The sequence below is a fragment of the Cetorhinus maximus genome, chromosome 4 (genome assembly GCF_964194155.1).
Source record: "Cetorhinus maximus chromosome 4, sCetMax3.hap1.1, whole genome shotgun sequence".
Taxonomy (NCBI): domain Eukaryota; kingdom Metazoa; phylum Chordata; class Chondrichthyes; order Lamniformes; family Cetorhinidae; genus Cetorhinus; species Cetorhinus maximus.
Window position 1 is genome coordinate 66,496,761 of NC_135882.1, and position 144,179 is coordinate 66,640,939.

General features: G+C 42.1%; 1 protein-coding gene across 1 annotated transcript; it reads right to left on the reverse strand.

Annotated features, from left to right (window-relative positions):
- Positions 1 to 12,756: 12,756 nt before the first annotated feature.
- zc2hc1a (zinc finger, C2HC-type containing 1A) lies at positions 12,757 to 114,414 on the reverse strand. Its single transcript, XM_078540266.1, has 9 exons — positions 114,345 to 114,414; positions 110,901 to 110,968; positions 108,935 to 109,051; positions 92,713 to 92,854; positions 84,826 to 84,968; positions 80,245 to 80,344; positions 78,982 to 79,105; positions 29,490 to 29,603; positions 12,757 to 20,091 (listed from the first exon to the last, which is right to left on the reverse strand). Exons 1-9 carry the CDS (start codon positions 114,412 to 114,414, stop codon positions 19,902 to 19,904), a joined length of 1,068 nt encoding a protein of 355 aa, XP_078396392.1. The 3' UTR covers positions 12,757 to 19,901.
- Positions 114,415 to 144,179: the final 29,765 nt, after the last annotated feature.

Below are 144,179 nucleotides of genomic sequence, written 5' to 3' on the forward strand. Positions count from 1 at the left end.
GCTCTGACAACTTAGTTACTCACGGTTTAATTAGGGGTCTGGCCTCCCTGCGTAGCTTTGGTTATGGTTATATTTCAAACCTTAGCCCACCAGCACAGCTGCACCTCCTCTTAACTGGGGTCTGGCCTCCCTGCGTGGCTTCGGCACCGCTAGCCCGCCAGTGTGGCTCTTGCCTCCTACCCTGGCGCCTCTTCTCCCTGTCCTGTCCTGAGTCCTCCTCCTGATTCTTTGATACTCAGCCGGACTATTCTTGGGTAGGCTTACTACACTAACTACGTGTGGTAAATGAAATATACTCACCCACTTGCAGAGCCATCCCAAGGATCCGATCCGAGTATCCTGACGAGTATGCCAAACTTTGTGGTATCTTTGACAAACGGACCACAGGAATCTCAGGTACAGGTCACGATCATTTATTCGAGCAATTGCAAGGAGAGAACCATCTGAAGGCAGCTTGAGATAGCACTCTGCTAAATTACAAGTGTTCAGCATATTTATACTTCACAGAATCACATACATCTCTGGCATCAGGTACATCCTACTTTTCACCCAGGCAGAGACCTTCCCTCCTCTCTAAGCAGGGACCATCTGTCCTTTCCCTATCTGTTGAAGAGCACACTTTATCTTAGTTGTTTTCCAACCTATGTCTCCAGCCTGACTCCCAGGACACTCAATCTTTCTTATTTTTAATTCCTTCATGTCCAGTCTAGCTCTCAGGACCTTGCTGGTAATTGCAAGCCCTACGGGTGTACAAAGTTCATCTGGTTTAACTGTTTAACTATTGATTTACTGGTTTGCGATGGCCTGCCTGTAGATTCTAATTCAAGTTATTCATTCCCTTATAATGAATTCTCCCTTACCATAAATTCTCACTTACTTTCTTCCCCCTAACAGACATAGAGGAAATGTTTTCACAGGGAGGTGAGACCAGGCTAGGTGCTATAGAATCATAGAATCATATAAATATAAGATGGTCATCTCAAAGGAAATTCAAGAGAAACTTCTTTACCCATGGTATGGTTAGAATGTGGACTTTGCTACTGCAAGGAGCAGTTGAGGCAAATACCAAATCCATTTAAGGGGAAGCTGCAACCTACCCAATCTTGTTAAATAGCCATTTAAGGCCATTCAGAAGCTTATTAGCAACTCGCTCAGTTTTGGCTCAGTAGGTTGGGTTCAATGCGCCAATATGACATGACGGAGGCAGTGGTCACTTAGTGGGAGCACTGATCTACATCGGGACAGGAGCAAAAAGCAACAACAATTATAAGAACATGTGAGATGGTCCTCACTGTGCCAGCAGCAGAAAGGATGCAGTGTTTCCAACAGCAGCAAATTGCAAAGGAGCACAGAGAAAGAAGACTCAGTGCTGACCAAAATAAAAGCAGAAAACCCTAGTACAATGCTGGCAAGTCTATCAGCACATGAAAAAAGAAAGGACAGGTTAAGGTTTAAAGTGCAGACCTAATTTATGGCCATCCTTATGTCTCCTTTAGTTTATTGTTAAATTCTCATGACGCCAGAGTTTCAGAGAGCTCTCCACAATAATGATGTTATTTGTCGCTGTTATAATTGATTGGATCTGCACCTGAGATAGTAGGCTGTGTTTGCGGACCTTCCACCTAACTTTGGTTCTCACCATTATGCTGCTGAATTCTTGTTCTTGTATTTTTTTTCATGGCATCTCACTAAGTAGTTGTGCTCAGTAATAACAAGAATCATTCAATGTGCGCTTTTGTTTTGAGGGGGTGGGTGGTGTTCATGCCTCATGCGCAACCCACTGTCACCTATTGAGGACTCAAGATGAAATGGTGTCAGGTTTCATGGAGTTTGGCCTGAGTAGCAATGAGAAGCTGCATCTGCCAGAGCAGAGGCAGACCTCTGGACATCAGGGGCGAGGTGGAAGGGGCAGGAAAGCTCCAGCGTCTAAGCCAGACAAAAACTTGGTGACTGCACTCCATCGCTCTTGCAATCCTCACTTCCCATTCTCTGGAGTACCATCAGCACAACATGGAAACAGACAAGTCAGCCCGAGTGCAACAACTTTCAAAGTGCTTTAATGGCTCAGCAATAAACATCTTTTCACATTATAAACACACAAGTAACTCACAAAGTAATGTCAGTAACAAGGTGGCCTCCATGGCTGGCTACTCTTACAAGGTTCTCTCGCTGTGGCAGAGGATGAGGTAGAGGCAGACTGCTTGTTTGTGCCTGCCTCGGCCTGAGATGTCCGTAGCAACCATCCTCATTGTGGTGGGGCGGGGCAGCACACCTCCAGCTGCCTCACTGGTTACACCATGGGGAAAACTCTGTCATGGAGTGACGGTAGTTACCTCGCATGTTGGACAGGGTATGGGGGTGAATGATAATGATGGTGGCCTCCCCACCATCATCATTTGTTGCTACCTCAGTCCATAACACCCTAGATTGCTGGGGGTGGGGGCAGGGCTGTCCACCAGCTAAGGTGCAGCTTCCTTTTTCCTTAACTGAGGGTTCCCCCCCACTGTGGTTAAAAGGGCCCTCAACCCTGTCCGGCCCATCTCTCGCGCCTCTGCCCTCACCTCTTCCCCTCCCTCCCAGAACCATGATAGGGTCACCCTTGTCCTCACTTTTCACACCACCAACCTCCACATTCAAAGGATCATCCGCTGCCATTTCCACCAACTCCAGCAAATGCCACCACCAAACACATCTTCCCCTCATTCCCCCCTTGTCGGCATTCCATAGGGACTGTTCCCTCCAGGACACCATGATCCACTGCTCCATCACCCCCAACTCCTCATCCTCTTTCCACAGCACCTTCCCATGCAATCGCAGAAGGTGCAACACCTGCCCCTTCACCTCCTCCCTCCTCACCGTCCAAGGCCCCAAACACTCCTTTCAGGTGAAGCAGCGCTTCACTTGCACCTCCTCTACATCGGGGAGACCAAACACTGACTGGATGATCGCTTTGCGAAACACCTTCACTCAGTCCGCAAGCATGATCCAGACCTTCCTGTCGCTTGACATTTCTCTCATGCTTGCACTTGCTCTCATGCCTACATGTCTGTCCTTGGCCTGCTGCAATGTTCCAGTGAAGCTCAACACAAATTGGAGGAACAGCACCTCATCTTCCGTTGAGGTGCTTTACAGCCTTCCGGACCTAACATTGAGTTCAACAAATTCAGAACATGAACTCTCCCCCCCGTCTTTACCCCTTTTTTAGTCCTTTTTTTTTGTTTATTTATTTATTCACTCATTTCTTTAATTTATTTTTTATCCTTTTTCCCCAACCCCCAAACAGGGCCATCTGTCACTTGTTTTTATGTTTTGCTTTCACAGAGCTCTGACCCTTGTTCTGCCGTTAACACATTCTGCTAGCTTACCTTCGTGCCACTGTCAGCAGCTTCTTTAGTCTTTAACACTACCACTAACACTCCCTTTGTCCTGTGTTCATGACATCTTTGTCAAATTTCTCCTTAGCTGCCACCTATCCCTGACCTTCTATCTTGCTCCACCCCCTCTTAAACAGTATAAAATCCATTACATTTCTACTTCTCTTTAGCTCTGAAGAAGAGTCATTCGGACTCAAAACATTAACTCTGTCTCTCTCTCCACAGATGCTGCCAAGCGTGCTGAGTTTTTCCAGAATTTTCTGTTCTTGTTTCAGATTTCCAGCATCCGTAGTATTTTGCTTTTATCCACACTAAGTTTCTCTGCAACATTAGAGCCACTGACTGCTCAATGCTGAGTCTGCCATGCATCCTCTACATGGCATTGCTCTGTTCCCACAGCCACTCATGGAGGGCTATATGCAAGATCATTGAAGTTTGCCACCCTCTTAACGGAGGAGTGCACACACTCAAAGATAGTAACCTGGAGCTAATGCTCTGGGGACATGAGTTAAAACCCCATCATAGCAGCTGGTGGAAATTTAATTCAATTCATTAATAAATCTGGAAATAAAGTCCAAGTAATGGTGACCATGAAACCATCAGATTATGGTAAAAACCAAATTGATCTTCAGGGAAGAAAGTCTGCTGTCCTTACCTGTTTGCCCTACATGTTACTCTTAACTGCCCTCTGAAATAGCCTAGCAAGCCACTAAGTTGCACCAGTTTCATGGCATCAGGTCAAACATGGACAAGGAAACCTCCTGCTGATCACCACCTACCACCCTCCCTCAGCTGATGAATCAGTGGTGTTCCATGTTGAACACCAGTTGGAAAAAACACTGAGAGCAGCAAGAGCATGAAGTGTATTCTGGGTGGAGAACTCCTCATTACAATCACCAGAGTGGCTCAGTGGCACCACTACTGGGGAAGCTGACCAAAACCTGAAGGTATCGCTGCTAGACTGGGCCTGTAGCAGGTGATGAGGGAACCAACAAGAGGGAACAACCTTCTTGTCTGCACCCTCACCAATCTACCTGTAACACATGCATCTGTCCTTGACAGTATTGGTATGAATGACCACGCTATCTGTGGTGGCCCCTGTTTCTGATCCTCCAGTCTTTGAGGCTGGACACTCTAGCCCCATATAACACCTGCTCCTCTGAATCCTGAGAAAACTGAAAGCTGTGAGTATCCTCCTTCCAGGTGTGCCCTCTCCTTTTTGAGATTTCATCTCCCATTTGGCCTGCAAAGTGAAGAAATATACCATTAGCACAAGGCCTCCTTCCTACTTGTAGCTTTACTTGCTGACCTTACAGGCTGCACTCCAGCCTCTGACCACCAGTATTGGACAAGACACCACAGCACACCCCTCTTCTATTGTGAGTAGCTCTCTCTGCATCCTCAAAATGCCCCTCTCCTTGGCATCCTGGTGACTGCTGACCTGGAGGTATAGTATCAGTGACTCCCTCACCATTCATCTCGCCAGACCACCTCCAGCCATGCTTTCTTGGTCTGTCTTATTAGGATCTCCTGTTACTGCTGACAGGGGATGAGAATGTTCCTTCAGGCACTAACTGCTTCCAGCATTGCCTACAGTGAATCTTTGAAAAAAGGAAGGGGGTTGCCCTGGCATGGGGAGGGGTCATCCCTTTACATTGCTCATACCTCCATTATGTGGATAAACGGCAGACCAAGCAATGGCTGCCACTCTCTTAAAATTGGACCTGCCTCTGTTTTGGTCTTATCTCCTTCCTATGCCCACTGTCGGCCAAAGCATCAGGAAATTGTGTGGACTCGTGTTTACATTGGTGCAGGGTCAGGACCTGGAAGTCATCATGATGCTGGGGATTCTAACTAACCCAAACAGACTTTAGTTTTCTAGTAAACGTCCATCATATCCCAATCTACATGGCTATTATCATCTGCTTATACTGGCTTTCATACTGTTTATTGCTTTAATAAATTATATTCCAAAGAAATCAGGCTGGGTAGACAATGGTCTAAATTGAGGCAGGACATTAATTGTATGTAGTAATTATGGTTTTGTTAAATGTTGGACTGTACCTTTAAGAATATTTCTGTGATGTAAGATCACATGATCTGTGTAAACCAATGTGTTAGCAGCACAGGCTACCTCCAAGACAGTGTAGAGATAGAGATGAAGTTAAATACACACTTGTAGTTGCTGCTGGCTGTATTGCAAATAAACCTAATGTTTCCACTTAGAAAGTTGTCTGCAGATCAATTCTATTACAAATACATGACAAAGCCACACTATAACAAACTGGCGATGAGGATAAATCAAGATAAATTGGAATTGGTACTGTACCTCACCCAGCGATTGTATCAACATCCGTTGAAAATATCAATCCCTTTGAGCTAGCCACAGACGATTGGTCTCAGTATATAGAATGCCTCGTGTTCTTCTTTCAAGCAAACAAAATCATGGGGGAGGAAAAGAGGTGAGCAATCCTCTTGAGTATTTGTGTGGGCAAAGTTTGCTGGCACCCAGCAAACAAAATTAGTGGACCTCGTGAAGGGCCATTTTCAACCCAAGTCCTCAGTCATGATGCAGAGATTCCAGTTCAATTCCCAAAATAGAGCCTCGGGTGAAACTCTTTTTATTCATTCACGGGATGTGGGTGTCACTGGCTGGTCCAGCATTTATTGCCCATCCCTAATTTCCCTTGAGAACTGAATGGCTTGCTAAGCCATTTCCGAGGGCATTTAAGAGTCAACCACATTATCGTGGGTCTGAAGTCACATGTAGGCCAGACCAGGTAAGGATGGCAGATTTCCTTCCCTAAAGGACATTAATGAACAAGATGGGTTTTTACGGCAATTGACAATGGTTTCATGGTCATCATTACACTTTTAATTCCAGATTTTTCATTGAATTCAAATTTCACCATCTGCCATGGTGGGATTCGAACCCAGGTCCCCAGAAAATTACCCTGGGTATCTGGAGTACTAGTCCAGTGATAATACCACTACGTCACTACTTTCCTAACTACTAGCTATGTGGCAAATTTAAAACAATTAATTGAGCACTGCGAGTTCGGTGAGACTCTAAACAACATGCTCAGAGATCATTTAGTCTGTGGTGTGAAATAAGTCACTACTCAGAGAAGATTGCTGGTTGAAGTGAATCTGGATTTTAAGAAAGCGTTAGAAATAGCGCTGGCCATGGAAAGCGCTGTAAGAGATTCACAAGCAATACAGGAGGTACAAAATGGGGACATACTACAAATTTGGTGGGCGGGGGGCGGGGAAACAGACAGCAGAAAGTGGCGCAAAAAAAGCGAGACTCTGCCATGAAGTGGGAAACAGCCCCAGCTAACCGAAAAATTAGGACAAATTATTTAACAGTTAAATCGAAGAACAACTTTAATCGATGTGGAAATAATCAGTCTTTTAGCTATTGGCAGTTTAAAACAGTAGAATGTTACTTTGGTCACAGAAGTGGACATATAATGAGACAGAGCAAAGAGAGATTTAAACAGGTTTGCAAACAACGGAAGAAGCCCAATGAAACCTATAGTGTAGAAGAGCCTGAAACAACAAATTCTGACATTTATTCATTGTTCAATATGAAAGTTGGGAAAGCAGAGCCAATATTTGTTACAGTACAAGTGAATGGTAAACCATTAAAAATAGAAGTAGACATGGGAGCTTCCACTACTGTAATTGGAGAACACGCTTTCAGATACTTAAATAATGGTGAACATCAATTAAATTTGGAACAAACATCTGCCAAACTGAAAACGCACACAGGCTAAGAAATCCAAGTAAAAGGTATCAGCAGAGTAACTGTCCATTATAGAAACCAATTGGCACTGCTAGCCGTGATGCTGGTAGTAGGTGAAGAGTCAAGCCTTCTTGGGTGAGATTGGTTAAAGGAGATTAAATTAAACTAGCTTCCGGTTGAGAGTTGGTGGGCTACCAGAGCAGCTTAAAACGTATGCCACTGTCTTCAAGGACGAACTGGAAAAAATCCAAGGCCTGCAAGCCAAGATTTATGTGGATCCAGAAGCAACCCCTCGCTTCATGAAGGCAAGACCGGTGCCATACACTCTTGAGAGAGGTTGACATTGAGCTGAACCAGCTAGGGAGGTTGGGTGGCATAAAAGCAGTTGTTCTCAGAGTGGGCAGCACCCATAGACCCTGTCCTTAAACCAGACCAGACCATCCGAATTTGTGGGGACTATTATCTAACAGTCAACAGAGCAGCCAAACTGGACAGGTACCCCATTCCAAAAATCAAAGACCTAAATGCTAAACTAGTCAGAGGGACAATGTATACAAAGCTTGACATGATTCACGCATGACGCCTCCCAGGAATTCATCACAATTAATACCCACAAAGGGTTGTACCGATATACACACTTGCCTTTCGGTGTTTCCTCAGCCTGTGCCATCTTTCAGAGAACAATAAAAAGCTTATTTTAGGGACTACCCCAGGTTGTAGTCTACTTAGATGATGTGCTGATAACTGTATTCACCGAAAAGGAACATTTGGCTAACCTGGAGAAAGTCCTAAAACGCTTTTTACAAGCAGGAGTGCGATTGAAAAAGGGAAAATGCACTTTTCAAGCAAAGGAAGTAATCTATTTGGGTCACCGGGTAGGTTCTCAGGGGTTACACCCGGTTGAAGAAAAAGTTAAAGCAAAAGGAGAGGCACCTGCACCCAAGAACGCCTCTGAATTTAAATCATTTTTAGGAAGGATAAATTAATATGGGCGATTTTTACCTAATTTACCTACAGTTCTGGCTCCTCTGCATTCAGTGCTAAGAAAGAACAAACATTGGTCTTGGGAGGCACCCCAAAAAGAGGCTTTCATGAAAGTGAAACAGCTGTTACACTCATCCAATCTGTTAGTGCATTATGACCGGACAAAAGACTTGGTGCTAACATGCGACGCGTCTCCCTATGGAGTGGGAGTGGTACTCTCTCAGACGACGGCACAAAACAGCCAATAGGATATGTATCCAGGACACTTGCCACAGCTGAGAAAGGATATTCCCAGATTGAAAAGGAAGGTCTGTCAATTATTTCTGATGTAAAAAAATTTCACCAATACGTGCAAGGGCGGCGTTTCATGATAGTATCAGCGCACAAACCATTATTGGGTTTGTTTAGTGACGAAAAGACTATACCACCCATAGCTTCAGCAAGAATACAATGATGGGCCCTAATTTTGGTGGCTTATGAATACACCTTTGTACATAGGCCTGGCATTCACATCGCAAATGCCAATGCCCTGAGTCGCCTGCCCTTTACAAGATAATGATGAACATGTTCCAGTTCCACAGGAACTCGTTTTACTGTTAAACTTTCTAGATTCCTTGCCAGTATATGCCAGACAGATTGGAGGCTGGATGAGTCGGGACCCAGTCCTTTCTTGAGTGTGAGATCAAGTGTTACATGGTTGGTCCCAGGAGCCAGACTATGATGAAATGACACCGTTCTTCAACCGAAGACATGAGATGAGCAATCAAGGTGGCATTCTATTGTGGGGTGCACGGATAATAGTTCCTCCAAAGGGAAGGGAGCCAGTTTTAGTCAAACAATATAGTGCCACCCATGGATCTCCTGAACAAAGACCGTAATGCGTAGCTACCTATGGTGGCCGGGGATGGATGGCGATATTGAAAATGTGGTGAAGCACTGTGTGCAACGTCAGCAGCTGCAAAAGTTGCTGGTGGCAGCTCCATTGCACCCATGGGAGTGGCCTGGTAGACCCTGGGTGCGGTTACACATTGGCTACGTTGGATCCTTCCTTGGAACCATGTTTCTACTAATTATAGATGCTCATTCCAAGTGTTTAGATGTTTATGAGGTGAAGTCACCAATGTTGGGCGCGACAATAGAGAAACTACCCCAGCCCCACGCCCCCCCGAATGTACGGCCTCTCCGAGCCCCCTGACCCTCTCCTGCAGCCCTCTGACATCCCCCAGCCACCCCGAATGTCCGGCCCCCCAAGTCCTCCCAAATGTCCGAGCCCCCCCCAGCTTCCCGCAAATGTCCAAGCCCCCCCCGCCCCCCTCGAATGTCCGACTGCTACCCCGCCCCCCCCAAATGTCCGATGTCTAAACCCCCTCAAATGTCCGACTCCCACCACCCCCCCCAAATGCCTGACACCCCCACCCCTCCCCGATGTCCGACGTCCCCCACACCCCCACCAATGCCTAACCCCATCCAACCTTTATTACCCCACAAATCCTATCCACTTACCTTCTCCTTGGCCTGTCAATTTCAATCAGACCCTTAAAGTTACCTGGTTTAGGGCAGCTAGCGCCGTAAAATGGGGCATGTCCTCCTTCAATTTGACTCTGCTGACTTCAGAGACAGCTGCACTGCCTGGATCTCACCTGGCCTGAGTGGGAAGGTCGGGCGAGACAGGCATGAAATAAATTTGGCACAGGTTAGTGGGCACAGTGTGGCAATCCAACATTGATTGCCACTCCAAGGAAGTTACAGCCCATATAATACCGAGCCACATAACAGTGTATTAGGGCAGATGACTAAAAGCTTGGTCAAAGAGGTAGTTTTAAAGGGTGTCTTAAAGGAGAGATGCAGAGGCAAAGAGGTTTAGGGAGAGAATTCCAGAGTTTAGGGCCAAGACAACTGAAGGCATGGCCACCAAAGCTGGAGCAATTAAAATCAGGGATGCTCGCAATGCCAGAATTAGAGGAGAGCAGATATCTGAGGGCTGTAGGGTTGGAGATTAGAGGGAGGGAGGACCCAGGCCATTAAGGGATTTGGAAACAAGACTGAGAAAATGTTAAAATTGAGGCACTATTTAATGGGAAGTCTGTGTAGGCCAGCAAACACAATAGTGATGTTGAATCATATTCATTGTAAGTTAGGACAGGCTTCACAAATATCCCCATTCTCAATGATGGGGGAGTCCAACACATCAGTGTAAAAGATAAGGCTGTAGCATTTGCTACAATCGTCAGCCAGAAGTGCCGAGTGGATGATTCATCTCGGTCTCCTCCGGGTGTCCCCAGCATCACAGATGCCAGTCTTCAGTCAATTCAATTCGCTCCACGTGTTATCAAGAATTGGCTGAAGGCACTGGACAGTGCAAAAGGCTATGGGCCCTGACAATATTCCAGCAATAGTACTTAAGACTTGTATTCCAGAACTTGCCACACCCTAGCCAAGCTGTTCCAGTGCAGCTATACCGGCATCTACCTGGCTATGCGGAAAATTGTCCAGGTATGTCCTGTGCACAAAAAGCAGGACAAATCCAAACCGGCCAATTACCGCCCATCAGTCTACTCTCAATCATCAGTAAAGTAATGGAAGGGGTCAGCAACGGTGCTATTAAGCAGCACTTGCTTAGCAATAACCTGCTCACTGATGCCAAGTTTGGGTTCCGCTAGGGCCACTCAGCTCCTGACCTCATTACATCCTTGGTACAAACATGGGACAAAGAGTTGAACTCCCGAGGTGAGGTGAGAGTGACTGCCCTTGACATTAAGGCCGCATTTGACTGAGTGTCATCAAGGGGTCCTAGCAAAACTGGAGTCAATGGGAATCAGGGGGCAAACTCTCCACTAGAGTTATACTTAGCACAAAGGAAGATGGTTGTGGCTGTTGGAAGTCAGTCATCTCAGCTCCAGGACATCACTGCAGGAGTTCCTCAGGGTAGTGTCCTAGGCCCAACTATCTTCAGCTGCTTCATCAATAACCTTCCTTGCATCATAGGTTCAGAAGTGGGGATGTTTGCTGATGATTGCACAATGTTCAGCACCATTTATGGCTCCTCAGATACTGAAGTAGTCTATGTCCAAATGCATCAAGACCTGGACTACATCAAGGCTTGGCCTGACATGTGGCAAGTAACATTTGAGCTACACGAGTGCCAGGCAATGACCATCTCCAACAAGAGAGAATCTAACCATCACCCCCCTGACGTTCAAGGGCATTACCATCACTGAATCACCCACTATCAACATCTTGGGGGTTACCATTGACCAGAAACTGAACTGGACAAGCCATATAAATACTGTGGTTTCAAGAGCAGGTCAGAGGCTAGGAATCCTGTGACGAGTAACTCACCTCCTCACTCCCTGAAGTCTGTCTACCATCTACAAGGCACAAGTCAGGAGTGTGATGGAATACTCCCCACTTGCCTGAATGAGTGCAGTTCCCACAACACTCAAGAAGCTTGGCACCGTCTAGGACAAAGCAGCCCGCTTGATTGGCACCACATCCGCAACCATTAACTCCCTACACCACCAATACACAGTAGCAGCAGGGTGTACCATCTACAAGATGCACTGCAGAAACTCACCAAGGCTCCATAGATAGCACCTGCCGAATCCACGACCATTACCATCTAGAAGAACAAGGGCAGCAGATAGATGAGAACACCACCACCTGGAAATTCCTCTCCGAGTCACTCACCATCTTGACTTGGAAATATATTGCCGTTCCTTTACTGTTGCTGGGTCAAAATTCTGTAACTCCCTTCGAGGGGTACCTACACCACATGGACTGCCGCGGTTCAAGAAGGCAGCTCAAGGACAACTAGGAATGGGCAATAAATGTTGGCCTAGCCAGTGAAGCCCACATACCCTGAATGAATTTTTTTAAAAACACGCAAAGTTTTGGATGACGTCAAGTTTAGGAAGGGTAGAATTGGGAGAGGCCAGCCAGGAGTATGTTAGAATAGTCAAGTCTAGAGGTAATTAACACATGAATTAAGGTTTCAGCAGCAGAATAGCTGAGGCAGGAGGGGAAACAAGTAATATTACAGATTGGAAATAGACACTCAATGACAGCGCAATGTGTTTAAAAGGTCATCTCAGGGTCAAATATGACACCAAGGCTACTAACAGTCTGGTTCAGTCTCAGGCCATTGTCAGGGAGAGGGATGAAATTGTTGAAGAAGCAGTTTGTGTTCGGGTCTGAACACAATGCCTTCAGTCTTCCCAATATTTAATTGGAGGACATTTCTGCTCATCCAGTATTAGATGTCGTACAAGCAGTCTGACAATTTAGAGACAGTGGAGGTATCAAGAGAGGCGCTTGTGAAATAGAGCTAGGTATCATCAGCATACATGTGAAAACCAATGCTGTGCTTTCAGATGAAGTTGCTGAGGGGCAGCATATAGATGCGAAATAGGAGGGTCCAAGGTTAGATCCTTGGGGAATGCCAGAATCAAATAAACACATTACTGTTCTCATGCAAAATGCAAAATATAAACAATGTTAAAAGTGTATTTGACAGTTTTTAAAGTATGTAAACAGTGGTTTATGTATAATTCATAATATAGTGTTTCAGCAAGAAGTAAACGCTATTTTCTTTCAGATTTAGCAGACGAGCTTCCTGTTTGCCATAACAAAATAATTATAGACACAAATGGGTATAAATCCCAATTGAAGCATGCACTTTATTACTGACAGGTTAAAATATAAAAAGATAATGTACAACACAATGATAGCAGAATAAAATTTAAATGAATAGAAACATTAAAACAAATTAAAAATGCACTATGTTTAATTTGAAATTACCACATTTTTAATGTTCCCATTACCATGAGATATATTTGTTTTGAAATTGGTTTGGTTTAAAAGTTAAATGATGTAATGTTAATGGGACACAATTGAAGGTTACAAACTAAATACATTTCCACTCATCAAAATTCTTGCAAGAAAATGATGTGCATAATGACTATCAAAAAACACACAAAATCACGAAGGAAAGTGGTTAAAGGAAAGGGGTGAAAATATGTTTAACATAGCAACACATGTTCCCTATACATTTTTCTTCAATAAGGCTCTCAGTTAAAACAATCTATCAGAAAACTTTTGTCTGACTCCTGACTTCTAATTTTTTTAATGCTAGGTTATGGAACTCCCACTTTAGCTTAAACTCATTACAATGAATTCTAGTCTCTTACAGGTTACTTTACAACAAGAATCAAATACATCACATCATTAGAACAAAACTGATCCCATAAAATATAGATACATACATTACACACCAGTTTACTGCAACTAATGTATTAGTTAATATACACTGCGTAAATATTGAAAACATTAACCCTTTGAGCTGTGCAGTAATATTTCAGATTAAATGTTTTACTGCAAATCAGCAAGGAAGACAACACAGCTTATTCCCCAAATACATGCTTGGATAAGTGTACTCATTCCAATTAGCTTTTGTATAAAAGTGTTAAGTGAGACCACAGAGGCAAACAGACAATGGTAATGAGCAATGCATGTAATATGCAATATCGCAAGAACTACAGAATACTGGAGGTGTAAAAATACAGGAAGCAGACACTTAGTAAATCCAAATGTTAATTGGGCCTCTGAATTTCTCAATTTCATATTGTATAATGTTTGTGGAATGTGAAATAAGAAAAATAAAGCCAAACATAAAATATAACTGCCCCAATCTTATTATAGATTTCACCTTGACAGAACTGGTCTAGGACAGCTGTCACCTAGAGTCAAGCCCTCATATTTCTATTTATATTAAAATTCTTAACTGTAGACATTCTAAAGTAAAGTGTCCATAATTAGCTGTTACTAGTTAAGCTTCCTTCAACATTAGTAGGTGACACTGATCAGCATTCCCAAATTAATTTTAAGACTACTGTAACATCTGTATGTAACATCACATGATGCTGTGAAATTATGTCAAAATTTCTGTACAGCTCTAATAGCTGTGCACATGAACATTTTTATGTCTTAAATGCCAATTATGTTTTTAAAATGTTTCTGATGTGCTATGATTGGGCTTGAATTTTCTGTCCATCTCTCTCAACTACTGGCTTCTCAATGAAAAGTGGCTGCTGTTATGCTGTCTCTCTGTATGTGTACTACTGGATCCTGTGTTCTAACAGCTTCCTTCTACAAGAGGCTTGCTTCCTTTAATCTCTGTTCTCTTCCATCCCAATCCCCTTCAACTCTGGCTCTGTTTAAGTATCACTGCCTGTGAGTCTACATTCTCCATAATTTTTATTTTTTACATATTTGAGGCTATAGCTCTGCTTCCTGCTGGCTCCATTTAAATAACATTTTTACTTCAGTTACATTGAACATATATAGTTCATATGTCAGTTAAAACAAAAAAATGTTTTCTGGACAAAGAATTATAGATTACAGAAATTTTAAAAAAATCAGGACTAAGAAAGCATTTAGTCAGTGCCATAGTGAAAAAAAAATGCAGCAGCATGAGCAACCAAGTGACAAGGTGTGATTTTTTTGTTAAGCAGGGTTATTAATTGGTACTGAAGATGAAGGGCAATTATCTAAAAACAGAAACACTTTTGACAAAAGGAGATGCCTCCAGGAAACTGCATTGGTGACAAAATGAGTTTAAGAGAGATAATATATGGGCCTAACTTCTATAAATCTCAATCAAACGCAAGAATGAGGTTGGAGGGCATCTACATGTGAGAAGTAATAATTGCATTCCTCCTACAAGTTGTAGGTTATATCAATGATTATATTATTTGCAAAACTAATTACTGTAGTGTTTTGGGGGAATGTTAGACTGCACTTTTGATAAGTAAAACAGAGGTTTTAGAGATTTTAAAACAATATATTATTTATTTACTCTGAAGCTAAGCAGTGTAACATTCTTACAACTTCAAGTAGTAAAATAAATTGGGCTTAAAGTGCACAGCTTTTCACATGAATGATTTAAAAAATATTCTTAATGACTAATACAACGTAGGTTTTTGAGGCTTATACACAACTAAAGTGCAATAAGGAAGTCAAATGATTCCTGGATTAATCATTCGCACTTCCATTTTGAGACCGAAATGGTACTGGGGTCTTCAAAGGATTAATTAATGCCTCATACCTACTACACAAAACAAATTTAAACTCAAACTTTAGAACTCATTATTTTGTCCAGTTATATTTTGGATTTGCAAATTTCAAACAGTTAATTTACACCAATTTTACAGTTAAAACAGATTTAGGCACAAATAGTCGTGTGGAGAAAGTGTTAAAACTAAAGGAACATAATGGTCACAATCGGTTTCAAGAAAAAAAGGGGAATCAAGTTTCTTTTTCCCCAAGTTACTACGCCTGAACTCTAGAACAAAATAAGTCACCTCACATTCAAAAAATGTTCCACCTCTATAAATTTCTCCCAAATGCAAGCATGGGAGGTAACACGTTAGCCCCAAGGAGGCCTCGGGTATAGATTTTGGTGCCAGATTCCATATTTTCCTTTATAGATCTGATTATTGCATTCCAAGACAATTCAGTACACAGGCACCAAAATGCTAAATATCAGCACTGAGACTTCCTTTGTGTTTTATCAGCTTTAACTAAATCATCTGCTGGAGGTCAACCCCTTCCAGCATTTTTGTTTAATGGTAACATTTTGAGACCGCTGTCTTGCCTGCCTCTGCCCCCATCCCACTTTTCTATACTCAAATTGAGAGCTTTGGTAGGAATTTTCTAAGACTGGGAGAGGGAAAAGGAGATGCACTATAGGTTCTAGCATCAACCTCACAGCATCACAAAATGTCTTGCACTTTAAAAATGAGCAGCATTGTTTAACTTGGGTTCAAGTTAAGTGTTTCAGGAAGAAGAAATAGCTTTTAAAAAAAAAATACATTTAGGGTCTTATATTGTGGGGTTGTATTTAGATTTCTTTATTTAAAGAAAATGAGAAATGATTGCAGTAGCCACACAACAGAATGTTATAATTGAAAGCTCTGTTCAACCTCCCTTCTGAAGTTACAAGCCTCTGCTCCCACCTTCTCACTGAAATTCAGAAATAATGCTGAACTTCTCTGTGAAACAACTTTAGGCATGCTTGGTGGACAATATAGTGTGTAGACTGTGAAAAAAAAGTACATAATTTTATTGCAGTAAAATATAGAAACATAAAACTACATGGAGAAGCTATTCAGTATACACATCTTGATTAATGCTGTCCTTATTGCATGAATGCATGCGTGGTAATTATTCCATACCAAAAATTAGGTAATAAATAGTCCAATATCAGAATATCAATCAACAAAGTTTTTTGACTTTTTTGGGTGAAGAGAAAGGAGAAGTTTAACATTTTTTTTTAAGTGGTTCAACCATTCAAATTTAAAGATCATTGCTCATTTACATCGGAAAGTTTAAAGGTTACATAGGGAACTACAGGACCAAACAACAGCTCGCAGTTATTCTGACTAGTACCAAAAACTAATACCTGTCAGTTGGCCGCTCCTTCAAATATTTATCCAACCACACTTCTTTTTTCTACCTTAACTTTGCCACACAGTCTGTTTCTATTGGCTTCTTGGCAGTACATTCATTTGCTCATTACCATCTGTGTAAAGTACTTGCATCTAACTGTCTATATACATTCCCTCTTCTAAGTCTGGACATGTAGGACCAGGTTGTAGATTGTGGCAATCTCAAACATGTGACTGAGGTTAAATTTATTTATTTTCTTAAGGTTTTGTGTAACATGACAAGAAAATGGCAGAAGTATTAAATAATTAATTTGCCTCAGTTTTTACTAAAGATGATGACAAAACAGACACTTCATTAGGGAATGAGTTAAAAATAATGTAGTTTGGATAGAAAGAGAGAAAATAATTGACAAACTCGCAATTCTAAGAGCATAAAACCTCAGGCCTGGATGGTATGCACCCACACATGCTCAAGAAAATCTGGGAGATAACAGAGGCACTGATGCGTGCATGTGATGTTTATGTATATACAGATAGATGGGAGTGCAGGGGTATCCAATCTCTAAGAGGAGAGGAGGGGGCAAGGAGGGTTGGCATTCCTGCTCCAAGTGCAGTAAAGGCAGTTCTTCCTGAAGTTTTCCTCATCTCCTTTCAGCCTGGAAAACCTAGCTGGCCACTGTCAAAACTGCAAAGCAGGTTAAATCAGTCTGCCAGCCTCATTGAAATATTAAATTTGCTAACTTGTCTCTTGGGAGTGCGTTGACTAGTTTCAGACTTTAAAAAAATTAATCTCTGACCTAAACTCAACCCCCCTGTTTTATGGGTGTTAATATCAAGCCCATTAACACATACGGGAATTTCTTTATCTTTTTATGGACAAGTGTCTTTCTGATACATAGGTAAAATAACTGATAAAGCAGTATGCCAGGGATTAAAAACCCACTGTATTTTGATCCACTTTTTAAAAAAAATGCTAGTAGTGTACAATTTACAGGTTTTAGATAGAAAGAGTACAATGTTAATTAAGAGATTCAGCAACAACTTACAACTATTTTCAGATATATTCAACATACAATATTTGCATATCAGAGCTTTCATCTTCCCCTAACAATTGAGAAGGTGCAAAGATATCTTTGCATAAATAGCTTTCTTTATCATGTCTCAAATTCTGCTTCTGCTTAACAGAGACAAGATTAATACCAACATATGGACATTTAAACTCTTTCCTCTGCACTTTTTAAAAAGATCTTAACCTATTTAAAATAGAGGAAGGAATTTCCTTAAAATATAAGAAGTGTTCTTATACTATTAGTTCACCATGCAATTTCCAGGCCATCATTTAATGCATCTACTGACAGAACTGTGTTGGTATTTACCAATTGTTATATTACTGATTTATTTTCACATTCTTTTACATTAAAGAATAAAAGGACACATATTCCTAAAATACTTCCCACAATCTTAGGATGTGCTCATGGACAATGAAGTACTTTTCAGATGTAGTCACTCTTATAAGGAAACATGGCACATAAGTTAACATCCCCAAAACAGAGGTGAGATAAATGACCAGAAAATAGTTTCTTTAAATGATTTTGGTTGAGGGACATAATTCTCCAAGGTCTCAGGTGAACTTCCCTAATTTTTTTCAAATAGTGGCATGGGATCTTTTAATTTCATCTGATGGGGCAGGCAGGGTCCTTGATTTAATGTCTTATGCAAAAGATGGCAAAGCACCTCAGAGTGGAGCACTCCCTCAGGGCAGCATCGACTTGTCAGCCTAGATTACATGCTCAAATCTTTGGAGTGATGCATGAACCCACAACTTTCTGATTCAGAGGTGAGAGTCAAAGCCACGTTAATTAATTGCACCAATGTGAAAATATCAACTTCCTTGTAGCACTTATGATTTTGGGATATTAAGTTAATGAATAAGCATGCATATCCTTAATGGGAAATATTTGCATAGAAGGAAATCAACATGGGAAAAGTCAACAAAGTATCAGAAAAAAAGTCTTACCTTTTATTTTATTCAAGAAAATCCAGATTATTGGATTTACTTTACTCATTAGAAACAACAAATAACTCACATGAAGCATCTTTTACACGTGAAATAAACACAGGTGCACAGAGGTACTAAGACCATTGAAGAGTAACTCCAAAGCTTCAGATAAAAATACAAGACAAAAGAATTGTGATTCAACAGCATTAGCTAGTAAATGCCAATTTTTCCACGCTGTATAACCTGAATCTGTGTAAAGCAGTTTACCTTTTGAGACCAAGATAACTCATCTATTTAGCCGTGTGTGTCACAATAATCTGCAAAATACTATAAGTACTTTCATTAACACAATACCACCTAAATGCTTAATTATTTCAAATGATTACAGAAACAGTCAGTAATTTAGATACACTACGAAGAGATAAAATATTTAGCACCCCAGGCGGCCAGCTGTAGACATTTACCAACATAATTCACTTTATACTGGTAACTTCCACGTATACTTCAAACCCCAGTCATTTTGTATATACATAATTTGCTGTAGCATGTTTTTCTTTAATCATTCTGTACAAAAAATTGACACATTTGTACACTAGATTTAAATTAATGAATAGATACACGAGGTAAAGTTTAAACTTGAATTATTTGATTTCAAATATCATTTGTAAGGGAGCTCATTTAACTCAATTTACTCTTCTGTTATGTTCATGGTTATATTCAGTTTTACTTTTTCATTGGCCAATATATTTCCATTTGGTTTACCAAGTTTATTTTGTACTCAGTGAATGGCAGGTTTGTTGCTACATTTGGATGAAAGCTCAGTGCTGAGCCACAACATAAAAGGTGGGGAAAGCTTCCCCCCCACAAGTAAGCGGTTTCATTCCTTCATTATGCCAGACACAAAAGATACTGAACTTTGCTTTTATCTGCCTAGAGGAATTTTCTCTACATCACACATAGCGGACACTCACTGACCACATGCTTTGCCCCTCTCAGCTTATAAATAAGATTCATAATAAAGGCACCAATCTGACTCTGCAATTTTATTGCAGTCAACTGTAAAGAAATCTAAAATCTGTGATAATCTGATTGGCATTTGTAAACAATGCAGAAATGAAGAATTTGTAATAAGTTAGTGTTCCTCACTATTTCACATTTGCTACACTGTACAACATAAAATTCCAAAATTGAAGTATTTTTCCTTTACAAGATGGATTTACTTTTGTGTGTAAAGTTTCATCTAACAGTTGCTTAAACCTGGTAATGTAATACTAAGCACTGCAATACTTAAGTGTGATGAGTTTTGAAAATTGCATCAGCATGTTTTCCTTGAACATATTTATACTGCATGATCAAAGGGTCATCCTTCTCACTCCACATTCACAACAGAACTTTGCCAACTCCACAGGATACTTGGTTCCACATTCATGACAAAATCTTGGCAGTTGTTGACCAGTTGAACTTCTAACGCTGCCTTTCGTGATTCCATCATTGACAACTAGGGAATTATCCCTGGTGTCTAAACCAGATTTCACACTATTCCTGGAAAAGAAAAGTATAGTTTATCTTAATGTAATGGCAGGATTTCAAGCTTCAGCAAAGAGCAAGATTTCAATAATAGTTCAGAATATCCAGTATTAATCTGAATTAAAACAAACCCCAGAAAATGCTGTAAATACTCAGCAGCTCAGGCAGCATCTATGGGAGAAACATTTTATTCAGAAACATTAACTCTGTTCCTCTCCACAGACGCTGCAGAATATTTGCAGCATTTTCTGTCTTTGTTTCAGATTTCCAGCATCTGCAGTATTTTACTTTTGAATTAATCTGAATATATTTTTCTAGAATCTGAGACAAGGTTAGATCTTTAATCAGAGGTCATGTGGCCATCAACAACCTTCTCCCAGTGTCAGTCAATGTTCGCCATCTTCATACCTTGCTTGCAGGTGTCTTTGTAGCGGACGCCCAGGAAGTCGTGACCTATTGGCCAGTTCACCATCCAGAAGTTCTTTGGGTATACGGCTGTTATCCATCTGATGAGCGTGGCTGAGCCAGCGTGGACTTTGTTGGCTTTTAATGAGCATTTGCTAATGCAATTTGCATGCTCCAGGATCTCAGAGTTGGTGACCTTGTCCTGTCAAGAGATGCCAAGGATGCATGAGACAGTGGACGGTGGAAACTGTTCAGCTTTTTCTCCTGCCATATGTTGTCCAGGTCTCACTACTGTAGAGGAGAGCGCTAAGGACACATGCTTCGTAAACTTGCAGTTTGGCATTCTCAGTCAAATTGCTGTTGTTCCACACACTCTTATTCAGTTTTGATGTAACAGCTGTAGCTTTCAGCATCAAGTGACAGATTATTGGTGATTATGGAGCCTAGGGAGAAGAAGATGTCAACAACCTCCGCTGTCACATTGTCAAGGTGCTATCCTGGACCATGACATTTGTATTCCTGATGCTGATGGTCAAACCAAACTCTTTACAATCATGAGAGAATCTCTCCATTTGCCGCTTGTGTTCCTCAGTATGGAATGATAGTGCGGCAATGTCAGCGTACAGCAACTGTCTGATGAGGACTTGCATATCTTTGTCTTGAATCTTAGATGAGCAAGGCTCAGCTGCTTCCTGTCGTTCTGGTATGTAAGTAGACACCCTCTGTAGATGGCGTGAAGGCATAAATGAGCAGCAAAGAGAAGAATATGCCAATGAGTGTCAGTGCCGCAACATAATCCTGTTTGACCCCATTGTGAGTTGCAAAGGGTTTTGATGCTGCTCTGTCATAGCTGACCTTATGCATCATGTTGTCATGGAAGGAGGAGATCATATTGAGCAGCTTCAACAGGTGGGCAATTTTCTCCAGCAGCCTAAATAGACCTCTCTGCTCATAAGATTGAATGCCTTGGTGAGATCGATGAAGGCAATATATAGTGGTCTTTGTTCATGGCATTTCTCTTGCAGATGCCAGACAAAGATCATGTCAACCATAGATTTTCCAATGGCAAGGGTAGCTTGGGTAATGAGTTCATCGAGTGTTTTCAGAGCAGTTTCTTAGAGCAGGATGTGCTAGAGCCAGTGAGCAGACTATACTACATCTGGTAATGTGCAATGAGACAGGATTAATTAATGACCTCATAGTGAAGGCACACTTAGGTAGCAGTAATCATAATGTGATTGAATTTCACATTCAGTTTGAGGGAAAGAGGAGTGGATCTAAGACTAGTGTTTTAAACTTAAATATGGGCAATTATGAAGGCATGAAGACAGACCTTGCTAAAGTGAACTGGGAAATTAGGTTAAGGGATAAGTCTGTAAATATGTAGTGGCAGACACTTAAGGAGATATTTCAGAACACTCAGAAAAGATAAATTTTAGTGAGGAAAAAAAGACTCTTAAGGGAAGGGCACACCATCTGTGGCTAACTAAGGAAGTTAAAGATAGTATCAAATTGAAAGAAAAAAGGTATAATTTCACAAAGTTGAGTGGCAGGTCAGAAGATTGGACAGAATATAAAGAACAGCAAAGAATGACTAAAAGATTAATAAGGAGGGAGAAATTAGGAAGAAATTAGAATACGAGAGTAAGTTAACTAGAAATATAAAAACAAATAATAAGTTTCTGCAGGTAGTTAAAAAGGAAAAATGTAAAGTGAGTGTTGGTCCTCTAGAAAGAGTATGTCTAGGGAATTAATAATGGAAAGTAAGGAATGGCGAATGAATTGAGCAGATATTTTGCGTCCGTCTTCACTGTAGAGGATACAAATAACATCCCATAAATAATTGTGAATCAGGAGGTGAAAGGGAGGGAAGAACTGAAAACAATTACAATTGCCTGGGAAAGGGTACTAAGAAAATTATTAGAACTAAAAGCTGACAAGTTTTTGGATGGACTTCATCCTAGAGTCTCAAATGAAATGGCTGCTGAGATAGTAGACGCATTGGTTTAAATTTTCCAAAATTCAATACATTCTGGAAAGGTCCCATCGGATTGGAAAAGAGCAAATGTAACTCTTCTATTCAAGAAAGGAGGGAGATAGAAAGCAGGAAACTACAGGTCAGTTAGCATAACATCTGTCATAGAGAAATTGCTGGAATCTATTATTAAGGAGGTTATAGCGAGCCACTTAGAAAATCTCAATGCAATCAGGCTCAGCCAACATGGTTTTGTGCAAGAGAAATTGTGTTTGAGTAATTTATTGGAGTTCTTTGAGGAAGTAACAAGTAACATGGATAAAGGATAACCTATGGATGTGCTGTCCTTGGATTTCCAGAAGCATTTGACAAGGTGCCACATCAAATGTTACCATGCAAAACAAGAGCTCATGGTTTAGGGGGTAACATATTAGCATGGACAGAGGATTGGCAAGCTAACAGGAAACAGAGTAGGCATAAATGGTTCATTTTCACATTGGCAAGATGTAACGAGTGGAATGCCACAGGGGTCAATGCTGGGGCCTCAACTATTTACAATTTATATCAATGGTTTGGATGAAGGGACCAAATGAATGATTGCCAAATTTGCCGATCACATAAAGATAAGGTAGGAAAGTAAGTTGTGAAGACAACATAGGAGTCTGCAAAGGGACATCGATAGGTTAAGTGAGTGGACATAAAATTGACAGAGTATAATGTGGGAAAATATGAACGTGTCAACTCTGACAGGAAGAAAAGGATGGAGAATAAAGGTGGGATGTTTTGCTACAGTTGTACAGGGGGTTGCAGACCGCATCTGGAATACTGTGCACAGTGTTGGACTCCTTATTTAAGAAAGGATACAAATGTGTTAGAAGCAGTTCAGAGAAGGTTCAATCAACTGGTACTTGGGATTTGAGGGGTTGGGGGGTGATGCGGAGGGGTGGGTGGCGGCTATCCTACGAGGAAAGGTCAGACAGGCTAGGCCTGTATCCACTGAAGTTTAGAAGAATGAGAGGTGACTATTGAAACATAAGACCCTGAGGGGACTTAACAGGGTGGAAGCTGAAAGGATGTTTTCCCTTGTGAGAGAGACTCGAACTAGGGGACACAGTTTAAAAGTAACCGGTCTCCCATTTAAGATGGAGGTGAGAAGATTTTTTTTTCACTCAGAGGGTCGAGAGCCTTTGGAACACCTTTCCCTGGAAGAAGGGTCACCGAATATTTTTAAGGCAGAAGTACATAGATTCTTTACTAACAAGGGAGTCAAAGATTATCAGGGGTAGGAGGAATGTGAAGCTGAGGCCACAATCAGATCAGCAAAGATCTTATTGAATGTTGGAGCACGCTCGAGGGGCTGAATGGCCTACTCCTGCTCCTAACTTGTGTTCAGAAAACCACACTGGGATTTGGGTTAGACGCGTTCAGCCAGGATCTGCAGTCTGACAAGGGCAACACGGGCAAATACTTTTCCCATAATGATCAGCAGATGTTGCAATTGCTGCGGTTGCTCTTTTTTTTTAAACAGGGTCACAATCTTTGTATCACACATTTCCTGGGACACTGCCTCCTCCCTCCAGCAGAGACAGAGAAGTTTATACAAATGCTGTAGGAATGCCGGTTTCCAGTGCTTGATCAGTTCAGCTGTCTAGCATCAGCATCTGAAGCTTTGCCCAAGGCAAGGGCGTCAATACTTTTGCTAAACTTCTCCACTGTGGGTTTGATATCCAGCTCTGCCATGACAGGCAGCCTTTCTATGGTGTTTGGAGCTTCCTCGGTGACAGTGTAACTCAAGGTAGTGTTCCACCTCTCTCTCCAACTGTTTATTGCAGTTGGTGATGACCTCTCCTGCCTCTGTTTTCAATGGAGCCGTTTTCTTTGTTGATGAATCTGCTGCCTTTTGGATCCCTTCATACACACCTCTAGCATTCCGTGTGTCGAAGGACATTTGGATATTCTAGCAAAGTTGTGACGAGTAGTCATTGGTGCACCGTCTAGCAGTCTGTTGGACTTTACTTTGAGCGGCTATTAGCACATTGATTCTCCTCATTCAGATCTCATTTGTAATTAATCAGAGTGGAAAACTTGGTTTTGAGGACAGGTTCCATCACAATAATGTTAGCCCCGAACCAGTGAACATTTTTCCACTATTGCTTCTCATATGTTGTGAGTACAGGACTGAAGATGGTGTCTCGAAGTATAACCCATTTCGCTTCTGCACTGTGTAGGAATGGCGGAGAGTGCCTGTTCAATCAAATCAAGGAACTGTTGGTTTTTATCTGGGTAGGCAGTATAGCTAACATTGATACGAGGACAAAAACAAAATACTGCGGATGCTGGAAATCTGAAACAATAACAGAAAATGCTGGAAAAACTCAAACAGGTCTAGCAGCATCTGTGGAGAGAGAAACAGAGTTAACGTTTTGAGTTTGTATGACTCTTCTTCACAGCTAAAGAGAAGTAGAAAATGATGGAATTTATACGGCTTAAGGGGGGTGGAGCAGGTGAAGCTGGATAGAAGGCCAGTGATAGGTTGGGGCAAAGGAAGGATTGACAAAGATGTCATGAACAAAAAGGACAAGGGGTGTGTTAATGGTAGTGGTAATGGTTAAAAAAAGAAAGTGATCGTGGCATAAATGTAGAAAGCAGAATGTGATAATAGCAGAACTAGGGTAAGCACTCTGTGAAAGAACAACATGGAACAAGTAACAGATGGCCCTTGTGGGGGTGGAGTGAGGGGAGGGGGCAGTAGTGGGGAAAAATGGATGGAAAATGGGATAAGGTGAGATAAAAAGGGGAGAAAACAATGAATAAATTAATAAAAATAAAAATAAGTGGATAAAAAATAAAAACGAATTTTGAAAAAAGGGATTAATAAAGGGGTGAGGATAGAGGAGAATATTCATGGTCTGACGTTGTTGAACTCAATGTTAAGTCCCGAAGGCTGTAAAGTGCCTAACTGGAAGATGAGGTGCTGTTCCTCCAGTTTGTGTTGGGCTTCATTGGAACATTGCAGCAGGCCAAGAACGGACATGTGGGCATGAGGGCAGGATGGTATGTTGAAATGGCAAGCAACAGGAAGGTCCGGGTCATGTTTGCGGACAGACCGAAGGTGTTCCGTAAAGCGGTCACCCAGTCAGCGTTTGGTCTCCCCAATGTAGAGGAGATTGCATTGGGAATAGCAAATGCAGTAGACCAAATTGAAGGAGGTGTAAGTGAAGCACTGCTTCACCTGAAAGGGGTATTTAGGTCCTTGGACGGTGAGGAGGGAGAAGGTAAAGGGGCAGGTGTTGCACCTTCTGTGATTGCACGGGAAGGTGCCATGGGAAGGGGATGAGGTGTTGGGGGTGATGGACGAGTGGACCAGGGTGTCCCGGAGGGAATGGTCCCTACGGAATGCTGATGGGGCTGTGAGGGGAAGATGTGTTTGGTGGTGGCATCATGCTGGAGTTGGCGGAAATGGTGGAGGATGATCCTTTGAATGCGGAGGCTGGTGGGGTGAAAAGTGAGGACAAGGGGGACCCTATCATAGTTCTGGGAGGGAGGGGAAGGTGTGAGGGCAGAGGCGTGGGAGATGGGTCGGACACAGTTGAGGGCCCTGTCAACCACAGTGGGTAGGAAATCTCGGCTAAGGAAGGAGGAAGACATGTCAGAAGCGCTGTTTTGGAAAGTGGCATCATTGGAACAGATGCAACGGAGGTGAAGGAACTGAATGGTTTGGAGTCCCTACAGGAAGCAGGGTGTGAGGAGCTACAGTCAAGGTAGTTGTGGGAGTCGGTGGGCTTGTAATGAATATTGGTGGACAGTATCACCAGAAATTGAGACAGAGAGGTCAAGCAAGGGAAGTGTCAGAGATGGACCACGTGAAGGTTGATAGAGGGATGGAAATTGGAAGCAAAATTGAAAACATTTTCCAGATCCAACAAGAGCATGAAACGGCACCGAAACAATCATCGATGTACCAAAAAAAGAGTTGTGGGAGGGGGCCTGAGTAGGACTGGAACAAGGAATGTTCCACACACTCCACAAAAAGACAGGCATAACTGGGGCCCACATGGGTACCCATGGCCATACCTATTTGGAGGAAGTGAGACAAGTTTAAGGAGGAATTGTTCAGTGAGAGAACAAGTTCAGCCAGACAGAGGAGAGTAGTGGTGGCTGGTGATTGTTTAGGCCTCTGCTCAAGGAAGAAGCAGAGAGCCCTCAGGCCATCCTGGTGGGTGATGGACATGTAGAGGGATTGGACGTCCATGGTGAAAAGACGGCGGTTAGGGCCAGAGAACTGGAAATTGTTGATATGATGTAGGGCATCAGTGGAATCGCGGATGAAAGAGGGAAGAGATGGGACAAGGGGATAGAGGAGTCAAGACAGGAAGAAATGAGTTCCATGGGGCAGGATCAGGTTGACATGATTGGTCTACTGGGACAGTCCTGATTGTGGATTTTGGGAAAGAGGTAGAAGCTGGTTGTCCGGGGTTGGGAGACTATGAGGTTGGAAACCGTGGAGGGAAGATCCCTAGAAGAGATGAGGTCAGTGACAGTCCTGGAAACAATGGCTTGATGTTCGGTGGCGGGGTCATGGTCCAGGGGGAGATAGGAAGTAGTGTCCGAGGGTTGGCACTCAGTCTCTGCTAGATAGAGGTCAGTATACCAGACAACAACAGCACCACCTTTGTCAGCAGCAAGTTTGATAACAAAGTCAGGGTTGGACCTAACAGACCAGAGTGCAGCAAGTTCAGAAGGAGACAGGTTAGAGTGAGTGAGAGGAGCAGAGAAATTGAGATGGCCAATGTCACGCCAACAGCTCTCAATGAAAAGATCAAGAGCAGGTAAGAGGCCAGAGGGAGGGGTCCAGGTGGAGGGAGAATCCTGGAAGCGGGTGAAAGGAGGAAGGATCCGTGGAATGGGGGGAGGACTCCTGCCCAAAGAAGTGAGCACAGAGACGAAGGTGGCGGAAGCAGAGTTTAGCATCGTGCTGAGCCCAAAATTAATTGAGGTGAGGGCATAAGGGTATGAAACTGAGTCTTTTGCTGAGTACTGACAGTTCAGCATCAGAGAGGATGTCATTTCTGCTTTGAATGAGACAAGTTCAAGGGTTGCATCCTAACCCTGGCGCAAACCAGGGAGTGATCTGTATCACAGTCAGCACTGTGGTAGCTACGGGTGTTGAAAATGCTTTTCAGAGTCACATCTGATAATCAAATCCAGCTGATGCCAATGTCCTGATATTGGATGTCTCAAGGAAACCTTATGCCATGGCTTGTTCTGAAAGGGCCGTTAGTTACAAAAGTTCGTGGTAGCAGCAAAATTCAAGTAGTCTCAGTCTTTTCTCATTTATGTTTCCCAGGCCATGATGTCTGAGACAGGAGGGCCATGCCTCATGGTCCATACCAACTCATGCGTTGAAATCCCCCAGTAGGTAAAGATGATCTGATTCAGGATTTTGCTGATGGTGTCAAGCTCCTTGCAGAACTGGTTTCTCACCTCTGTAGTGGAGCACAGAGTTGGAGCATAGATACTTATTGGGCTAACTGGCCCTATTTGAGAGGCAGATGGAGAGAATATTTTCTGAACCATTTATGAAGGGTCTATCATTCAAAGCAGAGAGTTCCTTAAAGCAAGATCAACACCTTGCTCACGTGTTTCCTCTGAACATGTAATGTTTTTCTTTGCGATACACTTTCGGTGAGCCTGGTCTCTTGTAGGGAAGTTATGTCAATGTTCAGCCTATCAAGTTCCAAGTTGATCCACAGCTGCCTTGCATGTGTTATCGATCAGCTGCAAATCGTCTGTCAATCCTGTGCACATGGGCCTGACATTCCAGCTTGCCAATTGAAAAGTTGGCATCTTCTTTCTTTTCAGTTGCTTGCCTTATGTGATGGATTCCGTCTACTTGTTGAGCAGAGATTCTAAGCTCCAAGCACCCATTGAAGCTGATGGATTGTGGTGAATCCACACCTTACTAGTCAAGGGCTGCCTGACTTGAGGTAGGTGGCGGTTGACCAGTGGGACATAATGGTCTCTCCCAGTGTCAGAGACTGCCCGTAGCACCAGTTTTCTACACCATTCGAGCTGGACATCTCACTGTTAAACTGTGGTCTCCTGCTCTGTAGCAAAATTGGAGTGTCTTCTCCAGCCTTTTGCAAGCTTGGGCAAACTTTATGGAGACCCTGGTCTTCCCAAACATCAGGGTCCCCCTCTCGACCTCCCCAGTTGAGTCCAAAGAAATGCAAAGCACGAAGTTTGGCACTTGCTTGGTTGGAGTTTCCAAGATGATGACATATTTAAACATCAGTCCGCCTTTGGGCTGCACTCCAGATCTTTTTTGTCAGGGGGTAAAATTCCTTAGTCTTCAGCTCTCCCAAGGTATCCACAAGGCAGTGGAGCTATTCGCCCATAGCTGGGAGGTTGGTTCCAATTGGGCCTGCACACTGCACAGGATCTGAGGTGCAAGTTCCAAAACAGATACATTCCAATTCTTAAAATGCTATACTTGACCAAATCTCCAAGCCACATGCCATCCTGACTTGAACATATAGTGCTGTTTCTTAATTGATGCTGGGTTCAAATTCTAGATTTCCCTATCCAACACCAATGCTGAAAAATATTGTGGTGACACCATAAACACAAAGGACAGCAGCAGTTCCACAAGGTCCACCACCTTCTCAGGGTAACTGTGGGTGAGTAATAAATGCCAACCTTACCAAAGCTGTCCAGATCTTTCAAATCATCAAATTGAAAAAAAATCCTAGAAATTTTCATCTGCAACACATTATAGCATTTCTTTGAGTATACAAGCTATTAAGAAACAAAAGGTATACGCTTTATTCCCTTCATCTCTCCGATATATTCAAAACTTTACAAATCCATTCCATGATAAAAGTGAAACACTGCAAATTCAAATTGAAATCCCAAGTAAAAACCATGAGCTAAAGGTGAATTCTCACCATAGTTCATTCTGGAATAGAAAATGACTGAGTAAAATAGTTTAAATAGAAGTTTCCTTCCTTTCAAGTTACAAACACTATATCACCTTATGTAATTTTCAGCATTGTAGGTCTTTTTGTTCACTGGGATTCCTGCAGCAACATTCCTAGTTCCACTGGGAGGTGTTTGTGTTCTAGACCTGATGTTACCAGACAAACCTCTGAAAATGAAATGTACATACCAAAAAGGGTAAATTCATAATTATCATGAATAAAAATGTTTGAGGCATAACAGACTTCTATTTTTCTCAATATATATAACATTTGAGGAATATAATGCTGTTGCAGTTTTTACATCAAATGTCAACATCAAGCATTCTCAGGACAGGTGCTAGTTATAATTCCCTTTACAATGCCCAGTAAGACAGCATTTTAGCTTCAACATAATAAGGACATGCTGGAGTTGAGATTGACAAATAAGACAAAGTGACAAATGTAAAACTCAAAACTAATCCAGTTAAAACAAAATGAAGGGAAAAATATAATGTGGAATTCCATATTTGTAGAATTAATAGATTTATTTTATAAGGCAGATATGTATTTAGTTGGGAAGTAAGGACATTAAAAGGAGTCTGGAGAGGGAAAGGAATTAGAATTAAAGATAGAGTTACCACGACCAAAGATTTGCCTCAGAGAGGCTATAGGACTGGCATGCTGCTAGACAAAATCCATGGAGCTATTTTTGGAGTGGTTCATGCTTACATTGGGTGCCTGGAATGGAAAAGTATTTCATTTCCCAGTATTAACATCCCTCATCTCAAAGAGCACAAAAAAGACAACAGAAAATATTTTTTTTGACTTTTTTGATTAATTCAAAAATATACAATGATTTGTTTGTTTAGCACCAAGCTATAATGAAAAAGTAAAGATTGCTAAAATTGAATTTACTATGATTCAGTAACAAATTTCCCATAGCTAAACTGTTCCACGTCATACAAAATAGAGATTAATGAGAAAATTCAGTTTTTATTTCATTAAAAGATTAAGCCATTAAAAAGTTGAAATGCTTTTGAAGATACTGTATTTTAGCGCTCAAGTAAACATTCCATAACGGGAAGTCAACTGTGCACAGCACTGTATAAATAAAGTATCCATTAGTCAGTCTTCCAAAACATCTATATTTTAATTGAATTAACCATCCATGTTTCACAGTCATAATATGATTGGATAGAGCTTCTTCCAGGTCGCACTGGTTTCTCCGATCTAAATCAACTTTCCACGATCTTTTGCACTGGTTTGAAAAACTGGCCAAGCCCCTAGATTGAACTTATCATGGCAAGTTTCCTTTAAGCAGGTCTTCGAGGAGGCTTTTAAAATTAAGCTTTTGCATTAAGCGCAGAAATATTGATAATCACCCATAAAACTTTACATATTCTAAAATATTTAACTTCCTAAGAAACTGACTCTTGTACACCAATGAAACTTGTAAATATTTCTGTACAGTTTTTTAAAAGTCAATTTCAGTGATTTAAAATCAGGTTACTCATAAATGGTGGGTGAGGCACCGGTAAACACATTTTCAACTGTATCACTAAAACTGTACCAGGTTACAAGTCATAAATATATCAAGGAATATTCTTTAATTTAGAATTGCATTCTAAAACGCAGCCCACTTGTGCTGGTTCATGGAAGATTAAGTTTGTGATTTTTTAATTCTTTCTTTGGATGTGGTGTCACTGGCAAGACCAGCATTTGTTGCCCGTCTCCAAATGCTCTCAATTTGGTGGTGGTGAGCGGCCTTCTTAAACCACTGCGTGTACCTGCACCATATGGATTTTGCAGTACTACTGGGAGGGGAGTTTCAGGATTTTGACCAAGTGACAGTGATTAAAGGAATGGCGATATAGTTCCAAGTCAAGATGGCATGTGGTTTGGTGGGGAACTGGCAGGTGATGGTGTTCCCACATGTCTGTTGCCCTTGTCCTTCTAGGTGGTAGAAGTTGCTGGTTTGAAAAATGTTGTTGAAGGAGGGCTGGTGAGTTGCCGCAGAGCATCTTGTGTATGTTGTACACCGCTGCCATTATGCATTGGTGATGGAGGGAGAGGAAATTTAAGTTGGTGGATGGGGTGCCGATTAAGTGGACTACTTTGTCCTGGGTGGAGCTTCAAGTGTTGCTGGAGCTGCACATCCTGGCAAGTGGAGAGTATTTCATCACACTCATAACTTGTGCCTTATAAATGATGGACAGGCTTGGGGGAAATCAGAAGATGAGTGACACACCTCAGTTTGACCTGCACTTGTAGCCACAGTATTTATATGGTTGGTCCAATTCAGTTTCTAGTCAATGGTAACCCCCAGGGTGCTGATAGTGGTGGATTCAGTGATGGTAATGCCATTGAATGTCAAGGGATAATTGTTAGATTCTTTCTTGTTGGAGATGGCCATTGTCTGGCACTTGTGTGGTACAGATGTTATTTGCTACTGAACATTGCCCAGGTCTTGCTGCCTGTGGACATGGACTACTTCAGTATCTGAAGTTGCAAACAGTTCAGAACGTTATGCAATCATCAAACACCCTCATCTCTGACCTTATGATAGAATGGTCATTAATGAAGCAGCTGAATATGGTTAGGCCTAGGACACTACCATATGAACATATAAAATAGGAGCAGAGCTAGGCCATTGGGCGCCTCGAGTCTGCTCTGCCATTTCATAAGATCATGGTTGATAATGTTTTGAATTCAATATCTCGATCTACCCCTGATAACTTTTCATTCCCTTGCCTAACAAGAATCTATTTACCTCTACCTTAAAAATATTCAATAACCCAGCTTCCACTGCCTTCTGAAGCAGAGAGTTCCAAAGTCGCACAACCCTTAGAAAATATTTCTCTCATCTCATTCCTAAAAGGGTGACCCCTAATTTTAAAACAGTGCCCCTAGCTCTGGACTCACCCACAAGAGGAAACATCCTTTCCACATCCACCTTGTCAAGACCATTCAGGGTCTTATGTGCTTCAATCTTCTAAACTTCAGTGGAAACAAGCCCAGCCTATCCAACCTTTCCTCAAAGCAACCCACTCATTCTCGGTATCAAACTAGTAAACCTCCTCTGAGCCACCCCCAACACATTTACATCCTTCCTTAAATAAGGAGCCCAAAACTGCACATGGTATTCAAAATGTGGTCTCACCAATGCCCGGTATAACTGAAGCATAACATCCTTACTTTTATGTTCAATTCCTCTCGAAAAAAAGGAAAACATTCCACTAGTCTTCTTGATTACTTGCTGTATCTTCCTGCTAACGTTTTGTGACTCATGCACTAGAACTCCTGGATCCCTCTGCACCTCGGAATTCTGCAGTTTTTCTTCATTTCAGTAATACTCTTTTTTTATTCTTCCTGCCAAAATGAACAACTTCACATTTTCCCACATTATACTCCATCCGCCAGATTTTTTGCCCACTCACTCAACCTATCTATATCCCTCTGCAAACTCCTTGTCTCCTTCTCAACATACTTTCCTACCTATCTTTTGTGTTGTCTGCAAATTTAGCTACCATGTCTTCGCTCCCCTCATCTAAGTCATTGATGTAAATTGTAAAAAGTTGAAGTCCCAGCACAGACCCCTGAGGGACTCCACTCATCACATCCTGCCAATCAAAGACCCACTTATGCATACTCTATTTTCTGCCAGCCAGTCAATCTTCCAGCCATGCTAATATGCTACCCTCTGCACCATGAGATTTTAATTTCTGCAATAAACTTTGATGTGGCACCTTGTCAAATGCCTCCTGGAAATCCAAGTACAGTATGTCTGCAGGCTCACCTTTATCCACAGCATATGTTACTCCTTCAAAAAGCTCTTAATAAATTGGTTAAACATGATTTCCCTTTCACAAAACCATGCTGACTCTTCCTGATTACCTTGAGTTTTTCTAAGTGCCCAGCGATAACCTCTTATGATCGATTCCAACAACTTCCCCATGAAGGACATCAAGCTAACTGGCCTATAGTTTCCTGTTTTCTGCCTACATCCCTTCCTGAATAGAGGGGTTAAATTTGCTACTTTCCAGTCTGATGGAACCTTTCCAGTGTTAGAGCGTACAAGGTGTTTTTCATTTGTTAGTAAACGGTGGTGTAACATGACAGCAGTAGCAGTTTTAGCCATGAAAAAGTATTAGGTAGGAGCCTGGAAAGCAAAGACTGCTGGGATACTTGACATACGTTAGCCTAGACAAAGGACACAGCAAATAGAAAATAGTCCAGAATAGCCTACAGCAGGTGCGTTAGGTGTCAATAGATAGGTGTCAGTTGTTAGAATGCTAAGAAAGACAAGACAGGACATCTACAACACTTAGCACTTATTGTGACAGTAATTGCAGGTAACGAGGTGTCAGTCACCGGAATGCAAAGGTACACAGCAGAACTGGACAATTGAGCTGAAACGCTTTGCATCTATTGTGCTAGATTGTGAGCCTATGTTACCAAGAACACACCTGCAGTCACGAAAAGAGGGACCAAATGTATAAAAGACAAAGTAACAACTCAGAGGGCAGAGTGTTGACTTAGACTGGATTAACTAAGACAGGTTCTTTGTGTTCACTTGAATAAACAATTGAAAACCATATTCGAGTCTCCGAGGTGTTTCAATTTCACCACAACAGTTAGCATAGTTGGTAGGATACTCGCATCAGGTCACTGGGACAGCACTGCCAGATGGGCGAGTATGTTTGAATTTACCACACATAGTTAGGGCAGTTAGCCTGAATGGACCAATGTGGGCGAGTATCAAAAGAATCGAGTTGAAGAACTCAGGATGGTAAAGACGCTGGGGAGAAGGTCAGGACCGTGCAGGTAGGATTTAAACCGCGCAGGTAGGCCAGAGCTGAATATCTGCAGAGGGTCAGAATGGTGCTGGTAACAACTAAAACCATGCAGGGAGGTCAGACCCAGGGTCGGAACTGCGCTGGTCAGAACCGCACTAGTTAGAGCCTCGTAGGGGGTCAGAACCACGTAGGATTTAAAGGGCATCCATAGGTCAGAACCGCGTAGGATTTAAAGGGCATCCCCAGGTCAGAACTGCTCAAGTAGACTATACCTAGGCAGTATGGCCAATAGCGGGGACAAAACTGGGGACCAGAGGGTTCCCTTTCCAGGTTTACAGCACATAAACATAAGAACTTGATAAGTAAAATGTAAAACGACGGGTGGGACTTGGACAGGAGTCAGGGAATGTTTGGTAAAAATTACAGTGGAAGCACCATGGCAGTCTAGAATGCTGTTCAAAAAAAACAAAAGGGAAACAAACCTGTGTGGGTAAGTGTCTTGGTATATTTTGTTTTCCTGTTTGAATGTGATATTCTTGTGTGTCTTTAGCTACTCTCTTTTTATATATCCGTAGAAGCTCTTGCAGTTTGTTTTTATATTTCTTGCCAATTTACTTTCATAATCAATTTTTTCCCTCTTTATTAGCTTTTTAGTCATCCGCTTCTGGTTCCAAATTCCCAATCCTCTAACTTACCACTACTTTTCGCTGCTTTGTATGCCTTAGTTTTTGATTGGATACTCTCCTTGACCGCTTTTGTTAATCACGGGTGGTTCATCCTTCTCATTGAGTCCTTCTTTTTGACCGGGATAAATTTTTGCTGAGTGTTATGAAATATCTGCTTAAATGTCTGCCACTGCTCATCCACTGATCTTCCCTTTAGTCTACTTTCCCTGCCCGCTTTAGACAATTCTTTCTTCATACTTCTGTAATTGCCCTTATTTAAGTTCAGGATACTGGTTTAAGATCTGAGTTGCTCACCCTGAGACTGAATTTCGAATTCTACCATGTTGTGATCGCTACCCCCTACAGGATCCTTAACTACAAGATCTCTTATTAATCCTACCTCATTACACATTACTAGATCTAAAATAGCTTGCTCCCAGGTAGGTTCTGTAACGACTAAGAAACAATCCCTGATGCACTCTACAAATTCGTCTTCCACATTACCCCTGCCAATCTGATTTGTCCAGTCAATATGCAGATTAAAATCACCCATGGCAATTGTAGCGCTCTTCTTACACGCCTCCATCATTTCCCGATTTACGCTTTGCCCTACAGTGAGGCAGCTCTTCGGGGGCCTATAGGCGACACCCACCTGTGACTTCTTCCCCTTGCTAGTCCTTATTTCCACCCAAACTGATTCCACATCACAATCTATTGCACCTATTCACCACCACACTGATACCTTCTTTTATTAACAAAACTATCCCACCTCCTCTTCCTTTTTGTCTATTTTTCCTGAACATCGAATACCCTTAAATATTGAGTTCCCAGTCTTGGTCACCCCGAAACCACATCTCTATAATAGCTATCAAGTCACAACCGTTTATTTCTATTTGTGCCATCAACTCATCTATCTTGTTACAAATGCTGCGTGCATTCAGATAAAGAGCCTTAAGCTTTGACTTTTTAACCATTATTACTCATTCTGGTTCTAATTTCTGCTGCACTCTTCTGCCCCTTCCTGTCACACTTTGATTATCGTTCGCCTCTTCGCTACCCTGTACCTCTGTTCTCTCACTTATTTTTGGATCTTCTAAACTTCCCCTCAATTGAACCCGCTTCCTACCAATTAGTTTAAAGCCATATCTACAACCCTAGTTTTATGGTTTGCTAGGACACAGGTCCCAACATGGTTCAAATGAAGCCCGTCCCAATGGAACAGCTCTCTCCTTCCCCAGCACTGGTGTCAGTGCCCCATGAATTGAAGTGTTAGATGTGAGAATTATAAGCATGGTCTAGAGGGATGTGGAATTAGTGTTGGGATTTTGTGTTATCACATCTCTCCTAGGTGGAAGAAATTTTTAGGAGGAGATAATGTGTTCGGGTGAGAATGGGTTTCAGATTTTGAATCAGTGCAGAATGGGTAATACAGATAACATCAGGTATTAGAAGTTAGTTTAAATGGGGGAAAAGATAGGTTAAGCTATAATGAAATGAAAGAGGATGGAACATTGCTTTTTTTTCTTATTTTAACTAAAAAATTGTGAACTTGTAGTGTTCTGTCTCTTTGAAAGCCTGCCTGTGGCTGTGAAAGACTTGCATCATGGCTGCTTGAAATTTATGAGCTGTGAGAAACTGTGATGGCTCTTCTTTTGTGTGAAAGCTTACAGGATTCTTTGCATTTTGGAGTAAGAATGCTGGAAGTTTCCTTGCGAGAATTCACTTTTCCTTAGTGTTTTAATTACAGTCGTTGGAAACCCAATTCAAGAATGGACCACATGACCGCTGACGTAATTTATTTGTTTTCCTTCCTTTAAAAGTACGTGCTTCTCTTTTTTGTGCGTGTGGAGATTTATTTTGTGTGTATGATGTTTGTGTGTTTGAACGTGTGACTTTATGATTTGGATTAAAGGGAAAGCATACTTTATTTTGAAATGTTTGGAATAATTATGATTAATTCTGAGTTCGGTTGGATTGATTTTGGGTTAAAAACTTCCTGCAAAGTTTAAGAATTGGAGGATTTTGACTCCTGCCACAAGAGAACAATGGGAATTTATTTTAAATTTTGGATGTTGCTAATTGGAACTTGGAAACAAGCATTTTAGATCTGAAACAATGGGCGACCTTAACTCAAAACAAGGAAAAACTGAGAAGTTTGGAGACACTTGACAATTAATCTAAAATCCTGCAAGCTACAGGGCTGAGGGAAATTAACTAGATTTAAAGATTCAAGTTACTGGGTAAGAGTGACTTTCAGTGTGACTCTAAAGCTAAAAGACACAACTGTGGATGAAGCTCTAGTTATTTTGAAGTTCTAAACCTTCATAAGAAAGTTACAACATATACACAGAAAGTAGATATGCATTTGGGAGTAGTGCACAACTAAATAATCGCATGGAGCAGTAGAGGGTATGTCACCTCAGGGGGAAGACAGATGTGACATGAAACAATGGTTAGAGACCTTGTAGAGGCTGCAGTGGTGAAAGTTAAGGCACACCAGAAAAGGTACAGACCCAGTTCAGTGAGGTAACCAGTAGGCAGATGAGGAGGCAGCCGTAGACGGCCCAGAATATTGGACAGCAGTAGCAACAATCAGGCCAGAGGAAGAAAATATGGTAGGGCTACATAGGGATTATGGCAGAAGAGGTAATTTCCAGGTGGGGCATACCGTTAGATAGATTTCAATTTAGGGGCGCATAGTAAAGGAAGCATGCAGAAATTCCACATACTGTATTACCTGCAAAGCTCAGGATTGGTTGAGCAAATGAACAGGGCACTGAAGAAAGCTTTAGCTAAAGCCACCCAAGAGACAGGGAAAGGATGGGCTGGTTTGTTGCCCATCATCCTCATGGGATTAAGGGCAACGCCTAACAGGACAACCGGATTAACCCTGTATAAACTATTGACAAGAAGGGCTATGAGATTGTCAGGAGACACTAACTGGGAATGAAGAAATTGGACCTGTGAGGAGAATGGTCAAGCAATTTGTGAAGGAATTATGCAAGCAATTGCACACGTTAAGGCAGGAGGCCAAATTTCAGCAGATGATACAAGATATGGAAATGGAAGCAGGCATGGAGAGGGTAAGAGTGCCCAATGTAAGAGGGGGTAATGGTAAAATAGTGCCTGAGAATCCAGGATTTGCACCAAAGTGGGTAGGGCCATGCAAGGTAATAACACCTGCGCCTGCATTGATATGAAGGGGAAGGGGCGCTAGAAACATTGGTCAAAGTAAAACCATTTAACGGCTGATTTGTTTATTCCACTAGGTGATCAAGGCAGATCCCAGAAACTAGCTATATCATTACAGGTTGAAGCATGGACCCCGACACATGGATCGCGATATGCATTGGATTATTGGCCACAATGGTATCCTGCATACCAGATGGTTCAGGAAGGAGCAGAAGACGGCCCACTACCGGACCTGACAGATAGACTATGCTTTCATGCGTGGAACTGGAACCAGGTATTATATGATAATGTACACAACGAGCTGGTACCCATGGTCCTAAATATATCAGATATAGATTTACCCGTGATGTTGAGCTAAAACCCAGCCTTTGTTCACGGAACTGTTAAAGCGAGTCTTAAAAGTAAGCAGCCCAGAATAACGGCAGGGGTACAGAGGCTCCCCCTCCTAGGAAAGAACAGGGGAAGCGTAGCTCTGTGAACAACACCACCACAATATTTAATACAGGAACCTCAGTAGTAAACTCAATTGATTTGGCCTCAGTGGATCACAAAGTCCACAAATTAAGTGCCCAACTTAAGAAATGCTAGAAAAAGAACAGGGAGTCCAAGATGGACAACTTGGTATGGACCAAGGTCTGACCCGGGAGGTATGAGCCTTGGCAACTGTGTTGGAGAGTCACACATGGACAATCAATAAATTAATTAACGAAGGGCATAATGTCTCACCGAAAGCAGTCCGAAATGATGTCTGCAATGCCTACTGATCGTGAGGGCTTGAGCAGATACAAGAAAACCGAAGGCAGATACATGAGGGTAAGGTAGCTTTGTGGATCACAAATGAACAACTGACCAAACTGTCTAGAGAGACAGGGACGAGAGTAACCAGTTGCCAGCTCAGAGGTTTAGTACACGTGCATCCAAATAATGCAGAATATGCTGTGAAAAATGGTATTTTGCTTGGTATTGTACTGGAATTTCTTGTGTTAACAGAACTGACACCAGGTAGGAAATTATATAGGGTGGAGCATATGGGGTGATTAGAGGGAACTATTATGCGAGTTAACACAACTTGCCATCATATGCAGCAGAAATAGAGGGGAACATGATTGGTACTACCTTAAACAGATGTAGTGAAGCAGCCTCCCCAGTAATGTGACCCCATTGAATATATAAGACAGAAGAGGCCAGGTGTGGATTTAATGCATCAGCTAGCTGTACAATAGAAAGTATATGGGCTACAATGGAACCAACTCGTGTCGCATACTTAGGAAAAAATGGGATATTGTATCACCATGTCACTGTGAGAATAGCTCTATGGGAATTGCCTATGCTCACTAACAAGTCTTACAGTGTGTTTGCACCTGCAGGTGCCAGCCTGGGTGGGGAGGGTGGAATTGGTGGACATCCACAAGCAGGAGTGGTTAACGTGCACATCAAAGAAGATATAAAGGGTAACCTAACACAATATATTCACTTGCTCTCCTACCCAATTTCGCCTTTGCCTGAACATCTTACTGCAATATGGAAGGAAATTGGGAGGGTGCACAGGGCCTACTACACACTGCAACAGAGGAGCAAGGGTATAGATAATGATATGGAGCAAATAGACAATTCTACTTGGTGGGAGGACCTCTGGAATTGGGGCCTCAATGTACAGATCCAGCCATGGATCAGGATCATCTCTCACATCTTGATAGTAGTCCAGTTAGTACTGCTGTTGTACTTGACATGCCTCACACATAGCTTGATGAGGCAACAGAAGGCCCAAACAGTGGCTAAGGCTCCAGAACATATGGAAGAGAAGGGACTTTCGAAAAAGGGGAGCCACTGCTTGAGAGGGGAGAATTTAGCCTTCAGCCTAGCAGGGTCGACTGCGGTAGGGAAAAGATATATAGAGCTTAGCGCAGTAAAAATGGTTTCTCCTGCTCTCTGCAAATCCAAGTCATTGCCTGGCCAGCATTAGGACAGCGAGCAGCAGGGGCAGGGAGATATCATTAGCAACTTTGGGCTCAGCCAAAGGCCTAAAGGGGAGACTGTTAGAGTGTACATGGTGTTTTTCATTTGTTTGCAAAGGTAACCTAGGTGTTTGGCAGCATAGCATGACAGCCGTAGTAGTTTTAGCCATGAAAAGGGTATTAGGTAGGAGCCTGTAAAGCAAAGGCTCTTGGGATATTTGACATATGTTAGCCTAGAAAAAGGACACAATAACTACTAGTCCAGAATAGCCCAGTGAGCGTGAACCCAGTGATTATAGGTAGCTAGGTGTCAGTCATTATAATGCTAAGTAAGACGAGACAGGAGGTCTACAACACTTAGCACTTATTGTGACAGCAATTGCAGGTAACAAGGTGTCAGTCACTGGAACACCAAGGTACACAGCAGTACAGAACAGTTGATCTGAAACACTTTGCAACTATTGTGATAGATTGTGAGCCTATGTGACCAAGAACACTCCCGCAGGACAGGGACTGAATGTATAAAAGACAATGAAACAACTCAGAGGGCAGAGTACTGACTTGGATTGGATTGACTAAGATAGACTCTCCATGCGTTCACTTGAATAAATGATCAAAAACAGTACTTGAGTCTCTGAGGTGTTTCAATTTCACCACAACACCAGAGTCTAGGGAATTTTGGAAAATTAACATCCATGCATCCACTACCTCATTAGCCACCTCTTTTAAGACCCTAGGATGAAGTCCATTTTGACCTGGAGACTTGTTAGCTCGCAGCTCCAACAGTTTGCTCAGCATCGCTTCTCTACTGATTGTAATTTCACCAAGTCCCTGTCTCCCTTCTACTTCCTGATATACAGCTATTACTGGAATGTTTTTTGTATCCCCTATAGTGAAGACAGAAGCAAAGTATTTGTTCATTTCATCTGCCTTTTCTTTAATATCTATTAACTCCCTATTCTAGGGGATCAACACTCACTTTACTTACTCTTTTCCTTTTTAAATACCTGTAGTAACTCTTGCTATCCATTTTTACATTTCCAGCCAGCTTCCTCTCATACTCTAATTTCTTTTTCCTGATTAACCTTTTAGTCACTGCCGTCCTTTATATTCTGACCAATCATCTGACCAGCCACTCGTCTTTGCGCAGTTATATGCTTTTTCAACATTGATGCTTTCCCTAACTTCTTTAGTTAACCACAGATAGTGGGTCCTCGCTTTAGAATTTTTCTTTCTAGTAGGAATATACTTTGCTACTGTTTCTGTATTGATCTACTCCCTAGTCTAGTATCCCAGTTCACTTCAGCTAGCTCAGCTTTCATGCCCACATAGTTGCCCTTACTTAAGTTTAAATACTAATCTTAGACCAACTCTTCTCCCTTTCAAACTGGATGTAAAATTCAATCATATTGTAGTCGCTGCAAACCTAGGAGTCCCTTTACTCTGAGGTCATTAATTAATCCCGTCACATTACACGATACCAAGTCTAATATAACCTGCTCTCTGGTTGGTTCCAGAAAGTTTATTAGAGAAGCACAATCTTAAAAGCATTCTATGAACTCCTCATCCAAGCTACTACTGTCAATCTAAATTTTCCAGTTTATATGCAGATTAAAATCATCCATGATTATTGCTGTCCTTATATCAAAAGTACCCAATATTTCTTCTTGTATACTTTGTCCTACATTGTGGTTACTGTTAGGGGGCCTGTAGACCACTCCCACCAGTGATTTCTTACTATTCCTCATCCCCACCCAAACGAATTCTGCATCCTGTTCGCCTGAACCAAGCTCATTTATAACTATTGCACAAATGCCATCCTTGATTAACAGTGCTACCCCATCACTTCTACCTAGCTTCCTATTCTTCTTGAATGTCACATACCCCACAACATCCAGGACCCAATCCTTGTCATCCTGCAGCCATGTCTCTGTAATGGCTATCAGATCATATTTATTTACTTCAATGTGTGCTATCAATTAGTTTACTTTGTTATGAATGCTACGTGCATTCAGATACAGGGCCTTAGTTTTGTCTTTTTGTTATCTTTGTAACATCTTGCCTTGATTGTTCGTGAATTCTTAGGTTTTTTCTCTGTCTCTTCCTGCCATTCTCTGACCCTCATTTGCCATATTACTATTTTCCTCTCTTACCTGGTCTTTACTCTTTGATATACCACATCGTTCCACAATTGATCCCTTGCCCCCACTATGTAGTTTAAAACCCTCTCTATTTCCCTAATTATGCGGTTCACAAGAACACTGGTCCCAGCACGGTTCAGGTGTAGACCATCCCAATGGTACAGCCTCCACTTTTCCCCAGTACTGGTGTCAGTGCCCCATAAACTGGAACCCACTTCTCCCACACCAGTCCTTGAGCCACGTATTCATCTCTCTAATTTTATGTACCCTATGCCAATTTGCACACAGCTCAGGTAATAATCCAGAAATTACAACCTTTGAGGTTCTGCTTTATAATTTAGTGCCTAGCTTCTCATACTCTTCATGCAGAACATAGACCATGACAACTGGATCCTCCCCCTCCCACTGCAAGTTCCTCTCCAGCCCTGAACAAGTGTCCCGTACCCTGGCATTGAACAGGCAACATAGCTGTCTGGGCTCTTGCTCTTTGCTGCAGAGGAGAGTGTCAATCGCCCTCATCATACTGTCCCCTACTACAACTACATTCCTTTTATCTCCCCCCACTTGAAAGGCTTCCTGCACCAAGATGCCATGGTCAGTTTGCTCATCCACCCTGCAGCTCCGGGCAATTGCAGAGGCGGACACTCCTACACTTCTGCCCTCTGTGCCCCCTTACTTATCTAATTCGAAGTCACACTCTCCTGTCCCTGACCAAGTCAATTGACCTTATCCTAAGTGGTGTGACTGCCTACTAGTACAAAGCATCAAGGTAACTTTTCCCTTTCCTGATGTGTTGCAGAGTCTGCAGCTCAGCCTCCAGCTCAATGACTCTGAGCCAAAGTTCCTCGAGCCACAAATACATACTGCAGACGTTTCGCCCTGGATTATAGTGGTATCCAGGAGCTCCTATATGCTGCAGCCTTGACATCACCTGTCCTGACACCCTTAATGTGTTTTAATTAATTACTTAATTATATTACTCACTCATTTATGTTGTTTTTTAAATATATTTTATTAAATTTACCAGCAATTTGTATATTATTTTAAACCTTAGGAATAGAACAGATCTTAGCCACTTACCAGATACTCACCTAACAGCTAGCTCATTTCCCTGTAATAGAGTAAGAATCAATTTCTACAGGGTGTGAAAGGTGGAAGAGCAAAAGGAAACAAACCCCTTCGCCCCCGCCCCCTTCACCGAACACCACCACTCACCAAGCTCTCAGGTTTGCAGTCAGTTTCCACAGCTGCACTCCGTTTGCCCTGAAGAACTCTGTCCTGGAGCTGAGGTGATTGTCTCCAGTAACCACAACCATCTTCATTTGTGCTAGGTATCACTCCAACCAATGGAGAGTTTACACCCCATATCCCCCAACTGATTTCCAATGACCACAATTTTGCCATGGGGCCTTGATGCCATGCTTTGTCAAATGTTGCCTTAAGGTCAAAGGCAGTCACTCTCACCTCCCTTCCACTTCAGCTCTTTTGTCCATGTTTGGACTAAGGCTGTAATGAGGTGAGGAGCCGAGTGGGCCTGGTGGAACCCATCTGAGCATCAGTGAGCAGGTTATTGCTGTGTAAATGCCACTCGATATCACTGTTGACAACACTGTGCATCACTTTACTGTAGATCAAGAAGAGGTTGATGGGGTGATAATTGGATGGATTGGAGTTATCCTGCTCTTGTGGACAGGGTGTACCTGGGCAAATTCTGCAACAGCTTGGCTAGAGGGGGAGGGGGGGGGGGCAGGATTTTGTCAATGGCCATAGCCTTTGTAGTATCCAGTGCCTTCAGCCGTTTCTTGATATCACAGGGAATGAATTGAATTGGCTGAAGACTGGCATCAGTGATGCTGGGGTCCTCAGGAGAAGGCCGATATGGATAATCTATCAGCACTTCTGGCTAATTCAGCCTGGTCTTTTGCACATATGTGCTGGGCTCTCACATATTTGAGGATGGGGATATTTGTGGAGCCTCCTCCTCCAGTTAGCTGTTTAATTGTTCACCACCATTCACAAAAGGATGTGGCAGGAATGCAGAGCTTTAATCGGATTTGCTGGTTGTGGGATCACTTAGCTCTGTCTATCGCATGCTGCTTTTACTCGTTGGCATTTCAGTTGTCCTGTAATATAGCGTCACCAGGTTGAGACCTCATTTTTAGATGTGTCTGATGTTACTCCTGGCATGCTTCCAGCATTCTTCTTTAAACAGGACTGATCCCTTGGCTTGATGACAATAGTAGTGAGGGATACATTTGGCAGGACATAACGTTTGTATGCCTGACAGCAGATTGCGAAACAACTTTTTTTAAACACTCAAATGAATCACTTATTATTTTGTGTTGTTTTACTTCAGTAATTTTTATTTTTTTAATGCACATGATACACAGGAAAATAGTGGGAAGAGTTCATGAGACTTCTTCAGGTCCTAAGTCAATGTTGAGGATGACTGTATACTACTGTGCCACCACCTCTGGTGGGACTGTCTTGCCAGTGGGATAGGATGTACCTGGGGGTGGTGATAGTGGTGTCCGAGACATTGTAAGGTATGATTTGGTGAGTATGACTATGTCCAGCTGTTGCCGACTATTCTGTGGGGCAGCTCTCCCAATTTTTGCACAAGCACCCAGATGTTAGTAAGGAGGACTTTGCAGGGTTGACAATGTATCGTTGTCGTTTCCAGTGGCTAAATTAATGCCAGGTGGTCCATCCCATTTCATTCCTTTTTGACTTTTCTGTAGCAGTTTGGTACAACTGAGTGGCTTGCTAGGCTGTTTCAGAGGGCAGTTAAGAGTCAACCACATTGCTGTGGGTCTGGTGTCATATTGTAGGCCAGACCAGGTAGTGACAGCAGATTTCCTTCCCTAAAGGACATTAGCAAACCAGGTGGGTTTTTACGAGAGTCTATGATGGTTTCATTGCACCATTATGGAGACTGACTTTAATTCAGATTTTTCTGCAAATAAGTGAACCTTGAAATCAACTCAGAAAACGAGTGCAATTTGTGCCCCTGATTGCACCCAAAGTGAAAACTCTACCCCTAAATATTTTAAATAAAAATGCTATTTTGGAAAAACCCAATTTTATTCATCAAGAAGCTAAGGTATATGCCATAAGCAGGTGATTGCCAGCTATATAATCGACAACACTGCAGTTTCACTAATAACCTGTCAGTTAAAGCACAAGAGAGAAACATTTTGTCCTTTGTTCTTTATGTCAAATCTGTCTTTTGTATTTTTTATAATTTCAAATTAAGTAAAAGAAATTGCACTTTTGGAAAATGATTATACTCCTAGTTTTATGATTGCCAGAGTTATCATAGATACAAGATATGTGCATACACTGAGCAAAGTTCCAAATAATTTACACCAAAGTATGTGATTTGGGCTTTAAAACTTGTTTTTTCTTCCCCCAATATTATTTAGTTGAACAACGAGCCAGGGAAGAATTTGATTTCTGTCTGTACCAACTTAGTATATCTCAGCTGGGCCAACATGGGTGGGGGTGATGAAAAAGATGCAAAAAACTCATTCTCCAGAATGGATTTAAACAACTGCAGGAAAGTAAGGCCCAAATCTTCCGAGGAGCAGCAATCACCATCGTATTGCCACTCCTCTTCCTACTTTTCAGTGTCACGACTCTACACCGCATTCCTGGCCGAGCCTTCCGATCCTGGCTTTTTTACAGCACTAGCTGCCGTATTCTGGTAAGTGTTCACTAACACACAAAAGCTTTGGACATTTAAACATCTTTTCAGTGTGTTAGTGAATGAGTGCGTGTGTGAATGTGTAGATGGGCAAGATAAGGGGGCGGGGAGGCAGCTGGGTAGTCAGGTGGGTCAGGAGGGGTTGTCAGGTCAGGAGCTAGTCAAGTTGGGTCTGGTGGGGGAAGGGGGGTGGTGGTGAAATCAGTTGCATGGAGTTAGACTAGAATTTTTCTGTTTAACATTTGCTGGGTAACTATCCAGGTAACTAAGTTGGAACTAACTCAAAGAGTTGAAGACCTTTTCAGAGGATCCTGGGGAATTGCCCATCAGAAGTTCAAGCTTCCCAGGAAATTCCCAGAGTCAGTGCATGCGGACTTCCACAGGGTCCCGAAGCGCATCTTTGGGGGTACGTCTGGGCTCCGACAATCCAGAGACTAGACGATCTGGGCCATTATGTTTGGACTTTGGCCAACAACAGATATGGGCTTATCACTGATGTTACTCACATTCAAATAGCCTGAAATGAATGAAAAGGAACCATTTGGGCAAGATTGCAGAGAGCTCCCATAATGCATGGAATGCTATTCCAGCAAGACTGAGTTCCATTAGGAAAGGAGAAAAATTAAGACAATTTGAAATAAATAAATTACTTTTTCCTGTATCCTCCTCTAACCTGTCCCTGATTTACAAAACAAATTATTTTAAAGAATTATTTCCACAATGATTTCTTTATTGGGATTTGCCAATTGCTTAGTGGGTAAATGTATAGACCACATGGACCAAGAGTATTCCAAGCCTGATTTATGGTCTATCCCAACTTTTCATATCTCAGTAGGTAAGGCAGTGGGCATTACAACTGGCACCAGTGTTTCTGAGTTAGGGAATTTAGCAATAGGCCCAATCTAACTATCTACAATCCTGTTTCTTAGATTGTTCCAGACCATAGACTTTACAACAGTCACAGGCCATTTGACCCAACTGGTCTGTGCTAGTTTTTATGCTCCACATGAACCCTTTCTGACCCTACTTGGTTGGCCTGATGGGCTGGTTTAAATGTACACTTAAAATAGTTTGCAAAGGCTCTTCATACATAAGGAGACACAAGAGACACTGCTATTTTTGGTAACTATATGCCTCCCACTTGAAAAAGTGAAGAGGTTCTCGTGATGCATCCCAAAAACTATTTTATTGCAACCCATTTCAGCTGTATCAGAGTACTTTTTTGTAATTCATTCTTGGGACGTGAACGTTCCTGTCAAGGCCAGCAATTATTGTCCATTCATAACGGCTCTTGAGGTGGTGAACTTTCTTGAATTGCTGCAGTCCATCTGATGCAATTCGTAGCTCTTTGAGTAAAGAAATTTTGCCTTATCTGAGTCCTAATCTAACCCCTTCTTCTATGGCTGAGACCCGCTCATCCCAGACTCCCCAGCCAGGGAAAATATTGTCCCAGAATCTACCTTATCTAACCCCTTAAGAACTTTATGTTTCAATCAGATCACTTGACATTCTTCAAAACTCAAGAGAATATAGGCCTAATCCATTCAATTTTTCCTTGTAGCACAACCCTCTGACCCCAGGAATCAGTCCAGCAAGCCTACGTTGTACTCCATCTTAGGCAGGTATATCGCTCCTTGGGTAAGGAGACAAAAAATGTAAACAGGACTCCAAACGTGGTCATATCAAAGCCCTCTATAAATGATGCTAAGACTTCTTTATACTTCTGTTCTAATTCTTTTGTGAATAAAGGCTAATATGCGATTTGTTTTCCCAATTGCTTGCTATACCAGCGTGTTAACGTTCTATAATTTGTGTACAAGTATATCCAGGTCCCTCTGAAAATCAATATTTCCTAGTCCGTCAACATTTTAAAAAATACCCTGTTCTGAAATAGAGACAGTTTACGCAAGTTATATTGGTATTTGTAGGTGTAAGGAATGAATTTTATTTTAGCTTTAAAGCTTAAGTTTGTTTGTATTCCTGTATGTGTGTGTTAAAAAAAAGGTCAAATTGAGGTTTAGTTTCACTTTAAAAAGGTGCCTGCATTTCTAATAAGGTTTTTACGACTGTTGCAACCAAGGTACACAAACAAGTGTAGAAGAATTGTGCTGTTGCTTAGCAACAGGGGTCCAGAAAGACAGGTCCCTCGCTGGGGGCACACACATAAGAGGAGAAACAGTTTGATTTTGGAAGCTGTTTGAGTTCAGCTGGTTTTGAAAGTAGCTGCCAGGAAAGATTGGAGCAAAGGGAACAGTTAGCCAGTCCCAAGCCAAAGAAAAGACCCGCACCTTCTAGTCAAAAGGAAGGACAAGAACCTGGACAAGATCCTGTTAAGTGAAGTTAAGAGTGAGGGGCAGAGAGAAAGGCTCCAAGCTTCAGAAAACAGATTTAAAGCAAGAACAGCTTGCAAGAGGAAAGAAGATCCAAAGACACAACTGAAAGTCTGTAACTCTTTGCCAAGGGCATGTGAAGCAGTGGTACTGTTGTCGGGTGAGTCCATGAGTGAGAGCATGTGGAAGGCAGCTTGAATGCATGTGGTGACCCAGGGGAGAAGAACATCGGAAGGGGAGTTCGAAACCCTGGAGGTGAACCCTTGTGGAAGGCATCAGTGAGAAAGCGTTGGTTTGGGAGAAGAATCCAAAGTGAGTTTTGAGAATGGCGATTGGAAACCCTCATGTGAAAGACGGAGTTCAGCGAGACTGGTTGGTTCACGGTGTGACAAATGTGGGGTGGGGAGAGGGATGGAGTTGAGGAGAGATCCATAGCATCTGGTCGAGGTGACATCTGTTATTTGGTTTCAGAGTGTGGTGTGTCTGACCACAGGCTGCTTACTGGTACATGGTCTGTGTACTTACTTTGAACTTAATGTTCTACTCATTAGAGTATAAGATAGCTTTTGTAACTTGTGTTATCCTTACAAATCTGTATATATCTGTAAAGGTACAGTTGTAGGTAAAGACGTGTTGCAATATAGTTCATCTTTTCTTGTTTAATAAATGTTTTATTCTTTTGTAAAAAGTTCATCAGCTGACTCCTGTGACTCTGTTCAATAGCTGTTCTCCATGTATCTAAACAAACAAATAAAAGTCAGGATTTATGAAGCTGGGTTCCACTCTGGGCTCAGGCTTGTCTAGGGGTAACTTTAGCTGGGATCATAACAACCCCGCTTGTTCCTACTCTGTTTTCTGCTCATTAACTAATTTGCAATCTATGCTAATATATTACTCCAAAATCCCATGTGTCCTAATTTTCTGTAGTAACCTCTTGCATGGCACCTCATTAAATGTTTTTTTTTGAAAATCCAAATAGATTACATCCACTAGTTCCCCTTTATCCATCTTACTAGTTACACCCTCAAAAAAAAAATCTAACAGATCTGCCAAACAAGATATGCCTTTCATAAATCCGTATTGAGTCTGCTTAAGATTTTCTAAGTGCCCTGTTACCATGTCCCTAATAATAAATTCAAGCTTTTTGTCTACTACTGATGTTAGGTTAATTGGCCTATAGTTCCCCTTTCTCTCATCCTCCTTCCATAAATACCAGGGTTATGTTTGGCACCTCCCAATCCTTGAACTGTTCTAGAATCCAAGAAATTCTGGAACAAAATCAATGCATCCACTATCTCTGCAGCTACCTTTTTTAAAACTCTAGGATGCAGGTCATTGGGTCAAGAGAACGTGTTGTCACTTAGATCTATTAGGTTTTAAATAACTATGATTGATTTCTTAAAGTTCCTCATTCTCGCTACACCTTTGCTTCCTCGTTATTTCGAAAATGTTTTTATGTCTGTCACTGCAAAGGCAAATACAAAGTAACTGTTTAATGCTTCTGCCATTTCTTCATTCCTCATTAAAATTTCATCTGTTTCTGCCTCTAATGGAACCCTGTTTACTTTCACTAATCTTTTCCTATTTACCTATAGAAATGCTGGTCATCTTACGTTTAAGCTTAGCTTCTCTCATTCTCTTTCCTTATCAATTTCTTGGTCCTCCTTTGATGAATTCCAAAATCCTCCCCATATTCAGGCTTACTATTCTTTTTGACAACATTATACATCTCTTCGTTGGAGAGTTTTTGTGCCTTAAAGGAATAGATGTTTGCTGCAAATAATGCATTAGTTATTTTAATGCTAACCATTGCTTGCCTACTGTCATATCTTTTAATGTAGTTTTGCAATCAATCTTAGCCAACTCGCCCCTCATACCTCCCCATACTCTCGACCTCAAATATAAAATTCTATTATATTATGGTTACTCTTCTTTGCAGGCTCTTTTACTATAAAGTTACCAATTAACCCTTTTTTTTTGCAGGGGGCCAGATTCAAAATTGTCTGTTCCCTCATAGTTTTCCGGATCATTACGTTGAGGAACCAATCTTTATACATTCCACAGAACTCACCCTCTTACTACAAATTTGGTGCGTCCAGTCTATAACGATTGAAGCCCCACATCATTACTGTTTTACCCATGCTACATGCACAACATAAATGCAAGCTCTTTCTTTTAAAAGCGTGATCCTGTGTCTTTTTGTTCAATTCTTGCAATTCAATAATTTAACAATGCATTAGTTACTTTATCATCTAAACAATCTCATGCACCTGAATAAAATCGCCTCTCACTTTCCTTCTTTCCAGACTGTAAAGTGGAATATTTTCTGGTCTTTCTTATAAGTAATTTAGGATTCAGCCTCATGGCAGTTGAACGCCGCATTTGAAGAAACCGATGTTGCAGTCAAGGTGCAGTCCAACTAGAGCATGATAACATTATCACTACCTCCTTCAAATTTTTGCATTAACATAGGAACAGGAGTAGGCCATTCAGCCCATGAATCCTGCTCCGCCATTCAATTTGATCATGGCTTATCATCTACCTTAACACCACTTTCCCGCACTATCTCCATATTCCTCATCATCATTGGTCTCCAGAAATCTGCTTCTGTCTTGAACATGCTCAATGATTGAGCTTCCACAGCCCTCTGGGGTAGAGAATTCCAAAGATTCACCACCCTCTGAGTGAAGAATTTCCTCCTCATCCCAATCTTAAATGGTCTACCCCTTAACCTGAGATTATGTCTTCCCCAGACAGGGAAACATCTTATTCACATCCACCCTGTCTTGCCCTCTAAGAATTTTGTAAGTTTCAATGAGGTCATCCTTCATTCTTCAAAACTCTAGGGAATACAGACCCAGTCTCCTTAATCTCTCCTCATAAAACAATCCTGCTATCCCAGGGATTAATTTGGTGAACCTCCGTTGCAATCCTTCTATGCCTAGTATATCCTTCCTTAGATAAGGGGACCAAAACTGTGCACAATGCTCCAGGTGAGGTCTCACCAAGGCTCTATATAACTGCAGCAAGATATCCTTACCCCTGCACTCAAATCTCTTCATGATGAAGGCCAACATAACATTTGCCTTCCTAACTGCTTGCTGGCTTCTAGTGACTCATGAACAAGGACACCCAGGTCCCTTTGGACACCCACACTTCCTAACTTCTCACCATTTAAGAAATGCTCTGGCTTCTTGGCAGAGCATTTTCAACCAAAGTGAATAACTTCACATTTATTCACAATGCATTCCATCTGCCAAGTTCCACCATTCACTTAGCTTGTTCAAGTCCTCTTGAAACCTCCTTGCATCCTCCACACAACTTACATTCCACCCAGTTTGGTGCCATCAGCAAATTTGGAAATATTACAACTGGTCCCCACATCCAAATTATTTAGATTACAAACAGCTGTTCACAGCCATTCTGTAGTTGTAGCTAAGTAGTGCATAATTCTATTGGTTTTATTCTGCCTTGGTTGGACAAAGTTTATTGTTGTGTCTACTAAAGCTCTTGGCTATCTTTAAGCTTGAGCCATAAACTATTACAGCATTCATGGAGTATAGTTCTGAAGAACAGTCATATTGGACTCGGAATGTTAACTGTTTCTCTCTCCACAGATGCTGCCAGATTTGCTGAGTTTTTCCAACGCTGTTTTTATTACTTAATGAAGTAAATTTGTTTCTTATTTTTCCTTCTTTGAAACTTGCAATAAATTCTATCTGCCACCATGTTGCCAAGGTATAGATTTTTTCAAAACATCTTGCAATTTGTGCTGTTTCCAAGCCACTGTCCCTTCTAATTTTGCATCATCAGTAAATTTGTTCACCTTGCATTTCGTTTCTTAAATCTAGGTCATTTATTCAAGTTAGAAACATTAATGGTCCCAGCTACTAGCCTTGAGGCACCCCACTTAGTACTTTCCTCTCACTCCAACATAACTCTACCAATGGGCCTTGTTTTCCTTTCCTTTAGCTAGGTCCTGAATGCCCAATCAGCAAATGCATTTGGAAGTCATCAAAGGGCACAAAACTACCATTAAATAAGCAACCTTAGCTTTCTTTTTCAGCCGCATTAGCCATTAACTCAGGGATGGACAATTACTTGGCTGGAAGGAGACTAATTTTGAGTTGTTGTTGAGGGCCACATAAATAAAGTGAATTTCATTAACAACAGCTACCAGTAAAATCTGTTTTGACCCTTCTTAAATTAGTATTGGATTAGTAACCACCAACATCCCGTCTAAATTAGAATACCATACAATACTCATAATATGAAAGTGTTGCACTGAAACAAGTATTATTAAAATACTCTCAATGAAATAGGTATTTATTTACAAATATCATATACAGGGTATATATATTTTCCCCAATATTGTTTTTATGTAATGGACTGGGATGAAATAATTATTGATCAATAAATCACTGAAATCAGCACTCCGTAAATGTATGTTGTCAGTTCAGTGAAAATCGTGGTTAGGCACAGTAACTGATAAATTTAATAACCTATGTTATGCTCATTGATACTTCAAACAACCTCAGTTAAGTCTGTTCCAGTGGTAAAAACAGAAGGCAGGGTTACTTGTATTGTAAATTTTTAGGCTGCTCTCAGTACTCCTCCACATACGTTCCCCTCATCATACACTACAGCCGCACTCTGCTGCTACTTCATAAAAAGCCCGCCTCTGGTCACCGCTCATTGGCTTATCTTGGACCACATCATTCAAGACCACTCTAAACCATACAAATAGAAGCAGGAAATTGGAGTTCCTTCCCCTCTCAAATTTTCTGATTTTTGCTCCTCAGATTATTCCGTAGATTCAGGGATGGCCTGAAAAGAATCTGCACCCTCAGGGGTCCTCGGATGCTATATCGAGAGCCACTGGAAAGATTCAATACACAGGCCGGATAAACCCCTGCCCTGTACTTTACCCAGCCCTAAGTTAACTGCTTTTATATGTCATGTTGAGGTAAACTGTTAATAGAAGTTCTGCATTGGACATGGTTTAAGGATTGCTTTCTGCTGTCCATGGATGTAAAATAAGAACACACCATTACCAGCATTATTAATCCTACCCTCAACACTGTCAGAAAACTAATAACAGTCAACAACATATACATAACAGTAGCTTGTCCAGTACAATATAAAATAGAGACAGCCAAGGGGTTGATTAAAATAAACTAGCCAAAATTCTTCTTTCAAAATGTGGCATTAAGTATTCCTCAGAAGGAAAGTAAGTAATCTTGTTCCTCTACCAAAACAGAGGAAGTCTATGTACAAATTGCTTAAGTGCAGCTTTATGGAGTCCAATTGATCACATGCATATAAACTGAACTCTGATGCACAAAGTACTTTGACTTCTTACACACACAATCCAATTAGCTGCCTTTATATTGAATGGAAGTGGGAGGTCCTATGGGTAGCGTCCCTGCCTCTGAGCCAGAAGCTCCAAGTTCACGGCCCATTCCAGGATTTGATGACCAAGGAAAGTGTGTTCATAACATGGCCAAACAGGCATCAACTTGTAAATCCTTTCCACAGCCTGGGGTTACCATTGACCTGAAACTGAACTAGCCATGCCATACAAATACTGTGGCTACAAGAGCAGTTCAGAGGCTAGGAATCATGTGACAAGTAACTCACCTCCTGACTCCCCAAAGCCTATCCACCATCTACAAGGCACAAGTCAGGAGTGTGATGGAATAGTCCCCACATGCCTGGATGAGTGCAGCTCCCACAACACTCAAGAAGCTTGACACGGTCCAGGGCAAAGCAGCCTGCTTGATTGGCACCACATCCACAAACATTCACTCCCTCCACCACCGATGCACAGTAGCAGCAGTGTATAGCATCTACAAGATGCATTGCAGGAATTCAAGGCTCCTTCGATACGACCTTCCAAACCTACAACCACTACCATCTAGAAGGACAAGTGCAGCCAATAGATGGGAATGCCACCAACTGGAAGTTCCCCTCCAAGTCACTCACCACCCTGACTTGGAAATATATCATCGTTCTTTCATTGTTCCTGGGTCAAAATTCTGGAACTCCCTAACAGCACTGTGGGTGTACCTACGCCACATGGAATGCAGCGGCTCAAGACAGCAGCTCACCACCACCTTCTCAAGGATAACTAGGGATGGGTAATAAATGCTGGCCCAGCCAGTGAAGCCCAAATCCCGTGAATGAATAAAAAAAACATATGCCGATAGCAGGTGGTAAGGGTGGCAGAGATTCCTGGTCAGTGATGTGATAAAAACTAGAGCCTCTACCATCATGATCCATGGTGCAATATGTAAAAGAGCATGTTGCCACAGCAATTCTGACTCATTGGGGCGGTGGGGATGGCTCAGTTGCCTGGACAGCCAGTGTGGATCAGATTGGTGCCAACAGCATGTGGTTCAATCCCTGTTCTGGCTGGGGTGGATTCTGGGCTTGCCTCCTTGCCCTGTGGTGAAGGTCATTGTGCCATGGGTCAGAGCTCCCTACGGGCAGAGAATTCAAGTTGACAATGTTGTATGGGACCCATGTTAACAATGATAGCTCCCAAATGTATAGCTGCAAAGTAAAAGTAATTTTGTTGAAAAGAACCAGAGGCAAAACAAAAATCTGTATTTGCACAGCACTTTTAATATAATGTAACCTGCCAAAGGGCTTCACAGGATCATTATAAAGCAAAATATGATACAGAGCCACATGAGATTAGCAAAGGTGACCAAAGCAGGTAGTTGCCAGGGGGAGGGTTGGAGTCAATGGCTAGGGAGTAGAGATTGTGGCAGAGACTAATGACAATGGCTTTAGTCTTCTCAATATTTGATCGCAGGAAATCTCTGCTCATCCAGTACTGCGGACAGTGGAGGATTTTAGAGATGGTAGAGGTAGAGGTACATGCAAAACACTAATTCCATGTTTTTGAATAATATAGTTGTTTGGTAGTACAGTACTTGAGTATTGCTGAAAAAAAATGTTGAAAGTTTTTCGTCTTGCAATCATCAGGACAATGTCAGGGGAAGCAACAACTTTATACCTTATGAGAGGAGTGCGATGATTGGTTGGCAAGTGGACCCTGGTAGAGGTATTGCCATGGAGAATGTACCAGTTGTTGGTGACTGACAGTTAACTGCCAAGAACTGGTTTAAATTTAAACCAGACAGTTTGACTGATTGTTCAAGTCATTGCCCTGAGGAATGAACCAGCGAATGGCTATCATTCATTTTTTTTAGTGAAAACAGGCACAATGTGTGCACATGTTCTTTCTGTCTGCACAGAACAGGGCCCTGTGTATTAATATATGTAGCTTCCAGTACACACAAATGCACCACATTGCGAGCCGGACTGACAATCTTAAATTGGTTGACAGCTTAATTTTTAGCACACTGAGGATTATTTAGCAAATGTTGTCCAATCACAAAGTCATATATAATGTTGGACTCTGTGTTTTAGGTTTTGCAAGCACGGGTTGGTTGGGTACACAGTATGTACCTTGCCCTTGAGAACAAAAGGGATATGCTATTTGATATAATTCACCAGTCTTTGGGATGTACGGCCTACATACTTAGCATCACACTGGCACTGAAATTCGTGTACCACATTGCACATTTGTTTGATAGGCAGGACATCTATTTGGCTTGATGGCAGCACCCAGTTAGTGGTATAAACTTGTGTTGCTACTGCATAGTAGCAGTATGAAACAGCTAGCTTCACCTGTTGCTCAAATTTTTGAAATACCTTGCCTTCCAGGGTAATCTGAGGTAGACTGGGCACTTTTCAGGGTCAAAAGTGATGGCCTTAGGCCTGTTCATGAGTTTGCAAGATATACAGTGCAAAGTGATCTGATCAGGGTAGCCATTATCCTGCAGGATTTCTTTGACGCTCCCTATATCAGTATCAAGCTTGCACGGTGAGCAAATGGCTTGGACCCTCTTTACGAGGTTGCCGATAAGGCCAATCTTATAGCACGTGGAACTGTAAGAATCCCAACATGTGTATTGACCAGCGAAGGTAGGTAGACCGTGGTAGAGAACCCCCTGGCAGATTTCTCAACTAGCACATCAAGGAAAGGGAGCTCATTTCACTGCTTGATTTTAAAGGTGAATTTGAGCCAATTAAGACGTGCAAGGAAATTATTACATGCTGCTATGGATTTAAATATAGCAAACGAATCATCCACATAATCAGAAATATGCAAGGGATAGAAGGTTAGGTGTCATTCGGTCGAAGACACATTTCTCATGGGACCCAACAAAGATGTTTGCGAGAGCTGGGCCAAGAGGGAATTCCATCTATTTGAGCATACATGTGTCGTTAAAGCTGAACGCAACTAAGCGAGTTGCGAAGTTCATAAGTTCAGTGAATACTGATTCACGCAATGGTGGCGCGTCTAGATTATCATGATATAGTGCTGCAGCGCAAACATCTATGGCTTCCTTAAGTGGAACACTGGTGAATAGGCCAGCAATGTCAAATGAGCACACGGACACTGCACTGCTATTGATATGCAAGTCCTGTATCATCTTCGCCAACGTGAAGGAATCCTTCACCATGTATCTGGAAAACTTGTTCAAAACTGAATGTAACAATTTGCCCAGTCATTTGGCCAATTCGTGCTGTGCAGAACCGGTCATAGATAAGATAGGATGTAAAGGGACATCACTTTTGAGCAACATGTGAAACTAGCTGTTTCACGCTGATATTATGCAGTGGCAACACAAGTGGTATTTGCCACTTACAGGATGTTGCTGTCAAGCTAAAAAGTTCTGCCAGCACACGAATAAGTAATATGGTATATGAATTTCAGTGCCAGTGAGATGCTAGGTATGTAGGCCATACGTCTCAAAAACTGCCCGATCGTATCAAACGGGCCGCCCCTTCTGCTGTTCGCAATGGGCAAGGTACAGGCTGTACCTAACCAGCCCGTGCTTGCAAAACTCAAAAGAGTGTCCAACTTTGCATGTGATTCTGCGATTGGACAATATTTTCTAAAAAGCCCTCAGTGTGCTAAAAATTACACTGACAACCAATTTAAGATTGTCAGTCGGGTTCCCAGTGTGGCACATGTGTGTGTACTGGAAGCTACATATATTAATACACAGGGACCTATTATGTGCAGACAGAAAGAACATGTATGCGCATTGTGCCTGTTTCAGCTGAACAAAATAAGTGATAGCCATTTGCTGATTCATTCCTCAGGGCAATGCCTTGACTAGAGACAAGCTGCCTGGTTTAAATTTCAAACAATGCTAAGCAGTTAACTGTCAAGTCACCATCAACTGGTGCATTCCCCATAGCAACACCTATCAGAGTCCAATTGTCAACCAATCAGCATTTTCTTCTCACAGTATAAAGTTGTTGCTTCTCTTGACATTGGTGCTCTTGCGATTGTCCTGATGAATGCAAGACAAAAAACTTTGACAAAATGTTTTTCGGCAATACTCAAATAAAATATTTACATATAGCTTTCCTCTTGCAGTTGGTCATATCAGTATGTTAGCATTTCAATCTCGTCAATACATTAGATTGTCAACATGCTTTGCTCCTCATTCCACAGCACCACCCTACAAAATTTGTCCAATAGCAATATGAAAGAATTTAAATAGACTTATGCCAAGTTTGCATTAACTTTCCCCTTTTTTCATTTTGTTGGAAAGTTTGACTTCACCCTGGCAATCCAAGTTGGCATCAGTTTAACACAACCTGGCAATTAATGGCAATTTGTACTAGACTCAAAACATTTTCAAATTGCTAGATAATGAACACTTTGGGCTGAGTATGCTCACTGCAGAGTAGATGAAACTGAATGTTTTTTTAAAATTCGTTGGTGGGATGTGGGCGTTGGTGATTAGGCCAGCATTTATTGCCCGTCCCTAATTGCCCTTGTTCAGAGGACATTTTAAGAGTCAACCACATTGCTGTGGGTCTGGAGTCACACGTAGGCCAGACCAGGTGAGGACGTAAGATTTCCTTCTCTAAATGACATTAGTGAACCAGGTGGGCTTTTACAACAATCAACCATGGTTTCATGGTCATCATTAGACTTTTAATTACAGATATTTATTGAACTCAAATTACACCATCTGCTGTGGTGGGATTCGAACCTCGGTCCCCAGGGCATCAGAGCATTACTCTGGAATCTCTGGATTTCCAGTCCAGTGGCAATACCACGATGTCAATGCCTCCCCCCATAAAGCAACAAATGTCGCACACAAAGTGGCTGACATAACTAAATTGGTAGGATGCTTAATACATCTGCGTTCTTGTGACTTTACAAACATTTTCCCTTGCCCATCCAGTTTCTATTTCACTAGCACCTCTTGAATACTTTTGCTTAGATATCCCTTGTGAGCATTCATGCATGTTCTCTCAATGAGTAATAGGCTCCATATGTCTAGGATAAAGGCCTCATTGTTTTAAGTTCAAATCTTAAACAAATCTTCATCGTTATGCAGGGAAAGCTGAAGCAACAGTTTGGATAGTTCCTACATATGTTCTCATTACTTCATCAGTTGAGGTTAAATATGAAAATAATGACTATTTGCATCTATGCAGCACTGCAGAGAATTAGACAAAAATGGATGCCAAGCCAAGAGATATTAGGAGAGTTAACCAAAAGATGCAGGTTTTAAGGTTTGCCTTAAAAGATGGATAGGCAGAGGGGTTTAGCAACGTAATCCAAGAGCATGTTGCTGGACGCACGGTTGGCAATAGTGGGAATGTATTCCTTAGAATTTAAGATCCGATCCCAAGTTTTCAAGATATTAAAGGGGAAAAGATGGCCAGATAGAGAGAAACTATTTCCACTGGTTGGAGAATTCAGGACTAGGGACATCACCTAAAAATTGGAAACACGTGGCATAAGTTTGGAATTCTTTTCGACAGACAACAGTTGGTGCTAGGTCAAATGTTAATTTTAAATCTGAGATTAACAGATTTTTGTTAACTAAAGTAGTATTCAGGGATATTTGGCAAATGTAAGTGTTTTGGTAACTAATGGGCTGAGGCAGCGATGTTATAGAGTTGGAAGTGCACAGTCATTGTGACGCAAAGGACAGAATCGGAAGCTCAGCTAAGAATTAAAAAAGATGCTGGGGTTATGAACAATCCAACAAACTAAGCAAATACTCACTTATTTACAGGCATTAGCCCATTTGGTCTTTTGACGCTATGACCTGTTTTACCATCAATTTGATGCTTTTCTTGTGAATCTCGTCCTGTTCGCAGTGGTGGCCCCAACATTTCCATATCATTAAAACATCTGAAAGCAGTATTATATATGTGACCTGTATTGCTTTATTTATGTTAAATATTAACTAATAAATTGTGAAAAATGTATTACATGTTGTGATAAACAATTTTCAATGCATCTTTTAGCACGCAGCACTAACTTTAAAAAAGAATCCAACTTAAAGAATTTAACAATCTGCATCAGGTTTTGTGTCTTCAGAAGACACAGCTATATACTTTAACAAGAATACCTCACAAAATGAATTCTGACAGCTGGTTGCAGCACAAAAACAGCGCAAACGTTTATGCAGTGGTGCAAAGGGGCAAGATCAGAACAAGTAGCTTATAGCACCATTCTGCCTATAAGCTACAGGTTTCCAGTCAACTTAAGTTCTTGTTCTTATGGGGACAGCAAAATTAAGTGCAAATAACTAACAGGAATTCTCTGGTCAGTATTTTGTAGACAACTGATAGTCTTGTTGCATCTCCGTGATGCTGTAGTGAATGGACTTGGGTAATAAGAGATGACTGTGCTCTAGCCTGGACCACAGAGCTATCATATTGCATAATTGGACTGATAATTTGGACAGTCAACATTTATATATATCTAGGAGATCTTTAGCTCATCTGCAGCAGCAGCAGATGCTACTATCAACAAGGTAGTACAAGTAACACATCAGTATCTTTAAGGAAGAGAAGTAGACAGTTAACAAAGTCAATCTTTTGCAGCAAATGGCAAGAAAAACAAAGCTTTCAACATCTGTCAATAAAGATAAAGTAGATTGGCCCAAAGATAAATCCCTGTTGCTTGAAATGGGATGTTTCGATATTTGAATGTTACATATTTGAATTCAACAGCTCAGATATAACCGATGAAAGCGAGAAAGATTTAGAAGTGAGACACAATTCAACAATGATGTATAGACATTGCAGGACATCGATAACTAAGCAAATTGGAAACTAAAACCACATTCCCAAATAAGTGAATTCAAGTCTGAGATTATCAGGCCAAAGCTATATAGTGCTCTGATCTGACCACACGGAGTTTGGCATTTAGGTATAATCACCTAAGCAAATTGCCCTGGAAGCACTGTAGAGGTCACAAGGTCTAATGTCAGAGGTTTAAGTTATGCAGAAAGGTTGAAAGGAACTGAGTGACAGGGGCCCTTCTAACAGGCACTGCAGGATCATCAATTCTGGAAATGCACTGTTTATCCTATTTAGAGGAGTTCAATATTTGGGAAAGCAGTTGCTTCTTCAGTAGATTTGGTGAATTTGCAAATCCATAGACAGAGGAAGAGTGCTAAATGATTCACTCAAAATAAAGTCAATCTCCCAGCTATATCCAAAAGAAAGAATAGTATAGTGCAGTCTCTTGATATGTCAGAATTAGATAGTGAAAGCACATAGTCAGATTCTTTACTTACAAAAATAGGGCTGAGAAAAAGAATGTTGAGATTAAAACTGCCATAGAACATCTCAAAACCCAAAACATACTGCCACTGCAATTAAAATTAAGGGCAGCCATTCCAATGCACAGGAAGCATATTACAGGATAGTGCAGTGTGATGAAACCAATATTTACCTTGCTGAGTTCAGAGGTCAGGAGCTCCAATTCCAGATAATCCTTGGGCATTTTGCTGGCTGGGAACTGGCTACACATGCACAGTCCAGGTATTTTACGTTCTTCAGGCCAAGGACTGGGCCTGCGCAGAAGGAATAAAAGAAAAACGGCACGAAAGGGCAGGACAGGTGACCTAGTATGGAGCACCACTGTGGAGTGAATGTCCCAGGGAGCCGAGCACAGGAGGGGGATAGGGAGAGGTCCCAAACAGAAGTCCCAGGTAAGGGACAAAGACGGGGGACAGAAATAGATTCCATTAAGTTAAAAGAAAGGAGCAGAGAAATAGGCTCCAAATTAAAGAAAGAACTGCAGGGGACTTTAAGCAAAGTGGGCACAGGAGAAGCCCTGAAGATACGAGAAGGCAGCCGAAGGCTGGAGACTCTGTGCTGTGGGCTGTTAGGACAAAGGTAGCCTTTTGGAGCAGTGATGTTCTGCTTGGCATGTCAAAGATCTGAAATTGTGCTTGTAAGATGTTTGAGTGCAACCGGAAATCCAGGGGTAAAGGAATCATGGAAGACAAGGTTGAAACCCTGCAAGGTGGGTCATTGAAGAAGTCGTCCGAGTGGGAGCGAATTTGAGAGAATTCCAAGGAGAGATCTTCAAAGATGGAGATTGGAAACCATCATAAGAAAGATGAAGTTTCAGTAAGATTGGTTGGCTCACAATGTGACAAACGTCAGGGTAGCTTGTTGAGAAATCTGCGGAATCGTGTCTGGTTGTATCTGACAGTTATTCTGTAGCGTGGTGTGATCGACGACAATTTGCATGTTAATTCACTTGTACCTCATACTTACCCTGAATGTTACAGTATAGGATATTGTAAATTGTTTTATCTTTCTGAACTTGTACAGTAAAGTTTATTTTTGCTTGTTCCAAACCCGTGGAATCTTGTGACTTTATTCACTTAGTAAGTGTCTTGAATGGCAAACTTTCTGCCTACTTGAAAGAAAACATTATTGGTCCCAAACTGGATCTCTCACTCCACCTCTCCCAACATCACCCCACCACCCTCGCTGCAAACAACCCAAGTTCTAACCAAGGATCATAACATAAATTGGGGGCTCATCCGGGATCTTGAATTCACAGACAAATACAACTGCTGATCCTTGCTGAGGTTAAGGTTCATAAGATTTCCATGGTGAATTTTACGATAATGATTAAAAAGCAGGATAGCATTGTCAATTGCTAAGACTTTTCTGGAAAGGGAAGACTTATCCCTGAGTGATCTGCAACAATTAGCCAAGGCTCGGTTAATTTGCAGAAAAGTTAAAATTTCAGATAACAACAGGGGCTAAGAAAGCAGAAATAATTAAGGTAGTAATACAGCATCTTAGGTGGGAAGAAAAAATTAATCCAGATGGAGGAGTCGGTGGCGTACTGGTATTGTCGTTGTTACAGCACGGCCAATGGTAAACGATAAGCTGATCAAATCCCAAAGGGAAACTTGAAACAACTGCCACAACTGTTTTACAATTTTTATATATTTCAAGATGCGTGCTTTGAATTCAGTAGTAATAAGACCACTGAGTCTTATAGGTTTCTTACAAAACTAAATTAAACCTTTATTAAATAGGAAAAAAATTATTTTAAGCACATACATAAATTTATAAATTACTATGATAACTCCTAGCTCCCCTAGTTAATCTAACTCCCAGTTACACCTCTGTTAAGGCAACAGTAAAACAACATAGATTTAAACAGACCCAAGCAAAGCACACATCCTGGACAGTCGAATTCAAAATGAGTTTTTCTCAGCTTTGGTTCCTTGTAGACAGCAGCTTGAGGCTTAGATGCTGGAGACTTTTCACACATGTTAGATCTTAGAATTCCTTCCCTTACACAGCCTTCTCTCCTTTATACATATTTTCCCCTTTGAATGCAAATTCCTATTCTTTCACTATGTCTTTGGACTTTACCCCTCTAATAATAAAATCTATCATGGTACCAATTTTGCCAGTAATCTTTGAGAAAAATAAACATACTTTCTTAACTTCTGGCTAAATGAAACATTTTACCCTCTTTGAATTCAAACTAGTCTGGTTTAATTAAAAATGCAAATGTTCCCTTTACACCTCATATTCTAAAACTCCTCCCATGTTTACCTATTTAATATTTCAAACCTAGCTCATCTTCTGATACATCAAAGCCTTCAGACCAGCTGCCTTTAATTCAATAAAGTCACACACACAGGTGCCACTATTACTCTACAATAAATTCCAATATGAAAATTATTATATCTTCCTGACATCACTGGACCAGTAATCCAGACGCCCAGAGTCTGATCAAGGAGACTCAAGTTTGAATCCCACCCAGGCAGATGGTGGAATTTGAATTCAATATATAAAAAAAATCTGGAATTAAAAGTGTAATGATGACCATGAAACCATTGTCAATTCTCATAAAACCCCAAATGGTTCACTAATATCCTTTAGGGAAGGAACCTGCCATCCTTAACTGGTCTGTGACTGCAGATCCACAGCAACGTGGTTGACTCTTAACTGCCCTCTGCAATGGCCAAGCAAGTCCCTCAGTTGTATCAAACCATTAGAAAGTCAGAAAGACCACCCAGATTAGACCTAGGCACCGGAAACAACAAAGGCAAACTCAGCCCCATCAACCCTACAAAGTCCTCCTTATTAACATCTGGTGGCTTGTGCCAAAATTAGGAGAGCTGTCTCACGGACTAGTCAAGCAACAGCCCAACAATCATACTCACCAAATCATACCTTACAGATAATGTCCTGGACATCGCCATCACCATCCTTGGGTATGTCCTGTCCCACTGACAGGACAGACCCAGCACAGGTGGCGATACAGAGTAGGGAGGGAGTTGCCATGGAGTACTCAAAATCGACTCTGAGCCACATTAAGTCTCATGGCATCAGGTCAAATATGGGCATTGAAACCTCCGACTGATTACCATGTACCACCCCAACTCAGCTGATGAATCAGTACTCCTCCATGTTGAACAGCACTTGGAGCAAGCAGAATGTACTCTGAGTGGGGGAATTCAATGTCCATCACCAAGAGTGGCACAGTAGCCCCCTACAGACTGAGCTGGCTGAGTCCTAAAGACCATAGCTACTAGACTGGGTCCGCGGCAGGCAGTGAGGGAACCAACAAGAGGGGAAGACCTACCTGTCCATGACAGTATCGATAGGAGCGACTACTGCACAGTCCTTGTGGAGATGAAATCCCATCTTGCTCTGTCTCATTGTGTTGCGGCACTACCACCATGCTAAATGGGATAGGTTTCAAACAGATCTAGCAACTCAAGAGTGGGCAACCATGAGGTGCCATGGGCCATCAGCAGCAGCAGAATCGTACTCAACCACAATCTGTAACCTCATGGCCCAGCATATCCCCAATCCTACCATTACCACCAAGCTAGGAGATCAACCTTGGTTCAATGAAGAGTGAAGGGCGTGCCAGGTGCAGCATCAGGCATACCTAAAAATAAGGTGTCAACACAGGGTGACTTGGGTGCCGAACAGCATAAGCAGCAAGCAACAGACAGAACCAAGTGATTCCACAACCAACAGATCAGGTTTAAGCTTTGCAGTCCTGCCACATCCAGTCGTGAATGGTGGTGGACAGGTAAACAACTAACTGGAGGAGGCGGATCCACACACATCCCCATCCTCAATGATAGGGGAGCCAAGCACATCAGTGCAAAAGATTAGATTGAAGAATTTGCAGCAATCTTCAGCCAGAAGTGAATGATCCACCTCAGCCTCTTCTAGAGGTCCCCAGCATCACATATACCAGTCTTCAGCCAACTCGATTCACTCCACGTGATATCAAATGGCTGAAAGCACTGGCTACTGCAAAGACTATGGGCCCTGACAACATTTTGGCAATAGTGAAGACTTGTGCTCCAGAACTTGATGCACCCCTAGCCAAGCTGTTCCATTACAGTTACAACACTGGCATCTACTCGGCAATGTGGAAAATTGCCTAGGTATGTCCTGTACACAAAAAACAGAACAAATCCAGTCCGGCCAATTATTGCCCCATCAGTCTACTTTTGGCCATCAGTAAAATGATGGAAGGGGTCACCAACAGTGCTATCAAGAGGCAACTGCTTAGCAATAACCTGCTCACTGACGCCTAGTTTGGGTTCTGCCAGGGTCACTCAGCTCCTGATCTCATTGCAGCCTTGGTTCAAACATGGACAAAAGAGCCGAACTCCAGAGGTGAGATGAGAGTGACTGCCCTTGACATCAAAGCAGCATTTGACCGAGTATGGTATCCAGGCCCCTTAGCAAAACCGGAGTCAATGGGAATTGGGGGGAAACTCTCCGCTGGTTGGAGCCCTACCTAGCACAAAGGAAGATGGTTGTGGTTGTTGGCAGTCAATCACCTCGGTCCCAGGACATTGCCGCAGGAGTTCCTCAGGGTAGTGTCCTAGGCCCAACTATCTTCAGCTACTTCATCAATAACCTTCCTTGCATTATAAGGTCAGAAGTGGGGATGTTTGCTGATGATTGCACAATGTTCAGCACCATCCATGACTCCTCAGATACTAAAGCAGTCTATATCCAAATGCATCAAGACCTGGACAATAACAAGGTTTGGGCTGACAAATAACAAGTAACATTCATGCCACATAAGTGCCAGGCAATGACCATCTCCAACAAGAGAGAATCTAACCATCACTCTTGACATTCAATGGCATTACCATTGCTGAATCCCCCACTATCAACATCCTAGGGGTTACCATTGACCAGGAACTGAACTGGACTAGCCATATAAATACTGTGGCTACAAGAGCAGGTCAGAGGCTAGGAGTCCTGCGGCGAGTAACTCACTTCCTGACTCCCCAAGCCTGCCAACCATCTACAAGGCACAAGTCAGAAGTGTGATGGAACACTCTCCACTTGCCTGAATGATTGCAGTCCCAACAACACTCAAGAAGCACAAAACCATCCAAGACAAAGCAGCCTCCTGATTGGCACCCCATCCACAAACGTTGGCCCCCTTCACCACCGACACACAGTGGCAGCAGTTTGTTCTACCTATAAGATGCACTGCAGGAACTCACCGAGGTTCCGTAGGCAGTACCTTCCAAACCCAAGACCACTACCATCTAGAATGACAAGGGCAGCAGACACATGGGAACATCACCACCTAGAAGCTCCCCTCCAAGCCACTCACCATGACTTGGCAGCGTATCGCCGTTCCTTCGCTGTCGCCGGGTCAAAATCCTACAACTCCCTCCCTAACAGCAGTGCGGGTGTACCTACAGCACATGGACTGCAGTGGTTCAAGAAGGCCACTCAACACCAGCTTCTCAAAGGCAATTACGGATGGACAATAAATGTTGGGGAGTGTCAACATCTCATAAATGAATGAAAAAAATTTAGTTCAGTTAGCTAGAAGTTAATTGCAAATGAAACAGCTTGAGATAGAGAAAAGCAAAAGCTTGAACTTGAACTCCAGAGAGAGAAGTTAGAAAAATAGGAAAAGAAAAAGATTGAAAGAAAAGGAAATGTGAAAAGTTGAGTTCCAAAGAGAGGAATAAATCGGACAGCATGAATTGGTCAGGGAAAAGCTTAGGTTATAGAGTGAAAGAGTCCAGTAGTTCAGATGAGTTCCATTCAGAGCTTTGATATAGCTAAGAGTCTTCGCCGAGTGCCTAAATTTACTGAAGACGGAGTTAAGATATTTTATCTTGTTTGAAATGGTGGCTACAAAGCCAAAGTGGTCTAAGGATACATGGATTTTCATTTTGCAAAGAGCTTTGGTCAGCAAGGCTATGGATGTTTATTATCTTTATAAAGACAATCTTCAGGTTATGAGATAGTTAAAGCAGTACTTAATGTTTACGAGCTCGTCTCTGAAGCATATCAGTTCAAATTTCAGACGTTAAAGAAAAGAATCACAGAAACAGTGCAGAAGAGGCCCTTCGGCCCATTGAGTCTGCACCAACACGGGAGAAACACCTGACCTACCTACCTACCTAATCCCATTTACCAGCACTTGGCCCATAGCCTTGAATGTTATGACATGCCAAGTGCTCTTCCAGGTACTTTTTAAAGGATGTGAGGCAACCCGCCTCCGCCACCCTCCCAGGCAGCGCATTCCAGACCGTCACCACCCTCTGGGTAAAAAAGTTTTTCCTCACATCCCCTTAAACCTCCTGCCCCTCGAAGCTGGCTCAGTGGCATACCACAGGGATCTGTGTTGGGTCCCCTATTATTCGTCATTTATATAAATGACATAGATGACTATGTGGGGATGTGGGGGGTAGGATTAGTAAGTTTGCGGATGCCATAAAGATTGGCCGGATGGTTAACAGTCAGGTCAAGTGTCTTGGGCTACAGGAAGATATAGATGGGATGGTCAAATGGACAGATAAGTGGCAGAACTTGTGTCCCCTTGTGACTGACCCTTCAACTAAGGGGAATAGCTGCTCCCTATCGACCCTTTTCATGCCCCTCAATCAGGTCGCCCCTCAGTCTCCTCTGCTCCAACAAAAACAACCCAAGTCTATCCAACCTCCCTTCATAACTTAAATGTTTCATCCCAGGCAACATCCTGGTGAATCTCCTCTGCACCCCCTCCAGTGCAATCAAATCCTTCCTATAATGTGGTGACCAGAACTGCACACAGTACTCCAGCTGTGGCCTCGCCAAGGTTCTATACAACTCCAACATGACTTCCCTACTTTTGTAATCTATGCTTTGATTGATAAAGGCAAATGTCCCATATGCTTTTTTCACCACCCCACTAACATGCCCCTCTGCCTTCAGAGCTCCTTGGACACACACGCCAAGGTCCCTTTTCCTCAGAACTTCCTAGTGTCATGCCGTTCATTGAATACTTCCTTGTCAAATTACTCCTTCCAAAGTGTATCGCCTCTCACTTTTCAGGGTTAAATTCCATCTGCCACTTATCTGCCCATTTGAGCATCCTGTCTATATCTTCCTGTAGCCCAAGACACTCAACCTCACTGTTAACCACCTGGCCAATCTTTGTGTCATCCGCAAGCCTACTAATCCCCCCACAAAGTCATCTATGTCATTTATATAAATGACAAATAATAGGGGACCCAGAACAGGTCCCTGTGGTACGCCACTGGACACTGGCTTTCAGTCACTAAAGCATCCTTCTGTCATCACCCTCAGCCTCCTACAACTAAGCCAATTTTGAATCCACCTTATCAAATTACCCTGTATCCCATGTGCATCTGCCTTCTTTATAAGTCTCCCATGTGGGACCTTGTCAAAGGCTTTGCTGAAATCCATATAAACTACTTCAACTACACTACCCTCATCTACACACCTGGTCACCTCATCAAAAAATTCAATGAAATTTGTTAGGCATGACCTCGCTCTGACAAAGCCATGCTGACTATCCCTGATCAAACCTTGCCCCTCCAAGTGGAGATAGATTCTCTCCTTCAGAATTTTCTCCAATAGTTTCCCTACCACTGATGTGAGACTCACTGGTCTGTAAGTTTATCTCTACAACCCTTCTTAAATAGTGGAACCACATGAGATGTTCTCCAGTCCTCTGGCACCTACCCCGTGGCCAAAGAGGAATTAAAAATTTGGGTCAGAGGGATCTCCTCCCTTGCCTCCCTCAGCAGTCTGGGACACAAATCATCTGGACCTGGAGATTTGTCCACCTTTAAGCCTGCCAACACCTCCAATACCTTGTCACTCCCTATATCAATTTGCTCAAGAGCCTCGCAGTCTCTCTCCCCGAGTTCCATACCTTCAGCCTCATTCTCTTGGGTGAAGACGGATGTGAAGTATTCGTTTAACACTCTACCGATGTCCTCTGGCTCCACCCACAGATTGCCCCCTTGGTCTCTAATGGGCCCTACTCCTTCCCTGGTTATCTTCTTCCCATTGATATACTTATAGAATATCTTGGGATTTTCCCTACTTTTACCAGCCAGAGCTTTCTCATATCCCCTCTTTGCTCTCCTAATTGCTCTCTTAAGCTCCTCTGCACTTTCTGTACTCCGCTGATTTGCTTCCCTTGTACTTGCTAAAAGCCTCTTTTCCTTCTCATCGTATCCTGAATATCTCTGGTCGTCCATGGTTCTCTGGGCTTGTTACTCCTTCCTATCACCCTAGAAGGAACATGTTGAGCTTGTACCCTCCCCATTTCCTTTTTGAACGCCCCTCATTGCTCTTCTGTAGATTTCCCCACAACTAGCTGTTCCCAGTCTACCTTGGCCAGATCCTGCCTTATTTTACAAAAATCCGCTCTCCCCCAATCCAAAACATTTTTTTGCAACTTGTCTATTTCTTTGTCCATATCAAGCTTAAATTGTACCACGTTGTGGTCGCAATCACTAAAATGCTCCCCCACCACCTCAGCCACCTGTCCAGCTTCATTCCCCAGAATTAGGTCCAGCACTGCACCATCCCTTGTTGGACCCTCTATATATTGACCTAAGAAGTTCTCCTGTACACATTTCAAGAAATCCACTCCATCCAAGCCCATAACACTATGTTTATCCTAATTAATGTTGGGAAAGTTGAAATCATCTAATATAATTACCCTATTGCTATTGTTTTTACACACCTCCACGAATTGTGCACATATTTGTTCAATTTCCCGCAGACTATCTGGGGGTCTATAATAAACATCTAACAATGTGGCTGCCCCTTTTTTATTCCTAAGCTCTACCCACAAAGCTTCATTCGATGCCCCCTCCAAGATATCATCTCTCCATACTACAGTAACTGACCGAAGTAAACATTTGTAGAATTTGCTAGGGAAAAATGAGTGCTGCGGGGTCGGTGGTTTCGATCACTGAAGTTAGAACAAAATTTTGAGAATGTGAAGGGGCTAATGATAATGGAAGAATTTCGAAATAGCATCCGAAGAGCTGTTAGGTCACACTTGGAAGACCATAAGCAGCACCAGTTCTGGCAGATGGGTATATGTCACACAGACGTCTAGGGGGCAGAAGATCTCCATCTGTAAAGTCACAGGGAAGCTGAAGGAACAGAAGAGTCTAGCTTTATGGAGGAGACAGATGATGTTCCTGTCACGAAAAATGATAGTGTGGAAGGTAAAAGTGTTGTAAAGAAACCAATATGCATTTATTGCCATAAAACCGGGCACCTCAAAGCCCATTATTGGAAGCTGAGTGGCAAACCGGTGGCAGTGATACGAACAGTTAAGGAGTCTTTAGAAAAGGTTGTACCAGAAAAGGAAATGGATGTTAAAGCTGTGGCACTAGTGCAAGTGACAGAGACTCCCACAGAGAAGGTTGCGCCAGAAAGTGAAACTTGTGAAAAACCCAGTGCTTCTAATGTTTTTAACAGCAGAATTAGGTAGAACTGAAAAAGATTACAAGGGGTTTATATTGGAAGGAGAAGTCACTCCATTTTTGTCCAAGAAAGAGCCCAGAAAAATTATAACCCTAAGAGATACTGTTTCAGCTTGGAACTTGTTAGCAAAGCATTTGGACCTTTCTTCAGAAAGTTAATTGAATCGAATGTATTTATACAGGGTATTGAGGAGAATTGCATGTCTTACCCATTGAATAGAGTAAATTTAAGTTGTGCTCTGATGAAGGGGCTGTGTGTGTTTGGAGCGGTTCCAAAATTTCCTGTTGTAAATGTAGACTTTATATTGAGAAATGATATAGCGGGCAGTTAGTTTTTCCACAAACCGCGTTGGAATGTCACAGTTCCAAAGTTGCTCCTGGGAATTAAAAACTCCTTGCCCAATTGCGACCCAGTTGAGCAAACTACCAATCCAACTAACAGTACTGATGTATCAACCTCTGTAATGGACAGTACAGTAGCAACAAAAGAGCCTTCGGCCTTGCAAAGTAAGAATCGTCAACGGAAAGGGCTGAAACTGCAAAATGGTCTGGAAGGGTCAATGACTGTGGACACTGAATTACAAGTGCTTGCCAATATACAGTAGCAGGAATCCAGGCAAGTGGATAGATAGCTGCAGAGGAATGGAAAAACATGGTTCATGAATTGCGTGAAAGAGTTGAAATATTGGGATGAACAATGAAAACCCAGAATGAGGAAGTGGTTGATCTTGCTCAAAAAGAATTAAATAAGACCCGTTTGGAATGGGGTCAGGAGTGTTATGATGTGGAAGGTTGTGTGTGCTAGGCAGACCAAATCCACAAGGGAAACCTGGCCACTCTATCACAACGGTTTTGCAATTTGTATTTATTACAAGAATATTTGTACACTGAATTCAGAAGTAATGAATCCACTAACACCTTCAGAGATTTTAAAAACTAAAGCATTTATTAACTAAAGAAAAGGTTTCAAGCACATACATAAAATTAGTTACTTAATACCATAACAAACCCCAAAATTCCTACTTAACCTGTCTTCCAACTACATACCCTCTTTAAGGCAACAGTTCAAAATAGATTTTAAGTTTAGATAGGCAAACCAGCAAGGTTACCACAGCATCCACATGACAGTGGAATTCCAAAGGCTTTTCTCCAACTTTGGTTACTGGACACAGCAGACTTCTGCAAAAGTGCCTGGAGGCTTTTTCCCAAGGCTGTTTTACACGGTCCTTTTAGATCTTACATGGCCCTCCCAACATAGCCTTCCATCCTTCGTTATATATGTTTCACTCTCTTTAATCTGTAAATTCCATTGTTCTGTATGTCTTTGGAAATTTACTTTTCCCATAATATAAAAATCTTTCATGTTGCCAATATGGTCAGTACCTTTGAGAAAAATAAACACACTGCTTGGCCTTGCTTATCTTGTCAGTTGTAAACATCCTATCATCCTTTTGAAATCTAAACAACCCCTTCCTCACTTATCTAAAAATGCAGATTTCCTTCACACCCTGCATGCTTCCCTCATCCATGTTTATTCATTAGCATTTCAAATGCCTTTTACACCTAACTTCTTTTGATAATTTCAATCTTGCAGTCTATCTGACTCCAATTCAATTAAGTCATACAGGCAGAACCATACACACTCTCATAAGCCCACTTCACAATAAATTGATGAAAAATTTGATAGCTTCATGACAGGAGAAACCACAAGATCTTAAAATGTTCAACGATGAAATCAAACAGGAGTATGAAACCCTTTTGAGCGAACATAAAAAGTATCTCAATAACTTCTTTGAAATGGCTAAAAGATAATTTGATCAGAGGAGAAGAGAGTTGTCAACGCACAAATATGTCATTTTGGCCTTATTGTCTTGAAATAAGAATTTACATTTGAGTTCGGAAAATGAATCACACCTACAGCTAACGAAAAGGGTGACAATTAGGCTGTAGCCTTAAACAAAACATTTTCAGAGTTAAAGGCCAGAAATAAGAGAAAAAAAACACAAGCATTGAGTTATGATCATTCTATGATGTATAAATTCTGCTAATCCTACTTGTTACATATAATGGCTTTCGTTTTGGTTAAACCTTTTTACTTTATAATATGATATGCATAATTGTGGAGCAAAGAGAAAAGTTTATCTGTATAGTATGCAATAAGCTATATGTTAGTATGATGTTAAGTTCTTCTAAAGAAAGCGTAAAGCCAATGTAAAGAAACCTTCACAGTAGTGAAACTTTTTTTCTTCCAAGGCGAATGGTGCAGTGTGATGAAACCGATACTTACCTTGCTGAATTCGGAGGTCAGGAACTCAGATTCCTGATGATCCTCGGGCCTTTCGCGCATGTGCCAGCCAGGAACTGGCTGCACACACATACACAGTTTGAGTATTTTACGTTCTTCAGGCTGACAGCAGATCCTCTGTGCCTGCAAAGAAGGAAGAAAAAAGAATGGTGCGAAAGGGCTGGTCACATGAGCTGGCACAGAACACCACCGTGGAGTGAGTACCCTAGGGAGCGAGACACAGGAGGGGGAACAGGGAAAAGATCCTAAACAGAAGTCCCAGGTAACAGACAAAGAAGACAGAAATAGGTCCCATTAAGAAGTTAAAAGAAAGGAGCAGAGAAATCCAAATTAAAGAGCGTGCTGTAGGCAGCTGACTTTAAGCAAAGTGGGCATGAGACAAGCCATGAAGGTCTGAGAAGGCAGCTGAAGGTTGGTGATTCTGTGCTGCGGGCCCTTGGGCCAAAGGTACTCCTTTGGAGCAGTGATGTTCTGCTTGGCATAGCTGAAAATCTGAAATTGTGCTTGTAAGAAATGCTCGACTATACTCGGAAATCCAGGCGTAAAGGAATCTTGGAAGGTGAGATCCCTGCAAGAAGGGTCATTGTTGAAGCTGTCTGTGTGGGAGCAACTTTTGGAGAGAATTCCAAAGCGAGATCTTCAAAGGTGGAGATTGGAAGCCCTCATGAGAAAGATGAAGTTTCAGTGAGATTGGTTGGCTCTCAATGAGGCAAACGTCTGAATGGCTTGTTGAGAAATCTGTGGAATCATGTTTGGTTGCACGTGCCATTTATTCTATAATATGGTGCGTTCCTCCACAATTTGCCTGTTAAATCACATGAACCTCGCATTTACCCTGAATGTTAGAGTATAGGATAGATATTGTAAATTGTTTTACCTTTCAGAATTGTAAAGTTTATTTTTGTTTCTTCCAAACCCATGGAATCTTTATTCACTTAGTAAGCATCATGAATCTCAAACTTTGTCTACTTCAAACAAAATATTTCTGATCCCAAACACAATCTCCCCACCACCACCCCGCCCACCCCTAAATTATTGAATTAAGACTGACTTTAAACCAATGGTCAGTTTATACAATAAACCCAAATATAAAAAAAATTCCAGTGCATGCTTTAGAGAACTTTGATCACTTGTGAAGTTAGTTTTGCAGAAGGTTACATCTGAAAATACAATATCCCTTTTAGAAGGAAATGAGTTACAGATTTATAATTAGATATTTTAACTAGCAGACTAGCAACAAGAGTGAAACTATTGATAATTTAAAAAAGGGAAGTTGTACGAAAAACTCATTATTGTTAAGGGACAAGGAAAGTAACTTACTAAAATTCCTGTTGTATGGAATTGAGAACTTGCAGAAATATTGTGAATTGTCATGTACAAGGAGTAACAAAAACGGTGTTGGAACAGATACTTGGGATTTGAAGGTCTGCAGCCTGCACAACGATCTCTGACCGGTCACAAATTTGAGTCTTCTGATTAAACTCAACAGTACTTGTGGAAAAAAACGGTACAAATATAAGCTTAATTTCTACATGCTTAGATATTTGTGACATCTGACAACCTTGTTGTAAACCCCACTGATTTGAGAACTAAATTCTAAGAAAGAACACACAACCTTTATTTCATCTCTAATAGTGCCATGGCAAACTGTTAGCTAATCAGGTTCATGCCAAATGGCCAACAATTCCAAATTAAAGTGGCATCTGTTGTTTTAGGGCTTTCAAGTGTTTAAAAATAAAAAATGTAGTCTGTTAATCTTAGTTTGAATTGCAGATTGAACTGATACAATTATTGCACCCCTCTCCTTTAAGCCTGTTTTATTATTGATGCTATCATCCAATGAGCAATACAACCTAAAACCCCATTTTCTGAATTCATATTTTTCGTCCCTCTTTATATACATCAAATTAAGCAGAGTTCAGGTGTGATTATCTAAAGTTATTTAAATAAGTAAAAATAAAATCTTATGCCCTGTAAAATAGAATTTTGGTGTTTGTTGCTGCAAGGCTTTATGTTCTTGAAATGAATGGAGTCAATTACAGGCTAGGCTGTAGATCAGAACCCTGTATGATGTCAGGTGAATTAACAAATTGGAGACAGCAGAACCAATATTTTCTTGGACAGAGAACTGAAGTACATGTTAAAATTGCTTTTTGGCTATAAAGAAGTTAAAAATAAGCACATGTAGAAGAGATAAACTACCCACAACTATAAAGAAAATCAGTGTTTATAAAGTTTAAGTCTTCCTACCTTTGCACCCAGCTTGCAAGTGTTTAATTGTTTGGTTTAATCCTACATGGTCCATTGCAGTTCTAGAGAAAATGGAAATCAAGGCTGCAAGCTAATTGCATATTAGAATCAGGAAATCAACAGGTAAATTAAAGAAATTTGGAAGATTGGAATAAATGCAAAGGTAAATCTTGACGGAGATCAAGAGTGACTTGGGATGGTGACAAAAGTGCACCTCAAGTTTTTGTTAGCTTATTAGTTTTCTGGCTGCACAATTGATCAACTTTTTGCTGTTATAAATTCCTATGTCCATATTTTCTGTGCAATTTCCTGTTGATGTCACAATGAAATTGTATACTGTAGCCACTGAGTGGCTCTTCCGAACAATTTTCTTTCTGCTCCGTTTCCCAGCTCCAATAGCATTTTGTTTAGGTTTTAGCTTTGGGTTTTTTATTCATGCAACAGGTAACAAAGATTAGTTAGGAAACATTCATAGTGGACAGGATGCTGACATCATTAATAAATTGTTTACTTACTGCAAAATAATTTGGATAGAATCCATATAATCCATGAATAGACTTTTCCCAAATCCTACACAGATGAGTACAGATTATGCCCTTCCTTATTTATTTTTATACCTTATATATAATTGCTTCCTATATATTTACAGCCAGCACCAACTGAAAATCTTGTAGCACATATATTTGAAAGTGAAGTAAAGGAACAGGAGTAAGCCACTCAGCTCCTAGGGCCTGTCCTGCTTCAATGGAATTAGATCATGGCTGATCAGTTCCACTTACCCACCTTTGATCCATATCTTGTGATACTCTTACCTAATAAAAATCTGTCACCTTGATCTTGAAAACTGACCCAGCATCCACAGCCTTTTGACAAGAGGATTTCACATTTGCACTAACCTTTGAATGAAGAAGTGGTTCTAGATTCCACTCCCAAATGTCCTAGCTCACATTTTAAGAATCTGTCCCCCTTGCCCTGGATTCCGCACAAGAGGAAACAACATTTCTGTATCTACATGATCACAATCTGCCAAACAAGAGCACTGACTGAGGTAAATTAATAAAGAATATGTTTAGTTTTAATAATTATATAGCTGCTTCATATAAAGTATATTGTTGCTTAACTTACCACTTAACGAGGTAGATTTTCCATGCATGGGGCCAGAACACTACAAAAGAGGCTCACCCTAACTGTACACACCAGACTCTGACTAAGCAGGTCAGCCCAAATTAGATGTTTATAGTGAGCTCACAGTGTGTATTTTCCAGTCACAAGGGTTTGTAGATTCAGGTGCAAATACAGAGCACGGCACAAGCTATTTAAAGGAAGTGGTTTTCTTGCAACTAACACTAGAATTGTTTTCTAAAATATTTACTGTTATTACAAAAAAGTACCAAGGAAGGGCACGCATGTTTACAGATGCAGTATTTGAGGTTTTATTTGCAAGAAGCGGCAGAGAGGGGGCTTGTTTTCTGGAACTTCACAGCACTCACGCAGAAGAGAATAGACAATAGTGCTGGTCATGAAGCAATGCAACTCATCTAATCTCAATCAACTAGAGACATTGCCACTTAATTAGAGAAGTTTTCAGACAATGTAACAATATGTTAATATAATATATCCACTTGATATAATCAAGTAGACCAGCAGACTATATATAAGCCACTAAGTGTTTCCTAACATCCTGTTGTACATTGATGGATTTCCCATACAAAACACTCAGCCTGTATTGCTGTCTTTTGAATGTTTGCCACGCATTCCATTATTGCAGGAGAGCACAGGTTTCTAGCTATAGCTCATCACAAACTATTGGGTCACTGCCAAATTTAAAGAAGTTACTTCGAAGAAAACCAAGCTGTATAATGCCGATTCATGTGAATTGCAGTTCGGGAACTCAAATGTCTCTGTTCAAGCATTTTACATTTCCAACACCCGAAAACAAAGCAGCACATAACAAAACAGAGCAAACCAGAACTACAGGAGGGCACATAACTATCAATATTCATAGAAATTGCTAGGCCAAAAAAAAAGAGCAAGAAAAAAAGCTCAGTTCTGAAGAGAACCATTAACTCTGTTTCTGCCTCCACAGATACTGCCAGATTTGATGAGTTTATCAGCACTTTGTTTTTATTTCAGAGAAAGAGCAAGGCTTATCTAAATCACCGTTTACCAAGCTAGGTGTGACATGATAAAATAAACAATGGCATTATTGTATGAAATAAATTAAATTTGCTTTTGAATAAGTCGATACAAATTGCTTTTGGCTGCGTTTACTTCTTTTGAACTTCACATTTACAAACAATTACAAGCAACCACACTGAAATGCTTTTTTGTTATTTTTTCATGGTATGTGAGCATCACTTCACCTTCGTGAACCGCTGCAGTCCATTTGGTGTAGGTGCACCCACAGTGCTGTTAGGGAGGGAGTTCAGGATTCTGATCCAGCGAAATGCTGCCACTGCATTTTTAAAAATCAGCTTCAATTTACAGAAACCGCACTTACAAGCTGCTCAACTCTGCCCAAGAAATTAAGTTCTCCCCAAGGAGACTATACCATAGATATACTACTCACTAAAATAATGGGGGGAATTTTATATTGGTGACAGGCTGGGAGGTGGGAAGGTTAGCAAAATGGTGTGGGAAAATGTCTGGGCTCAGGCCCATTTTGCCAGCGGAGGGAAAATTGGCAGTCGAGTCACCTGTCGGGAGCCCAATTGTGCTGAATGGTCAATTAAGTGCCTCTCCCTAACTCATTTGGCATTAAAAAATCCATACAAAAAAGTATATTCGAGAAAAGGAGACATCATTTAACCTCCAAGCTAAAATGCTCACTTGTGCTGAAACAGGGTAGTTGGCAAAATAGTTATAAAGGGCACTAAATTTAAGATCAGAAAAGAAAATTATAAGGATGGAGAGAGGGTGGTAGAAGATAGGATTCTCTGCCGCATCTACTGTTAAAACAGAATCAAAAATATATTTAAAAGGGAACTAGAAAGTTGCCCGTAAAAGAAGACTATTAAATGGTATGTAGGGAATGATAAAAGTGATTAAACCATTCCTGTGCAGCAAAACACCAGCACAGATAATATATACATCCGTCACAACCAACATCAACGATAATTGGGCTAGAGCACTTTGTAAAATTGAGGACCCTTGACAAATAATGTTCAACCAATTGTTAAAAATTCTTTGAAGAAACTAAAGATGATAAAGGAAACACAGTGGATATGTCCAAACTGGGCTTCCAAAGAAGAACTTTTGATAACATGCTACATAAGGGACTTATGGCAACATTCATGCTAAACGTAAGCAGATAAATGCCACCACCGGGGTTGTTAAAATGAATATTTTGCTTTTAAGACTGAGCAAAATGTTGGTTTTCAGATCAGACAATTATAATCAGCAAATAATTAGCTGAGTCTTTGAATATTAATTATATCTAATGAAAATAGTTAAATAGATCTTCTACTTCTCAAAGGTCCAGCAATTGTTCTGCAACATGGACAAATGCTTAGAAATTGTGTAAATTAGCCATTGCACATTAGCAACACACCAGAGGCAGAGCTCTAGGGAAAAAAAAACTGAAGCAACTTACCAAAGATAACACTGGCCAAATTATCCAAAGGGAGAAATTAGGTCAGAAAATGTCATTTTGTGCTCAAGGAGATGAAAGGGCACATTTTATTAAACATCAACCCTTCCAAGATTAGGTAGGGCACAGATTAGACAGAGAGCAATAAACTGTCCTGCTGGGTTCCAACTTCATTTATTGCACCAGAGTGGCATTTGCATTTTTATAAACTAGTTGTGCTGACATATACACTGGAAACTGGACTGTACTTGCTCAAACTCACTTTAGAACCTTACATTTGGGAGAGAGAGAGAGATAGCTTTCATCTCATTAAGTCTTGACAAATTCAAACCAACAATCCAGGGGTAAAAGTGCAGTGATACAGCCCAATATTCGATCTCATTTGATTTCAATTTCTGTAATATTTAAATGACCAGGTCTGCTATCAAATTAAAATAAATTAGGAAAACTCAAATAAGAGTGTTCTTTATTCATAAATAAATTGCTATTCATCCTCACCCAGTTGGTTGAATTAATGCTCCAGACACATTACCAAGACCAGATAAACTTCGTTTTGCCGGTGACCCATCTCTAAGTTTATTTTCATAGGTTGTTGATAAGTTACTTTTGGTGGTAGAAAATCCTGTCAACAAAACATTGAATATGGGCTTTTGTTAAACCATAACAGTTTTAACCAGGTCAAGTGCTTATGATGAATGACCTACACTGAAGTACCACATATGTTTTTTTCTACATTAGTAGAAGATTCAGACTGGCGATGGCAATTTCATAATCCATGTAGAACATTTCAAGCTGTCCATTAAGAGGTTGATATTACTGTCGATTTTTGACATGAAATTTGCCTATAGTTTAGCTGAAAAGGTTATCATTCCCAGAATTGCAGCAGCATTAATAGAAACTGACCACACAAGTAAACCTTTTTTTTTCAGAACATGTATTAGAAGAAATGGCTGGATGTTTGTAGATTGAAAAACACACAATTACAACACTATTTCTGTGATTAGTACATAACAATGATGCATCACATATCATATTAGCCCAAGTACAATGACAGCATTTTTTATAAATGCTTATGATTTACTATTTGTAAACTGAATTCAAAGAAAACCAAAGTATTATTTAAAAGTTCTATGAGGGTACCTCCATTTTTGGTACATAGGCTACAATGCCCAGTCAGCAAGATTTGCATGAAGAGGACAGCTAATGGAGCAAACATAATGATGAATGATTCTTCAACATTATAAAAGGTATACACAAAACAATGGACGATTCAGTGCCAACTGAAATTTGATATCACATGGGCTTCAGAAGCCAAATAGGTAGGTGCTCAAGGTACAGAATTCAAAATAAGTTAAATATTAGACAAGCAGATTACAAACTGGTTATGTTTTTCACAGTGCACTGGGATCATTTCCAACCTTAAAAAAGGCATATTCTGTGAAAGCAAAAGCACACTTTCAAACAGAACTTTCAAGACTTGTTTTTTCCTCACAGTTAGCCTAGCTGGTTGAGCTAAGAAAGATCGCATAATGGATCTCAGCCCATTTCAATTGTGTTATTCACACAGGAGGAGTTTATGTCCCATGTCAAAGCACGTCAATTACCCAAGCCTAGAAACTTAGGTATAAATAGGAAACCGATAACCCCTACCTGGTTCAGTATCATTCAAGCACTGGATCTCCTTACCCTATGCTAAAATAAAGCAGAAGCATCTGTTTGAATAATACATACACACACAAAAAGAAAAGAAAATCTACATACCAGCCACACTTTTCCCACCAACAGAGGGCTGGGGAATCCGTGTTGATGCACCAGGTGTTGACACTGGTGAATTTGTCTTCTTAAGCACTGGAGACTTGTACTATATATTGATAAAGACATAACAAAGGACAAGTTATTCACAAGAAGTACAGAAGGCAGCCATTTGGCCTATTGTGTTTGTATCAGCTCTCCAATTTGTTCTTCACCCTGCAAATTTTTACTTTTCATGTATTTATCCAACTCCCTTTTGAAAGTTTTTTGTTTTTATCCCTTTTGAAAGTTATTACTGAATCTGCTTCAACCACCCTTCATGTTTAGATCATAACTGGCTGCATAAAAATGTTTCTCTCCATGTTGTCTTAGGTTCTTTTACCAATACCTCTGGTCACCAACCCTTCTATCACTGGAATCACTTTTTCTTTACTCTATCAAAAGGCTTCAAGATTTCGAATACCTCTTATCAAATCTTCTCTTAACTTTCTCTGCTCTAAAGGAGAAACACTCCAGTTTCTCCATGTAACTTAAGTCTTTCATCCCTGGTACCATTCTAGCAAATCTCTGCACTCTTCCTAAGGCCTGGCATCTTTCCTAAAGTGTCGTGCCCAGAATAGACTCCAATACACCAGCTGGGACCTAACCAGTGTTTTATAAAGATTTAGCAAAGCTTCCTTGTTATTCTATCGTATGCTCTTAATTATAAAAAGATTCCGTATGCCTTTTTAACAGTCTTCTCAACTTGTACTGCCACCTTCAAAGATATGTGAGCCCACATCCACAGGCCTCTCTATTCTGGCACCTCCTTTAATTTCCCATTAATTTATATTGTCTTTCCTCATTCTTCTTACCAAAATGTATCCCCCACACTTCTCTGCATTAAAGTTCATCCAACATGTGTCTTCCCAGTTTATATTCTCCTAGCCCCAACACCGACCTTTGGGGGACACTACTGCACACCTCCCTCCAATCTGCAAAAGAAAATAACCCTCTACAATTAAACTTTGGCCGAGGGACAAAAAACAATTTTGTATCCATGCAGCCAGTTCCCCTTTAATCCCATAGGCATCAATTTTGCTCACAAGCCTATTATGTGGTGCTTTATCAAACGCCTTCTCAAAGGTTATATACACATCAACTGCCCTACCCTCATCTGTTACTTCAAAGAAGTTAATCAAGCTAGTCAATCACAATTGTTATGTTCAAGTCTTGGAGTGCTACCAACTAAGCCACAGCTGGCAGTGAATGAAGTGAAAGTGCATGAAGTGCTTTCTGGCACTGGTCCTAAAACTTACCTTTCATGAATTTTAATCTGTACCCCAATAATCAAACATTTGGTATTCCTGGAGTTAGGGTTCTTGATTCACTTCATCCAGGCTATTTAATGTTTTGCACATTTCTATAAATGCCCCATCTGAATCAACTCTTCTCACAGCTAAAGAGGCTTTGCTTATTCCCACTTTCCCTATATACTTGATGTCTTGACACAAGGGGTCAGTCAAAGCACTTTGCTGCACCACCTGTACAACTTGACTATTTCCTTTATGCCTCAGTGACCAAAACTGAAGAACACTGCTGGTAAGTTAAAGGTACAGTGCTAGACACAAATCACACCTGCAGAAGTAACGAAGTTAAAAATAAGTAAATTTAAACGGCTACTAACTATATGCACTTAGAAATCGTCTAAAATGTTTGTACATGATCTATCTTCCTTTTTTTCATTGTTCCTTTTTGTTTTCATTGCTGATAACTGCTTCAACATCCAATTCTGTGCTTTCTGATGCAATGCTTTCAGTTTTGTGTTCACCTTTCTGAAGAGGCCAAAGTGGATTTATATTTTTATAAAGCATGAGAAGGAAACACACAAGAGGTCAGGATAGTTAGGCACCATAAAAGACATGTGGCAATCACTGGAATATATAGACCAAAAAGTTTCCACCTTCAGCTGAAACAAAGCTTGTGGAGGTTGTTCTTTACAAGATGAGTTATCAATGAGTTACGTCTTATCCTGCAATACTTCATGACCAGCATCACACAAATAAATGTTTGCTTTACTGATTATTGCTAAATTTTAAGGCAGTTGAGTGTTCTAAATGATTTGTCCCAAAAAGGCAAGCATCTTACTATCTCCTGGTATATCAAGGCTACACACTAGAATAAATTACATATGACCGCTGTCTGGAGACCACCACCTTGCACCACAATAACAAGTTCCATTCTGCTGCTGTAGTAATTGAAAAGATCATTCCTGGAAAGCGCCAGATGTCTGAATCAAAATACAGTCTGGCTAGGGTTTCAAGGTTAGAGGTGAGAAGATGTCTGTTGTACAAAGCATCTGTCTTACAAAGAAATATCTTCATGGAGGCCATAGAGGAAAAAAGCTTCAAATAGTAATAGGAGTCCTCCTATAAGTATAAGTATAACCTATTGCTGATTGCAAGGGACACTTGTGATGGCTTGCTACAGGAAATCTAAGAATCACTTCTCCAACATAGAACAGCTGTCCAGATAGTCCAATTTTTATTTATTCTTTCATGGAATGCAGGCTAGGCCTGCATTTGCTGCTCAACCCCAATTTCCCTTCAGAAGGCTGTGGTGAGTCGCCTTCATGAACCCCTGCAGTCCATATGATGTAGGTACACCCACAGTGCTGTTAGGGATTTTGACTAAGCAACAGTGGTGGAACAGCAATATAGTTCCAAGTCAGGATGGTGAGTGACTTGGAGGAGAACTTGGTGGTGGTGTTCCCATGCATCTGCTGCCTTTATCCTGATAGGTGGTTAAGGTCATGGGTTTGGAAGGTGCTGTCAAAGGAGGCTTGACATGTTGCCGCAATGCATCTTGTGGATGGCACACACAGCTGTCACTGTGCATCTCTGGTGGAGGGAGTGAATATTTAAAAGTTGGTAGAGGGGGTGCCAATCAAGCAGGCTGCTTCGTCTTGGATGGTGTTAAGCTTCATATGTTGTTGGAGCTGCACTCACCCATGCTACTGGAGAGTATTCCATCACACTCCTGATTTGTGCCTTGTAGATGGTGAACAGGCCTCGGGGAGTTAGGAGTGAGTACAGAGTTGATGTCACACTTCGTCAAATGCTACCTTGATGTCAAAGGCAGCCACTCTCACCTCATCTTGAGTTCAGCTCTTTTGCCCATGTTTGGACAAAGTCTGTAGTGAGGTCAGGAGCTGAGTGGCTCTGGCGCAATGCAACCTGAGCGTCAGTGAGCAGGTTATTGCTGTGTAAGTGCCGCTTCATAGAAGTAGCGCTGACTCTTTCCATCACTTCGTTGATGACCGAGTAGATTGATGGGGTAGTAACTGGCTGGGTTGAGTTTGACTGGCTTTTTGTGGACAGGATGTACCTGAGCAATTCTCCACAAATGTTGGGTAGATGCCATTACTTGAACAGCTTTGCTAGGGGCGCAGCTAGTTCTGGAGCACAAGTCTTCAGTGCTACTGCTGGGATGTTGTCAGTGTCCATTGTATCCAATGCCTTCAGCCATTTCAAATTGACTGAAGACTGGCATCTGTGATGCTGGGGGCCAATGTGAAATTCTGTCTGAACAGGAGTCAGCTCGGACGGAAGGCCATGCCAGTGTCGTAGCTGTACTAGAACAGCTTGGCTAGGGGCGCAGCAAGTTCTGTAACAAATATCTTCAGTACTATTGCTGGAATATTGTCAGGACCCATAGCCTTTGCAGAATCCAATGCCTTCAGCCACTTCGATTCACTCCACATGATGTAAAGAATCAGCTGAAGACCGGCGTCTGTGATGCTGGGGACCTCCAGAAGCAGGCAGAGATGGATCATCCACTTGGCACTTCTGGCTGAAGACGCTTGCAAATGTTTGAGTCTTACCTTTTGCACGAATGTGCTGGGTTCTGCCATCATTGAGGTTGGAGGTATTTGTGGCACCTCCTCCTCCAGATAGTTGTTTAATTGTCCAAGGCCATTCATGACTGGATGTGGCAGGAATGCAGAGCTTTGATCCGCTTAGCTCTATCACATGTTGCTTCTGCAATTTGGCATGTAAATAGTCCTGAATTCTAACTTCACCAGGCTGACACCCCATTTTTAGATATACCTGGTGCTCCTCCTGGCATGCTCTCCTGCACTTTTCTGTGAACCACAACAGTTTCCCACAGACACTGATGATTGTTGGAGATTGCTTCCTCTCTTACCCCTCTTAATCCCATCTTTCTTTCCCCCTATTTTGCTTTTAACACATGATCTTAACATTGAGTTAAATATTCTAACTTATATTTCTGGTTTAGACTCCATGTCTCAATAAGGATTTTGCAATCTGGTTGGTGGGAGAGACATGTTTCTCGCTTTGTTCACACAAGTCCGAGATATCCTGTAGACAACGTCATACTGCTTTAACTATCTGATAACAGCAAATTGCAGTGTAGAAGCCCACTGCAATTGTGGACAAGTATAAGTGAAATGAACAGTGAGCAGTGACTGCAAAATGAAAACCATTGGCAACTGTGTATGCACTATCTCAATAAACATTTTCCATATTTTTAAAATCTACCACAAGAAATCGCACCACCAGTAAACAAGACATCATTGGTGTGTTTTACCTGTGTTGTGGTGCTTTGTTTCCCTTTGATACCAGCAGGTTTAGATTTGGCAATACGAGCAGCCTGCTCTTTGCAGAAAGAAATGTGTCTGTCTGCAGCATTCTCATTAAATCTTCTCTGGCAATATGGGCACTGGACATAATCTTAAAAAAATGAAATTTGATAAATGCATTAAGAGAACTGAGATTCTTATTTGTCAATGCAGGAATTATATTCCTATAAACTTTTCGGGTATGAAATCAAAGCTAAATGATGTTCTGCATTAAACGTTTGTAATTATGTTAAAAGATTGATATGCTCAGCTAACTAAAATAACATATTGCTTACATATATTGTTTCTCCCTGGATAAAAATGAATGAATTTGACAACATATAGCAAATTGCTTGTAAAGATGTATCAACTTTCAGTAGTTGATACTGCACTTACATGGTGAACCAAGAATAATTACAAGGTTGAAACATAATTAACAATGGAATCTTGTCAAAATATTAGATCAGAACAATCTGAATGACAGCAAATATAACAGTGAAGTGCTCTGAAAAGTGTTTACTTATCTCTAAACCGTGGAAGAACAATGCAAGAGGATATAGCTGCAGTACATCTAGCAAATCATTGGATGGCCATAAAGAAGCATTTCTAAAAGTATCCAAGGTAAGGTACAGTGCAGAAACAGTACAAGTGTGGATTAAATGAAAAGAATGGACTACATAACAAGCTTTACCAATGTTAACCAGGAAAATTGAGAGCTTTCACGCTTCTACTCATGACACCCAAATTTACCTCACCATCTAATTCAATAATCAGCATTCCAACCATCAATTTGACATTAAATTTGGATAAGCCAAAATTTCACAAGTTTAATGTCAATAAAATGGAAGCCATCTTTTTTGGTTCTTGCAAAAACTTCTGAGCCTCTAGTCTCAACTTACTCCTCTTTCCCAACTTCCAATTCAGATTCAATATCACTAGGCTAAAATGGAGTATATTGCTCAACCCACAAGTTCAGTTCAGTTTCCTTCCCCATATCTAATACATCACCAAATGCCATTTATTTTCACTTCTGAAACATAGCCAGCCTTCTTCCAATTTTCCCTGCTCTAACGCCTATAAGTTACAGGTCATCTAGAAAACCACAGAAGAATCCAATGCCCTCACAGACAAGCTCCTCACCCCAACTTGACCAAGCACTACTGGTTTCCTGTGTCCTAGTGAATTGATCAAGGTTCTTTTTCACAAATAGCTGCAGAAACTCACTTCTCCAAGAGTGACCTATTTCTTACTTCCTTCTCCTGCTCCACCACTAGTGACGTTCCTTCAACCACACATTCCCTACCATCTGGAACTCCATCCCTCAATATCTCAGCTTTATTAGCTCTCTTCCTGCTTTCAAAAGCCTCCAATATCCTTTGCATTAAACATACTTTTGCATGCTCCTGACCCTACCCTTTCAACCCCAACATCCACTCATTACCCAATGCTCTGAAAAATGCTGACATCTTTGCAGAGTAGTGTAGAAACACAAGTTAAGTTAAAATATATTAGTATGATAAAAACAGAAAATGTTGGAAGTACTCAGGCAGGTCTGGGGGCATTTGTTTTGAGAGAAAGAGTTAAGGCTTCAGGTCCATGCCCCTTTGCCAGAACTGTTAGTGTTAGAACATTAATATATTTGGAAGAAAAATCATACTTTACAAAATGGTTTCAGTAATAAGGAAATGCTGAATGAAAGAGAATTTCAGAAGACAATATAACATCACATTGCAAAATTTAGGATTTGGTTTCTCCAGCTTGAAGTTTGCTTCTTTTGGTTAAAAAATAGATTTTAACAAATGAATTTCAACATAGATAATTGTGATATATTACATTTTGGTAAACAAAATGAGATCCCACATTACTTGCTAAGTAAGTATCTAAATAGGTAAAAGAGCAATGGGATCTGAGAGTGTAAATATACAAGTCACAAAGTTGCAATGCTGGTTAATAAGGTCATTAAAAAGAGCAAAGCAAAGACTAGTGTTTATTTTTAGAGGGATGGAATTGAAAAGTAGGAAAGTTATGTTAAACCTTTATCAAAACTTGGTTAGGCTCCCCTAGGAGTACTGCATACAGCTCTGGTCACCATATTACAAGGGTAGAGCGGCACTGTAAAAAGATTTATAAGGACGATCCCAGAAATGCAAGGTTATACCTATCAGGAAAAGATGAACAGGTTAGATCCCTTTTCTCTTGAAAGAGAAGGCTGATGAATGACAAAGAAGTCCTTAAAATTATGAAGGGTTTTGCTAGAGTAGGCAAAGATGTTAATTGTATATTATTTGTGTGCAGGTGGTGGGCATTAACTGGAGATTCACATGTGCTTCTATAAAGAAAAATGGCATGCCTTGCTAGCTCAGTCGGTAGAGCTTGTGGTTCTTAATATCAGGTTCGTGAGTTCGAGCCCCCAGCTGGGCGGTGTAAAAAGTTTGAGGTGTCAGCTGTGGCTCAGTTCATAGCACCCTCGCCTTTGAATCAGAAGGTTGTGGGTTCATGTCCCACTCCCGGAAAAACCAAGAACTGTGAATGTACTCGAAAGAGTTATAAAGAAAAATGGAGATCAATTGTAATGTTAAAATAAAAAGGAAAATGCTGGAGGCCAATTGTAATGTTGGACTAAAAAGAAAAGTGCTGGAGATCAATTGTAATGATATAAATAAGACGGCTGAAAATGTGGCTGTTGAGTTAGGTGGTGAATGTTTATAATGTGCATCTCTGTAAATAAACACTTATAAAAGTGTGGAAAGATGACTCCAGTCCTATTTTTCACCATCTGGCTTTCTGGAGTAAAATATGGTAGCAGAGAACGCTTCATAGGCAATCAAGAAAATCTTTCATGCAGAAAACTAAAATCTTAGTGGCCTTGTAGAAAATGGCAGAGCGTATGTGCAGAAAAGATTCATGAGAATGGCCCAAGGGTTACATAGGTAGCTTGGAGAAGTTGGAACTGTTTTCCCTTGGACAAGAGAGAGGAAATTTGATAGAGGTATTCAAAATCATGAGGGGTCTGGACAGGGTAGATAGGGAAAAATTGTTCCCATTGGTGAAATAATAGAGAACAAGAGGGCACAGTATTATGAAGATGTGTTATATCAATTATTAATTTATAATGTCATCAGCTGGACATACATATGTATTGAACTTTTTTTGAAAAGAACACTTTACCTTAGCAAAGGACACTGACTTACAGCAGCTATTATGTTGCATTTGTGAAGGACACAGTCTATGGGGCTCTGAGAGAGATCATGTGATCTTAGATGTAACAAAGATGCTGGATTTTTCAATAGTCAGAGAGACTGGCACGGGGACAATCCCTCTTCTGAATCCTCTCTCATCAAAGCTGTGCTATCTATGATTTGAAAAAGCCACCAGAAGACCTCATTGCTGCAAACTGAGAGTTCCTAAAGGAGAATTCTGAATCAACACCACTGTTTCCAGTGAGAAACCCTAAGAACCAACAGCTCCTGTGGACTGGGACCCTTCAGCTGTGACAAGCATCATGGATAATTTTTTTCTGACCTTGTTTTTAATATCTGGTACTCTGCAGTTTTTCTTTTTCGCATGTTTGGGGAGGAAGAATTTGTGTGTGTGTGTGTTTGTTTGTGTTTCATTAATGGGTAGTTGAACATATCTCATATTTTAAACCTTTTGTTAACAATTTCTGCATCGTTACCCAAGTGAGTTTTAGCAATAAAACTAACTCTTCACTTGTTAACTCAAGGAACCTGGCTGGCTTATTTCTTGCACTGAGCTGTACACAGTTAAATATATATATTAAATTGGCTATATCACCTCCCTTCTAAGTTCAAACTCTGTTATAACCAACTCAGGAATAGGACAAAGAGAGGAGTCAGTTCATCCTTGTTAACCTGGTCGTAACAAGAGAAAAGGTAATTGGCTAAAGAAGCCAATGGTGACATGAGGAAAAACTTTTTCATGCAGCAAGTGATTAAGACAGAAATGCAGTGCCTGAGTGTGTAGTGGAGGCAGTTTCAATTGAAGCATTTAAGGAGGAATTGTATTGTTATCTGAAAAGGAAAAATGTGCAGGAGAAGGCAAGTAAGTGGCACTAGGTAAAATGCTCCTACAGAGCTCTGGCACAGGCATGATGGGCTGAATGGCCTCCTTGTCATGTAAAAAAAATAAAAAAGCAAGTATAAATTGTCAGGATATGATTACCCTCCAATGATCCTAGGAGTCTGAACCATATAACCAGTTGAGGAATGAAGTAGATCTGTGGACACGAGTTACGTCCATAAAAGAGAAAACAAGGTATGGCTTTGGCACTATTGCTCCTTACAAGAAATAAAATCAGAAACAAAGTGTTTTGCGAGAAGGATGCCTATCAGTTGGATAGTGAAGGAGGCTTGTACCTTCTACTAGAGTTCTTGGATGAAATCGACAAGAAAGATGATCTGTTAAGTCTATGAGGCATGGTCAGAATTTAACAGATTTCAGAAATTCCACTGAAGATATCATCAACTTGAACAGATTGTATAAACAACTGACAAAAATTCAATTTGGGGATCCCTAGTTCAGCATTAGCATCTAAATTACTAAGGTGTCTTATATGAACAGGCAACTGGTTCTAACTAATATTCAGTTCTTGGAGAAGACCACCCTGTTGGATCAGGTCTCTACTGCCTGAAAAAAAGAATCCTGGGGAAACAGTCATTTTCTTCAGCCTTTATGGAGCTAATAAAATATTCCATAGTGACACAAACAGAAATACAACAAAAGGATTAAGAAGCAGGCAGAATGAGGATGAAAGCACCTTTTAGCAGAAGTGGTTATTACAGCAGAAGACAAAATTGGAACAAATATCCAGCCAAATAAATCCCAGGAATGTGTGAGGAACAGTTATTAGGTGTTTCAGGTGTGATTTGAAGTATCATTGGTACTCAGAGGAATAAAGTGATAATTAACTGTTAAATTGATGAATAAACAAAGCACAGATAGACAACGTTACAGCAAACCATTAAATTGTGCTTCATAACCATACACTGGAATAATTTTAGTTAATTGTTAAATTGGGCATGTTAACCAGAACACTTGGCAATAAGTTTGCAGTTAATTATTAAATTGAGCTAATTGTTAAATTGGACGTTTTAACCAATGCTCAGGGGAATAAAGTCACAGTTTCATGTGGCATTGGACTTGGTCACCAACACAAAGGAACAAGGTTATAGTTAATAGTTAAATTGTGCTTGGTGACCAATGCATAGCAGAATAAACCCACGTGTTCAACCAATTCGCACAGGGACAATTCTTGGCATTCTAGCTACAAATAGAAACAAAGTTACATCAAATTGTTAAATTGGGATGGAAATTAATACAAAGTGTATAAATTTAAAGTTCATTGTTAAATTGGATTTGGTAAACAATACACAAAGTAACTATGTTAAATTTACTTGCTAAACTGGATTTAAGCAATTCACAGGGGAATAAGGTTATACTTACTTAATTGTTAAATTGGGCTTGATGACCAATACACAAGAACATTACAATTTTTTAAAAATGGGCTTGATAATACACAGGAGAATAATGTTAGTTAACTGTTAATTTGGGCCTGATTATTCAACGAATATGCTGGTTAATTGAGATAATTGTTAAATCAAAGCAAAATACTGATGCTGGAAATCTGAAAAAAAAACAGAAAACGCTGGAAAAACTCAGTAGGTCTGGCACCATCTGTGAAGAGAGAAAGAGTGTTAACGTTTCACATCCGTATGACTTTTCTTCAGAGCTAATTGTTAAATTAGGCTTGATAACCAATGCACAGAAAGGCAAGGTTACAGTTAATCATTAAATCAGGCTTGAAACCAATACACAGAGAAATACAGTTAATGTGTGGTTAGTAATGAATACTCAGGTACAAAGTTTAGTCAGTTGTTAAATTGGGTTTATTAAACAGTACACCAGGGGGGCAAAGTTATATTTAATTATTAAATTGGCCTTGGAAGCCGATTTACAGGTGAACAACGTTAATAACTAATACACGGGAAACAACATTACAGTTAATTGTTAAATTGGTCTTTGTAACAAGGCACAGGGGAACAATGTTACAGTTATTATTAAATTGGGCTTCATAAGCTTTAGTTTGGAAAGCAAAGTGAAAGGAGTTCCAAAAAAGTACTCTGGCTGCTGAAACACAGGCTGTTGTAGAGTCAGTGGATATGGGATTATTTTTGTCAAATATTTTAAGTGAGATTCTGTGTGTACTGAAGATAGTATATCCAATAAATATTGTGTAGGTAATCATTCTTTGTGGGGTAATGTACACTCTACAAAAGTGAGTATGAGAAAAGGTTAGACTGATCTTGCTGGCTTGAAATGAATGCTGGAGAAAGAAAATCTTTAAAATTAAATGGATGGATGCAAGTCATCAACTGCCTGTTTGACAAAAGTATATGCATGTACCAATAAATTGTTACAAACAAAAACAAAAATAGCTGGAAAAACTCAGCAGGTCTGACAGCATCTATGGAGAGGAAGACGGAGTTAACGTTTCAAGTCCATATGACTCATTAGAACTGATCAGATTGAGATAATTGTTAAATTATCAGTTCTGATGAAGAGTCATACGGACTCAAAATGTTAACTCCGTCTTCCTCTCCACAGATGTTGTCAGAGCTGCTGAGTTTCTCCAGCTATTTTTGTTTTTGTTTCAGATTCCAGCATCCGCAGTATTTTGCTTTTATCCAATAAATTATTAGTTGTTTTAGAGAGGCATCTTGCAAAGCAATGCTTTGTAGAGAATATGAAGGACTCTAATTTATTTTGAATTTTGGTTGTAGATTGTTGAGATATTTATATTAAAAACGATTTTTGAATTTACCGCTGGAAACACCTAATTGATTTTTTAAATAAGGACTAAAGCCATATTCCAGTGAACTGGGATTGGAGTCAAAGGTTGCTGCACATTTGCATCACTATCTTCTACATTCCAAAAACCATTGAAATTGAGACAATCTGTCTGAAAAGCCACATCAGGAGCAATGGCATCGAAAAGAGGATGAATGGTGGTCCTCCCCTATCCTATTAACAAAGAGACCAGACAATCACCTGGGTACTCAACTGGGTGGAGACAAACCATTAGACATGATCACTTTCACAATGGGACCCTGACTGAGAGAGGAATTGCTAGCCATGATCTAATTAGGCTACAGTTGGAATACATTAGCCATGACCTGATTCGGAAAACTGAGAACCCTTTGTGATGTTTAAAGCACCTGCTTTCTCTGCAGAACAGGAATAGTCCATGGCGGTGTTTATGCTCAGTTTTCTGCTGTCCATCCTCATTTAATCATCCATATAACCCTCTATTCCCTTCTCTCTCAAATACCGTTCTAGCCTCCCCTATACTGCATCTATTATTCACCTCTACCACTCCCTGTAGTAGAAAGTTCCACATTCTCACCACTCTCTAGGCAAAGAATAGGCTATTTCTGTGCCGTGAAATCAGCGCAAGAAAAGTAGTATGCGTTTAATCTGTGGGTAAATCGAAACAGTGGAATTTTAGCACCTGAAATATTCTACAGGTATTAAACACTACTGCAGTCATTTAAATAATGCAACAGAAGCAAAATATTGCACATGTTGGAAATATGAAATGAAAATAGAAAATGTTGGAAACACTCAGCAGCACAGGCAGCATCTATGGAGAGAAAAACATTTTTTTAAGTAGCACCAACATTCCACCATTTGGATTCATCAACTTGTTCATATTAAAACAGGCAACAGTGTTATCATTGCAGACCAAATAATTAAAGATCATAGATTTTGGTTTTTAAAATACAACTTATCAAGCATTCTTCAAACTAAAGTGATAATTCTACTTATGCATGCCATACCTGGATCATATAAAGGTGGAGGTGGTGGTGGAAGGGCACCCCCTTCCTTCACTGTTTGACTAATCTTTTTGGCTGCTCTGATGGTAGCAATAAAATTTTCATGTTTTATTCTCCAGTTTGAGGGTTTTTTGGGAGGCTCAGGCTAAAAAAATGAAATCATTTGGAAATTAATTTATTAGATATGACATATATACACACACAATACATACATCATGCTTATTTCCTGTGTCATGCTTTATAATAGAAATCTGTATAAATGTATCAATGGAAGTATCAATATTTCATAATGGGAAACCATTTCAACTGTCATGGATTGTTGATGAGTCAATTTGGAAAAGGTCAACACTTTTCTGCCATTTTCTCCTCAGTAACTGACCTTTCTAATGTCCTCGAAGTTTTAAAGAAAATAAAAAGAGCCACAATTCTAATCCCACAATCACAATTAAACCTATCTCCAATTTCTTCTGTGTATTTTAATACCTTCATTAAAGTTTTACTTAAAGGTGTTGTTGGAAGAGAATGACAGGAATGGTCTGGTGAGCAGTAGACCAGGAAGGGAGATGAAATAAGTGGGCAACAGCAGGCCCACGGCAGACAGGGGCATTTCAATGCTCAAGAGAAAAATCGTACATTTAAAAAAATGGAAATAGATGATCATAATTTAACTCCTATACAAGTTTAAAACGTGTTACTTCTTAAAATCAAGTTCAGCATTCAAATTCAGGGAAAATGGCTCAGGAAGAAAAAAAATAAAGCGAAGCTGACACAGGCATCACAAACAGTCTCAGTTGTACAGTGTGAAAAATTTATACTGAAGAATCTCATATTAAATTTTGTACAAGATATTATAGCAGGGAAAAGTTGATACATAAAGAATGGCATAAACACGACAACAGGAAGCCAATTACTGCAGACAAGTACATACAGATACAAGATAATATTGACAGATATCCATTTACAGTTTTCACAAAATGGAAAGAATTTTACCCCAAATTAATAGGAAAACTCTCAGAATACCAGTTAATAAAAATGAAATTTGATTTAGAATCAATGGCTTTGATGATACCCTCTACATGACATTTTTTTAAACAAATGTCCTGTAAATTGTGCTCTCAAAACTAAAGTTCAACAAAGTGGCCACATAATATTGAATCAGTAGTTAAACTTAATGTTGGGCAATGGCTGGGAATTCTAAACTAATCAAAACCAAGTAGATGTCCATGGAAAAAAATGTTCCTTACTCGTGACAAGGCAGCTAACACTGAGGACAGAGCAAAGTAATAGCTCATTAGCAGGACACAAACATGCCATATCTTCTCTGGATTTTAGCCAAAGATTGAAATGTTAGGGAATACAGTAGTTATGTGCTTCATTAACTTTGACATCTTCCAGAACTGCTTTGGGCACGTTACCCAAAATGGTCAACTGAATGGAATAGGGTTCCTGTTTGAATTTTAGAAATATAAAACATGGTTTTTTTTTATCACTTCTCAACAAAGTCTTCCCATTGTGTTTGATAATTCTGTTAGTGGAAATTCTTTTCTCCTCTGGCCATCTTCTGTAGTAACCCACAACTAGTAGGTACTTTTACAAGTACAAAGTATATTCAGGGCAGAGAGGAAGCAGTTATGCAAATCAAATTGTACAGCTTCACCAGCCAATTATATGCAGAGGTAAATGTATCACATATCTGTACACATTACCTGAGAACAAGGAAAACAAGAATTAAGCTAGCCAGAGCAGATACTGTTACTTGTGTGTAAGGTGGATGTAGACAAAATAGAAAATTGGAGTGGAACAGACAACCCAACCATCAAAGCTGCTTATCAAGTCAACATTTTAGAAGCGAATATCATGATTCCAAGACATAGCTCTGGAAAGATTTCTAACCACCAGCACACAAGCTCTCATCTATTCATTAGATTGGCTATCTAATGCCAGTTAATTTGTCAGTTATCCAGGAGTTTACTCTTCCATTAAGTTCACCAGTTTATACTAGTCATGGATTCTACGATTTGATAATCAGCAACGCAGTTAATGCAGAATCAATGATACACTAAATTGCCTTTACAATCTGTTACCATGAAGTATTAATTATGTTCTTCAAATTGCTTGGTAACTCTGATTATGCAAACAATTATTGATATAAACAATGTTCAATTTTGTGATATTTGTAGTCGATAAATAGCTTATTGTATGATTCTTTGTAGGATCAGAGAATGATGTAGCACCAAAGGAGGCTACTTGGCCAATTGTGCCTGAACCAGCTCTTTGGTAGTGCAACCAAATTAATCCAACTTCAGCTGTGGCTCAGTTCATAGCACCCTCGCCTTTGAATCAGAGGGTTGTGGGTTCATGTCCCACTCCCGGAAAACCAAGTACTGTGATTGTACTCGAAAGAGTTGCAATCTGTGACTGTTGATAACTCGAAAGAGTTTCCCTGTCCAGCTGTGGCTCAGTTCATAGCACCCTTGCCTTTGAATCAGAGGGTTGTGGGTTCATGTCCCACTCCCGGAAACCAAGAACTGTGAATGTACTCAAAAGAGTTACAATCTGTGACTGTTGATAACTCGAAAGAGTTACTTGAGGACTTAGACAGAACTTTCTGATTTAGAGGTGTCAGCTGTGGCTTAGTTCATAGCACCCTCGCCTTTGAATCAGAGGGTTGTGGGTTCATGTCCCACTCCCGGAAAACCAAGAACTGTGATTGTACTCAAAAAGAGTTGCAATCTGTGACTGTTGATAACTCGAAAGAGTTTCCCTGTCCTGTTTGGGGTGTCAGCTGTGGCTCAGTTCATAGCACCCTTGCCTTTGAATCAGAGGGTTGTGGGTTCATGTCCCACTCCCGGAAACCAAGAACTGTGATTGTACTCGAAAGAGTTGCAATCTGTGACTATTGATAACTCAAAAGAGTTTCCCTGTCCTTTCGAGGTGTCAGCTGTGGCTCAGTTCATAGCACCCTCGCCTTTGAATCAGAGGGTTGTGGGTTCATGTCCCACTCCCGGAAACCAAGAACTGAGATTGTACTCGAAAGGGTTGCAATCTGTGACTGTTGATAACTCGAAAGAGTTTCCCTGTCCTGTTGGAGGTGTCAGCTGTGGCTCAGTTCATAGCACCCTCGCCTTTGAATCAGAGGGTTGTGGGTTCATGTCCCACTCCCGGAAACCAAGAACTGTGATTGTACTCGAAAGAGTTGCAATCTGTGACTGTTGATAACTCGAAAGAGTTTCCCTGTCCTTTCTCACAGCACTTCAACTATTTTCCTTCAAGATATTCATAAATATTGCATGATTTTCTTTGATGATTCAGCAAGAAAAGGGAGGTTCACTCAATAGCTTGTAGGTGTCTAAATTGACGGTTGCCAACATAAATTCATATTCAATCTGAACAGCAAGAGAGATTGGCATCATTCACTCCTAGATCTAAGCTGACCTGTAAACCCCACACAGTTCCTTATTAAGCAGATAAATGGTTAAGGATGTGTCTTTTTTTGGGTTAGGAGACCAAATCCAGTGTTCTTACAACAGAAACAGCTCAATTATTATAAAACAGTTTATTTTCTGACTTACTGAGAGTAATAATAAAGGTCAAATTATCAATTGCATATACTTCTTGCCTACGACCCTTACTTCTGGTTAGCATGATCTATGAGCGAAGACTTTTTAAAAAATCAATCTTTTAATGGAAGAGCCCTACCTAAATATTTATGATAAAAAGCCAGTTAACACGTCCTCATTATATAACTATTTGAAGGAAAGGGAGGGAGAGGTGAAATTAAAGGATTAAAACATTAATTAGAGTGTCCTGGCAATTACAACTCAGAAACACAGAATTTTAACGGCACAGGAGGTAGTCATTGGGCCCATCGTGTCTGGATCTCCCTTTCCTCTCCTCCTGCCAGTCATTCAATGGGCCTCTTTCTTGCCTTCCATTAAATTTCAAATAGCCAATGTAGTTGCAGCTCACAACTCATTTTCCTCACCTCCCACTTGTTGTTTGGAGTTTCTCTTCAATCTTCCATCCCACACAACTGGTAACTAGCTAAAGGTGGAGTCATGCCAAAGAATAGGCACTGGCAGCAGGATAAAGGGATAAGTAAGTTTGCAGAGAACTAAGCAGCAAGCCAGTGGGGACAGCAGTAGATAACAACCAGATGGAGGTGGATGGATACCAATGCCATTTGAAAACGGATAACAGCAATTGGGAACCTGCAAGCTTTAAGGGGCAGGGGAAGATGCCAGCTGTGCTCAGCAGCAGGAGCAGTGCTAGTTCCAGTAGGTGGGTGCAATATGAACATAGGGTAGAAAAAAGTATATAGTAAAAAAATAAATAAAAATTAACTCAACACTTATTTGGTCACTAATCAAAATATGACAAAAGAAAGTTTGAAAAACGAAGATATAGCACCAAAGAACACTCAACAGACAGTGCAACTGCAGAGGTCAATTACTGTCACAGTCGAAAGCCTTTTTAAACCAGTGTTACCTACAGGTATCACAAGTAAAGGGTTACATAGGATCATTTGTTGTACTGCGAGATAATAGGCCAAATTTAACCACCATCTGATCTCATGGTGTAATTATAGGCATTGGCAAGGCTCGCCAGCCATTTTTTTTTTCACCGCTCAATATGTTCCCCCAACTAAATTTTTATTCTCATATTTTAAGCTTCACATTTTGGAGTTTTACATTTCAAACTACACAATTTAATTACTTTTCTCTGTCTTCTAAATATCAAATGTATCCAGTGCTGCTTCTCGTTGCAGCTTACCTGTTACATGCTCTGCATGGTCAATCTTTCCTGCTCTTGACTTTTAGCTTTACTTATGAAAATGCCCATTGTTCACATAGCCTGTAGTTCCTTCTGTCTCCCTGTGCAGCAGATTCCTAGTAAAAAGTTTTTCTGCAACTTCGCACCATCCATACATGTTGTATGATCTTAAGTATTCCCAGGATTGATTCAATTGGTCTTCTGCGGACTCCTTCACTCACCAAACCACTGCTCTGCCTCCAGTATTTGTTAATTTTTCTTTGGCCTGTGATGCAATAAGGCTTGAGAGACAGGGAATGGGGGACACGAAATGTGAGCCATAAGCTGAAGGTCACAAGACCAATGTATGCAACCACAACAGAAGGTAATGGGGATCAGATGATAGAAGAGGAGGAGTTGAAGACAAAAACAAGCAGGCAGCACAAACATAGGGAAGAGAGAGATTACAGGCCTAAGATACGCTTGGTCATTAAACAATGGGGACAGAAGGTCCAAAGAAACAACTGAAGGGCTGTAACATTTGCTTTGGGCCTGTGAAGCAATGGGGTACTTTTGAAGGCAGAGTCAGTGAGAGAGAGCGTGTGGGAGAAAGCTTGAATGCACGTGGTGACCCAGGGGAGAGGAACATTGGAAGAAGTGTTCCAAACCCTGGAGGTGAACCTTTGTGGAAGGTGTCTGAAAGAAAGCGTCGGTATGGGAGAAGATTCCAAAGCGAGTTCTTGGAGAATGGAGATAGGAAACCCTTGTGTGAAAGACAGAGTGCAGTGACACTGATTGGCTCGCGACGTGACAAGTGAGGTGGGGGGGGGGGGGTGTGGGGGTGGAGTTGAAGACATATCCATAGCATCTGGTTGAGGTGGCTTCTGTCACTTGGTTTCAGAGTGTGGTGTGCCTGACTCCAGGTGGTCTGTGTACTTACTGTGAACATTAGAGTATAAGGTAGTTTTTGTAACTTATGCTATCCTTACAAATTTGTATATATCTGTGAAGGTAAAGTTGTGGGTGGAGGAGTGTTGTAATCTAGTTCATTTTTTGTTGTTTAATGCTTTTGTTAAAAGTTCAGTAGCTGACTTCGGTGACTCTGTTCAGTAGCCCCTCTTCAAGTTTCTAAACAAACAAATAAGAGTTAGGATCCATCAAGCTGGGTTCCACCCTGAGATCAGGCTTGCTCAGGGTGAAGCGGAGAGAGAGAGAGGTGGCACATCCAGTACTGCTATCTCTATTTTGCTACCAGCCACTGCAGCAAGGAATGGCAACTTTACGACTTGTAGATGCTGGTTCCTGGAGTCAACCGAGCCAAGGGTTGTATATCAATTATAAAACCCAAGACTGTGCTTTTAAATAAACCAAAGCATCTTTGCTTCTCATGGTCAACTACAAAATGTTAAGATTTCACATGATTACTTTCAATCACATCTCCTCTTTACCCAAGCTGTGATTTCCTCTTTAGAGTTGAAAAAGCACATACAACACTCCAGAACAAGTATAAATCTGGAACTTTTAAATCTACTAACCTTCTTTATTCTTCAAACTCAAGAAATAATCTAGTACTTTGGCTGAAAAGAGGCATTGTAGTGGTAACACAGAAATTGCAGTAGGAAAATGTAAATACTGTCATTTAAGATACACAGAATTAAATAGCATTGTGAGACAAGTTATTATAATAGCATATATCCTAATTAGATATTTTCGGAATTCTTTCATATTATTTGCAAATACAAGTGATACAGATGTGACTTACGTCCAGATTTCATAGCACAACGAAGATCTTCATTAGAATACAACCACCATTTTTATTTATCTGAGGATCATATTAGAATTGCCATTACAAACTTACTTTTTGCCCAGATACAAAATTAATTTAAAATAGATTTCTGCTGCATTTATAATCGTAGCAAAAATAGTTCAAAACAAATAGAGAATATACTTTAGGACTCACATCAAAAGGTTGTGAACATCATAAGAGTTTTAATGAAGTCCAAGTGAACATAATTTCACAAGATTTATCAGATAATGTTAGCACTAAAATAATAAGACAATAAATCATGAGGGCTTTGTAATTAACCTTCCATGCTTTTCTTTCTAAACTGAATTCAAATTCTCAAACTGCCATGGTGGGATTTCAACTCTAAATTACTAGTTCAGTAATATAACCATTACGCTATTGTACCCATTATCTTTTAGGCAACTTATACTTTAAATCACAGAACTGAATACGCCCCTTTAATTTTAGCACAACCAAAAAAAAACACTTCACCATATACATTATGGAGTCCATTGAGTAGACCTTCAATTCTCTCAGAATCAGCTCAAAATAATTCTTAGCTCCTGAGAGTTTACTTCACTTTACTCTTATAGCCTGGTAACTTCCATCCCCAGAACTGTCCTTCATGGAAAGAGTAGTACTGGAGATCCTCCCTCTAGTACAAGCTAGGCGATCTTCCAGCTTCATTTCAACTCCTCTCAAATTCGGTCTTTTCAATCAGAGCGCAAGCTGCCACCTACATAATAGCGCGGTGAACCACAGAGACTTTCAGCCTCTAGCTACTCTCTAGACCCTAGCACGCTAACCCATCTGTGATACTGTGATATTTTAGGAAAGCCAGTAATCCGATATCATTATGCCTTCCTCTGTACCCTCTTATCTCAAAGCCCATCATCATGGCAATGTGAATCATATGGGCCTTGTATCCAGATAGAGATGCTGATTAGCTATCCTTGAAACCCCAACGCTCTTTTATCTTGGAAATAATGGACAACTGTTTACAACCCAACACTCTCAATACTTATCTGGGTCTTTGGAGACTCTCAGTTGATCCACTGTTGGAGACAATGGTAGCAGCCTGTGCGCTAAGCATAAACACCTTGAACCTTTTTCCTAGGACAACTGTCTGGGCCCCCTTTAATCTTTAACAATCAAACCACCCAGGCTTGCTGTCAGGCAGACTGCAGAACAGATCACATGACACCTTTGTTTTACCCTATGTTAAAGACAGTCCCTAAATTGACCTCAGAATTGCAACCCAATAAACAAATACTGAAAACTAGTTATCAAAAGGCAATTTGCATAAACCATAAGGTGGCACAAGGGTTACTTCACAAATAAGAGCTCCTGGTATACGGGGTAACATATTGACATGAATAAAGGATTGGTTAGCCAACAGGAAGCAGAGAGTAGGGATAAATGGGTCATTTTCAGGTTGGCAAGCTATAGCTAGTGGAGTGCCACAGGGATCAGTGGTGGGGCCTCAACTATTTACAACCTATATCAATGATTTAGACAAAGGAATCAAATGTTTGATCGCTAAGTTTGCTGATGGCACAGAGTTAGAAAAATAAGTTGCCAAGAGGACATATTCTACAAAGGGATATAGATAGATTAAGTTAGTGGGCAAAAAATTTGCAGATGCAGTATAATGTTGGAAAATATGAACTTGCTCACTTGGCAGGAAGAATAGAAAAGCTCTATGTTGTTTAAATGCAAAATTCTACAGTACAGAGGGATCTGAGTGGCCTGGTACATGAATCACAAAAAGGTAGTATGCAAGTACAGCAAGTGATTAGGAAGGCAAATGGAATGTTGCCATTTATTGCAAGGGAAATTGAGTATAAAATTAGGGAAGTGTTGCTACATCTGTACAGCACCTTGGTGAGACTGCATCTGGAGTACTGTGTTACAGTTTTGCTCTCATTTAAGGTTTTTGATCAACAAGGGAGTCAAGGATTATAGAGACAGACAGGAAAGTGAAGTTGAGGCCACAATCTGAACAGCCATGATCTTATCAAATGGTGAAGCAGGCTCAGGGAACCAAATGGTCTACTTCTGCTCCTAATTCGTGTTCTTACAAGATTATATGAACATAAGAAATAGAGGAGTACACCATACAGCCCATCAAGCCTGCTCTGCCATGCAATACGATCTTGGTTGATCTTTGGCTTCAAATACACATTCCTGCCTGCTCCCCAGGACCCTCGATTCCCTGAGACCAAGAATCATAACATCAATCAAAACTTATACACAGGTGGTTACTCTTTGGCCAAACATGTCTATTCTGGCTCCTTGGTGAGCTATCCAATTAGCCCCAATGCCCTGTTCTTTCCTCATGGCCATACAAACCATCCCCCCATCAAACTTATCCAATACCTTTTTATGATTGAAAATTATAAGTGAATCTATTTCCACCATCCTTCCAGACAGTGCATTCCAAATCATAAAACCTCACTCAGGAATATTTTTTTCCCTCTTCTCTCCTCTCATTCTTTTGTAATTTAAATCTGTGCCCTCTAGTTGGAGACCCTCCTGCCACTGGAACCAGTTTCTCCCTATTTACTCTTTAAAAAAAAAACTTTTCATCAGCACACACATTGATTTTTACAAGGTTGGGGCAGGGGAGAGAAGCGGTGGCATAGTGGAAATGTCACTGGGCTAGTAAGCCCTCTGAAATGGCCCAGCAAGCCACTCAGTTGTATCAGACTGCTACAAAGCTTACAATAAGGAATGAAAATGGACGGACTGCCCGGTACTGACCTAGGCAGTGGCAAAGACAACAGCACACCCAGTCCTGTCGACCATGTAAAGTCCTCCTCACTAACATCAGGGGTTTGTGCCAAAATTGGGAGAGCAGTCCCACAGACTAGTCAAGCATAGCCTAACACAGTCAGTTTCAGGGAATCATACCTTAATGTTCCAGACACCATCACCATCCCTGGGTATGTTCTGTCCCACCAACTGGAGAGACCCATCTGAGGTGGCAGCACTGTCGTCAGGGAGTTGCCTGGGAGTCCTCAATTGACTCTGGACCCCATGAAGTCTCATGGCATCAGGTCAAACATGGGCTGGTTACCACCTACTGCCCCCCTCCAACATTAGCTGATGAATCAGTACTCCTTCGTGCTGAACACCACTTGGATGAAGCACAAAGGGTGGCAAAGGCACAGCACGTACACGGTGGGGGACTTCAATGTCCATCATCAAGAGTGGCTCGGGAGTACCACGACTGATCGGGTTGGCCGAGTTCTAAAGGACATAGCTGCTAGATTGGGTCTTTGGCAGGTGTTGAAGGGAACCAACAAGAGGGAAAAATCTATGTGACTTCATCATCACCTGTTGCAGATACATCTGTCCATCACAGTATTGGTAGGAATCCCATCTTCACAGAGGATACCCTTCATTGTGATGTGGGGCCCTATCACCATGCTAAATGGGGTAGATTTCAAACAGATCTAGCAACTCAAAGCTGGGCATCCATGAGATGCTGTGGGCATCAGCAGAACTGTATACAACCACAATTTGTAGCCTCATTGTCCAACATATCCCCCAGTCTATCACTACCTGGGGGATCAATCCTGGTTCAATGAATAGTGCAGGAAGGCATATCAGAAGCACCAGGCATACCTAAAAATGAGGTGTCAACCTGGTGGTGAAGCGACAACACAGGACTACTTGCATGCTAAACAGCATGCAATAGACAGAGTGGAGTGATCCCACAACCAACGGATCAGATCTAAGTTCTACAGTCCTGCCACATCCAGTCGTGAATGGTGGTGGACAATTAAACAACTCACTGGAGGAGGCGGCTCCACAATTATCCCCATCCTTACTGATCAGAGAGCCTAGCACATCAGTGCAAAAGGCAACACTGAAGTATTTGCTTCAATCTTCAGCCACAAGTGCCAAGTGGATAATCCATCTCGGCCTCCTCTTGGTATCCCTAGTATCACAGATGCCAGTCTTCAGCCAATTTGATTCACTCCACGCAATATCAAGAAACAGCAGAAGGCCTTGGATACTTCAAAGGCTACGAGCCCCGACAACATTTCAGCTATAGCACTGAAGACCTGTGCTCCAGAACTAGCCGCACCCCTAACTAAGCTGTTCCAGTACACTGACAACACAGGCATTTACCCAGCTATATGGAAATTTGCTCACATACATCCTGTACACAAAAAGCAGGACAAATTCAACCTGGCCAATTACCACCCCTTCACTCGATCATCAGCAAACTCATGGAAAGTGTCGTCAACAATGCTATCAAGCAGCACTTACTCAGCATTAACCTGCTCACTGATGCTCAGTTTGGGTTCTGCCAGGGACACAACTCGTGACCTCATTACAGCCTTGGTCCAAATATGGACAAAAGAGCTGATCTCCAGAGGTGAGGCGAAAGTGACTGTCCTAGACATCTAGGCAGCATTGGACAGAATGTGGCACCAAGGAGCCGAGCAAAACGGAAGTCAATGGGAGCCAGGGGCAGAACTCTCAGCTAGTTGGAGCCACACTTAGCACAAAGGAAGACGGTTGTGGCTGTTGGTGGTCAATCATCTCAGTCCCACGACATCGCTGCAGCAGTTCGTCAGGGTAGTGTCCTAGGCCAAATCATCTTCAGCTGTTTCATCGATGACCTTCCCTCATGATGAGGTCAGAAGCGGGTATGTTCGCTGATGATTGCACAATGTTCAGCACCCATTGCAACTCCTCAGATACTGAAGCAGTCCATGTCCATTGGCAGCAAGACCTGGACAATATTCAGGTTTGGGCTGATAAGTGGCAAGTAACATTCACACCACACAAGTACCAGGCAATGACTATCTCCAAAAAGAGAGAATCGAAATCATCTTCCCTTGACATTCAATGGCAATACCATTGCTGAAACCCCCACTATCGATATCCTGGGGGTTACCATTGACCAGAAACTGAACTGGACCAGCCATATAAATACTGTGACTACAAAAGCAAGTCAGAGGCTGGGAATTCTGCAGCAAGTAACTCACCTCTTGACTCCCCAAAGCCTGACCACCATCTACAAAGCTCAAGTCAGGAGTGTGATAGAATACTCTCCACGCCTGGATGAGTGCAGCTCCAACAGCACTCAAGAAGCTCAACACCATCCAGACCAAAGCAGTCCACTTACTTGGTCGCCTGAAGCCACCACCTTCAATATTCACTCCTTTCACCACCGACACAGTGGCAGCAATGTCTACCATCTATAAGTTGCACTGCAGCAACTCACCAAGGCTCCTTTGATAGCACCTTTCAAAACTGCGACTTCTACCGCCCAGGAGGAAAAGGGCAGCAGGTCTATGGGAACACCATCACCTGCAAGTTCCTCTCCAAATTACTCACCACCCTGACTTTGAGCTATAGCACTGCTGTTCCTTTACTGTCGTTGAGTCAAAATCTTGGAACTCCCTTCTTAACAGCACTGTGGGTGTTCCTACAACACATGGACTGCATGTTCAAGTCGGCAGCACACCACCGCCTTCTCAAGGGCAATTAGGTATGGACAATAAATGATGGCCTAGTCAGCAATGCCCACATCCCATAAATGAATAGAAAAAAATGCAAAACTGAAAGAATTTGAAACAAGGCACATGACTAATTTTACTTTCAACAAATTTCAACTGAACAGAGCATGGATATTCTTCTGCCATTTCCAGAAGTAGTGCAACTCAATAACGTAGTTAAATTGATAGTGCGCTAAGGGTGAGAGTTGGTGAAGATAAAAAGTTCTAAAAATTGAGACACACACACAAAAAAAAATCACGTACACATAGCGCAAAGCAACAAAGTCACTGCAGCTTGAGTGGCTCGAAAACTATAGCACTTTTTATGATCTGGGGTGAAATGCAAATGCTTGTAGACCACTTCAAATGGGTGGAATTATTGGACTTCAAGGTGGGTAGAAACGGCTTCCCTTTGTTTAACTTCTCTTACTGTTGGGATTGTGGACCAATGCATTTGTAGAAAATCACTAAACTGAGCTAAGCATTTAAACATTTCAGCATTCAATATAGTTAGTGCTTGTAATACAGGATGAAGTCTATACTAACAACAAAACATGACATTCCTGAAAAGAGACACATTGCCGAAGTTTTTCATCTGGCACTCATCAGGACCAACACGAGAATATCAAATTTCAAAAGTTCACAACAATTTATACTACAGGAGAAATAGGTTCTGCTTGGTTAGCAAGTTGATTCTAATTGGCCAAGGCATTGCCATGGAGAAAGCAACAGAAAACTATAAGCTCCCCGAGCTCCTGGGTAATTCAAAAATTGGTTAAGACTTGAACATATTCCTTTTGTTTACAAAGAACAAGTCCCTGTGCATGTATGTCGCTTCTCACAAACATCAATAAATCAGGTTTCGAGCTCGACTGATTATCTTAAATTGGATGTTAGTGTAGCTATTAGCACACTCAGAATTGCTCAGCAAATGCTGTCCAATCATGGAATCACATGTAACAGTAGACATTTTTGTTTTGGGCAAACAAAAGGTATGTATTTAAGCCTTGCGCCTTTTATGAATTACCCAGGAGCTTAGGGAGCCTATAGCTCCCTGTTCCTTTCTCCATGGCAATGCTTCAGCCAGAGTCGACTTGCCAACCAATGGCCATGATCATTTGAAATTCGGCATTCTTGCAGTTGTCCTGAGTGCAAGACGAAAACATTTTGGCAAAATCCCTCTTTTTTCAGCAAAATTCAAGTGCTGTACCACCAAGCAGAACATGGCCTGCTGGATTTTTAAAATTTATTCTTTCAGGACGTGGGCACCGCTGGCTAGGCCAGCATTTATTGCCAATCCCTAATTGCTCTTGAGAAGGTGATGTGCTGCCTTCTTGAACCGCTGCAGTCCATGTGGTTATGTACACCCACAGTGATGTTAGGGAGTTCCAGGATTTGGACTCAGTGACAATGAAGGCACAGCAATATAGTTTCAAGTCAGGATGGTGTGTGGCTTGGAGGGGAACTTGAAGGTGGCGGTGTTCCCATGCATCTGCTGCCCATGTGCTTCAAGGTGTTAGATGTAGAGGCTGCAGGTTTGGAAGGTACTGTCAAAGGAGCCTTGGTGAGTTGCTGTCGTGCATCGTGTAGATGGTACACACTGCTGCCATTGTGCGTAGGTGATGGATGGAGTGAATGTTTAAGGCAGTGAATGGCTTGTTTCGCCCTGGATGGTGTCAAACCTCTTGAGTGTTGTTGGAACCACACTCATCCAAGAGAGCGAAGAGTATTCTATCACGCTCCTGACTTGTGTCTTGTAGATGAAGGACAGGTTTTGGAAGAGTCAGGAGGTGAGTTACTTGCTGCAGAATTCCCAGCCTCTGATCTGCTCTTGTAGCCACAGTATTTATATGGCTTGTTCAGCTCAGTTTCGGGTCAATATAACCCACAGGATGTTGATAGTGGAGCGTTCAGTGATGGTAATGCCATTGAACGACATGGGGAGATGGTTAGGTTTTATCTTGTTGGAGATGGTCGTTGCTTTTAATAGTGTCACACGAATGTCACTTGCCACTTATCAGCCCAAGCCTGGATGTTCTCCACGTCTTGCTGCATATGGGCATGGACTGCTTCAGTATCTGAGGATTACATACATGCGAAGCAAAGGACTACAGAAAGGGAAGATGGATGTCGAAAAAATGTTTCAAAGGGCAGTATTCCATAGTCGTAAAGCAGGAATTCCACAAAAAGGAAGAAAGCTCTCTTCTCTTGAGCACCTTTCATGATGAGTGATTCAAAATGCTTCATACAGTAAATCAATTTTTTTAAAGTGCAGTATGAACATACGAACCAAGAGAAGGGGTAGGCCATTCAGCCCCTCGAGCTTGCTCCGCCATTTAATAAGATTTGCTGATCCGATAGTAACTTCATATCTACTTCCCGACTACCCCTGATAACCTATCACCCCCCTCCTTACTAAGAATCTATCCAACTCTGTCTTAATAATATTCAAAGACTCTGCTTCCACCGCCTTTTCAGGGAGAGAGTTCCAAAGATTCATGACCCTCAGAGAAAAAAACTTCGTCTCATCTCAGTTTTAAATGGGCGACCCCTTATTTTTAAACAGTGACCCCTAGTTATAGATTCTCCCACAAGAGGAAGCATCCTCTCATCCACCCTGTCATGACCCCTCAGAATCTTATGTTTCCATCAAGTTGTCTCTTACTCTTCTAAACTCCAGCAGATACAAGTCTAACCTATCCAACCTTTCCTCATAAAATCCCGCCCATTCCAGGTATTAATCTGGTAAACTGCTTCTAGTCCATTTACATCCTTCCTTAAATAAAGTGACCAATACTGAACACAGTACTCCAGATGTGACCTCACTAGTGTTCTGTATAACTGAAGCATAACCTCCCTACTTATGTATTTCAATTCCCCTCACAATAAATGATAACATTAGAACCATAGAAAAGTTACAGCACAGAAGGAGGCCATTCTATTAGCTTTCCTAATTACTTGTTGTGCCTGCATACTAGCCTTTTGCAACTCATGCACTAAGAAACCCAGATCCCTCTGCATCTCAGAGCTCTGCAATCTCTCACCATTTAGATAACATGCTTCTCTTTTATTCTTCCTACCAAGATGGACAATTTCATATTTTCCCACATTATACTCTATTTGCCAAATATTTGCCCACTCACTTAACCTATCTGCATCTTCTGGTAGCCTCATGTCCTCTTCACAACTTACTTTCCTAACTATCTTTGTCATCAGCAAATTTGGCAACCATCCCATCCATCCTTCATCCAAGTCATTTATATAAATTGTAAACAGCTGAGGTCCCAGCACTGATCCCTGTGGCACACAACTTGTTACATCTTACCAATCTGAAAAAAGATCCATTTATGCCTACTCTCTGCCTCCTACTAGCCAAATCTTCTATCCATGCCAATATGTTACCCTTATACAATGAGCTTTTATTTTCTGCAATAACCTTTGATGTGGCACTTTATCAAATGCCTTCTGGAAATCTAAGTACAGTAAGCAAACAAACATAATTATGTATAATTTAAGCCTGTCAAAAAATAACAAAAGCCAACATAGATAATATAGATGGAGTAAAAATCTGAGCTTGCTCATGGCATTCAACTTAAAATAAAGAGCTACTACATGTATTACATATAGCTCATGCATAAAGCAAATGACAAATCCTATTTTCTAGCTACGCAACCTTCAAAAATCTATGACAACTATTAAAGATCTACTCACTGCTATTCCATAAAGGTGGGAAGTTAAAGTACAAGCCACCCATTCCAAATGCTACGACACAACAGAGTTGGGAGTTATGAGCGACATGCTGGAGGCTCTGGGTAAACAGGAGTGCAGGATTGAGCTGGGGCAGATGGGTGCACTTCCTAGAATGAACTCCAGTATCATCCCAATAAAAGACCTAAACAAAATCTCAAATTTAAATCCCATGGTGACTCATTTCTAGCCCCACACAGCATACACAGAGACTTATTTTTGCAATTATTAAAAATAGTGAAATTTGAACACATTTGTATAAAATCCAAATTAGGGAGAACCGCATGTGAGGGCAATTTAAAAAAGGAATGCTGCCGAAGATACAACCAAGACCGGCATATCTGACTCATCCACTTTACCGTACAATGACCATTTTGAAAATAAAGCCACCAAAAGTACTTGTAAAATTTTATTTACCTACCCTGGCCTTCAGAGGTTTTATGGTGGGAATATCAGTTCCTTCAGCTCTCTGCCTACTGGAATCAAAGGTTTTTCTTCTCTTGTTTGTACTTTTTTGGCAGATGGGCTCATGCTTTAACTGCATAAAAAAGAAATTAAAAACAATTTCAAAGCTGTGTTGGAATGCAGAGCAGTATCTGACTTGAAATTACAGTTTGTCCACAAAACAAATTACATTTCATTGATTCAAACAATTCAGGTTCAGCAAATTCCTTGTTATTGGAAAATCTGATGGGTGGAGTCACTCAGGAAACAGGAAATCCCAATAGTCTCCATCATCAGATTTCAATCTATCTGTAGCCAGGTTTCTGCATTTGCTGAATTACTCGCACTATTGCATTCATGCATAAAATCTTATCATTTGCACGGTTATCTTTTGGCTCAATGTGATGGATACAAACAAAATTTGAGTATTGCTGAAAAAAACGACATGCTGTTGAAGCTTTTCATCTTGCACTCATCAGGAGACACACAGGAGTGCCAAATTTCAAAGGCAGTAACATTTATACTGCATGAGAAAGGGGTGCTCATTGGTTGGCAAGTTGATTCTGATTGGTCGAGGCATGGCCATGAAGAAAGCCCCAGGCAACTACTGTTCCTTACGCTTTTGCTCAAATCAAAGACGACGCAATGTGGCACTGCACAAGTTTTATTTTCAGTAATATGCATTAACCTCAACCTCAAAGTGCAGTGTGAACTTTTTCCAAGTACCTACACCAAACCTTCTTATGCCTTCTCAATGAAAATAGCAATCCAGCATTAAACTGAACTGAACAAAGAATAGGCTTGAGATGTGGACCCACGTGCACTGGGGTTGGACTGTCTCTACCCAAACTCATTTGTGCAGGTAGCCTGCAGAATTCATTCTATTAGCATGGGCTGGAGTCAATCCAAACTGCCAGAGGTGATAGGTTAGCACTCTCACTGATCAGAACTGTCCAAGCAGTCTACAGCTGCAAACCTGCTGTTTCTTATTAATATGGGGCTTTGGAGAGTGAAACTTTTAGGAAACTCTATTTTTAAAAAAACTAGGCATTTTAAATTTTTAATCAGGTTCACCTGTACTATATTGGTAACATTTTACAGCTGAATAATGCCAGGCTGCTCGCACATTGCATTCTAGGCTTGGTACTCAAAAATTACTGATGTTAATTTATATCCTAAACCAGGCTGAGAATTTAAAGAAAAAGGGTTTAATAGTATATGAAAATCATACACATCAAGATAGACCGTGGGCTGAAATAGCTAAATGAGGGACATGCAGTAGAACATGTAGTATTATTTAGTCAGCATTGCCTCCAAATTTATTTCAGCATGATACTAATTTTAATTGCAAGCTTATCTGAAGCCAGGGCCAGCTTGGTCTGCAAAACACTAGACATGTTGCTGCCAAAGTTGAGCTTTAAGCAGATCATTACAATTTATGTAAGCATATTACAGACAAACTGTCTCAGTACTTTTTTCTTTCACTGAATTCCCCAATAAACAAAAGACTTATACTGTGGTATTGGAAACATTCCCTACTCAAAGATTCTGTTCAGCACTGAAGGATAATGCAGTTATATAACTGAACACCATTTGATTGCATATATATTTCCATTCAAGTTTTTTGTATCAAGCAATTTCAAGTTTTGTTTAAATATAAAATTTTAACCTGTTGGAAATACTTTCCCCAAAGCAGGTTTAAATTATGCATCATATAGTTCTGATCCAGTTCAAGATTTGTTTTATAATGCTCCTGTGAAGCACCTTGGGATGTTTCATTATGTTAAAGGTGCTAAACATTAAGTTGTTGTTGAATATCCCTACTATGATGACATCCATTTCTTAGTCCTGAATAAAACAATACAACTCAGTCATCTCTGGGTTTTATAACTGTGATGGGGATATGGAAAGAGGAGAATGTTTATCTGATACCATTCACTTACCCGTACAGCTGGCAAAAAAGTTCTTCCACAAATTCTACAAGGTGCCAGTTTACCTTCAGCTGCTCCACCTTCACGAACAGAATATCAACATAAAAATACATTTAATGATTACTCATTTACAGTCAGTTGTACACTATTGACCCTCAATGAACTGGATAGCTGCTGTCCTCCAAAACACACATACATAGATGTCTATGATTTTCAAGATATCAATACCAACTTTAAAATTTGTGATTTTATTATATTTGAATCAAAAAGCTTGGTGAGCCATTAAGCAACATTTTACAAACAAATTTACAATTGAAGTGAACTTAATGAAGGAACCAGTGATTGCTGCCTATACTTCAACAATAAATCTGTTTGTGGTCAATGGCAGTACCATTATGCAGGATCCAATCTTCCTTCACTATGCTTTGAATATGATGCACAATGTTTCTAATTCAAAAAACATTATCTCTTACTTCGTATTTTTGAACTATTATTTTGACTCTCCCAGCTTGATGTGGGATTTTCCATGCAGTGCGTGCTGAACTGGACAAGCAATTCCCAATTCTCTTACCAGCCAATTTAGTAACATAGGTAAGCATGTATATATCTTACAACAGTACAGCACAAAGTCTTACTTGTGCTTTATAAGCGTTTAATATATCATATTTAGATTCCCAGTCTTTATATGGCATTTTAAAATTGCTGCTAAATCTTTGAAGCAATGATTCTTGCTACTTCCAGCATCACTGCATGATAGAAATTCCATGTTTATTTTTCATATTTTCTCTTAATCCATTGTATATGTCCCAATGTTTATTTTGCTTTCTGTAAAATGATTAAGAAAATTGTAATCCATGCTTTTTAATTCCCAGTTGCTGTCTGAGGCAATTCTTCAATGTGATTGGCTACTTAACCTGCTTGATAACATCACTGCTGCTATACACCACAGATCCCTTTAAATGGCGCCAGATTGAAAGCCACATCAGAATATTGGAAATCAATATTCTAAAGCCCACTATATCTTTGTGGCCAGCTTTATTAGAAGTCATCAGCGAAGGCTGGTGCTTTGCTACTGACTGCAAATTCCGAGCCATTGAAATGCTGAAATGCTTTTCTTAAAAAAAGTGTTCCCAGATGGCAGTTTTGAGGAATATTCATTTGGGGATATTTTCTGACCATTCAGACCAAACAGCTAGAAAATTTCATCCGCTATGCTCCATTATTTTTTTTTGAAGCTCATTATACTGTAATCTAAAACAAAACACAGCCCTTCAAGCTAACTCTAATCTTTCAACACAAGGTTTCTCCCCAAGATTTTTTGAAGTACACTGATTATAGTTAGTATGTATTTCCCTCAATTTAACTTCTGCAGCTCAGTATTATACAATTAACTGCTCCACCAAGAAGATTGACCCTAATAGAGCAGTTGTGCTGCATATTTGGTATTGCTGGGGTTTAAGTTATGGAGTAATACAAAATATACACCGATAAGCCAACACCAGTTTGGGATTTCGATTTCAGTAGCCAAAATATAATTGTAGCAGAACTGTAGCATAACAGCCAGTACAAAGCCAAAATGTTAAATCTTTAAATCATCCAAAAAGTCAGCCAAATGGCCTTTTAGAATTAAAAGTTAACAAGACAATCAGCCCTCTTAACATTAAGGTCTCATTAGTTCTCAAAGTAAGCAGGCTGATGCGCATTGGTTTCCTGAATTGAGTGTTGTGCAGGGAAGGCAGTATGGCAGCTACTTGCTAGCTCACATCGGTCAAAAATAAATCAATATGATAAACTGACTAGAGCATTATAACTGTCAAATGATTGTAGATAAACAAAAGGAAAGTACACCTGCTTAAAAACAACATGAAATAACCCATCCAAGATGGAAAGGAGAGACAAATAGGGCTAAAGGCAAATTAAGTTAATATGTCTACAGACACAATGGCCTAAATTTTACTGAACTGACAGGAAAGGATAAGATGAAGGGTTAAACAATTGGAAACAGTGGTTGGCCTTCCAGCCACCACAATATTAATGGTGGCATCGAGGTTGACAAGTCTCTTGCTGCAAAAGGAGGAAAGGCTCATGAATATATGGAAATCAGGGTTCTATGATGCAATTCGGATGTAATGTAAGTTTTAGCTAGTGCAGTGCGGATTTCTCACACACTGACAAAGTCAATAGGGGACGCCTGGCAGGACCTTGCCCTGACTCATCAATATAATGAATGTAATGGGACCATGATGTGAATAAAGCCACAACATTCACAAACACATCTTCATTGCACTGTCCGCAACCACTGCTGGTCATGGTGTATAATTTGGGGAATCTTGCAAAAAAAACAAGCTGATCACAGATGTATCAATGACTGCATCTGACTGGATCCACAGGCAGAGGCTCAAATTTTTTGGCCTGTCTAAACAGCACTGCTTCAGGAGGCTCACATTGTCAAATCAGGTAGTTGCAATCCTCTGCAGACTCCATTGAGAGTGGCTGCTGCTGGGCTGGGCAGCTATGCCATGCCAGTAAAAGTGTTCACTGCCCCCCAAATTTTATGGCTTTGGACCTTCCCGATGGCAACTGATGATAACAGGCAAACAGATATAAAATAATTTAGTGTTCACAACTCTGTACAAATGTAGCCATCAGGGCATCTACCAGCCAAGTTGCAGCTTTTTTAACTGCAAAGGCTTCCAATCCATCAACATCGAACACATGCAAACACAAAAACAGGCTCATAATATGACGTGTTTTTATTTTCTCAGATTTGGACAATCAACATATATGTATATAAAATATACACATATACATGCACAGAAAATCTGAGCAACAGTATTAATTCTCACAATAATATTATATTCATCATTGGCGTAATAACTACACATGGGAAGGCTTTTAAATCAATGGCAACGTAGTTCAGTTAACTAGACCTATTTAGTAAAACTTGACTCAGGTGATAATAGTATTACACACGTTTAAGCCTTAGTTACTTGCCCAATTTATAGTGTTTTTATAGACCGAATACAAAATCAAATGGCCCATGTCAGTCTCATCAAATGAATCGGTGCATAAAGAAAGGGTGGAGAGGAGTGGCTGGAGAGAGGGAGGACATTATTGCAGATAAGAGCTGCAGGTGCTTCTTGTAAAAATGGAATTCACGCTTGTGGGAATAACATTTTTCAATTAGAGAAAAATAAATTCCAGCAGAAGTCGGAATATCGACAACGAATACAGGTGTGAGAGAATCAAGAGACAGATGATGAGCCTGGACTCCGGGCCTTTGCGTCCCCACGGCTGGAAGGTGCGAATCCTGGCCGCCCCTCACACTCTGTCTTCACGGGGACATTGAGGCGGGGGAAGCACAAAGGCTCCGGACAGGGGCTGCGGACGGCCCCGAGAGCTCACAGCCCCGGCGGTTCCCGCCCACCCTCGCTCGCTCCTCACTCACTCACTCACCTCCATTCACCGACACCGCCTCCATCTTCGTCTCATTAGCAACACAAACTGCATCTGCACACAAAAACATCGAGCAATCTGATTGGCTGACGGCTCAACCCCGCCCCGTACTCACATCGAGCGAGCATGCGCACAGCGGTCTTTTAATTTCCTTTAATTTCTTAAGATCTTTGTTTCCGGTGTATTTTTTACGGATAAATTCGTTGTATATTTGTTAAATAATTATTATATTTTTTAATATATTTGTTATAATTATTATATATGTGCTTGTTATATATTTGTAATATAATTATATATTTGTTATACACATTTGTAATATAATTGTAGTAAATTTGTTCATGTTATATAATTATATATTTGTTATATTATTACATTTGTAATGTAATTATAATATATTTGTAATACATTTGTTCATATTTGATATATAATTATATATTGTTATATAATTATACATTTGTTACATAACTATTATTTATATGTTGTATATTCGTTGGGTTTAACCTGTTGCAGTTCAATCTTTTTCACAGTAAAGCTGCCATTGATTGGTCGCCATGCCCCTCGAATGCACCATTGTCCTCTGATTCTGCCTCCTCCCCATTCCCCCAGGCATTAATCCAGGAAAGCAGCTGCATGGGTCATTAATTTCTTAGAGATTATGGAGGGATTTGGCAAAATTGATCAAAGGAAATTATTAACCTTGGTGAAGGGTTCAAACATCAGGCAACACAAGTTAAAAAATAGGAATAAAAACAGAAAATGCTGGAAATACTCAACAGGCCAGGCAGCATCCGTGGAGAAAGAAACAGAGTTAACAGGTCATGGACGCTGAGGTGGCACAGTGGCCAACTGTCCTGTATTTTAAGCGATTGTCCCTTATTTTGACTGTTTGCCCTGTGTCCCTTAAGAAATACCTTTTGTCCTTTATTTCTAGGACAGCCTGTGGGAGACGGACCCTGAGAGTTTCCAGGGTAAGTTTGAGTGATTCGAATAGGACTGCGAGTGAGTGAGTACGCCAGCAGAGATATGATAATATTGTGACTCCACAAGATACACAAGATAAGCTGTATGTTTTGGGTGATTTTAAACACCAGCCGCATCCGCAGTGCCCCTCCCGCCCCGCAAAACCCACCGATGCCTACTCACTATTATGGTCTCAAGACCACCCTGCTCTCATGGTCACCAGCAAACCCGCCTTCCCCCCTAACCCTGTGCCTGACGGTCACCAGCCCCCACCCCTCCCCCAGTCCTGTGGTTGAAGTGTCCCTTACTTCATTTCACCCTTGGACGCAGACGTGATGGCAATTTTGCATAAGAAGGCAGCATGCCGGTTGCTAGCATGTCACGGCCTCCACCCAATTTATCTGGAGGCTCCTCAGGGATGATGGCCGCTGCATGGAAATGAATAGTCAATCAGAGTGATTAAGCAGGCAGTTGAGAAGTGTTTGTCACAAAGGTTCAATTTTGTCCAAGGCACACGGTCCCCATGCTGAGTTAGCATCTTATCCAAATAGATGAGGCAGCTGCAGAGTGGGAAGCCATTGACGAAAGTGGTAGCCATTCAAACCATTGTATAAAAAGGGGAATCAACAAACAGGAACTCATTCATTGCCACTGACTTTCCATAGTGGAAGCAGAACTTTCATATTGGAAGTACTGAAAGACAGGTGGGTTTTGGAGCAGGGCTCATTCTGGGTCACTGTAAGGTGCCCAGGAAAATTTGACAGCTGAGGTCCTAGCAATTGAGGCTGTCTCTGGACTTGGAGCCACCTACTCAAGTAGGCTGGAACAGTGGGGAGGAACAGCAGCCCCAACAAGAAAAACAGTCCCATAGTGCACAGGACTACAGACCTACTGAGTGAGGGACAGGGGATACATGAAGGCACTATGTGCTGCATAGGGTGTACTGGCAAAGGTACAGATTTCTTAACCTGTCTGAGCAGCAATGCCACCAATAGTTGTACCTATCGACAGAGGTAGTGATTGATATGTACGCCCTCCTGAAGGAGAACCTTAGGCTGCAAGGAATCAGTGTATACCTACACCCATGAAGGATAAATTTGCCTTGAATTTCCTAGCATCTGGTTTACGTCAGGGGTTAGCTGTGGACCTGTGTAGGATATTGCAGGCAGCCGCCTACAGTGTCATCACTCAGGTGATGGATGTCCTGAGGACATGAACTTCATCACATTCACCATATGACCAGTCAGGCACAGGAAGCCATGGGGTTTGCCCCAATGACAGGATTCCCTCAGGTTCAGGGCGTGACTGACTGGACCCATGTGGCCTTCAGTGGTGCAGCCCGATGTTTTTATCACAGGCTGGGGTTCCACTCATTCTATGGGCAGAATTTTCCTGTTGTCGTGTGGGGGCGGGCCCCGCAAGTCTGCGCGTAAAATGACGCACAGTGACGTCGGGCGAGTATCCTGACATCATCACGCGCCATCACGATATCTCGCTGGGCGGGCGCGCGATGATATCCGACGCACGCCCGCCATTAATTAACAGGCCACTTAAGGCCCTTGAGTGTTCAATCGGTGCCCATGCAATCTTTGGCTCGGAGCATGGGCACAATGGACAAGCGGGTAGGACACATTTGCATTAACCTCATCCACGGGCGGGATAAGAGGGCTCATTGGGGTCGCGAGTGTGAACAGTCAAGCATTTATTTTTGAAAGTTTTTGAAACTTGCCCGTGTGATCCGCAGTACTTCAAAATGCATACCAGCTACTTTTTCTGGACTCACAACCTTCAGGTCAGCACTCTGCAGTGAGTAATCTTTTCTGGGCCTGCAGGTTTCGGGAAGCCTTCCCTTAACCTGGGAATGGGAGCTGAACTGTCCACTGGAAGCAGTTCCTATGAGGAGGAAGGGAGGGCTAGAAGGGGGAGGAGGCCAGGAGTGTACATTCAGCTTCCAGGGAAGCCACCTTTGGGAGGACAGGCGCAGGCACAAGGGGTGCAGAGCCAACAGGTTGCCCAAGACAGAAGGGGCCACAGTAGATGCCACTATCCTGCTGCCAGGGAATACAGGCGGCGAAGCAGCTACCTCAATATGTCTGAGGTGCAGTGCCAAAGGAGGCTCCATCTCTCAAGGGAAACAGTCAACTATATCTGTCAGGTGATTGGGCCTGAGATCTCTGCTAACTGTGTGGGTGGACACCCCATGCCAATGGCTCTAAAGGTCACAGCTGCCCTCAACTTCTATGCCTCTGGCTCTTTCTAGGGCTCGGTGGGTGATCTTTGCGGTGCCTCCCAATCAGCTGACCAGACTTGTGTCAAGCAGGTTACAGATGCTCTGTTCAGGTGTGCATTGACCTTCATCCACTAACGTTGGGACCAGGCAAGTCAGGCACAGCGAGCCAGAGGCTTCGCGGCCATTGCTGGCTTCCCCCACGTCCAGGGTGCAATAGACTGTACACATGTGGCCATCAAGGCGCCAGCAGGTGATCCCGGTGCCTTCGTCAACAGGAAGGGCTTCCACTCCATGAACGTGCAGATAGTGTGTGATCACAGGATGCAGATTCTACAAGTCTCTGCAATGTACCCAGGAAGCTCCCACAATGCCTACATCCTCAGGCGCACCCAGCTGCCGGGGCTCTTCAGTGCTCCAGCCCGGCTGGGTGGATGGCTGCTGGGTGGCAAGGTATATCCCCTCAGAAGGTGGCTCATGACGCCTCTCCGCCATCCAAGAACAGAAGCTGAGCAGCAGTATAATAGGAGCCACTCCTCCACAAGGGCTGTGGTGGAGAGAACTATCGGTTTTCTCAAGATGCGCTTCCAATGCCTGAACCGCTCAGTGGTGCACTCCAGTACTCCCCAGATCGTGTGTCGGTGATAGTGGTCGCTTGCTGTGCTCTCCACAATCTTGCACTGGAAAGGGGGGATGCAGTGGACAATGAAGACATCGACAGAGTGGCTGCGGCTGCACACGATGAGTCCAGCAGTGAGTCCGAGGATGAGCTCACACTGGGAAATGCTGAGGGGGTAGATGCTGACCCGGGCACACTCCAGGGAGGCAGGGACACAGGGGAGGCTTTAATCCAACGAACCTTCAGCTAGCACACCACAGATGGACCTCCAGGACAAGCCTGGGCTGTAGGCTCCATACTCGACACCTAAGTGCAAAATCTGTCAGGTTAGCAGGGCCTTATTAATAAAGCTGAATGTCCAACAAAGCCCTCATTACAGTTTGGAAACCATACACATGCAGTAAAAAAGGGGCACCCTCAGCCACGGTGTAATATCTGAATTTAATGTGTCGAGCAAGGCAACTTATTACAAAAAAAAAGACAATAGTGTTACAAATCAAATAAAATCATAAGGGCCTCATCTCGGGACAACACAAAAGCACCAGTGAAAAACCCGTGGTGTGCCTAAGGTGCCTTAAGCTTTCGTTTACAGGTGCTACGTCTTGGTGCCGCCTCATCGCTCGGAGTGGCATCTGAGACAGCCTGCTGACTCTGCTGTCCTGTTAGCCTCGATAACCTCGATGGTCGCCCTCTGGCCCATGGAGCCTGTGCTGGTCCCGCCTGGAGGGAGCTGCCAGTTCCACAGCTGGCATCTCCCCAATCGTCGCAGCCTCACCAGATGATACAGTTACTGGGAGAGGGGCGGAGGAGCTGCTGCCCTCATCCGGAGCGCCCTGAGAGGAGCCCGCAGAGACGGCAGGCAGCTGCTGCGCCGACGTGAGGTCGCTTCAGACCTCCCTGCTCACCGTGGATGGATGGGCGCCGAGCTGGGAAACTTGATGCCCACACCATCTCCCACACTGGCACTAACCATCTGAGGTCAATGCCGATGTGAGGGCTTGATGGTCAAAGCGCATCCCCAGGAAGCCCTGACGGGACTCCTGGAATAGGCAGTCGCCGTTCTCTCCATGGAGGACGGATGGCGCTCACATCTGTGGCTCATTGCTTCGGCGATCGACCCCATAGACTCCTCCACCACAGAGACCAAGCAAAACATAGCCTCATGTATCTCCCCCAGATGCTCCTGCTGCGTCATGGACGACTCCAGAGGCACATCATCAGGCATCGACTGAGCATGTGCCTGGTCCCCTGCAGTCCTCCAACTGCTGGCGCCATGGGCACTCTCTGTCTCTGCCAGCTCCTCCAGCGACTGTGAAGTGCCCTCACCACTGTGCCCCGGAACACTAGCCATTGTTCAAATTCCCACCGAGGTGCTAGTATCTGCGCTGGTGCCTGCCTCACAGAAATGGTGTGGTGCTGGTGAGACTTCAGGCCCCTCAGGTGAGAGAGGGGGCCTCTGCTGCTCCTGGCCCTGCTCCAATGATGCTGAAAGGAAGAACAAGGACAGTGGATCACTTAGCGTGGAGACAATGACAAAGTCCATCCCTGTCCCCTGGATCATTATGCGCTCATCTTTCCATAGCCAATGGTCATCATGTTGCAAAATTAAATCATTTAACATTCAACACTGCTATGGCTGTTGGGAGGACAATTCTGACCTCACTGTTAGGCATAAATACCTGGCTGTGGCACCCCAGCCTCACCGACACCAGTGGACCTGGGTGCATGGCGCCTCTCCGGATCCAGGGCTTGTTGCTCAAAATGGCTTAGAATGGCAATCTGCATCTGGCCACCGCCAGTCCTCACACACGCTGCCGCGTTATGAGCATTCTTCTCTTGAAAATGAGAGAAGAGCATTGATTAGTGCAAATTGCACATGGACTCTGTTCGCGCACGGCCCACCCCAACCAGAGTGGGACATATCAGGGCTCCAGAGCCTACTCACTCCGCTGCTGCCAAACACTCACCCAAAGATGCTAGGCCTGTTCCCCACCCCCTCCACCATCCTCCCCCCTTTGGACACCATGCTGCCTACATCACAATAGGCACCACACGGTATATCCTCCCATAGCAAGGAGGCGCAAGCATGTGGAGTGCAGAGGGCAGCAGATGGTTCGTTGCCACGCCACCTTGAAGCTCCCCTCCCAGCATCTTATCACCCTGCCTAGGACATATCCTGCAGTTCATACACAGTGCCTAGGTGCAGCTCCTGCAGGTTGCCCCCAGTCCAGTCATGTTGGACTCAGTGTAACACATGCTGCAGGGGCAAAACACGTCTCCTCATCACCCTCTCAGGCTGACCTCAGCATGGGAAGTATCTGATTGCCCACCCAGCTAAGGACAAATGCCGCCAATGATTCAATGCAATCACGACACTCAGACTTGGGGGGGTAGCGGGCAGCATGAGGGTAAGCCAACCTGCTGGGATAAATGCCCAATGCCAACATGGTACTCACCCTGCCAGAGCGCAACAAATCATTGAAGTGCTTGTGACACTGGATCCAGGTGCGCCACACCATGTCACGGGAGCTCACCACCTCCGCCACCTCCTCCCAGGCACGCTTCGTTATGTTGGGGGGGGCCTCCTCCTCCCATCCTGGGGGACCACCACCTCCTGCTGTGCAGCCACCTCGAGAAGGGCAGCAAGGCACTCATCGGAAAAATGAGGGGCACACTAACCCTCCGGCCTGGCCTGTCCCACTGGCCTACCCTCCGGATTGGCCTGCTTTCCAAAAGCCCTCTGCTGTGGCCTTTTGCACTTGCCATTGTGAGCAGCCTAGAAAAGGCTGCCAGGCCTTCATTTAAACACGCTGCTGGGTCGCCATTGGACCAAGCGGTCTGTGCACGCCCACCGCCGCCCGCCCACTCCCACTATTCTCAGGAGTCGAGAAATAGGCTGGGCGGGCCTTAATTGGCCCGCCCGCGTAAAATGGCAGCGCGGACCCGATCGCAGGCGGCTATCGGGTCCGCACCCACCCATGCCCGCTCCTGCTCCGCCTCCCCACCCACCGGAAAATTCAGGCCTATGTGCAGCTCGTGTGTGACCATCACAAGTGTTCTTGCTGGTGCACTAGGTTTCCTGGCAGCTATCATATTCATTCATCATCAGGCAGTTGCAGCTTCTGCAGATGTCCATGTCATCAGACAGCCTCCACGGATAGCTCCTGGCTGACAAGGGATTTCCTTTGAAGAGATTGAAAGGATGAAGATATACAGTGAGTTTCCCATGGGTCACTCTTAGTATCACTGCTTCTCTTGATATCAGTGACCTAGACTTGAATGTACAGGGCACAATTTCAAAATATGCAGATGGCACAAAACTTTGAATTACTGTGAACTGTGAGGACGATAGTGATGGACTTCAAGAGATCATAGACTGGCTGGTGGAATAGGCGACCACATGGCAGATTAATTTTAATGCAGAGAAATGTGACGTGATACATTTTGGAGGGAAGAACGAGGAGAGGCAATATAAAATAAAGGGTGTAATTTTTAAAAAAAAATTTTTATTCACAGGATGTGGGCTTCACTGACTGGGCCACCATTTATTGCCCATCCCTAGTTGCCCTTGAGAAGGTGGTGGTGAGCTGCCCTCTTGAACCGCTTCAGTCCATGTGATGTAGGTACATCCACAGTGCTGTTAGGGAGGGAGTTCCATGATTTTGACCCAGCGACAGTGAAGGAACAGCGATATATTTCCAAGACAGGATAGTGAGTGATTTGGAGGGGAACTTCCAGGTGCTAGTGTTCCCATCTATCTGCTGCCCTTGTCCTTCTAGATGGTAATGGTCGTGGGTGTGAAAGCTGCTGTCGAAGGAGCCTTGGTGAATTCCTGCAATGCACCTTGTAGATGGTACACACTGCTGCTGCTGTGCGTTGGTGGTGGAGAGAGCAAATGATTGTGGATGTGGTGCCAATCAAGCAGGTTGCTTTGTCCTGGATGGTGTCCAGCTTCTTGAGTTTGTGGAAGCTGCACTCATCCAGGCAAGTGGAGAGTATTCCATCACACTCCTGACTTATGCATTGTAGATGGTGGACAGGCTTTGGAGAGTCAGGAGATGAGTTACTTGTCGCAGGATTCCTAGCCTCTGGCCTGCTCTTGTAGCCACAAAATTTATATGTCTAGCCCAGTTCAGTTTCTCGTCAATGGTAACCCCAGGATGTTGATAGTGGTGGATTCATGATGGTAATGCCATTGAATGTCAAGGGGCGACGGTTAGATTCTCTCTTGTTGGAGATGGTCATTGCCTGGCACTTGTGTGGAGCGAATGTTACTTGCCATTTGTCAACCCAGCCTGGACATTGTCCAGGTCTTGCTGCATTTGGACGTGGACTGCTTCAGTATCTGAGGAGTCGCGAATGGTGCTGAACATTGTGCAATCATCAGAGAACATCCCCACTTCTGACCTTATGATGGAAGGAAGGTCATTGATCAAGCAGCTGAAGATGGTTGGGCCGAGGACACTACCCTGAAGAACTCCTGCAGTGATGTCCTGCAGCTGAGATGACTGACCCCTAACATCCACCGCCATCTTCCCTTGTGCTAGGTATGACTTCAACCAGTGGAGAGTTTTCCTCCTGGATTCTCATTGACTCCAGTTTTGCTAGGGCTCCTTGATGCCACACTCAGTCAAATACAGCCTTGATGTCCAGGGCAGTCACTGTCACCTCACCTCGGGAGTTCAGCTTCTTTTGTTCATATTTGAACCATGGCTATCATGAGGCCAGGAGCTGAGTGGCCCTGGCGGAACCCAAACTGGGCATCAGTGAGCAGATTATTGCTAAGCAAGTGCTGCTTGATAGCACTGTTAATGATCCTTTCCATTACTTTACCGATGGAGAGTGGACTGATGGGGCGGTAATTAGCCAGGTTGGATTTGTCTTGCTTTTCGTGTACAATATATACCTGGGCATTTTTCCACATAGCCAGGTAGATGCCGATGTTGTAGCTGCACTGGAACAGCTTGGCTGGGGGGGTGGCAAGTTCCAGAGCACAAGTCTTCAGTACTATTGCCAGAATATTGTCAGGGCCCATAGCCTTTGCACTATGCAGTGCCTTCAGCCATTTCTTGATATCAAGTGGAGTGAATTGAATTGGCTAAAGACTAGCATTGTGATTCTGGGGACCTGTGGAGGAGGCTGAGATGGGTTATCCACTTGGCACTTCTGGCTGAAGATTGTAGCAAATGCTTCAGCTTTATGTTTTGCACAGATGTGCTGGGCTCCTCCATCATGAAGGATGGGGTATTTGTGGAGCCTCCTCCTCCAGTGAGTTGTTTAATTGTCTCCCAGCATTCACAACTGGATGTGCAGGACTGCAGAGCTTAGATCTGATCCGTTGGTTGTGGGATCGCTTAGCTCTGTCTATCACTTGCTGCTTAGCTGCTTGGCATGTAGGTAGTCCTGTGTTATACCTTCATAAGGTTGACACCTTATTTTAGGTATGCCTGCTGCTGCTCCTGGCATGCCCTCCTACATTCTTCATTGAACCAAGGTTGATACCCTGGCTTGATGGTAATGGTAGAGTGAGGGATATGCCGGGCCATGAGGTTATAGATTGTGTTTGAGTACAATTCTGCTGCTGCTGATGGCCCACAGCGCCTCATCAATGCCCAGCCTTGAGTTGCTAGATCTGCTTGAAATCTATCCCATTTAGCAAGGTGGTAGTGCCACACAACACGATGGAGGGTATCCTCAATGTGAAGGTGAGACTTCGTCTCCACAACAACTGTGCGGTAGTCACTCCTACCGATACTGTCATGGACAGATGCATCTGTGGCGGACAGTTTGGTGAGGATGAGGTCAAGTTCGTTTTCCCTCTTGCTGGTTCCCTCACCACCTGCCGCAGACCCAATCTAGCAGCTATGTCCTTTCGGACTCGGCCAGCTCGATTAGCAGTGTTGCTATTGAGCCATTTTTGGTGATGGACATTGAAGTCCCCCACCCAGAGTTCATTCTGCAACCTTGCTACCCTCAGTGCTTCCTCTAAGTAGTGCTTAACATGGAGGAGCACTGATTCATCAGCTGATGGAGGGCGGTATGTGGTAATCAGCAGGAGGTTTCCTTGCCCATGTTTGATCTGATGCCATGAGACTTCATGGGCTCCAGTTGTCAATGCTGAGGACTCCCAGGGCAACTCTCAACTGTATACCACTGTGTCACCACCTCTGCTGGATCTGTCCTGCCGGTGGGACAAAGCCTACCCTGGGATGGTGATGGTGGTGTCCGGGACATTGTTATGGCACAGCCAATGGTAAATGCTGAGTTGTTCAAATCCCAAAGGGAAACTTGAACCAACTGCCACACTTGTTTTGCAGATTGTATAAATTTTGAGATGCGTGCCTTGAATTCAGTAGTAATAAGACCACCAAATCTTACAGGTTTTACAAAACTAGATTAAACATTTTTTAATAAGGGAAATGATTTTTAAACACATACATAGATCTACAAATTACTACTATGCTAACTTCTAAATGCCCTACTTAATCTGACTCCCCGTTACACTTTCGTTAAGGCAACGGTAAGACACACAGATTTTAAAGACCCAGTCCTGAACAAGCCAAATTCAAAGTGAGTTTTCTTAACTTTAGTTCTTTGAAAACAGCAGCTTGAGATATAGATGCTGAAGGCTTTTGACACTTGTAAGATCTTAAAATGCCTACCCTTACACACAGCCTTCGCTCCTTTATACATATTTTCCCCTTTGAATGTAACTTCCCATTATTTCACTATGGCCAGGATTTTCCAGTTGACGAGTGGGCTCGGCGGGATTGGGCGAGGACGATCGCAGAGCCGACTGCCACCTGCGATTGGCTCTGCACCGCGATTTCACGTGGGCGGGCCAATTAACTCCTGCCCTGCTTGGATCGTGAGTGGTAGCGCTGATGCTACCTGTGTGGGCAGGGGGGGAGGATGGAGAGTCGGGTCCAGTGCTCTTTCGGCCATGCACGTGAAAGAGCACTTCAATCACCCTGAGGCACGGGGCTTTTAAAAAAAATATATAAGGACATTAAAAATTTAATGAAACATCTCTCCTCATGCAACTGTGTCACATGAGATGGGAGGGACACGTTTTTATTTTCAAAATAAAGTTTTTATTTCATCAGTATTAGCTTTAGGAAACCTCAACCTGCATGTGGATGAGGTTTCCTAAAAAATGTAAAGGCAGCTTGGCCTTTTCGCCTGCCCGCCAACCATAAGGTTGGATGGGCAGCATAAAATTCAACTTAATTGCCTACTTATGGCCTTAATAGGCCTTTCAATTATCGGTGGGTGCGCAGCTGACTCAGATGCATGCCCTCCAAATGAAATATTACACGAGTTTGCGATGACATCAGGACGCACACCCGTCATCGTGCTTCATTTTATGTACCGGCGTGTCATGCACGTGCCTGCAGACCGAATGTAAAATTCTGCCCTATGTCTTTGGACCTTATCTTCCAGATAATAAAGCCCTCTCATAGCACTAGGTTTTACCAGTAATCTTTGGCAAAAATAAACACACTGTTTCTAAACTTCACCTGGCTAGGTGACACATTTCACCCCTCCTTTGAAAACAATCTAGTCTGGTTTATTTAAAAATGCAAATGTCTTTTTAACTTACATTCTAAACTTGCCCCATGTTTACCATGTTTACATCAAAGCCTTCAGACCAGCTGCCTTTAATCCAATTAAGTCTCACACACACACACAAATACACACACATAGACACATCCCACTATTACTCTATTTTACAATAAATTCCAATAACATTATGAGAATTATTATATCTTCCTGACATCCCTCTCTTTATTAAAAAATGAAGCATCATAATTTAAAAAGATGGCTTCATTTTTATTAACCCATCTTATACTGTCTCCTAAACTTATCTGTATACTTAAACTATATATTACCAGATGCATGCATTAACATAATATATATACAAATCATTTGCATCAGCAGAAATCGTTCCAGTTCAGAGTCCAGGTTTTTAAATGTCCAATTCCCTTTAAGCTTCAAACTCTTGATAAAGCAGCTGCAGTCAAATTTTCTTGTCCAGCAACATGTATAATCTGTAGATTAAATAGTGGCAGTAATAAACTCATTCTGAATAGCCGTGCACTTCTGTCTCGCAATTTGTCCAGAAACTTTAAAGGATTGTGATCCGTACAAACAATTGTTTCTGATTAAATGTTTGCCACATATATTTTGAAAGTTTCCTTTTCGATTGTTGAATATCTTCTCTGTTGTACATTCAACTTCCATGAAAATTACCCTATCAGTTTTTCAATTTCAGTGTCATCTTCTTGTAACAGTATATCACTTTATGCCTATATCACTGGCGTCAACAGCCAACTTAAATTGCTTGGCATAATTGGGCACTGCCAAAACTGGTGTCATAGTTAATACAGTTTTCAAACTATCAAATGGCTTCTGATACTCCAGTGTCCATTGAAACTTCTTGTTCTTTTTTAGTAGTTCAGTCAGTGGAGCAACCACACTGTTAATATTTGGTACAAATACAAACCCACTCATGCTCAGAAATCTCAAAACTTCTCGTTTTATTGTAGGCAAGGGGAAGTACACAATAGCCTTGACTTTCACATCTTTCGGAGCCACCTTACCATGTCCAATGGTATGGCCTAGATACGTAACTTGTGCTTTTGCAAATTCACATTTAATCAAGTTCATCACCAAACTAGCTTCTTGTAATCGAGTAAATAATTCTTCCACATCTTGTAAATGCTCCTCCCACATATGACTGAAAACTATCAATATAAACAGCACAATTGCTCAGACCTGCAATTACATTGTTCGTCAGTGTTTGAAATGTTGCAGGTGCATCCTGCATACCAAATGGCATGACTTTAAGTTGATATAGTCCATCTGGCGTCACAAAAGCCGATATCTCCTTTGCTCTCTCCAAAACGGTACTTGCCAATATCCTTTTAGCAAGTCAATCTTTGTGATAAATTTTGATTCTCCCACTTTCTCAATGCAATCTTCAAACCATGGTATAGGATATGAATCCGCTTTTGTCACCACATTCACCTTTCTATCGCCCACACACAGTCTGTGTTCCATCTGGTTTCGGAGCAGCACAATAGGCGAACTCCAGTAACTGCAACTAGACTCAATGATATCATTTTGAACTACGAAGTCAATTTCTTTCTGTATTTGTGGTAACTTTGCTGGATCTAATCTATAAGGATGTTGCCTTAGTGAAGAAACTTCTACACATAGATCATGTATAGCTAAATTTGCCTTTCCCCGCTTATTTCCACAAATATCTTTGGGGGACTGCAATAGCTTTTCCAAATCACTTTGACACTTGTCTGGAAGATAATCTGAAATCACATTTAAATTTTCAAGTAGCCTCTCATTATTCAATTTGATGAGAGGAAAATCAATTTCAGAATCCTGCATTTCTACTTCTTTCTCATTATCTACTATTACTAACACCTCCTTTTGGTCCTCTTCCCTGTCAAAGTACTTTTTAAGCATATTTACATGACACACCCTCTATTTCTTTCTTCTAGCTGGAGTATTTATTAAATAATTCGCTTCACTCAGTTTCTTTTCAATCCTGTAAGGCCCACTAAACATTGCCTTTAATGAGTCACCCAGTACTGGTAACAGAACTAGCACTTTCCAGCAACAAAATTCCAAACTGTAGCTTTCCTATCTGATTTCACTTTTATCATTTGCTGTGATACCTTTAAATGTTCCCTTATCAATTCACATTCTCTGTACAATCCCTCTCTGAAGTTTGATATGTAATCCAGGAGAGTAGTTCCTGAATTTTGACCCATCAATTTCTCATGAATCAATTTCAGTGGTCCCTTTACCTCATGACCATAGACTAGTTCAAAAATACTAAAACCAGTCGATGCATTAGCAGTGTCCCTAATAGCAAATAACAGGAATGGAAATCCTTCACCCCAATCCTGTTGATAATACTGACTGTACACTTTCATCATAGTTTTTAGAGTTTAATGCCATATTTTCAAAGCTCCTTGTGACTCAGGGTGATAAGCTGTTGACTTAAATTGTTTTATCCCCAAACTGTTCATTACTTTCTTAAACAGCTGTGACATAAAATTTGAACCATGATATGATTGCATTTCCTTAGATAAACCATATCTTGTAAAAAAAAATGTAGTTAACTCTTCCACAATTCTCTTTGTTGCAATGTTTCTCAAAGGTATTGCTTCAGGAAATCTGGTAGACACATCTATTATTGCTAGTAAGTACTGATTTCCACTTTAGTCTTGGGCAGGGGGGGTGGTGGGGGTGGGTCCTACACAATCAGTCATGACCCTAGTGAAAGGTTCTTCAAATGCTGGAATTTAACACTTGGGAAGAAGAAGTAGAACACCTAAGTGCACTATTTGATGGACCACAAAAAGATGATTTGGTGATAATGCTGGCAAAAAGTGAGTTTGCCAAGACCAAAGTCACCTATTTGGGACATGTTGTGGGACAAGCTTGAGTGTTGCCCAAAGAAACTAAAGTTATAGCAATTATTGACTTTCCTGCCTCTAAAACAAAACAGGAAATACTTTAGTTCGTCAGAATATGTGGATTCTACAGTAAGTTTGTCCCAAATTTCAGCACAGTAGTCACTCCATTAATGAAGTTATTGAAGAAAAATTTAAAAATTAGACAGACCCTAAATGTAAAGGGAAACTGAGAAAGGAAACTAGCCCTCCCAGTTTCTAAGTAAACAAAAACTGAAACTGCAATTGAAAACCAAAACTTAAAGGGAGACCGAACCTTGTTGAAAGCATATAGAAGGACACCGATCAATCCAAGCTCATTAGAAGTTGATGAGTCCAGTGGTGCAGTACAAGCAAGCTGAAGAAGAGAGGTTAGATCCAGAAGCTGAGAGTAGGCAAATACACAGTTGCTAACAGCTGTTTTTGTTGGTAACATTGATGGATCTATGTCATCCAGAATGAATTGAGGAGGTTCTGCAGACGTGTGTCATTTTTAGTGAAGACCATAACCATGGAACTAGGGTTGGTTATGCGCTGCTGTCAGCTGGGGATCAGGCTACATCTGAGAAGGAGAGGAGCTGAAATCCTTTATGAAGAAGATAGAGTTCTGAATGACTTTGTGACTGAGATTGATAACCTAAATTCTCAGTGGACTGTTGAGCCAATTCGTAAGATCTGTCTTTGTTGAATCTGCTTTTTAATGTGTAATTTATTGTTCATAATTGACTGCAATTTGCCTGTTAATTCATGTTTAACATATGTTAATCTTTATTTAGTATTTGCTTTGTTTGACTTTTATATTGTAAAAATTACTCTATTTTAAACCATAGAATCTCGTGGCTTCATTCTTTTAGTAAATAACTGGAATTTCAGCTTTCTGTTTTTTTAAAGTGACCCCATCTACATCATCCCTGTCTGCCTCAGCCCTTTCATGCCCACCTGCACATTTGCACTGACCAGGAGTGGGAGAGCACTGGAGTGCCCATTCATGCATATATGCAATCTCAGTACAATGCAGCAGTCACTGCTACTGAATGTATCATATGTTTAGTACATGCCAGTCTGCTGCTCCTGCATACACTTGATGGACTGCCACATATGACTCTCCATGGATTTGGTGAATCTTTCAATGGAGAAGCTCATGTGCTCATAGCATAAGACATTGCAGTGCTCATGATATGAATGACTCCTCCATTCTCACCCAAAGGTTCAGCACTGCATCAGGGAACTCTGACAGATGGCTGTACATTTCCCTTTGCTGCTTCACAAGCACCTACTTTGGATATGACCCCCAAGGCTCAGCATCTCTGTCCAGGGAGCATAGCTGATGCTATCCTCCTTCCTTCAATGTGGACTGCCCACAGCTGCTACTGCCTCCATCACTTGCCCCTGCTCATATGTGGCATGATGCTCATCTTGTGCTATCTGTTCTAACCACAGCTGAGATCTCACTGCAGTGCGTGTATCTGCTCTGATGGAGGATGTGTTTTACTCCTGTGATAGTGGATCCTAAGAGTGCATTTCTGAGGTTGTTGCAGCCTCCAACATCGCTTGGGGCTGCTCCTCTGGCATGAGCCCTGTGGAAGAGAGAACACATCAGTTACTCAATCTCCCACCTCTCAGTAGGTGCTTCATCAGACATCTGTCAGCCCATCAGCTGTGGAAATTATGACAGCCTTTTGAAGCAGTAACAATAAGGAAAATTTGTAATTACTTTAAAATGTTTGGGGAATCTGTAATTGATTTTAAAAATGTTTGAAAAGGACCGTCAAGAGTTTGTATCACTTGTGAAGGGGTTAGTTATAATTTTTGGATAATAAGAATTACTGACCCATGTGACCTGGTGACCCTTGACTTGCAAGCGGTATCAATAGGAAGGCAGTTAAAATACCGAGGCCATGTGGCAGACATGAAGAGGAAAGGAGAACTGGAGAGAGGATTCAGTCATTAAGCCAGGTAGGACAGCTTGATTCCTGAGCAGTTGGAAAACACATTCAGGACTGCTGCCTCTGTTTCCTTCACTTCCAAGTGATTGAATGTCCAGAATCAGCCATACCCTTCGAAGTTCTAGTAGATCCATGCTGAGAGTTGAGAAGGTTCTGGAAATAAGTGCGCCATTGTGTAGAAGATTGCACAGGTAGAACCCTGTTTACTCTGAAGCTGCTACCTATGGACAATTGGCTAAGTCCTTGAGCAAAGACACTGGAATTCTGCCCATGACAGATGGAGCTTAGAAGAATGTTGTGGCTGAAATATGTGCCATACAGGCAGAGTGGACTGCTTAGAAAACTCATGAGGTAGTCTTTGTATCTGCTATTCGTGTGTAATTTAAAGTTCATATCAACTGTAATTTGCCTGTTAATTTATGTTTAATTTATGTTGATTCTGATTCGTGTTAAAAGTATAAGTTAGGAAAAGTGAAATCTTGTTTCGTAATTTTTACTTTTGGGGGTCATTCAGTAAACTTGATTCGTTTGGTTTACCAATCCCCACAGGGATCATAACAAAGTGACTACACAAATGTCGAAATTGCTCCAAGCTGCTTGCATGGACAGGACAAGAAGATTTCACCCTCTCTCTACCTGACGCCAATCTCGTCCTTGGGAACTTCTTGCCTTGCAGCCACTCTGCCAATGTCAAGGGCCTCCTCCTCAATTGACATCACTATTGCCAGGTGGGCCACCTGCTCCCAGAGATCAAGAGTGTTCAGCTTGTGACCCTTCTCATTGTAACATCATGAGGCACATTGACAAAGACTGATTAATGTCCATGGATTTAACTCAATATCTGAAAGGGCTCAGAATGTATTTACTTGATGTCTGCCAGATGGACGTTGCATCTTACGTACCTCGCCAGACCTCAGAACATAATTGCAACCCTTCCTGTATTGGGCCCATTTCCTGCTCACTACACTATGGCTATGGACCTCTCGAGCAAGCTTCAATGCCTTGTCTGGCTGGCTGGCTTCCCACCTGCCATTCTCCACAAATAACATAGTTCTCTGGGTCTCAGTGTCTCAATCAGAATTTCCAGGGAGGTATTGTTGAATCATGGCGGTGCCCTTCCACAACTGCCTGCCATATTGCTACACTGAACTTTTGCATGTTATTATTGTACAGTTTTCCTGCCAGCACATTGATGTCTGCTGGGCACTCTATATTGGAACAACGATCATGGAGGGGAGTCACTAATAGGTCACCTCCTGCAAAATTCTGCCAGACTTTGCACAATATCCTCAAGCAGAATCGGGAACCGCAATTGATCTCAATGTAGGGTTCCCAATGTTCTCAAAAAAATTCAGCCTAGTGTTTCTGCTAAAAGGTCATCGACTTGAAAGGTTAACCCTGTTTCTTTCCCCACAGATTTTGCTGAATATTTCCAGCATTTTCTGTTCCTATTTCAGGTTTTCAGCAGCTGCAGTATTTTGCTTTTGTTTAAAATGTCAAAGTTAGCAGTAATAAAGGCAGTCCATCAGAACCTCTTTTTGTAATTCAAATGATATTTGAGTTCTGGAATAAGTTACTAGATAAAGTAATTGAAGGGAAAATTACAAATGGATCCAAGGAAAAACAGATGTACTTCTGAGAGAAGGGTTTGAGGCTTATGGTTGATGTTCTTGCTAAGCTGTGCAGGTGTATGGCCATGCAGCAGCCAAAGGGGTCCTGTGCAGCCCTTGTTCTGTGATATTTAATGACTGTGAGTGGCTGTGCAAAAGATGTAAAGGTGCTGCACAGGACAACTAAACTTTAAAGGGAACATTGGTTATGGTAAAAAATGTGGGCATGCAGGATTTAGTAAAAATGAAAAGAATGCTGTATCTAACACTTTTCTAAGTTTTTAAGTACCTCTTAAATCACTTTTTTTATTTCCCCTTCTTTCATCTGCTTCAAATTTCAGTATCTTGCATCATTTTCTAAAGGATGCCATTGTTAACATGGAAAATAACATATTTCTTAATGCATAGTGAGAAAGGTAAAGCAATTTCTTGCAGAATAAGATGGGATGATTAAAAATCATCACTCCTTGCATTATAATTAATACACAGATGCCTGAAATTCCAAAGGCTTTGATCCCAGCAATTATCATGCCTGCTGAAACCCTCCAGTACTGAATCCACTGGAGCACGTAACATCAGTGTGGGAGGGTAATTCACTTGTGCGAGGCTATAGATGCCCATGTCATCACTGATTGGCCCATGCCAATCCCATGCTGCCAGAAACTGGAATGAGATTAAATCATCTTCCTTGAGGTAAGTTCCTCTTCCTCCCATACCCAGAGGGTTAACACACATTTTCTTTTAAATGTCCTAATCTTTGGGGGCCCGGACAACTTTCCTGGACTGGGTCCACCTATAGATGTCAATTTGTGGACTTCTGGAGGACTGTACACTTAATTTAACTTGACATATCTCTCCATGCAAAGCCAAACGGGAAATCCCGGATTAGGGGTAGAATTTTCCCCCCATTGGGATGGGGGGGTGGGGGTGTGGATGTGGGGTTGTGCGGGAACGGGCGCGAGTGGGCACAGACCCGATCGGCACCCCCGCCAATTAAGGCCCGCCCAGCATGACGCATGTCCGGAAGCGCTGAGTGCTCCCTGTGTGGGCGGAGGGTGGGGCGGGGGGGGGGGGTTCCATGAGTTGGGAGGCGCTCTTTCGTGCATGGGTGGTAAGGAGCCCAGAAATCGCTTTGAGGCACGGAGGTGCCTCAGGGAGATGAGATTTAAGTTTTAACAGTTCAATAAAGTGTTGTAAAAATTTTTATGACGTGTGCCTCATGTGAAACTATCACATGAGCTGGGACATGTGCATTACTTGTAATAAAAAATTTTCTGAAAATTTTACATCATTCATAAAACCTCATCCCACCCGTGGATGAGGTTCCATGAAAAATGCAAAGGCTGCCTGGGCTCTTCGCCTGCCCGCCAACCTTTCTCAATAGGCTTAATTGGTTGATTAATGGCCTTAACAGGCCTTTGACAGTTTGGCGGGCTCACAGCCGAGTTGGCTGCGTGTTTGCTGAACTGAAAATCTAAATGACGCGCGGTGATGTCGGGACACACACCCGACGTCACCCCGCATCATTTTATGCCTCGGCCAGTGGGCCCCGCCCCCACTCGCCAGACCGAAGTTTCTGCCCTAGGTTGCAATGAGGTAGGTTCCAGCCTATTTCCAAGCTGTTGTCCCAGATTTCAACTGGAGTTACTTAAGGAATCTGTAATAAGGGCTGAGCAAATTCAACTCCATGGATTTTAGTACCGAAGCACAGCACAGATTTCCAAAAGAGACAGACTTTTGTCCATGTCACTGTTACAGTACATTTTTATTAAGCCTCAACAACAGTGTGGGAAAATAATGTCAATGATTAATTGAAAAAAAATTAGTGATCTTGCTCAGTTTCTTGCCTTTTGTTTTGGACATTAAATTAATATGTTTTCTGTTGAAAATATTAAAAGGAAGGTTTATTGTCTAACAATAACCCTTTTCTCTCAAAGATCCTTGAACATGCTATTACTGCCCACCTCCACACCCATCTCCCACACAGCTTCTTATTTTTGAACACTATAGTCCACTTTTCAAACCTTCACAGCATTGAAATGACCCAAATCAAAGTCCTGAATGACATCCTCTGTGACTATCACCATGGTGCATTATTTCTCTTCATCCTTCTTGAGATCTCCACAGTATTCATTGTAATCAGCTATGCCAGCTCCTCCCTGGTCCACCCTCATCCAGCTTCATGCGACTGCCCTCATATGGTTCCATTCCAACCTATCCTCTCATTGGTTTCACTTCTGTTCCCTGGATCATCACCTCTAGAGTTCCTGAAGGATCTATCCTTAACTTCTGCCATATCTGGATGCTGCACCTAGTAACATCGTCTGTATGTATGGAGTCAGCTTCCACACGTACATTAATGGAATCCAACTGGACCTTTCTTTACCCTCAACTCTCTGCCCTTCAGACTGCTAATCTAACATGATGTCTTGGATGAATCACAACATCTTCCAGTCTAACATTGTGAGGATCAAAGGCTGCAACCTTGCTGCAAGAAGGAATATAACAACATAAAAAATAGGAGGAGTAGGTCATTCAGCCCTTCAAGCATGCTCTGCCATTCAGTAAGATCATGGCTGATCTGATTGTGGCTTTAACCCCACTTTCCTGCCTGCCCCCATAACCTTTGACTCTCTTGTAGATCACAAATCTCTAACTCAGCCTTGAATATATTCAGTGACCCAGTCCCCACTGCTCTCTGAGGTACAGAATTCCAAAGATTAACGTCCCAATGTGAGAAGAAATTCCTCCTCTTCTCCATCTTCAATGAAAGACCCATTATTCTGAAACTCTGCCTCTAGTTGTAGATTCCCTCATGAAGGGAAACATCCTTTCAGCATCGACACTCCCTCAGAATCTTATATGTTTCAATAAGATTACCTCACATTTTTCAAAACTCCCGAGAACAGGCCCAACATGAGGCAAGTTCTTCATCCCAGAAAATAACCTAGTGAACCTTCTACAAACTGTTTCCAATGCAAGTATATCACTTCTTAAATAAGGGGATCAAAATTGCACACAGCACTCTATGGCCAGAATTTTTCCGTTAGTGAGTTGGGGGCGGGGCCTGCTCGCCAACACGAAAATGACACGGGATGACGTCGGGAGGAACCCCCGACATCATCCCGCCCTATTTAAATATTCAGGAAGGCGGGAGGACAGCGAAATCAGCTGTCCACCCGCCGACCTGTCAATGGCCAATTGAGGCCATTGACAGGATAATTAAGCCAATTAAAGGTCCTGCCCATCCAACCTTAAGGCTGGCGGGCAGGCCAGGAGCCCCGCCGGGCTTCTGAAAAAACATGAAACCTCATCCACTGGCAGGATAAGGTTTCATGACCTGTTTTAAAAAACTTTAATAAACTTTATGTGATATTTATTAACATGTCCCATCTCGTGTGACATTGTCACATGAGGGGGACATGTTAATAATTTTTTTATTTTTCTATTTTTTAAGTTTATAAAACTTTCAGTGCTCTCCCTGAGACAGCATTTAGTCTCAGGGAGCAGTGCGCGCATGCACGAAAGAGCGCACTTTGACAGTTGGGGAATCCCTCCCCCCGCACAGGAAGTGCATAGCGCTTCCCGTCGGGTGGCCCGCTGGGTGGGCCTTAATTGGCCCGCCACTTAAAATAGCGGCGGGGCCCATTTCGGCGGCAGCGATCGGCTGCCCACCCGCCGCAGAGCCGGTGGGGTCCGCCTGCCCATCAAGGGCAAAATTTTGCCCTACGTGTGGTCTCACCAATGCCCTGTACATCTTAGCGAGAATTCCGTCCTTTTATACTCCATCCCCGTTGCGATAAAAATCAGCATTCCATTTGCCTTCCGAATTATTTGCCATACCTGCTTGCTAACTTTTCATGATTCATGTATAAGGTCACCCAGATCCCTATGTGCCACAACATTGTGTAGTCTTTCTCCATTTTAACAATATTTTGCTTTCCTATTCTTCTACCACATTGGACAACCTTACATTTTCCCACATTATACTCCATCTGCCAATTTTTTACCCACTCACTTAACTTATCTATATCCCTTTGCAGAATCTTTATGTCCTCCTCACAACTTGCTTTCCAACCTGTTGTTGTATCATCAACAAATTTGGCCATGATACACTCTCTCCCTTACCCAAGTCATTAATATAGGTTGCTAATTGTTGAAACCCCAGCACTGATACCCCACAATGTGCCAAACTGAAAATGACCCATTTATCCTGACTCTATTTCCTGTTAGTTTGCCAATTCTAACGAACATGCCGATAAAATACACCAATATCATGAGCTCTTGTCTTGTGTCTTTTATGTGGCACCTTACGGAGTGCCTTTTGGAAGTCCAAATACGTTACATTTACTGGTTTCCCTTTATCCACCCAGTTTGTTACATTCTGAAAGAACTCTAATAAATTTGTCAAACATGCTTCCACTTTCACAGAACCATGTTCACTCTGATTGTATTATAATTCACTAAATGTCCTGCTACTACTTCTTTAATAATGGATTCCAGCATTTTCCCAATGACAGCTGTTAGGCTAACTGATTTATAGTTTACTGCTTTCTGTCTCCCTTATTTCATGAATAGGGCCATGACATTTGCAGTTCCCAATTTGCTGGGACCTTTTCAGAATCTAGGGAATTTTTGAAGATTACAACAAATGGAACCACTAGCTCAGTGGCCACTGGACCCTGGAATGCAGGCCATCAGGTCCAGGGGACTTGTCAGCCTTTAATCCCATTAGTTTTTCTGATAATTTTTCCCCAGTGACAGCGTTTGTCTTAAGCTCCTCCCTCCTTTTTTGCCTCTTAATTCTCTACTATTATTGGGATGTTTTTACTGTCTTCTACTGTGAAGACAGTTACAAAATGCTTGTTCAAAGTCTCTGCATTTTCTTGCTTCTCATTATTAATCCCCAGTATCATCCTCTAAGGGACCAATGCTTACTTTAGCTACTCTCTTTCATTTTATATACCAGTAGAAACTCTTCTCTTGCTCTTTTTGGAACGTCCTCAGTTGTTCAAGGGCTGCTAATCATGAGACAACGTTGCCATGATATCACAATGGGGCAAGTAGAAAAGGTATGCTCAAAAACTACCTCAGCCTGTATGGGGATTGAACACATGGGATGGAATTTACTGGGGCTACTGAGAGAGGAAGTAAGGCGGGAACCAAAATGTCATTTTCCTGACTTTGGGTTGAGTTCTTGAAATAAAGACGGTGGCATGGAGAGGGCATCACACCACCTGGTGGCAGGAACCCATTTACCATCCATTTGCATAGCATGAATACTTATTACATGGGAACTTTGCCAAATTAAGTCCTACCTTCAAGATTAAGTCAGTGGTGTATGGGGAACTCAAGATTGTTCAATCTTTTGATCTGAGGTGAGGTTTTGTCTCGGTCTAACTCTGCAGCACAGGGTAGGGAAGCAGCTGAAGCTGTACAGTCCGGTAGTTTTACAGTGGGGTGGTGGGGTGGGGGGGGGGGGGGTACGTGCGGCCGGTGGAGAGGGCGTTATACTCAAATGGCAGTACAGCAAGGCACTAGCATGTTTAAGAGCAGGAAGGAGGTGTCCGAATAGAACCAGGCTTTGGCCTATATGGCAGTGTCCGTCACGGCAGAGGTCTGATTCTGTGTGTCCAAGGGAGGCAGCCACACCATGCATGACAGGTCAACAGTCAGAGAGGGGGTCACCTTGCTTGATGGAGGGCAGGTCATGGTCTCTGAGAGAGTGTCGAGGGATACCAAGGGTAAGTCAAGGCACGATGGATGGAGGCTCCAGGATGATGACAGCCAGGCTGAGGGTGAGGGGGCAAGGGTTGACTTTGAGAGATGGAATCTCAAGAGTCCCTGACACTTATCAAGGGTGGTGGTTGGGGACTCCAGGGTGATTCGGGGAAGGAGCAGGATGATGTTGGGTGGGTCAAGGAAGATGAGGTGAAGCATGAGGGTAACAGGGAGGGTGGAGGTGGATTGGTTGCAGCTATAGCATTAAAATGTGCACTTCCATCAGTATGGCTGCTAACTCAGGTTGAGCTGGCAGGAGATAAGGTTCTTGTGAGAGGAGGTCAATGTAGAATATGAGCAATTCTGGATGGGGCCCATGGGAGGGTCATGCATTCCCACTGGTCCACTACAGCTGCTCTAAGAATGAAAGCCAAGAAAACAAAAGAGCTCATATCATTGCCTGCGTTATTCACACAGTACACTTTGTGAATTCACTGGGGGTCTCATACGCAGCCTTCTTGCAACCTTGGGCGGCAGAGAAGAGGATTCGCCAGAGGAGGGGCATGACTTAACAACAACATAGGCACAAGGCCATCAGCCTGCACCAGCAGGGGCAAATGAATGCCAGGAAGAAGGCAACCAGGGCTGTCATTATCTTCAAAGAGCATTGGCATGTCAGCGCATGTCAGTGTTTAGAATGTGCACCAAGTACCTTCAGGTGTTTCAGAGGCAATGCCGGAGACGGCCAAGTCTTTCCTGGGAGGCGGTGACTGACCTGTATGCATTCCATCAACGAGACCTGCAGCTCACAGATTTGGAGGGAACTCAATGCCAGTTGCCCTCAAGGTGTCTGCAGCTCTGGATCTCTGTGCCAGCGGCTCATTCCAGGGTTCCACATGGGTCATGTGTGGCATATCCCAGGCTGTAACACAGATGCGTAAAGGAGGTAATCAATGCCCAATTCAAAGGACCAACAAATTCATTTGATTCACAACTGATGCTGATAGCTAGACCAAAGGAGCAGTGGGCTTTGAGGCCATCACGAGGGTCCCACAAACACAGAGGATAATCGTCTGCCCTCACGTGGTTATTAGAGCTCCCTGGGAACAGCACGTGCATTTGTCAATTAGAAGGGGTTTCACTTCCTTAATGTTCAACTAGTCTGTGACCACAGGAAAAAAAGTATTCAAGTGTGTGTTCATTACCCATGGAGCCCTCATGACTCCTACATTTACACAACTTCCAGAGCCATTTGAGCCACCTGCCCAAGTGCAGGATTGGATCCTGAGTGACAAGGGCTATTCCTCAGGAGGTGGCTCATGACACCAGAGCATCATCCCCAAGGAACCATGAAAGAGAGTTACAATGCAGCATACATCTTGACCAGGGCAATCATAGACCAGACCACTGACTTGCTGAAAATCCACTTCCGCTGCCTTCACCAGTCTGGTGGAGCTACAGACAATAGCAGTGTTGTCATAGACTGCTGTGCATTGCACAACATGCCATTGACACAGTGGGAGGAACTGCCATGCAAGGCTATGGAGGAGCTGCACTCCTCTCCAGATGAAGATGATGAACGGAAATGAATATGAGGAAGAGGCCGATGATATTGTGGCACCTCTCCAAGATGCCAGAGCCACTGAGTGATTTGCCATGGCTGTCAGAGACAATCTCGTCTTTAATTGATCTGCGCAGGAATGAGGCAACTACCTGATCAGCAGTATATCACCTACAAACCATTGCCTGCTCTGAATGTGCGCCCACATCTGTCAGTCTCCACCGAGAGCTACCTCACTACCTAAACACCACATTACTTCTCGCACAAGTAGCTAAACTCGGGCAATCTCCTTGACACATCATTTATGGGAGGACCACCTGAGGCTGCATACTCAGCCATGTCACATTGCCTTGAGAATATAAATCAAGCCACATCATCACCTTGCAATAAAGACTGAACTTGAACACGCAAGGTGATTGCCAAATGTGCAGCATGACAGTACAGTATGTCCTCTGAATGGGGATGCCCAAAAAATGTACACGATGTACATAATTATCAAGTGAAACAAATAAAATGAGATATATACATGTGCATGAGCTTACAGCGTCTCAACTTCTGTCATGTGAATAGATGTGGCACCCACTTCTGGTCCAGCTGTAGGGAGCCATGCTGTTCTTATTAAATTCGGCCCATGCTGTCAGCATTATTCAGCACCATACTCTAACCAACTGTACCGTAAAAGCTGTTTTTATATTTCTAGTTAATATCATATTCTAATTTATCCCTCTATTTTTAATATCATCCTTTGCTGGTTTTTAAAATTTTCCCAATCTACCCCTAGTCTTTGCAACAGAGTATACCTTTTGTTTCAATTTGATACTATCCTTAATTTCCTTAGTTAGCCACTGAAGGTTTATCCTTCTCAGAGTCTTCCTTCTCAATGAAATACATTTTTGTTGAGATTTATGAAATAGCCCCATAAATGTCTGCCAATGTTTATTTAACTTCTTATCACAGTTTCCCAGTCTGTATTCATGCCTTTGGAATTGTCTTAATTAAGTTTAAGACACTAGTTTTAGACTCAAGTTTCTCATCCTCAAATTGAATCTGAAATTTTATCATGTTATGATCACTCTTCACTAGAGGATCCTTCACTATGAATTAATTAATGCTGTGCACAAGATTATCATAAGTGCACAGTTATGTAAATGAGTGTGGTCAGGATTAGCTCAGCTCTGATGCTACACTTTGACTGGTCTTCTATCAATATTTTAATAAGAATAATATTAAATTGATTGAGGCACCAGAGGAACTGATGCCTGAGGAACTGTACTGCAGCAAAAAGTCACCACCTTTTAAAGAAGGGGAGGAGAAAAGGCAAAATTTATTCAAAATGTATCTATAATTCAGATCTTACAAAAGCCTTAAAATGTGCATACTTCCTACTGTGCAACCTGTGTCATTATAACTTTTTATGCCCATATTTAAAATGAGTTTTGGCTATCTAAAGTAATTGGGGAGAGGATGGAAATGAAAGCACTGAGAGTCACATTTTTCCCCACAATCACATTGCAAAAGCAGTCTACAGTCATTTGGGCCTCCTTCCCTGCTACCTGCCATAGCACCTACATCCCTCCAGCTGAATGGAAAGAAAAAGACTTAACTCGGCAATTGATGCTGATTTTCAGACGCCCGTGCGATCTTCAGCTCGGCGCATGGACGCAATGGCAGTGGGTGAGCGACGTTTTAACAAAACTCATCCACGGGCGGGATATGAGGGCTCAGTGGGGTTGTCAATGCGTTCTGTGAAGTATTCATCGCAGAAAGTGTTTTAAGCTTGCCTGTGTGATCTGTAGCAGTTCAGAATGAATTCCAGCAGTTTTCTGTGTACTTTAAACCTTCAGGTCAGCGTTCTGTAGTCAGTAATCTTTATCAGGCCTGCAGCTTTCCGGAGGCCTCCATTTAGCCTGGGTATGGGTTCTGACATCTCCACTGAAGGCAGCTCCTCTGAGGAGGAAGGGAGGGCTAGGATAAGGAGGAGGCCAGGAGTGGACAATCAGCCTCCAGGGGAGCCAGCTTTGGGAGTACAGGCACAGGCACAAGGGGGGTAGGTCCAAGAGGTAGGCCAAGGTGGAAAGGGCCGCAGAAGACGCCACTATCCTGCTGCCAGGGTATACAGGTGGCGAAGCAGCTACATTAATATGACTGAAGTGGTGCCGAAGGAGGATTCGACTGTCAAGGGAGACAGTCAACTATATCTGTCAGATGATTGGCCCTAAGATCTCTCCTAACTGTATGGGCGGACAACCTATGCTAGCAGCTCTAAAGGTCACAGCTGCCCTCAACTTCTATGCCTCTGGCTCCTTCCAGGGCTCGGTGGTGACCTTTGCGGTGTCTCCCAATCAGCTGTCCACACTTGTGTCTAGCAGGTCACAGACGCTCTGTCAGGCATACATTGACCTTCATCCACTTCCGCTGTGACCAGGCAAGCCAGACACAGCGAGCCAGAGGCTTTGCGGCCATTGCTGGCTTCCCCCGTGTCCAGGGTGCAATAGACTGTACACATGTGGCCATCAAGGCACCAGCAGGTGAGGCCGGTACCTTCGTCAAGAGGAAGGGCTTCCACTCCATGAACATGCAGATAGTGTGTGACCACAGGATGCTGATTCTACAAATCTGTGCAAGGTACCCAGGCAGCTCCCATGACACCTACATTCTCAGACACTCCGAGGTGCCGAGGCTCTTCAGTGCTCCAGCCCGGCTGGATGGTTGGCTGCTGGGTGACAAGGGCTATCCCCTCAGAAGGTGGCTCATGACGCCTCTCCATCATCCAAGAACAGAAGCTGAGGAGCGCTACAATAGGAGCCAGGGCACCACAAGGGCTGCGGTGGAGAGAGCCATCGGTCTTCTCAAGATGCACTTTCGATGCCTGGAAAGCACTCCAGTACCCCCCAGATCACGTCTCTGTGATAGTGGTAGCATGCTGCACTCTGCACAATCTTGCGCTGGAAAGGGGGGATACAGTGAATGATGAGAACCTTGACACAGTGGATGCGGCTGCACATGATGACTCTAGCAGTGGTTTGGAGGATGAGGAAGCATAGGGCAATGATGAGAGGCTGCACATTGACCTGGAACTACACCAAGGAGGCAGGGACACCCGGGAGACTTTAATCCAATGAACCTTCAGCTAGCTCCACACAAATGGATCTGCAGGTCCAGCATTGCCTGGCGCATCCACAAGCGGCATTTAAGTGCTACATCTTCCACTTCATCAGCTGCAACTAAGGGCTTAGTACATAAACCTCAATGACCATTCAAACATGATATGTCTGTAAAACATACAAATGCAGCACAAAGGAGCCACCCTCAGCCATGGTAACACATGTGGATTTTATTTTCATCCATCATATGGTGCTACAAAATTAATTCCTAATGTTGTTACAACGTTAAAAAATATAAATTCCCTAATCTAGGGCCAACATAAAAGCACCAGTGATAAACCTGTGGTGTGCCTAAGGTGCCTTATGCTTACGTTTACGGGTGCTATGTCTTGGTGCCGCCCCATCGCTTGGAGTGGCATCTGAGCCAGCCTGCTGACTCTGCTGCCCTGTTTGCCTCGATGACCTTGGTGGACGTCCTCTGGCCCATGGAGCCTGTGCTGGACCCGCCTGGGGAGGATCTGCCAGATCCAGAACTGGCATCTCCCTAGTTGTCACAGCCTCAACGGATGCAACGGTCACTGGCAGAAGGGCAGAGGAGCTGCTGCCCTCATCCAGAGCACCCTGAGAGGAGCCTGCAGAGACGATAGGCAGCTGCTACGCCAACATGAGGTCACTTCGGAGCTCCCTGCTCACCGTAGATGGATGGGCACCGAGCTGGGACACTTGGTGCCCTGACCATCTCCCACATTGCCAATGACCAGCTGTGGCCACTTGCGCTGTGAGGGCTTGCAGATCCAAACGTATCCCCAGGAGAAGTTGGTTATTCTGCTGGAAGCCCCTCTCCATGAGAGTCGCCAGTCTCTCCATGGAGGAAGCCTGACGCTCTGCCATGAGGTTCATGGCATCACTGATGCTCCGCGTGGATTCCTCTACCACGGAGATCAAGCAAAGCACACTCTCATGCAACACTCCCAGATGCTCCCACACACCCGGCCACTTTTGCTGCAGATGCTGCGTGGCGGACGACTCCAGGGACACTTCATCACGCCCTGACTCAACATGAGTTTGGTTCCCTGCAGTCCACTGACTGCTGGCGCCATCGGCACCCTCTGCCTCTGCCATCTTCTCCGGCGATTGTGAAGTGCCCTCTCCACTGTGCCCCGGGACACTAGCCGATGTAACAATTCCCACCGATGTGGTAGTCTCTGCGCTGGTGCCTGCCTCGCTAAAATGGTGTGATGCAGGTGACAGTTCAGGCCCCTCAGATGTGAGAGGGGGCATCTGCACTTCCTCATGGTGGCCATGCTCTGATGATGCTGAAATTAACAACAAGGACAGTGAATCAGTTAGCGTGCACAGAGTGACACAATTCATCCCTTTCCTCCCCAGGCTCACAATGCGCTCAACCTTCAAGAACCTAAGGAGACGAACATTGGTGGAGTGGCAAATAGTCAGGAGGAGGCCCAAACATTATAGGCAGATACAGACGGGCTGGTCAGATGGCTTAAGGAATGCCACATGGAATGTTATGTGGATAAGTGTGAGGTGATGCACTTGGGCAGGATAAACGAGGTACGGGAATACACGAGCAATGGTAGGACTGTGGAAA

What these genes read in the sequence shown, in the direction of transcription:
- zc2hc1a (XM_078540266.1), bottom strand. Translation starts at nt 114,414, where the DNA reads ATGTTTTTGTGTGCAGATGCAGTTTGTGTTGCTAATGAGACGAAGATG. An exon ending in CTTTTTTGCCAGCTGTACGG is followed by an intron (nt 109,052 to 110,900) that starts GTAAGTGAATGG and finishes TTTTTTATGCAG; the next exon opens with TTAAAGCATGAGCCCATCTG. An exon ending in TGGTGGGAAAAGTGTGGCTG is followed by an intron (nt 79,106 to 80,244) that starts GTATGTAGATTT and finishes TTTTGTTGACAG; the next exon opens with GATTTTCTACCACCAAAAGT.